At 30.4% G+C, this 144,179-nt stretch overlaps 4 protein-coding genes, 1 long non-coding RNA gene and 1 other non-coding gene across 18 annotated transcripts; 2 read left to right on the top strand and 4 right to left on the bottom strand.

Annotated features, from left to right (window-relative positions):
- Nucleotides 1-4,565: 4,565 nt before the first annotated feature.
- On the bottom strand, nt 4,566-4,673 carry LOC112798580 (small nucleolar RNA R71). Its single transcript, XR_003200187.1, has one exon. It is a non-coding gene; the product is annotated as a small nucleolar RNA R71 (small nucleolar RNA).
- A 61,312-nt stretch (nt 4,674-65,985) lies between these two features.
- Nucleotides 65,986-71,037, bottom strand: LOC112795859 (rust resistance kinase Lr10). Its single transcript, XM_025838038.3, has 4 exons — nt 70,371-71,037; nt 68,942-69,074; nt 67,385-68,479; nt 65,986-67,267 (listed from the first exon to the last, which is right to left on the bottom strand). The coding sequence occupies exons 3-4, from the start codon at nt 68,103-68,105 to the stop codon at nt 66,177-66,179; spliced, it is 1,812 nt and encodes a 603-aa protein (XP_025693823.1). The 5' UTR covers nt 68,106-68,479; nt 68,942-69,074; nt 70,371-71,037; the 3' UTR covers nt 65,986-66,176.
- A 3,602-nt stretch (nt 71,038-74,639) lies between these two features.
- LOC112795858 (uncharacterized) lies at nt 74,640-78,401 on the top strand. Its single transcript, XM_025838037.3, has 10 exons — nt 74,640-75,101; nt 75,765-75,916; nt 76,153-76,337; nt 76,430-76,832; nt 76,938-77,111; nt 77,251-77,348; nt 77,460-77,544; nt 77,714-77,788; nt 77,868-78,092; nt 78,175-78,401. The coding sequence occupies exons 1-10, from the start codon at nt 74,834-74,836 to the stop codon at nt 78,298-78,300; spliced, it is 1,791 nt and encodes a 596-aa protein (XP_025693822.1). The 5' UTR covers nt 74,640-74,833; the 3' UTR covers nt 78,301-78,401.
- Nucleotides 78,402-79,058: 657 nt separating this feature from the next.
- On the bottom strand, nt 79,059-82,748 carry LOC112794157 (protein FAR1-RELATED SEQUENCE 5-like). The gene is made up of 4 exons (XM_025836280.3): nt 82,529-82,748; nt 79,802-82,113; nt 79,398-79,688; nt 79,059-79,290 (listed from the first exon to the last, which is right to left on the bottom strand). The coding sequence occupies exon 2, from the start codon at nt 82,082-82,084 to the stop codon at nt 80,387-80,389; it is 1,698 nt and encodes a 565-aa protein (XP_025692065.1). The 5' UTR covers nt 82,085-82,113; nt 82,529-82,748; the 3' UTR covers nt 79,059-79,290; nt 79,398-79,688; nt 79,802-80,386.
- A 9,351-nt stretch (nt 82,749-92,099) lies between these two features.
- Nucleotides 92,100-118,355, top strand: LOC112795851 (protein MAIN-LIKE 1). Of its 13 annotated transcripts, none has more exons than XM_029297730.2 (8): nt 92,100-93,171; nt 93,527-93,556; nt 95,811-95,933; nt 96,199-96,257; nt 97,077-97,109; nt 115,971-116,713; nt 116,804-116,891; nt 116,977-118,355. In XM_029297730.2, exons 6-8 carry the CDS (start codon nt 116,010-116,012, stop codon nt 118,195-118,197), a joined length of 2,013 nt encoding a protein of 670 aa, XP_029153563.1. In that variant the 5' UTR covers nt 92,100-93,171; nt 93,527-93,556; nt 95,811-95,933; nt 96,199-96,257; nt 97,077-97,109; nt 115,971-116,009; the 3' UTR covers nt 118,198-118,355. The 13 variants fall into 13 exon arrangements, 6 of the variants coding, with proteins under 6 accessions (XP_029153563.1, XP_029153562.1, XP_029153564.1 ...); XM_029297729.2 differs by having other exon boundaries at nt 93,675-95,933; XM_029297731.2 differs by lacking the exon at nt 93,527-93,556.
- A 17,374-nt stretch (nt 118,356-135,729) lies between these two features.
- LOC112795850 (uncharacterized) lies at nt 135,730-136,858 on the bottom strand. The gene is made up of 2 exons (XR_003198976.2): nt 136,709-136,858; nt 135,730-136,600 (listed from the first exon to the last, which is right to left on the bottom strand). It is a non-coding gene; the product is annotated as an uncharacterized lncRNA (long non-coding RNA).
- Between the last annotated feature and the right edge of the window lie 7,321 nt (nt 136,859-144,179).

Here is a 144,179-nt window from a genome sequence, read left to right as displayed (position 1 = left end):
AAGGTACTTTGCTTCTAATGAAGATCTTCAATTCTATGAGGCAAGGCTCGCCGGAAGAAAGGAAATTCCTCCGAGGTATTTGGATCCGACCCTTCTTGTCATTCATAAGTTTGATACTCTTAAGGCTATTCTAGTTCATCAAGGCCTCATGGATTTTGTTCAAATTAAGAGTAAATATTATCCGGATTTAGTTGCCATAGCCTATAGTACACTCATGATTGAGATTGTTGAGGAAGATGAATCAAATTTCACATTATTCTTCAAGATAGGAAGAAAAGATTATAGGCTAGATGGTGATGAGTTAGCCACCATTTGGGAGTTGCCAAATCAAGGTGACTTGTTTCAAGGTGGTAAAACCCCAATTGATGAATGGGGTTATTCAAAGGACAATGCCATGCATTTATTCAACCTTGTACAAGGAGCTCACTCCAAAATTAGTTGCAATTCAATAAGTGCGGAACATAGAACTTTGTTATATCTAGCCACCTATGTATTGCAACCTAGAATATCCGGGCATGCGAATGTAAATGATGAAGATTTGATTGTCATGTGGGCTATGATAAATGGGATTAAGATTAATTGGCCATATGATGAGCGGATAATTTATACACTTTTTGGCATTGTTTTTAGTATGTTTTTAGTATGATCTAGTTAGTTTTTAGTATATTTTTATTAGTTTTTAGTTAAAAATCACTTTTCTGGACTTTACTATGAGTTTGTGTGTTTTTCTGTGATTTCAGGTATTTTCTGGCTGAAATTGAGGGACCTGAGCAAAAATCTGATTCAGAGACTAAAAAGGACTGCAGATGCTGTTGGATTCTGACCTCCCTGCACTCAAAGTGGATTTGCTGGAGCTACAGAAGCCCAATTGGCGCGCTCTCAACGGCGTTGGAAAGTAGACATCCTGGGCTTTCCAGCAATATATGATAGTCCATACTTTGCCCAAGATTTGATGGCCCAAACCGGCGTTCAAAGTCACCCTCAGGAATCCCAGCGTTAAACGCTGGAACTGGCACCCAAATGGGAGTTAAACGCCCAAACTGGCATAAAAGCTGGCGTTTAACTCCAAGAAGAGTCTCTGCACGAAAAATGCTTCATTGCTCAGCCCAAGCACACACCAAGTGGGCCCGGAAGTGGATTTTTATGTCATTTACTCATTTCTGTAAACCTTAGGCTACTAGTTTTCTATAAGTAGGACCTTTTACTATTGTATTGAAAACATCAAGAGGTAGCTATCTTCATTTTTATGCTATCTTAGATCATTGGGAGGCTGGCCATTCGGCCATGCCTAGACCTTATGCTTATGTATTTTCAACGGTGGAGCTTCTACACACCATAGATTAAGGTGTGGAGCTCTGCTGTACCTCGAGTATTAATGCAATTACTATTGTTCTTCCATTCAATTCCGCTTGTTCTTGTTCTAAGATATCACTTGTTCTTCAACTTGATGAATGTGATGATCCGTGACACTCATCATCATTCTCACTTATGAACGTGTGACTGACAACCGCCTCCGTTCTACCTTCGATTGGGTGAATATCTCTTGGATTCCTGATTGCACGATGCATGGTTGATCGCCTGACAAACGAGCCAACCATTCCGTGAGATCAGAGTCTTCGTGGTATAGGCAAGAACTGATGGCGGCATTCAAGAGAATCCGGAAGGTCTAACCTTGTCTGTGGTATTCTGAGTAGGATTCAATGACTGAATGACTGTGACGTGCTTCAAACTCCTAGCAGGCGGGGCGTTAGTGACAGACGCAAAAGAATTGATGGATTCTATTCCGGCCTGACCGAGAACCGACAGCTGATTACCCCATGCTGTGACAGAGCATAGGCAAACGTTTTTACTGAGAGGATGGGAGGTAGCCATTGACAACGGTGAAACCCTACACAAGCTTGCCATGGAAAGGAATAAGAAGGATTGGATGAAGACAGTAGGAAAGCAGAGAGACGGAAGGGAAGGCATCTTCATGCGCTTATCTGAAGTTCCTACCAATGAATTACATAAGTATCTCTATCGTTACCTTTATGTTTATGCGTTCATCACCATATCTATTTGAGTTTGCCTGACTAAGATTTACAAGATGACTATAGCTTGCTTCATACTAACAATCTCCGTGGGATCGACCCTTACTCGCGTAAGGTTTATTACTTGGACGACCCAGTGCACTTGCTGGTTAGTTGTGCGAAGTTGTGTAATGCCATGGTATTGAACACCAAGTTTTTGGGGCTCATGACCGGGGATTATGAGAGTTGTGAAAAGTATTGTTCACAATTTCGCGCACCAAGTTTTTGGCGCTGTTGCCGGGGATTGTTCAAGTTTTGAGCAAGCTTTTGGTAACATCAGTGCCAAGATCCGGCAACAACACCAAGTTTTTGGCGCCGTTGCCGGGGATTGTTCTAGTTTGGACAACTGACGGTTCATCTTGTTGCTTAGATTAGGTGTTTATTTTTTTCGAAATTCTTGAAGATGAATTCTAGAGTTTCATGATGATTTGTTGAAATCTGGCTGGATGTGAAGCCATGTCTAATTTCATTGGACCGAGGTTTCAACTTATCATCACAAGAGCTTGCTGATTTTTTATCAATCTTGCTTTTGGAGCAGTGATCTGCTAAGGCTTGGTTGGCCTTTGGCCATGTCTAGTGTTTTGGACCGAAGTTTTCTTTGAAAGCTTGGCTGGCTGTGAAGCCATGTCTAATTCCTGGACCGGAGTCTTAGACTAGCATTGCACTGATTCCTGGAATTCTCATTAAGAATTTTGATATCTTTTTCCACTTAATTTTCGAAAAACACAAAAAAAATTACAAAATCATAAAATCCAAAAATATTTCTTGTTTGAGTCTAGTGTCTCATGTTAAGTTTAGTGTCAATTGCATGTTTCTGTTCTTATTGCATTCATGCAAGTGTCTTAAGGATCTTCAAGTAATTCTTGATGATTCTCATGCTCTGATCTTTGAATTCTCTTGACTTGAGTGTTTTGTGTGTCTCATATGCATTCTCATGTTGTTAGTGTCAGTAGTATACAAACTGCTAAGTTTGGTGTCTTGCATGCATTGTTATTTGATTTTAGTTGCATTTTGATTTGTCCTTATTATTAAAAATCCAAAAATATTTTTAATTTGTGTCTTTTCAAGTCAATAATACAGAGAATTGAAGATTCAGAACATACAGCAGAGGAATTGCACAGAAAAAGCTGGGCGTTCAAAACGCCCAGTGAAGAAGGACAGACTGGCGTTTAAACGCCAGCCAGGGTACCTGGTTGGGCGTTTAACGCCCAAAAGGGTAGCATTTTGGGCGTTAAACGCCAGAATGTGCACCATTCTGGGCGTTTAACGCCAGGATGGCTAAAGGGGGAAGATTTTGTTTTCAAATCAAATTTTTTTTTAAGTTTTCAAAATCTTTTCAAAATCAAATCTTTTTCAAATCAATTTTTCAATCAAATCTTTTTCAAAATCAATTTCTTTCCATTTTCAAAGATACTTGCTACCAATTAATGATTTGATTCAACATTTCAAGTATGTTGCCTTTTCTGTTGAGAAAGGTTTAATGTTTAAATCATATCTTTTCTTGTTAGCCAAGTTTTTAATTTTCAAATCAAATCTTTTTTAAAATGTTTTTCAAATCATATCTTCTCCATCACATCTTTTTAAAATCAATCATATCTTCTTAACCACATCTTTTTCAAAATAGTTTTCAATCAAATCTTTTTTATTTCTAATTTCAAAATCTTTTTCAAAAATCACTTGATTTCTTTTCCATTTTCATTTTCGAAAATTAAGTAATGTTTTTCAAAAATGTTTTCAAAATTTTTCACTTAATTTTCGAAAATCACTTCCCTCCTTCTCACATCCTTCTATTTATGGACTAACATTATCCCTTAATGCAAAATTCGAACTCCATCTTCTTTGATAAGTTCGAATTTTCTACTTCTGTCTTCTACTCTTCTTTTCTTCTGACACTTCAAGGAATCTCTATACTGTGACATAGAGGATTCCACATTTTCTTGTTCCCTTCTCTTTCTTATGAGCAGGAGCAAAGACAAAGGCATTCTTGTTGAGGCTGATCCTGAACCTGAAAGGACCTTGAAGAGAAAGCTAAGAGAAGCCAAAGCACAACTCTCTTTGGAGGACCTGACCGAATTCTTCAAAGAAGAAGAACACATGGCAGCCGAAAACAACAATGCCAACAATGCAAGGAAGGTGCTGGGTGACTTTACTGCACCTACTCCCGACTTCTATGGGAAAAGCATCTCTATCCCTGCCATTGGAGCAAACAACTTTGAGCTTAAGCCTCAATTAGTTTCTCTAATGCAACAGAATTGCAAGTTTTATGGACTTCCATTGGAAGATCCTCATCAGTTTTTAGCTGAATTCTTGCAAATCTGTGACACTGTCAAGACTAATGGGGTTGACCCTGAGGTCTACAGACTTATGCTATTCCCTTTTGCTGTAAGAGACAGAGCTAGAACATGGTTGGATTCACAACCTAAAGAAAGCATGGACTCTTGGGAAAAGCTAGTCAATGCCTTCTTGGCAAAGTTCTTTCCACCTCAAAAATTGAGTAAGCTTAGAGTGGAAGTCCAAACCTTCAGACAGAAGGAAGGAGAATCCCTCTATGAAGCTTGGGAAAGATACAAACAATTAATCAGAAAGTGTCCCTCTGATATGCTTTCTGAATGGAGCATCATAGGTATTTTCTATGATGGTCTTTCTGAACTATCCAAGATGTCTTTGGATAGCTCTGCTGGAGGATCTCTTCATCTGAAGAAGACGCCTACTGAAGCTCAAGAACTGATTGAAATGGTTGCAAATAACCAATTCATGTACACTTCTGAAAGGAATCCTGTGAACAATGGGACTAGTCAGAAGAAAGGAGTTCTTGAGATTGACACTCTGAATGCCATTTTGGCTCAGAACAAGATATTGACTCAACAAGTCAATATGATTTCTCAAAGTCTGTCTGGAATGCAAAATGCACCAAGCAGTACTAAGGAAGCTTCATCTGAGGAAGAAGCTTATGATCCTGAGAACCCTTCAATAGAAGAGGTGAATTACATGGGAGAACCCTATGGAAACACCTATAATCTTTCATGGAAGGATCAACAGAGACCTCAACAAGGTTTCAATAACAGTAATGGTGGAAGAAACCGGTTTAGCAATAGCAAACCTTTTCCATCATCTTCTCAGCAACAGACAGAGAGCTCTAAGCAGAATACCTCTGACTTAGCAACCATGGTCTCTGATCTAATCAAAACCACTCAAAGTTTCATGACTGAAACAAGGTCCTCCATCAGAAATTTGGAAGGACAAGTGGGTCAGCTGAGCAAGAAAATTACTAAACTCCCTCCTAGCACTCTCCCAAGCAATACAGAAGAAAATCCAAAAGGAGAGTGCAAGGCCATCAACATGGCCGAATTTTGGGAGGAAGAAGAGGCAGTGAACGCCACTGAGGAAGACCTCACTGGGCGCCCACTGGCCTCCAATGAGTTCCCCAATGAGGAACCATGGGAATCTGAGGCTCAAAATGAGACCATAGAGATTCCACTAGACTTACTTCTGCCATTCATGAGCTCTGATGAATATTCCCCCTCTGAAGAGGATGAGTATGTCACTGAAGAGCAAGTTGCTAAATACCTTGGAGCAATCATGAAGCTAAATGACAAGTTATTTGGAAATGAGACTTGGGAGGATGAACCCCCTTTGCTCACCAAAGAACTGGATGACTTGTCTAGGCAGAAACTGCCTCAAAAGAGGCAGGATCCTGGGAAGTTTTCAATACCTTGTACCATAGGCATCATGACCTTTAAGAAGGCCTTGTGTGACTTAGGGTCAAGTGTGAACCTCATGCCCCTCTCTGTAATGGAGAAATTAGGGATCTTTGAGGTGTAAGCTGCAAAAATCTCACTAGAGATGGCAGACAATTCAAGAAAACAAGCCTATGGACTTGTGGAGGATGTTCTGGTTAAGGTTGAAGACCACTACATCCCTACTGATTTCATAGTCCTAGAGACTGGGAAGTGCATGAATGAATCCATCATCCTTGGCAGACCCTTCCTAGCCACAGCAAAGACTGTGATTGATGTTGATAGAGGAGAGTTGATCATTCAAGTGAATGAAGAATCCTTGGTGTTTAAGGCCCAAGGATATCCCTCTATCATCATGGAGAGGAAGCATGAAGAGCTTCTCTCAAAACAGAGTCAAACAGAGCCCCCACAATCAAACTCTAAGTTTGGTGTTGGGAAGCCACAACCAAACTCTAAGTTTGGTGTTGAACCCCCACATTCAAACTCTAAGTTTGGTGTTGGGAGGTTCCAACATTGCTCTGAACACCAGTGAGGCTCCATGAGAGTCCTCTGTCAAGCTATTGACATTAAAGAAGCGCTTGTTGGGAGGCAACCCAATGTTTTATAATTAACTATTTTCTTTTGTTATTTTATCTTTTTTTGTAGGTTGATGATCATGAGAAGTCACAAAATCAATGAAAAAAGCAAAAACAGAATGAAAAACAGGAAGAAAAATAGCACACCCTGGAGAACGCACCCACTGGCGTTTAAACGCCAGTGAGGTTAGCTGTTGGGCGTTTAACGCCCAGTCTGGCACCATTCTGGGCGTTTAACGCCAGAAAGGGGTACCAGACTGGCGTTAAACGCCAGAGAAGGGCAAGAAGCTGGCGTTAAACGCCAGAAATGGGCACCAGCCCGGCGTTTAACGCCAGAAATGGCTAAAAACGTGTTTTTTCTTGCCATTTGGTGCAGGGATGACTTTTCCTTGACACCTCAGGATCTGTGGACCCCACAGGATCCCCACCTACCCTACCACTCTCTCTCTTCTTCACCAATCACCTCAACACCTCTTCCCCAAAAATCCCTCACCTATCAAATCCCATCTTTCTCTTCACCACTCACATCCATCCTTCATAAAACCCTCCTTCACTCCTTCATTTTCCCACAACATACACACCACTTCTTCCCTTCTTGGCCGAAAACTAAAGCCATTCCCTTTCCCCTCTTTTCTTCTTCTTCTACTCTCTTCTTTCTTCTTTTGCTCGAGGACGAGCAAACATTTTAAGTTTGGTGTGGTAAAAGCATTGCTTTTTTGTTTTTCCATAACCATTTATGGCATCCAAGGCCGGAGAAACCTCTAGAAAGAGGAAAGGGAAGGCAAAAGCTTCCACCTCCGAGTCATGGGAGATGGAGAGATTCATCTTAAGGGTGGAGCATCAAGAACACTCCATCATCCTCCATGAGATTAGAGAAGACCAAAGAATCATGAGGGAGGAGCAACAAAGACAAGGAAGAGATATTGAGGAGTTCAAGCACTCCATAGGATCTTCAAGAGGAAGAAAGAGCCGCCATCACTAAGGTGGACCCGTTCCTTGATTTCCTTGTTCTTTATTCTTCTGTTTTTCGAAATTTTATGCTTATGTTTATCCATGTTTGTGTCTTGTGATCATTAGTGTCTTAGTGTCTATGCCTTAAAGTTATGAATGTCCTATGAATCCATCACCTTTCTTGAATAAAAACGTGCTTAATTGAAAAGGAAAGAATTGCATGAATTTTGAATTTTATAACAGTTTAATTATTTTGATGTGGTGGCAATATTTTTGTTCTCTGAATGTATGCTTAAACAATGCATATGTATCTTGAATTTGTGGTTCATGAATGTTGGCTCTTGAAAGAATGATGAAAAAGGAGACATGTTACTGAGGATCTGAAAAATCATCAAAATGATTCTTGAAGCAAGAAAAGCATTTCTATTCAAAAAAAAAAAGAAAGAAAAACGAAAAAAAATAAATATATATAAGAGTTGTGATCCAAGGCAAATAAGAGTGTGCTTAAGAACCCTGGACACCTCTAATTGGGGACTTTAGCAAAGCTGAGTCACAATCTAAAAAGGTTCACCCAATTATGTGTCTGTGGCATGGATGTATCCGGTGGTAATACTGGAAGACAGAGTGCTTTGGGCCACAGCCAAGACTCAATAAGTAGCTATGTTCAAGAATCATCATACTTTACTAGGAGAATCAATAACACTATCTGGATTCTAAGTTCCTAAAGAAGCCAATCATTCTGAATTTCAAAGGATAGAGTGAGATGCCAAAACAATTCAGAGGCAAAAAGCTAAAAGCCCCGCTCATCTAATTAATACTGATCTTCATAGATATTTTTGGGATTCATTGCATATTCTCTTCTTTTTATCTTATTTGATTTTCAGTTGCTTGAAGACAAGCAACAATTTAAGTTTGGTGTTGTGATGAGCGGATAATTTATACACTTTTTGGCATTGTTTTTAGTATGTTTTTAGTATGATCTAGTTAGTTTTTAGTATATTTTTATTAGTTTTTAGTTAAAAATCACTTTTCTGGACTTTACTATGAGTTTGTGTGTTTTTCTGTGATTTCAGGTATTTTCTGGCTGAAATTGAGGGACCTGAGCAAAAATCTGATTCAGAGACTAAAAAGGACTGCAGATGCTGTTGGATTCTGACCTCCCTGCACTCAAAGTGGATTTTCTGGAGCTACAGAAGCCCAATTGGCGCGCTCTCAACGGCGTTGGAAAGTAGACATCCTGGGCTTTCCAGCAATATTTGATAGTCCATACTTTGCCCAAGATTTGATGGCCCAAACCGGCGTTCAAAGTCACCCTCAGGAATCCCAGCGTTAAACGCTGGAACTGGCACCCAAATGGGAGTTAAACGCCCAAACTGGCATAAAAGCTGGCGTTTAACTCCAAGAAGAGTCTCTGCACGAAAAATGCTTCATTGCTCAGCCCAAGCACACACCAAGTGGGCCCGGAAGTGGATTTTTATGTCATTTACTCATTTCTGTAAACCTTAGGCTACTAGTTTTCTATAAGTAGGACCTTTTACTATTGTATTGAAAACATCAAGAGGTAGCTATCTTCATTTTTATGCTATCTTAGATCATTGGGAGGCTGGCCATTCGGCCATGCCTAGACCTTATGCTTATGTATTTTCAACGGTGGAGCTTCTACACACCATAGATTAAGGTGTGGAGCTCTGCTGTACCTCGAGTATTAATGCAATTACTATTGTTCTTCCATTCAATTCCGCTTGTTCTTGTTCTAAGATATCACTTGTTCTTCAACTTGATGAATGTGATGATCCGTGACACTCATCATCATTCTCAATTATGAACGTGTGACTGACAACCGCCTCCGTTCTACCTTCGATTGGGTGAATATCTCTTGGATTCCTGATTGCACGATGCATGGTTGATCGCCTGACAAACGAGCCAACCATTCCGTGAGATCAGAGTCTTCGTGGTATAGGCAAGAACTGATGGCGGCATTCAAGAGAATCCGGAAGGTCTAACCTTGTCTGTGGTATTCTGAGTAGGATTCAATGACTGAATGACTGTGACGTGCTTCAAACTCCTAGCAGGCGGGGCGTTAGTGACAGACGCAAAAGAATCGATGGATTCTATTCCGGCCTGACCGAGAACCGACAGCTGATTACCCCATGCTGTGACAGAGCATAGGCAAACGTTTTCACTGAGAGGATGGGAGGTAGCCATTGACAACGGTGAAACCCTACACAAGCTTGCCATGGAAAGGAATAAGAAGGATTGGATGAAGACAGTAGGAAAGCAGAGAGACGGAAGGGAAGGCATCTTCATGCGCTTATCTGAAGTTCCTACCAATGAATTACATAAGTATCTCTATCGTTACCTTTATGTTTATGCGTTCATCACCATATCTATTTGAGTTTGCCTGACTAAGATTTACAAGATGACTATAGCTTGCTTCATACTAACAATCTCCGTGGGATCGACCCTTACTCGCGTAAGGTTTATTACTTGGACGACCCAGTGCACTTGCTGGTTAGTTGTGCGAAGTTGTGTAATGCCATGGTATTGAACACCAAGTTTTTGGGGCTCATGACCGGGGATTATGAGAGTTGTGAAAAGTATTGTTCACAATTTCGCGCACCACCATACTTTATAGTACAACATATGATTAGGCTCAAGATGAAGGATAGGAATGGTGGATTAGGATTCCTTTGCCTATGGTCTAAAGTCTTTGATTATGTTGGTATTGATGTATCAAATGAGATTGCCAAGGAAGTACCACCTCAATCTTGTATCAACACTCATCTTCTCAACAAAATGGGAAGAAGAAATGTTGATGAACAAGGTCCTCAAGAGCAAGCTCCTCCACAAGCACCTCAAGCTCAAGAGTCTTACAATTGAGTGGCATGGTATCCATTATTCACATCCAGCTGCTTCCAAGCAAATTCATAGTCGCTAGTATCGCTAAAATTGAATTTGTAGATCAAGTGGCGAGCCAGGGAAGAGCAGTCGCCCTCTTCAATATTGGGATCCACCAGCCTGATTGTGTAATTTTTGTAATTAATAGCTTCCACTTTGTACTCAACTTCCTTTGGTAACCACAACATGGCAACATCCTTCACACATTCTAGCTCGTACATGCTGATTCCACAGTTCTTTAGTTCGCCTTTCAATCGAAATGGATGGCTTATGTTGTTGAGTTTGCCACACCGTGAAATGCAAGTTTCTTGGGAGAAGCACAAGCTTTTCTTGCTCCATAATACCATAAACATCATCAACGCCAACCAACTGCATGCTTTCGAAATCATCTCCACTTCTTGGCTTATATATGGTTTGTGTACTATCTCTAATAATTCAACTAGTCAGTGTTTCTTTCTAAACGTGCCTCACTTTAGTTTAATGCAATGGTTGTAGTGGAGAAGAAGGGTATAGCATTCATAGTGGAGAAGTGGGGATGAACTTGGACAATATATAGAAGCCAAGCTTTGTTAATGTTGCAAGTGTGAGGAATGCATGAAGTTAGTCCCACATCAAAGAAAGTAAGGAAGAGTGAGGAGTTTATAAGATAATAGACCCATTAATTTTTTACCTTAAAATTTTGAGTTGAATGTGATATTTTCTCATCTTATATTATTGATGATGAGGAGTTGGAAGGAGTTAACAAACAAGGAGAAGTTGAAGAAAGTTTTCAAGAGGTGAAGATAATCTAAGAAGTGCACAAGGAAGTAAAACTTACAAGATCAATGGAAACACCTCTCCCCAAGTCATCACCATCCAATCTTTCATTCAAGTGGGTAAATCTCTCATCTCTAAACTTTATTATTCCCCTTGAATATTGTTTGATTAAGACGGATGGTCAACTTAGAAATATTTGTGGATTGAAGAGCAAAAGGGAGATGGTTAGTGATTGGCATTGTAAATCAAAGTTCATGGTGGTTGCATGTTCAAAGTTTGATTGCAAGGTTTGGTGTAGAGCTAGATTGCTTAGGTCTAGGAGGATGTTTGTATGCATTTTCTTATTTTGCATATATATATATATATAATAAGCTTAGTTAAAATAATGAAATTTTTCAAGAAAAACATTCTTTATAGGGCATTGACATCCCAATTGATTTGAGTAAAAACTTTTCATAAAACTTGCTTGAACTATATATTGTGGATCATGTTTTTGAGCTACGAACACAAGCTTGTGAAATTTGATCCTAATTGCGTGGTTACATCTTATAACCACTTCTTTCCCTTCTTGTGTGCATTATTCTCTTCCTATGATTGTAATCTTTGATTTGTTTGATTCTTTTTGTCCATTATTTTGTGTATACATGCATTTATATGATTGAGGTCATCATTTCATTAGCTCACTTACCCAAATAAGCCTACCTTTTATTATCAACCTTTGTTAGCCAACTTTGAGCCTACGATTAAACTACTTTGTTCTCTAATTTAGCACATTACAAGCCTTAAAGCGAAAAATAATAAATGTCCTTAATTTGGATCTTTGATGATTAGCTTAGGCTAGTGAGTGTGTGTATCATCCAAGTGTGGGGAAACTTGGGACATTGGTTGAGGTAAAAGGGTGTTTTGTATTTTGATGAAAATATTGGGAATTAGATACATACTCATGTATTAATTAAATGTTTAGACCTTATGTATTGATGCTTTTGTATATAGTTTAGTTTGAAAGAAAGAAAAATGAGAAAAACAAAAGAAAAAAAAGAAATAAGTGTGGAAAAGAAAAAAATATAGAAAAAGAAAGAAAAAAAATAATAAAAAGGGGACAAAATGTCCCAAAGTAAGGCTCAATAAGAATCAATGCATATGAGTTGTGATAAAAAAGAGAATGCATGAATATGTGAAAAAGTGAGGATTATGGGTAGTTAGGATTAGCTTTGAAATTGTATAGGTTGTCATAGGTTAGGTGGGAAGCTTAGGTTAATCAAAGATTCGAATTCAAGCCCACTTGACCATATGCATCCTACCTTGACCCTAGCCCCATTATAATCTTATGAATAAGACCTCATGATATTTGTATGCATGCATGAAATAATTGTCGATTGTTAGATGAAAAATAAATCTTGGAAAGCATGATTAGGGGAGAATTGAGTGAATCAACCCCATACACTTGAGTGACTAGAGCAGATACACATCCGGTGAGGGTTCGATTGCTCAATTATATGTTTTCACCTATGATCATCACTTTTCTTGCAAATTTGTAAAAATCTTTAATAACTCAATTCAATTGTGGATTTGATTTGATTGCTATTACTTTAGCCCTTATGCTTATATATGTTCTCTTGGAGAAGTTGATTTATTTTGGCCAAATAGTTGCATTCATTTAGATATATTGCATTTAATTAGTTTGCATTGAATAAATTTTGATACTCTTTGATTCTTTCTTGATTCTAGCATGAGGACATGCTTGGTTTAAGTGTGGGGAGTTTGATAAATCCTATTTTTAGGATTTATCTTGTGCTTAATTTAGGAGATTTTATCAACTTTTTTCACATTTATTTAATGAAATGGCACGATTTCATGATGTTCTTCTAATTTGTGCTTGAAAGTGAAAACATGCTTTTTAGACCTTAATTTGCTAATTTTGATTCACCTTTGATTCCACTAGATGCCTTGATGTGTTTGTTAGTGAATTCGGGTTGAAAAGGCTATGAATGAATCAAAGGAATGAAGAGGAAATCATGCAAAGTGAAAAAATCATGAAAAAACAAGGATTTGGAGGGCTGACACCGACGCGCACGCATGAATGATGAAGTCGCAAGGCGACGCGTACGCGTAACATGACGCGCACGCGTGAATAGCAAAAATACAAGCGATGCGTACGCGTGACCCATGCGTACGCGTCGATGCTAGTACGTGACTTCATTAAATCCAATATGTATTCAACTAATATCCTAAGGCATTATGTGTCTGAAATCAAAATATAATAAATATTTTGATAATGACTAGCTATGATAGTCACAGGTCAAAAAAAATTTAATACTATGCTCGTCATCATAAAAATATTCTATTGGCAAATATTCTATTAGCAAATATGTAATAAATACAAATTTTTAAAATAATTTAATTCAATAATAATATCTCTATATGTATCATCTATATTAATTTAATAATGAGATCTAATCATTTTTCTAATGAAAACCATTATATATATATATATATATATATATATATATATATATATATATATATATATATATATGTGTCCAAATTATTATTTTTTTTAATAATCTTACAACGAGAATAGTTTAAAATAAATTATAAAAAATTTATGTTTTAATATTATAATTTTTATTTTAATAATAAATATCTAAATTTAATAAAAAAATCTTATTATATTTATTATTTAATTGAATAATACATATAATAATAAAACAAATTATCTCATGCATAATAGATTGAATTCTCCTAATGATATTTATTTCCAATAATATCATCTTCTAAGATGCATGTATGCCACCATCCTTATTTTCATTGTTCAAATTTTTTTTTCCTACACAATCTTACTCACCCATAGCTTACCCATAAGGAGGGATTCCTGTAAAGTGTAAACTTTTAAAATACTTCACTCGTTCAATTTATCTTTAACACATATAGAAATTGTCTTACATTTTTTTTCTTTCAATCATTATCTAAGTCAAATCTAAGTCATCCAACATTTAAATTTTTTTTCACCCAAGTGTACTAGTAATCACGTATATTTACTGTATTCACAAGTGATTTTTTACCAATTTTCATCAAACTATGCATCTACATAGTTAGATCATATATATCCATAAATAAACTTTGATTTTTCTTTTTCCATGTCTTGCGAAACTAATAAATTTTTAAAGTTTTTCACCATTGTATATTTGTAATAATCGTATTGACAATGAAGAAAACTGATTAACTGACGGCCAAAATAATTTTAACTCAAAGTATCATCAATTTAACTCAAAGTGAAATAATTTTTTGAATATAAAATTCTAAATAAATATAATAAATCATAAATAACTTATTATTTTAATTTTTAAAAATTCAGGATTTTACATTTAACATCTTAAAACAAAATTTCTTATTAGTTGAAAGAAATTTTTGAATTTTATAACAAATAAATAACTTGTTACAAAAATATTGTATTTTATAATAAATTAATTTTTTATTACAAAATATTTTAAAATTTTGCAGCAATATAATCCTTTGTTACAAAACATTATAATATTTTACAACGAAACAATAATTCGATACAAAAGCCAACATAATTTATAACAAAAAAATCAAGTTATTACAAAATATTGAAACGTTTTATAACAAATTTTTTTATCATTATAAAATATTTTTATTTTGTAACAATAACTAATTATTATTAGAATAAAGTATCGTTTTTTCCCCCACGTTTAGGGTAAGTCCTAAAGTTGTCCCTAACGTTTTAATCGTCCTATTTAAGTCCTTAACGTTTTAAAATTGACTCAATGTTGTCCTGCCGTTAGGGATCCATTAACAGAATTGACGGCGGGACAAAATTGAGACGATTTTGAAACGTTAGGGATTTAAATAGGACGAAAACATTGGGGACAAAAACGATACATAGAAATAAATTTTAATTTTATCCTTCAATAATATCAATTTTTTATTGTACATAATATTCAATTATTTTTTAATCACATCTAAGTAAATTACACTTAATCACATTACTTTCATTTTAAATAAATTTATTTTTTATAATTTTATACTTAAAGCAATGTAATTTTTTTTATAAATAAATAAATTTTACACTTTCATTCTAAATAAATAATGTAATGTGATTAGAATGAAAGTGTAAAATTATAAAAAACAATATAAGTAATGTGATTAAGTAATGAAAGTAGAATTACATTATTTAGAATGAAAGTATAAAATTTATTTATTTATAAAAAAATTACATTACTTTAAACGTAAAATTATAAAAAAAGATTAATTTATTTAGAATGAAAGTGTAAAATTAAAAAAATATAAATAATGTGATTAAGTAATGAAAATAAAATTGCATTATTTAGAATGAAAGTATAAAATTTATTTATTTATAAAAAAATTACATTACTTTAAGAGTAAAATTATAAAAAAATTATTTATTTATTTATAATAAAAGTAATGTGATTAACTGTAATTTACTTAGATGTGATTAAAAAATAATTGAATACTATTACAATAAAAAATTGATATTATTGAAGGATAAAATTAAAATTTATTTCTATATATCGTTTCTGTCCCCAACATTTTCGTCCTATTTAAGTTCCTAATATTTTAAAATCGTCTCAAGCAAGACAACATTGAGTCAATTTTAAAACGTTAGGAACTTAAATAAGACGATTGAAACGTTAGAGACAGCTTTAAAACTTATCCCGAACATTAGAGACAAAAATAATACTTTATTCTTATTGTTAAAAATAACATAATTTATAACATTTTTAAATCTAATACAAATTTATTGTTACAAATATTTTATTTTTTATAATAATATATGTATAAATTAAACTACTTTACATCAAGTCATCAACAATACATTCAAATTAAATTTTTATATTAATTGCACACTTATTATATATTGCAGGCCCATAAGTCATATTTTCCCCTTCATTTTAAAAGTAGAGGGAAGCGAAGCTACCTACATATATAATGACTTAATGAGATATATAAATATTACCGTCCCTTATATATCGTTATATATGAATCACAACCATATATATGCTATGCAGCACAAACGAATTTCAAAGGATTCCATTCGATAATGATAATATTATTAAAAAATAAAATAAAATAAAACGTGGATATGCAATTTGATTTCGACATCAAAATTTATAAGAATTTTGCTATCTTCATATAAACGTGTATCTCAGTGTCATGTGTTTGTGTCATGTTGGATGTTTTTCCAACATTATTCCCCTTCTTTTCGCGCTCACGGACGGCTAATTTTATTTATTTTTATCCCTTGGAGTTTAAGTAATTTATAATACGAAATATCATGTTGTGGCTAATTATTTAGTGGCCAATTCTACGGTGTTTTTTATTTGTTGTTTAATTTTTGTTTAAATTAATTTTTATAATAATTTTAAAATATTTAAATTTTTTTAAATTTTTATATTTTTAAATTTAAAATTAATTATTTAATTTATTTTAATAATTAGACAATCTCTTTTAGACACCATAATAAACACCTTATTTAATTCTACTACTGAAAGTGTGATCCAATTAACGCTTTCAAAGCCAGCTTCGGATAGATCAATGGAACTTTTCTTTTATATGATACTAGTGTTAAACCCGTGCGATGCACGGGCTTATATTTAAATTTGATAAGTTAAATTAAAAATAATATTTTATTTATCATATATTTTTTTAAATTTAGTATAACACTATCATCATCATTATATAATAAACGTGTTAAATATGTTGTTTTATCTTTGTTCAAAGTAAAATATGAATAGAAGAGTTCGAAGTTTATAATATTCTTGAACCATAAGGAGGGAGATAAAAAATAAGAACATATATAACTGTAATAATAGCATGTTAATTTTACCCTAAATTTTATATCAAAAAGCTAATAAAAATTTATCGACAACCTAGTATCTTACTAACTTCATTAGAAAATCATTGGATGTTGTGCTCCTTGTTACATATTTCATTTCAAATTTGAAAAAAGAGTTATAGATAAATTAGTTATATCTATAGTAAAGATTTGTACAAAAGTGTAAATCATAACATGCTATTAAAATGAAAATAATATTATTCTTACCTAAATATTATTAAAAACCTCTTTGAACACGACATTTGTTGTTGATGACTTTGGATTGCCGTCTTCGTTTAGAATTAAAACCCTGAGACCACTGCGACTCTTAACTCTTGACAAAGCAACATAAAGTTGTCCATGGGGTGAACACTGATTTTGGCAAATAAAGTCGTACATGTGATAATGATTGACCCTGACTCATGTTAATGGTCATTGCAAAGCATACTTTTAATGAAAATTGTCTCCGTTGGAACTTAAATGGCCATCCTGAATCTGAAGGGATTAAGTTCATTCTTGGAATGTACACTTTATCTCCAATATTTCTACCGGTCACTACCGTCGCTCTAATTACATTGCTGCCAAGTTTGTTAACTATTAATCTTGTCCCGTTGCATAAACCTGAAGTCTGGTCTATGTTTCGCAGTAGCATTACAGCGACTCCTGGCTTCAAAGTCAACTTGTGATTGAGTAGTCCCGAACATTTGATGTCATTTAGAAACTCTAGTGTGAACCACTCTTGTTTTACATCTTCATTCTCATCAGCTTGACATGTTGTGTCAGAGCTCAAATACTCCTTTTCCATCCCTGGAAAGATTGTCAAGACAAAATCGTTTACCTTCTCGACACTCTTAAGTGTGGGTGCAAGAATTGCTCTACTCTGAAAATACCTGTAATCTAACATGTTTTGCAACAAATTTGGATATGCAAAGTCTACCAAATGAGAGAGAGGATCATCAGTAGTTGTAATCAATAGATCATCTGGAATTTCAACTTCTGATTCATCACCAACAACAGAGCCAATATTTCCATTTCCAACATCAAGTATCCAATTAGCAAATATTTTCATTTCACCTTCATCTTGATCCGAAAAAGACATTAGAAGCCTCATATTCGTATGCAGTTTCAGAACCTTACAAAATGACCACAGATGGGATGAGTTAATAGTGGATGCTAATATATCGTGTCTACTTTCTTTCGGAATCACCGGAAGTATCTGTCTGAAATCACCTCCTAGAACAACAATCTTACCACCAAATGGTTGATGTGTCTTATGTTGATCGGTAACTAACATAAGATTCCTGAGCGTCCGATCAAGTGCTTCAAAACGGCAGTTGTACCTTCCCTCGCATACAACATATTGAGAACTCAAAATTGGATCCTGTTTTGGACTTCTCTGATCTCTCCTCATACCACATCATGGCGTCGCAATGCCGACAAAAAATTCTGGGTCACCAATATCTATCACATCTAATAATCACCAAGATAATAAATTGTTTTAGTTATATCTGCAACAAATACTTTATATAAAAATATACCTTTCTTTCACCATGTTAAGTATAAAAATAATATTTATAAAAGATTACCGAAGAATGCAATTTATGGATTAAAAAGATGAGATTATATATTACAATTTCATTGTGCCAACCTCAAGATTTAAGTTTTACAATAAATCAATGTTCAAATACAAAAATTATAATATATAACCATATCTTAGTTTGAATTTTAAAACTTGAACACTAAACGATAACTTTTTGTTTATAAAAAGCATAACAATAGTAAATAATAAAGTGCTGATATTGCTACTTCTTAAATTACCTGTATTCTCAGCAACATCGAATATGGCTGGGTATTAAATTTGCACAGAATCATCTAAAATAGTCGTATTTTCAGTAATATCCTCAACTTCTTGAAAAATTTTTGAAAGATTTGTAGTCAGTTCCTTCAAAAATGTTTCTCTTTGTATCAGGTGTCTTTTTTTTTCAGCTATGCACACTTCTTCTAATTCTTTAGTATCTAAATTTGAATTAAATGTACTTACTCCTGTAATCATTAGAGATAATACATCAAGTACTTTATATTATAAAAAAAAGAAAAATGAATATATGTTAAATGTTTGAATCAGCTGAATTATGAATATATATTATGAAGGTAGTATTAAAGATAAAAGAAGTAAAATTTTAGCTTTGTAATAATTACAATCTATCATGCTTATCTTACCATGTCTCTTTTGAAGTAGCATAGTCTTCCTATTCAGTCTTACATCCCTTTGCAATCTAATTCGATTTGTGTACTCCAATGAATCTATAATAATTATTTAGCATATACCAATTAAAAAGTTAAGTGTTTGGTCTTTAAGTAATAAAAACATATTAACATAGTAACTAGTAGATATTATTTGATGTTTGTTGAAGATGTTGTTGACTTGTCTGATGACATGGACTATCATATGCTTCATGTGTGATACCCGAATTACTAATATTTTTTTTTTTCATCTACAGAGTGTAGATTAGTAGTTAGAGACCTTGATCAATGTGGTGTTGGGTTATTACCTAATAAGATAACTCGAGATATTAGTTTTGAACATATTTTCTGTTAAAGTTTATAATTGAATAAATAGTAGGAAAATCAAAATACATAAAGGGCTTGTTTGGGTGAGCTTTTAAGAAAAGATCTTTTTTTTTTTTAGTTATATTTTTTTAAAAGATCTTATAGAGAAGTAAAAGTAATTTTATGTTTGGATATCTCATGTAAAAAGGTCTTTTTATCTATCAATTATGTTTGGGTATAACAATATAAAAGTACTTTTTTGTTTATTTATTACATGAAAAACATCTTTTTTTAAGGAAAAAAATCTTTTAAAAAAAGATGTAAATTACAGCTTCTCAAAAAAGATCTTTTTTTTATTTTACTAGTGCTTATACTTTTACTACTAGAAATTTGCCAAAGACGTTAAAAAATAAAAAATCTTTTTTCATTGAAAAAAGATCTTTTTTTAAAAAAATAATGGCGCCCAAACATGCACAAAGTGTATGTACATTTCCATAAGCAAGTTCCAAAAAAAATCATCCAAAAATAAATCGGTATTAATGCTATTTGTAATGTTCGACAACACCGATTGAAAATGCACACCATTGGAACTATCACTCGAATTTTCTGTAATTTTTTCATAAATAAGTATAGTAACATATTACGAAGACAATGTAAATTAATAATTTATTACTTGTCAATAGCTAAATAATATATAGAAAATATTGTATTTTATGGGCTTTCATTCGGCTAAAATACTCATGACATGTTAGTTATTTTGTATACCCAATAAAAACTAAATATATAGAACTGACATACTTAAAAATACCAAATAAAAAAATATATTATTCTAACCTAAAAACAAAAATGATAAAATAATTAATTTATTTTTTATATGAAATCTACCTTGAATTGTGCTTTGCTTTGTATTTTCTTTGTCTTTTAATATCAATTTTCTCTTCAATATAATCTTACTTCTCTTTGGACTTCTTGCATCTTTCAATATATACCTAAAAATATCAAATAAATAAATTTTTTAACCAATTAAAAATATATATACATTATACATAATACATTTTTATTATCAAATTTTTTATATTATTAAAAAAATAAAGTAGTACACATATGACAGCGCGTCTGTTTTTGGTATACATGTCCATCAAAACATAGACACAGAAGTATACAGGAGTACATGTATGGTGTTTGTTTACTGAGACAAAAATGATGAAAGACATAGTCGTACACAAACACCCATTAAAAATATGTATTTTGTGTCTCTCTAAAATGCTGAAACACTAATTTTTAACTTGAGACACTAATTTTTTTATAATTTTTTCTCATGTCTAACTTACCAAATAGAATATGAAATTAGTGTCTTCTTATGTCTATGTAAAATCGCACAGATTTTATTTTCAATGGCTGCTTTAATTTCTTTTTTATTCTCATTTATTTAGTTACGTAAACATATTTTACAGAAAATAATATATATTTTCTTACAAAAGTATCTTTTTTCAAATAAATATAAGTTTAATCTCACGATCAATAAATTCAACTTATAGTTAAAGAGATTGAAAATGAACAACTTATAAGTAAAAAGAGAGAAAAAGATAAAAGTACCTCTATTGTTATAATCTAAAAAATAACAATGTAAACGAAGTAAATAGAAAAAAAATTATAAATGTGACAAATAAAAAAATTTAAATTTAAAAATCAAAATGGTTAAGAAGCCACTTAATTAGGAATTAGTATTAGAGTTTTAAATTTCAAATTTTTAAATAGAATTTTCTAATTAGCTAGTGCAAATTTAAAATTTTTAAATAAACTTTTTTAATTAAACGTTTGTTATTCATTAAGAATATAGGAATTTGTTAATTTAAAAATAATTTTTATTTGTTTTGTCGTAAATAGTATCAATCCTATTATTTATCGATAAAAATAAATAAAATTAAATACAATCTAAAAATTAATAACCTTATAAATTACGTAAATTTAGAAAAAAATACTTAAAAAGAGAAAAAAGATGAAAGTATTTCTACTGTGGAGAGATAATCTAAAAAGTTAATAATAAAAATTTATAAATGTGGCAAGTAAAAAAATTTAAATTTAAAAATTAAAATGGTTAAAAACTTACTTAATTAGAAATTAATATTAGAAATTTAAACTTAAAATTTTTAAAATAGAATTTTTTAATTAGCTAGTACAAATTTTAAATTTTTAAATAAAATTTTCTAATCAAACGTTCATTGTCCATTAGGAATATAGAAATTTGTTAATTTAAAAATAATTTTTTTAGTTTCATCATATACAGTATTAACTTTATTATACTTTTTCTAAAATTTAAACAGTATTATATTTTTTAAATAGTATAAATAATTTCACATCTTAATAAGATTGATAATTCTATTTATTTTATTATAATCCTTTGTAATTAGCATAGTAACTTATAAATTATATAAATTTTTAAAAAATATTCTAAAACCCAATTGCTTACGTAAAAATTAAAAAAAAAGTATATTTAAATTTAAATTTAAAATTATAAACATAATACTTTAATTAAAAATTATAATTAGATTTTTTTTAAATAGTACACATTAAAAATTAATAACTAACTTAATTGTATCAACAATAATTCAAAGAAAAAATTTAGAACTTTATGACATTAAATATTAAATTAAAAATTATCAGAATATCAACGGTGAGAATCAAATTAAAAATAAAATCACAAGTAATAACCAAATAACTTCAATTTATATTTAAAAAAATTCTAAATTTCAAACATAAAAATCGAAAAGAACCAAAAGAAAAATAACAACTCAAGAAAAGACAATGTTTATACCAAAACAAACATATGCTTGGCATTATTCTATTAGATAGACTCTAAAAGAGATTCCAAAACATGTGCATCCAAATTCTCAAGTTTCTTTCTCAATCTTGATCTTCTTGCAAGTTGAGGTATCTCCTTCCATCTTCGAATCTTCCGACTCCGAGGATAGTCACTTAGTTGGTGTAATAGCAATTTTCAACAATTCAGATTCATCATTGGCCGCAACTTTAATGGAGAATTCAAACAACAAATTCTGTACAAAAAATCACGTTAAATTAAAGACTTCTTTCTAACCTTTAATTTTATCTCACTAATATTTTTTGAATAAAATTAAGATTTAATTTTGAGAGAACAAACAAAAAAAAATATTTTTTGAACAAATACCTTAGGACCTTCTACTTTCTCCCTTTCAATGATTGAGGATGTCTTTAAAATTGGAAACAAACCACCGATGTAGTCAACATCTTAAAATTATAATTAATTATTATTTATAAATTAGATACTACTATTGACCAAGAAAGTAAAAAATAAATTAATTTTTAATAGAAGTACACTTATATATACTCACAATATTGAATAGGGTGAGTCTCTTTGAATTTATTTATGAGATCCACATTATTAGTCATCTTCTCAACTTTATAAGAAGGTGAAAAATATGAAATATCATATATTTGAATTTCAACGATGAAGAGAAAGATCTTATCAATTAGGTTGAGTAAAAGTGTAGGTGTATCTGATAGATCTCTTTTCTGCAGGATATTACATAATATATTAATAATAAATAATATAAAAAGTACCAATAAAAATATCTTCACTAATGCTTTTAGAAATAAATATTGGTTAGATCTTACCAATAGGAGTGGATCAAGTATCTCTACACAGCTCTCTTCCAAAACTTGTTTTGCCTCCTTGTCAAAGACTACATAACATGCACAGTCAGAATCATCAATGACACCAAGCTTTATTCGACACCTGCTTAAAAAAGAAAATAACATAAGAAAAAGTTAAATATAGACTTATTTAATATCTAATCCAATGTACATAGACTTTAATTTAAATAAATAAATAAATAACCTTAGAGTCATGGATAAAAGAATATTAGTAGAAAACTCGCGTCTTCATCGAGTCAAACCATCTCAATTGAGTATGGCAATGGAGAATTTCCGTAACTTGATAGTGTCCATAACCATATCACTCGTATACGTACACACAAATTGTCGATTGTAGGATTGATGTCAGCAATTTTGTGAATACAGCCATTGGAATAAGTAGGAAGATTTTGGATATATGTAAAGAAAGGGATTGATGTACTTTAAATTGTGGTGCTTTACATCTCTCATAACTTATCCTTTTATAGTTGTATCATAACTAAATTTTTTAAAATTTGGTTGACTTTAATTTAAAATTTAAAAAACAACAAACTAAGTTAAACAACCCAAATTTAAAATTTAAAAATAACAACTTAAATAAATAATAATTTAAAAATTCTAAACTAACGTAAATATTTATTTATTGTAATATTAGTATGTAACAATCGAAGAATAATTAACGTAAATTTTTTTAAAACTCTAAATTTCTTTAAAAGAATTTATATAGCTACAATTTAAAAAAAATCAATAAAATTTTAAAAAATTATGCTAAAAAGAATTAACAGATTTTTAAAAAATAGTGTTAAAATATAAAAAAGAACAATCTAAATAAAATTTAAAAAATAACAACTTAAATAAAATAATTTAAAATTTAAAAAATAACAACATAAGTAAAATAATCCAAACAAATAAAACAATTTAAAATTTTAAAAATAACAACCTAAGTAAAACAACCCAAACTTAAAATTTGAAAATAACAACCTGAGTAAATAATAATTTATAATTTATAAATATAAATCTAAAAATTTCTAGTAACGACACGTAAGCAAATAAACTCCCAAACTCAACGTATGAGCGCCACGTCAGCAAATGAGCTCCCCATTTGTATTACTATAAAGATCTTTTAATTTGGTTCGTTATAAGGATTAATTTGTCGTACATCAGAATTTTATACTTTTATTTAAAAATTTATCTATAATTTATTGTATACACAAGACAGAATTTAAATTATTAACACTTATTTAAACAAATAAGTGAATTAATTATTAGACAAACTCAATTTAATTAAATCAACGAGACTTAATCTTTATCTTTATCTTTATAGTAATACAAATGGGGAGCTAATTTGCTGACGTCGCGCTCATACGTTAAGTCTGGGAGTTTATTTGCTTATGTGTCATCACTAGAAATTTTTAGATTTATATTTATAAATTATAAATTATTATTTACTTAAGTTGTTATTTTCAAATTTTAAGTTTGGGTTGTTTTACATAAGTTGTTATTTTTTAAATTTTAAATTATTTTATTTGTTTGGGTTGTTTTACTTAGGTTGTTATTTTTTAAATTTCAAATTATTTTATTTAAGTTGTTATTTTTTAAATTTTATTTAGATTTTACTTAGGTTGTTCTTTTTTATATTATAACACTATTTTTTAAATATCTGTTAATTCTTTTTAGCATTATTTTTTAAAATTTTAAATTTTTTTTTAAATTGCAGCTACATAAATTTTTTTAAAGAAATTTAGAGTTTTAAAAAAATATACGTTAATTATTCTTCGATTATTACGTACTAATATTATTATATTATTATATTATTATAAAAATTTACGTTATGTTGAAATTTTTAAATTATTATTTGTTTAAGTTGTTATTTTCAAATTTTAAGTTTAGGTTGTTTTATTTAGTTTGTTATTTTTTAAATTTTAAATTAAAGTCAACCAAATTTAAAAAATATTAGTTATGATGCAACTATAAAAGTATAAGTTACGAGAGATGTAAAGCACCACAATTTAAAGTACATCAATCCTTTTCTTTACATATATCTAAAATCTCTCTATTTATTCTAATGGCTGGTATTCACAAAATTGCTGACATCAATCCTACCATCGATAATTTGTGTGTACGTATACGAGTGATATGGTTATGGACACTACCAAGTTACGAAAATTCTCCATTGCCATACTCAATTGAGATGGTTTGGCTCGATGAAGACGTAGATTTTCTACTAATATTTTTCTATTTTATTTAAAATTTATATTATTTATATTTTAAATTTATTTGTTTATTCCCATCTAATCGTTTTTTTTTTTTGTTCATTAATTCTAGGGAGGAAAAATCACGCCTCAGTTAAGAAGGCTTTTGTGTCTCGATTCGTGAATTTATCTTACCAAATAAGATATTTTGGTGTTAGACTCAATAAGGGTTACTTCAAGACTACACATCATGAATACGTGGTTAATTTAAACCAACATACTGATGTGCACAGACTTCCAGAATCTTCGAGTATCCCACGGCATGGATTTAAGTTTGTGAGTTTTGACACTCTCAATGCTCCTGGTATGATTGCACCTATTTAGTTGGTAAGTTTATTATTTTAGAAAAAGTATAATTATTTATTTTATTGATAATTTATTCTGCGTTTTTTTTACAAATTTATTGACAATAATTTTTTTTATTTTAAATCATTTCAGATGTTGTTGGATATCTTGCTGGAATTGGGAATGAGAAGACTCTTGAAAAGGATGAAAAATCTACTAAATATACTGTTATCGAATTAGAGATTGATGATGGGTAATTATCTATTTATTTTTATAAATATAAAAATTTTGCTAATCTCATCTTTTTAAATTATTATTTTAACTTATTTTATTATAAATATTTTTATTAATATTAATAAGTAACAAATATATTTTAACTAACATTAAGCTTTAGTTAAAATTTTTTAGATTCAAAGCCACCGTTTTTAAACGTCTAATTATTTAAATTTTTTTAAAAAATCACTTCGGATTGATTTAAAAAAAAAAGGATTCAAATTTAAAAAAATAATAAAAGCATTCTTTCTGCGGTTTGTTTGTTACAAATTTAAAATAATTAATTAATTATTAATTTTTTAAATTATATTTGATATTTTAATTTTATTATTAAATTTTAAATTTTAAAAATATAAAATATATATAATTTGATATTATTTTATTGGTAGTTACTTTTTAAACATTAAACATTCTATTTGATATAGAAAAATAATGGAGTGTGCACTTTTTGGCAACTATGCACATGAATTAAATACTTTTCTGGGATCTGGCAATAAGGATGGAGCTGTTGTCGTCTTACAGTTTGTTAGAGTGAATTTATTTAACGGTAATATTTATCCCTATTTTTTTAACAATATATTTTTATATATGAGCTTTTACTTATTGTTTATGTGAATTTTTACTCATTTTGTATTAAAATAAATTTTTCAGAAAAGATTGTTTTACAAAATTCCATGTATGGCACAAAGATGTTCTTCAATCTTGAAGATACAACTGTCATCCAATTTAAAAATAGGTGGGTATTTTCTTTTTAATTCTTTAGTTTCATACTATGTGTGTGTTATCTAACATAGTTTTTTTTTCTTACTTTATTTATCTAGCTTTGTAAGATTTGAAGAATCTAGAGGTAATATCGGCGGAATTCCAAATGAGATTGCATTCTTAAAAATTTATCAAGGCAAAACCATCGAACAGTTAAAAGAATTCGATACGGTAATTTTCTTTTTTAAAAAAAATTGAGAAAAAAATAATTGAAATTCGTTGTACATAGATTATTTTTGTTTATTCATCTTATTTATTTAAAAAATTCACCAAATTTAGGGAATTTAAATCATTATTTTTTTTTCAGAATTCTATTTGTGTTGTCTTGGCTACTATAAGTCATATTATGGATACTCCAGACTGGTGATACGGCCAATGTGAATGCAACAGGTCCACATATGCTTTTACAAAAACTTTCAAATGTTCAAGTTGTGGCCGTCTCCTTTTATCCATAACTCCAAGGTTATTTATTTATTTATTTTTAAATTAAAGTATATGCACATTGGATTAGATATTGAATAAGTCTATATTTAACTTTTTTTATGTTATTTTCTTTTTTAAGCAGGTATCGAATAAAGCTTAGTGTCATTGATGATTCTGACTGTGCATGTTTTGTAGTCTTTGACAAGGAGGCAAAACAAGTTTTGGGAAAGAGCTGTGTAGAGATACTTGATCCACTCCTATTGGTAAGATCTAATCAATATTTATTTATAAAAATATTAGTGAAGATATTTTTATTGGTAATTTTTATATTATTTATTATTAATATATTATGTAATACCCTGCAGAAAGGAGATCTATCGGATACACCTACACTTTTGCTCAACCTAATTGATAAGACCTTTCTCTTCATCATTGAAGTTCAAATATCTGATAATCCACATTTTTCACCTTCTTATAAAGTTAAGAAGATGACTGATAATGTGGACCTCATAAATAAATTTAAAGAGGCTCACCCTATTCAAATTGTGAGTATAATTATAAGTGTACTTTCTATTAAAAATTAATTTATTTTTTGCTTCCTTGATGATTAGTAGTATCTAATTTATAATTAATAATTAATTATAATTTCAGGATGTTGACTACACCGGTGGTTTGCTTCCAATTTCAAAGACATTCTCAATCATTGAAGGAGAGAAAGTAGAAGGTGCTAAGGTATTTGTTCAAAAAATAATTTTTATTTTGTTTGTTATCTCAAAATTAGATCTTAATTTTATTCAAAAAATATTAGTGAGATAAAATCAAAGGTTAGAAAGAAGTCTTTAATTTAACGTGGTATTTTGTACAGAATTTGTTGCTTGAATTCTCCAATGAAGTTGCTGCCAATGATGAATCCGAATTGTTGGAAAATGCTATTACACCAACTAAGCGATTATCCTCGGAGTCGGAAGAATCGAAGGTAGAAGGAGATACCTCAAATTCCAAGAAGATCAAGATTGAGAAAGAAACTTGAGAATTTGGATGCACATGTTTTGGAATCCTTTTAGAGTCTATCTAATAGAATAATGTCAAGCATATGTTTGTTTTGGTGGAAACATTGTCTTTTCTTGAGTTGTTATTTTTCTTTTGGTTCTTTTCTATTTTTATGTTTGAAATTTAGAATTTTTTTAAATATAAATTGAAGTTATTTGGTTATTACTTGTGGTTTTATTTTTAATTTGATTTTCACCGTTGATATTATGATAATATCTAATTTAATATTTAATATCATAAAGTTATAAATTTCTTCTTTAAATTATTGTTGATACAATTAAGTTAGTTATTAATTTTTAATGTATATTTATTTTTAAAAAAATCTAATTATAATTTTTAATTAAAATATTATGTTTAGAATTTTAAATTTAAATTCAAATATACTTTTTTTTTGAATTTTTACGTAAGCAATTTGAGAATATTTTTTAAGAATTTATATAATTTATAAGCTATTATGCTAATTACAAAAGGAGTATAATAAAGTAAATAGAATTAACAGTCTTATTAAGATGTGAGGTTATTTATACTATTTAAAAAAATGTAATACTGTTTAAATTTTAGAAAAGGTATAATAAAGTTAATACTGTTTATGATGACACTAAAAAAAAATATTTTTAAATTAACAAATTTCTATATTCTTAATAGACAACGAACGTTTGATTAGAAAATTTTATTTAAAAATATAAAATTTATACTATCTAATTAGGAAATTCTATTTAAAAATTTAAAATTTAAATTTCTAATACTAATTTCTAATTAAGTAAGTTCTTAACCATTTCGATTTTTAAATTTAAATTTTTTTACTTGCCATATTTATAAATTTTTATTATTATCTTTTAGATTATTTCTCCATAATAGAAGTACTTTCATCTTTTTCTCTCTTTTTAAATATTTTTTTTAAATTTACGATATTTATAAGGTTATTAATTTTTAGATTATATTTAATTTTATTATTTTTATCGATAAATAATAGGATTGATACTATTTATGACGAAACTAATAAAAATTATTTGTAAATTAACAAATTTCTATATTCTTAATAAACAACAAACTTTTAATTAAGAAAGTTTATTTAAAAATTTTTAATTTGCATTAGCTAATTAGGAAACTCTATTTAAAAATTTGAAATTTAAAATTCTAATACTAATTCCTAATTAAGTGTCTTAACCGTTTTCATTTTTAAATTTAAATTTTTTTTATTTGTCACATTTATAAATTTTCTCTGTTTATTTCGTTTACGTTGTTATTTTTTAGATTATCTCAGCACAATAATAGAGGTACTTTCATATTTTTCTCTTTTTTTACTTATAAGTTATTCATTTTCAATCTCTTTATTTAAGGAAATGAAAAAAAAATATTTTTACTATAAGTTGAATTTATTGATCGTGAGATTAAACTTATATTTATTTGAAAAAAGATACTTTTGAAAAAAAATATATATTATTTTCCATAAAATATGTTTACGTAACTGAATAAATGAGAATAAAAAAGAAATTAAAGCAACCAATGAAAATAAAACCTATGCGATTTTACATGGACATAAGAAGACACTAATTTCATATTCAGCATTTTAGAGAAACACAAAATACATGTTTTTAATGGGTGTTTGTGTATGACTATGTCTTTCATCATTTTTGTCTCAGTATTCAAGCACCATACATGTACTCCTGTGTACTCCCGTGTCTATGTTTTGATCGATATGTATACCAAAAACAAATGCCGCCATATGTGTACTCCTGTGTACTTTATTTTTTTTAATAATATAAAAAAATTGATAATAAAAATGTATTAGGTATAATGTATATATATTTTTAATTAGTTAAAAAAATTATTTATTTGGTATTTCTAGGTATATATTGAAAGATGCAAGAAATCCAAAGAGAAGCAAGATTGAAGAGAAAATTGATATTAAAAGACAAAGAAAATACAAAGCGGACCACAATTCAAGGTAGACTTCATACAAAAAATAACTAACATGTCATGAGTATATTGGCCGAATGAAAGCCCATAAAATACAATATTTTCTATATATTATTTAGCTATTGACAAGTAATAAATTATTAATTTACATTGTTTTTGTAATATGTTACTAAATTTGTTTATGAAAAAATTACAGGAAATTCGAGTGATGGTTCCAATGATGTGCATTTTCAATCGGTGTTGTCGAACATTACAAATGGACTCAATACAGGTTGATTTTTGGATGATTTTTTTTGGAACTTACTTATGTGAATGTACATGCACTTTATGTATTTTGATATTCCTACTATTTATTCAATTATAAACTTTAACAGAAAATATGTTCAAAAAACTAATATCTCTGAGTTATCTTATTAGATAATAACCCAACACCATATCGATCAAGGCCTCCAACTATTAATCTACACTCTGTAGGTGAAAAGGAACGATGTTCCAATATTAGTGATATTAGTAATTCAGGTATCACATGCGAAGCATATGATAGTCCTTGTCATCAGACAAGTCAACAACAGTTTCAACAAACATCAAACAATATCCACCAGTTGCAAAGTCAGCGTATGTTAATATATGCTTTTATTACTTAAAGACCAAATATTTAACTTTTCAATTGGTCTATTAAAAACAATGTTTGATATATGCTAAATAATTATTATAGATTCATTGGAGTACTCAAATCGAATTAGATTGCAAAGGGATGCAAGACTGAATAGAAAGACTATGCTACTTCAAAAGAAACATAATAAGATAAGCATGATAGATTGTAATTATCACAAAGCTAAAATTCTACTTCTTTTATCTTTAATACTACTTTCATAATATATATTCATAACTCAACTGATTCAAACATTTAATATATATTCATTTTTTTTATAATATAAAGTGCTTGATTTACTATCTCTAATGATTACAGGAGCAAGTACATCTAATTCAAATTTAGATACTAAAGAATTAGAAGAAGTGTGCATAGCTGAAAAAGGAAGACACCTGAGACAAAGAAAAACATTCTTGAAGGAATTGGCTATAAATCTTTCAAAAATTTTTGAAGAAGTTGAGGATATTACTGAAAACACGACTATATTAGATGATTCTGTGCAAATTGAATACCCAGCCATATTTGATGTTGCTGAGAATACAGGTAATCTAAGAAGTAGCAATATCAGCAGTTTATTATTTACTATTGTTATGCTTCTTATAAACAAAAAATTATCGTTTAGTGTTCAAATTTTTAAAATTCAAACTAAGATATGGTTATATATTATAATTTTTGTATTTGAATATTGATATATTATAATTCTTATTGTTTGATTAGTGTGCATGTAAAACTTAAACCTTGAGATTGGCACAAAAAAATTGTATTATATGATCTCATCTTTTTAATCTATAAATTACAATCTTCGGTAATCTTTCATAAATATTATTTTTATACTTAACATGGTGAAAGAAAGATATATTTTTATATAAAATATTTTTTTCAGATATAACTGAAACATAATTTATTATCTTGGTGATTATTAGATGTGATAGATATTGGTGACCCAGAATTTTTTTGTCGGCATTGCGACGCCATGATGTGGTATGAAGAGAGATCAGAAAAGTCTAAAACAGGATCCAATATTGAGTTCTCAATATGTTGTATGCGAGGGAAGGTACAACTGCCGTTTTTGCAACGTCCACCTCAGCTCTTGCAAGGTTTAATATCTGGAGCAGACCAGAGAAGCAAACACTTTAAGGATAATATAAGAACTTATAATAGCATGTTTTGCTTCACGTCCCTCGGAGGTACAATAGAGACCTCTATCAATGATGGGACAGGTCCTCCCCAGTTCATTGTGAGTGGATAAAACTACCACAGAATTGGAAGCTTGGTGCCAATTGAGGGACAAAGACCAAAATTTGCGCAGTTATATATTTATGATACAGAAAATGAGGTCTCAAACAGGATATAGATTTTCAGGTTTGTATCATGCATTCCAAACTGATTAAAAATTTATTTAGGTAGTTCGTACTTTGATTTTGGTTAATTATGAATACTAATATTTTTCAATTGATGTTTTATACAGTTCAAGAACAAACAACAACAACATTGACCAGTCCTTAGTTCTAGATCTCAAGGACATGATCGATCAACATAATGTTCTTGCTCACACATTTAGGATAGTGAGAAACTACCTGAATCAAGGAGATATCGCAAATATAAGACTACGGTTGTACCGAAAAAGATCAAAGGATGCAAGAGTCTACAATTTACCATCTTCTAACGAGGTCGCAGCTCTAATAGTAGGAGATTTTGATTCTGGAGATGCAGGACGTGATATTATAGTTCAATTAAAGTCTGGACATCTACAAAGGATTCATGAGACACACACCGCATTTATTCCTCTTCAGTACCCTATGATGTTTCCTTACAGTGAAGATGGCTACCAAGAAGACATTCCTTTGCGAGAATCTCATAGGGCTGATGAAAATAGAAAGAGACAGCGTGTGAGTTTAAGGGAGTTCATAGCATTTAGAATACAAGAGAGAAAGGTCGAGTATGCAACCATTGTCAATGGTGGAAGATTATTTCAGCAGTTCTTGGTTGATTGCTTTTCTATGATTGAAGCACAAAGGTTGACCTACTACCGAAACAACCAAACCAAGGTGAGGAGTGATATATACAAAGGGATTCAAGATGCAGTTGTAGGGGTGAGACACGTGCTTCTAAAGCAGGTAAGCGTATCATCCTACCTGCGTCCTTCACTGGTGGTATGAGATACATGTTTAATAATTGTCAAGATGCTATGGCAATTTGTAAGAAATATGGATATCCAGACCTCTTCATCACAATGACATGTAACTCAAGTTGGCAAGAGATTGGCAGGGTTAACAATCCAAGGAACTTAAAGGTTGAAGACCGGCCAGATATATCGTGTAGAGTATTCAAAATTAAACTTGACATGATAATCTCGGATCTTAAGCAAGGAATTCCATTTGGAGTGCTAGATGCAGGTATTGCTCATCATCCAACCTTATTTTTAGAGAAATATTCCTTTAGATTGTTATAAAATAAATGGCAAAATATTTTCTTACTTAACGTATTGTTGATTTTTTATTATCACCCTTAATTTATCAAAGCACATACATAAAATATATAGTTTAAATATAACATATAATTTTTTTTGTCTTTTTGGTATAAGGGATGTATACGGTGGAATTCCAAAAAAGAGGTCTACCACATGCTCACATTCTTTTATGGTTAAGTGGAGACCATAAGATAACATCGACAACTCAAATTGATCAGTTAATATCTTCAGAGTTGCCAGATCCTGCTCAGCATCCAAAATTGTTTAGAGCTGTATCTACATATATGATTCATGGACCATGTGGTAGAGCATTCTCAAAATCTTCCTGCATGAAAGATGGGTACTGCACCAAATATTATCCCAAGACATTCAGTAAAACCACAGTTATCGATGATAGTGGATACCCATCATATAGAAGACGAGACACAGGGGTGGTTACTGAGAAGAAGGGAGTCCATATGGATAATAGGAATGTGGTTCCATACAATGCATATCTACTGATGTCTTATCATGCGCATGTTAATGTAGAGTACTGCAACAAGTCGAATGCTATCAAATATTTGTTCAAGTATGTGAATAAAGGTCCAGACAGGGTAGCAGTTGGAGTTACAAAGGAAGCTTCCAGTGGAGAGGATGCTCAGGTTATTGATGAGATCAAACAATTCTATGATTGCAGATATTTGTCTGCATGTGAGACTGTGTGGAGAACCTTAGCGTATGATATTCATCAAAGGTGGCCTTCAGTGATGAGATTAACCTTTCATTTGCCTGGAGAGTAAAATATCATCTTTAAAGATGATGAGGATCTTGAAGAAATCATGGAAGAAGAGGAAGAAAAATGTACAATGTTCTTAGCGTGGATGGAGGCCAATAAAAAATTTGAAGCAGGTCAAACTTTGACGTATGCTGAATTTCCAAATCAATTTGTTTATGATAGAGAATCAAGGGTATGGCATCCACGCAAAAGAGGGTATTCTATCGGGAGGTTAAATTATGTTCCACCGGGTACAGGTGATATTTATTATATGAGAATTTTGTTAGCTGTTCAGAGAGGTTGCACAACATATGAGTCTATTAGGACAGTTAATGGAATTACATATTCTAGCTTCCAAGATGCTTGCTATTCCATGGGACTACTGTGCGATGATAGGGAATTCAGTGCAGCTATTAATGAGGTAGATGAACTTGCATCTGGTCATCAATTGAGAAAATTATTTGCGATGCTACTGATATCTAATAGCATTAGCAACCCAGAGCGTGTTTGGAATGCAACTTGGACATTATTGGCTGATAGAATACTATATGAGAGGAGAAAAGCTTTGAAAAACCAAGGTATTTTACTATGTCTTTTTTTTATATCAAGATTGTATTCTCTTATTATCTTTATTTTTATTAAGAATATTAATAATTTTATTTTAGAATTACTTATTAAATATTTCATAAAATCACTATGTGCTTTTTCTAGGACTAAACATGACTGATGACGAATTGAAAAACCTCTGCCTTATTGAGATTGAGAAGATACTCAACAGCAATGCGAGATCTTTAAGAGACTATCAATCAATGCCATATCCTGAGATGTCTCATGTTCGCCTTTTTCAGAATAAGCTAATAGAGGAGGAGTTAGCATATGAAACAAATGAGTTGACTCATACAAACTTATATACAGAACAAAAGATGACTCATGAGCAAAGGTTAGTATTTGATGAGATACTCAATGCTGTTGTTACAGACTCTGGTGGTTTTTACTTCGTTTATGGGCATGGTGGGTGTGGTAAGACATTTATTTGGAATGGACTTTCTTCTGCTATTCGGTCTAGAGGAAAAATTGTTTTAAATGTCGCATCCAGTGGAATTGCTTCTTTACTCCTACCTGGTGGCAGAACGGCTCATTCTAGATTTTCAATACCTATCACAATTACTGATGAATCTACTTGCAACATCAAGCACGGCAGTTTGAAGGCTGAGCTGCTCATCCAAAGTAGCTTAATAATTTGGGATGAAGCTCCAATGCTCAATAAAATGTGCTTTGAAGCACTTGATCGGACGCTCAGAGATCTTATGTCAATTACCGATCAACATAAGACACATCAACCATTTGGTGGTAAGGTTGTTGTTCTAGGAGGTGATTTCAGACAGATACTTCCGGTGATTCCGAAAGGAAGTAGACACGATATATTGACATCCGCTATTAACTCATCCCATCTGTGGTCATTTTGTAAGGTTCTGAAACTGCATACGAATATGAGGCTTCTAATGTCTTCTTTGGATCAAGATGAAAGTGAAATGAAGAGATTCGCTAATTGGATACTTGATGTTGGAAATGGAAATATTGGCTCTGTTGTTGGTGATGAATCAGAAGTTGAAATTCCAAATGATCTATTGATTACAACTCCTGATGACCCTCTCTCTCATTTGGTAGACTTTGCATATCCAAATTTGTTGCAAAACATGTCAGATTACAGGTATTTTCAGAGTAGGGCAATTCTTGCACCCACGCTTGAGAGTGTCGAGAAGGTAAACGATTTTGTCTTGACAATCTTTCCAGGGATGGAAAAGGAGTATTTGAGCTCTGACACAACATGTCAAGCTGATGAGAATGAAGATGTACGACAAGAGTGGTTCACACCAGAATTCCTAAATGACATCAAATGTTCGGGACTACCCAATCACAAGTTGACTTTGAAGCCAGGAGTCGCTGTAATGCTACTGCAAAACATAGACCAGACTTCAGGTTTATGCAATGGGACAAGATTAATAGTTAACGACCTTGGCAGCAATGTAATTGGAGCGACGGTAGTGACCGGTAGAAATATTGGAGATAAAGTGTACATTCCAAGAATGAACTTGATCCCTTCAGATTCAGGATTGCCATTTAAGTTCCAACGGAGACAATTTCCATTGACAGTATGCTTTGCAATGACCATTAACAAGAGTCAGGGTCAATCATTATCACATGTAGGGCTTTATTTGCCAAAATCAGTGTTCACCCATGGACAACTTTATGTTGCTTTGTCAAGAGTTAAGAGTCGCAGTGGCCTCAGGGTTTTACTTCTAGACGAAGACGGCAATCCAAAGTCATCAACAACAAATGTCGTGTTCAAAGAGGTTTTTAATAATATTTAGGTAAGAATAATATTATTTTTATTTTAATAGCATGTTACAATTTATACTTTTGCACAAATATTTACTATAGATATAACTAATTTATCTATAACTCTATTTTCAGATTTGAAATGAAATGTGTAACAAGGAGCACAACATCCTATACCAATTGCTTTTCTAATAAAGTTAGTAAGATACTAGGTTATCGATCGATAAATTTTTATTAGCTTTTTATACAAAATTTAGTGTAAATTAACATGCTATTATTACAGTTATATATGTTCTTATTTTTTTCATGTCTCCCTCCTTATGGTTTAAGAATATTATAAACTTCAAACTCTTCTATTTATGTTTTACTTTGAATAAAGATAAAACAACATATTTAACACGTTTATTATATAACGACGATGATAGTGTTATACTAAATTTAAAAAAATATATAGTTATAAAATATTATTTTTAATTTAACTTATCAAATTTAAATATAAGCCCGTGCATCGCACGGGTTTAACACTAGTAGTAATACAAATAAGAAGCTCATATGCTGACGTGGCGTTCATACGTTGATTCTGGGAGTTTATTTGCTTAGGTGTCGTCACTAGAAATTTTTAGATTTATACTTATAAATTATAAATGACTATTTGTTTAGGTTGTTATTTTCAAATTCAAAATTATTTGTTTGGGTTGTTTCACTTAGGTTGTTATTTTTTAAATTTTAAATTATTTTACTGAGATTGTTATTTTTTAAATTTTAAATTATTTTACTTTATCTGTAAATTTAATTCAAATTTAAATTAAAGTCAATTAAATTTAAAAAATTTTAGTTATGAGTCAACTATAAAAATATAAGTTATGAAACATATATAACACCACAATTCAAAGTACATCAATCACTTTCTTTACATATATCCAAAATCTAAAATTACTCTACTTATTCTAATGGTTGGTATTCACAAAATTGCAGAGACCAATCCTACAATTGACAATTTGTGTGTATGTATACTACCAAGTTACGATTATGAATACTACCAAGTTACGAAAATTCTCAATTGTCATATCAATTGAGATGATTTGGTTCGATGAAGATGTGAGTTTCTTACTAATTTTTTTATATTATTTATATTATTTATATTTTAAATTTGTTTGTTTATCCCCATTTAATTGTTCTTTAATTTTTTATCAATTATAGGGAGGAATAATACACGCTCCTCAATTAATTGTGTCTCAATTCGTGAATTTGTTAAGAGAAGAAATATTTTACCAAATAAGATATTTTGTTGTTGGAAAGAGTTGTGTATAAATTCTTGATTCACTTCTATTGGTAGGTTCCAACTAATATTTATTTTTGAAAATATTAGTGATGATATTTTTAATGGTATTTTTTATATTTTTTATTATTAATATATTATATGTTGCTCTGCATTGAAAGGAGATCTATCGGATACACCTACATTTTTTCTCAACTTAATTGATAAGACCTTTCTCTTCATCGTTGAAGTTCAAATATCTGATAATCCATATTTTTTACCTTTTTATAAAGTTAAGAAGATGATTGATAATGTAGATCTCATAAATAAATTCAAAAAGGCTCACCCTATTCAAATTGTGAGTACAGTTATATAAGTGTACTTTTAATTAAAAAATAATTTATTTTTTACTTCCTTAGTCATTAGTAGTATCTAATTTATAAATAATAATTAATAACTAATTGTAATTTTAGGATGTTGACTACACTGGTGGTTTGCTTCCAACTTTAAAAGCATTCTCAATCATTAAAGGGGGGAAGTAGCATGTGCTAAAGTATTTGTTCAAAAATGAATTTTTTGTTTGTTTGTTTTCTCAAAGTTAGAGTTTAATTTTATTCAAAAAATATTATTGACATGAAATTAAAGGTGAGAAGGATGTCTTTAATTTAATATTAGTATTTTGTACAGAATTTGTTGCTTGAATTCTCCAATAAAGTTGTGGACAATGGTGAATCTGAAGTGTTGGAAAATGCTATTACACCACCCAAGCGACTATCTTCGGAGTCGAAAGATTCGGAGGTGAAAGGAGAAACCTTAACTTACAAGAAGATCAAGATTGAGAATGAAAATTAAGAATTTGGATGTACATGTTTTGGAATTCCTTTTTAGAGTATATCTAATAGAATAATGCCAAACATATGTTTGTTTTGGTAGAAACATTATTTTTTCTTGAGTTGTTATTTTTTTTTCTTTTTGTTCTTTTTTATTTTTATATTTGGAATTTAGAATTTTTTTAAATATAAATTGAAGTTTTTTGGTTATTACTTATGGTTTTATTTTTCAATTCGATTCACATCGTTGATATTTTGTTAATTTCTGATTTAGTTTTTAATGTCATAACTCATAAAGTTGTAAATTTCTTATATGAATTATTGTTGATATAATTAAGTTAGTTATTAATTTTTAATGTGTACTAATTTTAAAAAAAATCTAATTCTAATTTTTAATTAAAGTATTATGTTTAAAATTTTAAATTTAAATTCAAAATATAATTTTTTTTTATTTTTAAGTAAGCAAATGGGTTTAAGAATATTTTTTAAAAATTTATATAATTTATAAGCAAATATGCTAATTACAAAAGATTATATTAAAATAGAATTACCAATCTTATTAAAATGTAAGGTTATTTATACTATTAAAAACAATTTTAATTTAACATTCCCTTGTAGTTAATTCTATCTCTAATGTTGTTCCGACAAAATTAAACTAATTTAATATTCTAAAAAAATTTAAATATTTTTTCTAAATTTATGTAATTTATAAGGTTATTAATTTTTAGATTGTATTTAATTTTATTTATTTTTATTGATAAATAATAGGATCGATACTATTTACGAAGAAACTAAAAAAAATTATTTTTAAATTAACTAATTCCTATATTCCTAATAAACAACTATCGTTTAATTAGGAAATTTTATTTAAAAATTTAAAATTTACACTAGCTAATTAGAAAACTCTATTTAAAAATTTGAAATTTGAAATTCTAATACTAATTCCTAATTAAGTGACTTCTTAACCGTTTCGATTTTTAAATTTAAATTTTTTTATTTGTCATATTTATAAATTTTCTCTTTACTCAATTTACATTGTTATATTTTAGATTGTCTCTGCACAATAGAAGTAATTTCATCTTTTTCTCTTTAAATATTTTTTCTAAATTTACATAATTTTAAGGTTATTAATTTTTAGATTGTATTTAATTTTATTTATTTTATTGACAAATAATGGGATTGATAGCCAATGAGTTATAGCTCAAATGGCATAGTCTCTCCATACTCATTTAAGAGGTTGCGGGTTCAAGTCTCCTATCTTTGGTAAAAAAAATAAATAAATAATAGGATTGATATTATTTATGACGACACTGAAAAAATAATAGGATTCAAAAATTTAATTAAATCATGAAATATTAAGTTAGTTTTATATTTCTAATATGAAATATTGTTGATATAATTAAGTTAGTTATTAATTTTTAATGTGTAATTATTTAAAATAACCTAATTCTAATTTCTAATGGCTAATTTAAACACTTTGTTTAGACTTTTCAATTTAAAAAATATTTTTTAATTCTTAAATAAGCAAATGTCTTTAAAAATATCTTTTTTATTTACATAACTTATAATAAGCAAATTTGCTAACTACAAAATATTAGATTAAATAGAATGAAATTACTTATTTTTTTAAAATGTGAGATTATTTATACTATTTTAAAAAAAAGTAATATATATTTTTCTATACCTAATTTTTTTTATCGTAGCTAAAAAATTGAACTAATTTAGTAGTTCAAAAAAAATGGAGAATTTTTTTGCTGGTGTGACGCTAATACATTGAGTTTGAAAATTATTTACTTAGGTGTCTTTATCAGAAATTTTTAAAACTTTATTTATAAATTATAAGTTATTTGTTTAGGTGGTTATCTTTTAAATTTTAAGTTATTTGCTTAAGTTGTTTTACTTAGATTGTTATTTTTTAAAATTTAAGTTATTTACTTAAGTTGTTAGTTTTAAATTTTTAAATATGTTTTCTTAAATTATTATTTTTAAATATTTATATAATTTATAAAGTTATTAATTTTTAAATTGTAATTAATTTTTTATTTTTATTGATAAATAATAGGATAGATACAATTTATGATAAAAACTAAAATAATTATTTTTAATTTTTATTTTCTGATTAGATTAAAAGAGTTTTATATTTTAAAATAATATTAAATTTTAATTTTTCTCATGCTATTATTTTGAAAGGAGCGTAAAATAAAAATTAATTAATTAATTAATTTAATGATAAGATTAGGAGTGATATATATAAGAGGTTAGGATTCAAGATGTAGTTATTAGGGATGAAATATGTGCTTCCAAATCATATAAATGTGTCATTCTAGCTATCCGTATCTTTCACAGGTAGCATGAGATACATGTTTCATAATTATTAAGATACTCTAGTAATTTGTAAGAAATATATGGATATCCTAATCTCTTAATCACAATGACATGTAACTCGAGTTGGTAAGAGATTGGTAGAGTTAATAATCCAAAGAACTTAAAGGTTGAAAACTATCCAGATATATTATATAGAGTGTTTAAAATTAAGCTTGACATGATAACCTCCGATTTTAAGCAAGGGATACCATTCGAAGTGCAAGATACATGTATTACTCATTTAACCTTATTTTTAGAAAAATTTTTCGTTAAATTATTTGCACAGTTATATATTTATCAAAGTATATATATAAAATAGATAGTTTATTTATAATATATTATTTTTTTATCTTTTTATTATAATGATGTATATCGTAGAATTCTAAAAGAGAAGTCCACTACATATTCATATTCTTTTGTGATTGAGTGGAGACCACAAAATAACAAACACAACTTAAATTGACCGATTAATATTGTTAAGATTGTTCGATCGTGTTCGACACCCAAAATTGTTTAGAGCTATGTCTACATATATAATTCATGGACCATTTGCTCAAAATCTCCCTACATAAAAGATGGATACTACACCAAATATTATCTTAAAACATTCAATAACACCACAGCTATTAATGATAGTGGATACTCATCATGTAGAAGATAAGACACAAGAGTAGTCACTAAAAGGAAGAGATTCCATATAGATAATAGGAATGTAAATTCTTACAACACATATCTATTAATGTCTTATCAAGCGCATGTTAACGTAGAGTACCACAATAAGTTAAATACTATTAAATATTTGTTCAAGTATATGAATAAAGGTTCAGACAAGGTGGCAGTTGAGGTTTCAAAAGAAACTTTCAGTGGAGAAGATGCTCAGATTATTATGAGGTCAAACAATTTTTTAATTGCGGGTATTTGTCTACATGTGAGACTGTGTGGAGAACTTTGACATATGATATTCATCGGAGATGGCGTTCATTGATGAGATTAACCTTTCATTTGTCTGAAAAGTAAAATATCATCTTTAAAGACAATGACAATTTTAAAAAAATCATGGAATAAGAGAAAGAAACAGATACGATGTTCTTAGAATGAATGGAAGCCAACAAAAAATTTAAAGCAAGTCAAACTTTAACGTATGTTGAGTTTCCAAATCAATTTGTTTATGATAGAAAAAAAAAAGGAAATGACATTCACGCAAGAGAGGGTATTCTATTGTGAGGTTTGTTAACTGTTCAGAAAAGTTGCACAATATATGAGTCTATTATGACAGTTAATAGGATTATATATCCTAACTTCCAAAATGCTTTTTATTCATTGGGACTACTGTATGACGATAGAAAATATTCATTACAGCTATTAATGAGGTTTGGTTATCAATTGAGAAAACTATTTGTGATGTTATTGATATCTAATAGTGTTAGCAAACTAAATTGTATTTAGAATGCAACTTGGACATTATTAACTGACGGGATACTATATAAGAGAAGAAAAATATTGAAAAACTAAGGTATTTTATTGTGGTAATTAAATCATTCTCACATGTAAGACTTTACTTGCCAAAATCAGTATTTACCTATGGACAGCTTTACGTTGCTTTGTCAAGAGTTAAGAGTCGCAATGGCTTGAACATTCTGATTCTAGGCTAAGATAGCAATCCAAAGTCATCAACAACAAATGTCATATTCAAAGAAGTTTTTAATAGTATTTAGGTAAGAAAAATAGTATTTTCGTTTTAGTAATATGTTATGATTTATACTTTTGTACGAATATTTGTCGTAAATTTAACTAATTTATCTATAACTATACTTTTAGACTTAAAATGAAATGTGTAACATAGAGCACAACATCATATGGCAATTGTTTATCTAATGATGTTAATAAAATATTCTATTGTCGATAAATTTTTGTTAGTTTTTTGATATAAAGTTTAGTGCAAAATTGATATGCTACCAATACAGTCAGTGACGGATCCAGAAAAAACTAAACATGTGTACATAAAAATTAGTTATCAAATTATTTATTAATCATTATGTATTCGTATATAAATATATGTATTGTTTAATTTATTTTTAATGTGTATTTTTTATTTCAATATATATACAGAGGTAGTTATTTTCGATGTAAATGTAACATGATTAGTTTTTATAATATCTAATTTTACAAATTAAAACACTAAAAGAATCATGTATTATATGGAGTAAAGTATATTTTTTGTCCTTAAAGTTTGACAAAAGTTTTAAAAATATCCCTAAGTTTTATTTTGTTTCAATTTTGTTCCAAAAGCTTTCGATTTGCATCAAATATACCCCTGATGGCTAATTTTTCAAAAAATTTAAGATCGATTCAACAACAGTTTCATAAGAACAACCCCTCAACACAAGCAAATCAAGCATAATTTTCATGCATTATTGTTATATTGGTCTTAATTTTTTTGAAAATTTAGCTTCCGAGGGTATATTTGATGCAAATCGAAAACTTTTGGGACAAAATTGAAACAAAATAAAACTTAGGGGTATTTTTAAAACTTTTGCAAACTTCGAAAACAAAAAATATACTTTACCCTTATAAATATCTGTCTTTTTATATAGGATAATGTTACATATTCATATTTTTTTGTTAACCAAGTCCAATCAAATTTGTCTAAGACAACAAAAATCAGTTATGACTAATATTATTTTAAGTTTTATTGTTTAACTTTGTTAAGTTTAGTTCATAAAAAAATTTGGATGTGTAGTATTTCTTTTACATATATATAAGTAAATACTTATTTAGAAATTTACTTCTTATACAATTAGAAGTCAATTCTTATTGAGATTCATAGTTGAAAAAGTTCTTTCAATTAATGTAGTTACAGAAAAAAAATTAAAACTAATATAAAAAAGATAAATAATACTCTTTCGAGTTGATTTCTAAGAAAAAAGCACAAATTTCATTTAAATTGAGAATTGATCATTCTAATGACATCTAATATGAAATTTTTAAATTGACTATGAAGTATCAAAAGTTGAGTAAAAAACTATTGTGGGGTCAAATTTAATAATTTAATGGGGCAAATAAATATTATTATCATATACTACTAAAAAAAATTTCAAATCGTAGTGGGGGCGATTGCCCCCACACTCATATACATACATCTGTCCCTGAATACAGTTATATATATTCTTATCTTTTTAGGTCTCTTTTCTTATCGTTCAAGAATATTATAAATTTTAAACTGTTTTATTTGTATTTTATTTTAAATAAATATAAAATAACATATTCAATACACTTATTATATATAATAACGATGATAGTATCATAATAAAGTTAAAAAATTTATGATTATAGAATATTATTTTTAATTTATCATGTCAAATTAAAATATAAGTCCGTGCATCGCACGGGTTTAACACTAGTTAATAATAAAAGTTAACTTAAAAAAATAGTTTTTTTTTTTATACAAAAAGTATAAAAGGCTGTAGACTTATAGTTGACCCTATCCATTGGTTAACTAGTAGTTAATTTCACCAATTTCCATCATTAATATGATTATTATTTCTAATATGACTTTAATAGTAAAAAAATTGAAGGAAAAGGGGAAGATCATTTCATGTACGAAAAAAAAAATGATAATGCCAATTGAATCGATTTGGTATTTAGCTAGTTTGTTAGGTTTTATCAAATTTTTGTGGGCTTATTAAGGTTGAAAGTGACTCGAACTAGATCAAATTTAAATTTGGCTTACAAAAATTCAACTTGATTCAAGACTCACTTATTAACAATTAAATTTAAAAATTAAACTCAAACTTGACTCATCGAAAACTCACGAGTTGGCTCGAACTCACGAATTAACTCAAATATAGGAATATAATTTATAATTTTATATCAATAAATTATAACATATATATTCAAAATAATAAAAAATTAATTTTATATATTATTTATCTATCAATTTTATTTTTTTATTTACGTTTTACGTCAAAATTATATATAAAAAATAACTATAAAATTTTAAATAATTTTAAAATATATATTATTTTGAGCATCTATGTCTCAATATGTTATTTATTTTGAGCATCTTGTTGAATGGCTGAAAGACATACATGCCTCTATATATATATAATTAACATGCCAATTAAAGTGTATAATTGCTTGCTATGACCTAAAATAACGTACCCTCATTTTCTTGGCAGGCCAAATATATAAATAAATAAGAGAAAAGTGAGACAACAATCAACAACACTATGCATCTACATAATACAAAGAGAGAAAGAAGAGAGTTTAAGAAATGTGGGATTGGGAAAGTTCATATTTTAATCGTCAAATTAGCATTATCCTAATTATTCAACTTTAGATATTGTGGTATTCCAATGATCAAGAATTCAAGATTTTTTAGATACTCAAAAAAAACAGAGACTCATTAGATTGGGCTTCTGACTCAATGTTCATAAGGCCCAATATTTTGTATGTTATATTTTATAAACTAACAAAAATTGGGCAAAGCTTCATATAGCCCTTTATTTGATCTAAGATGGCTTGATCCACACAAGTAGTAACAAATAAACAAGGAGGCCTACGGGCCCATACTATCCTCTGGTTTTACTTTTGGGCTTGACCCAATGGGTTAATTGAAGGGAGAGTTCGCATACAGAAATTTGCGGTCGAAATTAGCAAGATAACAGGTTTTAGAGTGAGGTCCCTGCACGGGCATGACCAAAAAAAAAAAAAAAAAGCTGTGAGTGACAAGTGTCAGTCAATAATGAGATATAAGATCTTATCACTGACGCTATTAGTAGAGGCACAACAACTAATATTTTTTTGGTTGTTCTCTCCTTTGCCTCCGGTATATGTATTACTAAGTAACATTGCTTATTATTCATTCAAGATTCATCGTTGTCATATGTTTTAGAAATAATTAGTTAATAATAAAATAATATTGTTTTATTACCGACGCATTGATTTATGCACTATGGACAATTGTGATTCATTGTGTGTTCAGAAGTATTCAAATGCCTTGAAGAGCGCAAGAGGCGTTTGCGTGGGTACTAAACGCTGTCTTTGTGTTTACTTCAGGTTAAGTCCACCTTGGCATGCTAAAGATCATTTGATTTGATTTGGTACAATTATTACTAGGGAGATGCTTCTATAAAGATGCAAAAAACGTCTTTTTTTAAAGATATTTTTTAATAATTAAAATTTAACACATATAATCACTTAAATTATATTATTTTTGTCAAAATTAGGTCAGACAAATTAATTTGACCGAAAAATAGTAATCAAATTTTAAATTCATCTAAATTAATATTATTTTTTATAAAAAAAATGACTACAATACTCTTATTATATAAAATTATTAAAATATTCTTATTATATATATTAATTTTGAAAATTTTAAATTCTAACCCTTTTCTTCTCTATGATTATAGAGTTAAAATTTAAAATTTTTAAAATTAATATATATATATATATATCTATATATATATATATAATATAATATATAATAGGAATATTTTAATTGTATTTTATAATAGGGATATTGTAGTAATTTTTATAAAAAATATTAATTTATACTGGTTTAAAATTTAATTTATTAATTTTTTTGCTAAACTAATTTATCCAGTCTAATTTTAATAAAAATAATATAATTTAATTGATTATTTGTGTTAAATTTTAATTTTTAAAAAATATATTTAAAAAAAGACGTTTTTGACATCTTTATTTAAGTGACTCCCTTATTATTATGCCTTCTGCGGTCCTGATATATTATGTCTACAGCCTTGAATAAGAAGGACTGTTAGGAGAGCATATGCAGATTTATTTTAAAATATTTTATTTAAAGGCAATTGTACTATTAAGGTTACTTATATTAATAAATTGGTGGAATAGATAATTTGATAATTTTTAGAAAATAATTTAAAAGAAATTTGTGAGAAACAAAACTAGAAAAATATATTTTATAAGAAAAAAATTTATTTAAATAAAAAATAAAAAATATAAATGGTGAACAATGAGCATGATTTGGTGTTAAATTATACCGGCATGATGAGTTAAAATAATGAAATTAAATTAAAAAAAAGTGTGAGATGATAAAAATAATAGAAAAAAGTTTGCTAACAAAAAAATTTCAGCTATAATTAGCCAAAAATTTTTATAATATACTTCATTTACATCATTTAATAACAGTTTTATTTTTTAGATACGGTACCTATGGTAGAAAGTGTTGAAGAATTTGAACAATAGATGAACTCACCCGGCGAGGTTATTGCCAGTCAATCAATTTTCGAGAATATGAAAAACTACACTAGCTTTGATGAGGTATGATAATAAACTGTTTTAATTTTTTTGTATGTTTTTATGTGCATTTAAAATTATATTGTACTAACTAAGTTCATACACATAACATTCATACATTTATATATATAACATCCATAATTACATACAACTAATATCTATAAATTAAATTCATATTTATTAGATATTACATCCATACACATATCATTTTTTAGTTATTGCATAAATAATTATAAAATTAACACAGATGTTTTTAAATTTTATCATAATTGAATTTAAAAAAATATCAAATTCTTAAATTAATTTATTCAAATTGATAAATTTATTCATAACATCCATAGATTTATACACATAATATCCATTATTTCATGTTAATAACATCCATAATTTATATACATAATATTCATAATTTCATACCTATATGATGTCTATAATTAATAAATTTTTATAATTAATATTATCAAATTTTAAACTATACGTTTTATTGTATTTTTCAAATTATCTCATATATGCATTAATAGGTCATGATTTTAATTATTTTAATATTTTTATTTAATATTCATATGTATGCTTATTTATTGATTTTAATATAACGAGTTAATAATTATTTTAAAAAATTTATTTTTTAATTTTTGTTTATATTTTATATTTTATTTTTTAATAGTCTATATGTAAAATATAAGTTGTATAGTAGAAGTTGTTAAAAATTTTTAAGTTAATTTTCATAATTTTTGCAAAGAATTATTGCATTTTAATAGATAATAATGTGATTGAGAGATGTTAGGGATTTGATTTGGGAAAACTGAAATTGATTTTAGAAAGAACATTAATGACGCAAACATGCAGCAAAATAATAGATGATAAGGAGGATAAGTAATAAGGAAGTGTATGTCACTTGCTTATCAAGAGAAAGAGAATTTTTATATGACATTTCTATATTGTAATTATTTTTTGGTTACCTAGCATTACTCTTTCTTTAAATACTTCTAGATTCTTCTATACTACTCTTCATATTCTTATATACATTCACACTCCTTTAGAATATTCTATGACCTTCCAGAGTCTTCTCGAACTTTCTAGGATATTTTAAGACCTTTTAGGACATTCTAAAACGTTCCGAAACCATCTAGAACATTCTCAAATACTCAAAAAAATTATACAAACACTGTTAAATCTAACCCTTTAAAATTTACGGTGACATAAGTCACCAAAAAAAATAATTGGATCACACCTTCGTTGCTAGAACTAAATAATCAGCCACAACATGATTTTCGTATTACAAATTACTTAAATTCCAAGGGATAAAAATAAATAAAAATAGCCGTCCGTGACCGTGAAAACTGAAAAGAATGGGAATAATGTTGGAAAAATACCCAACATGACACAAATTAAATTAGATCTACCAACGTGCTGCAGACACTCAGATATACGTTTACATCAAGATAGCAAAAATTCTTATAAATTTTGATGTCGAAATTAAATTGTGCATATCCCGTTTTATTTTATTTTTTAATAATATTATCATTATCGAGTGGAATCCTTTGAAATTTGTTTATGCTGCGCTGCATATTCGTATATAATGATATTCAGTTATAGTTTCGCCTTCATTCTCCGTCGAAATGTTATACAAAAATTACTTCTAACTTTCAGATGGGTGAGGTTGTTGGATGGCACCAGTGGGATCGCAGATTGAGACATGCTATATCTATCTTTCACCTTTTTCTTTCTTTCCTTATTTATAAAGTAATGAATTTATTTATTACTTTGCTTTTCTTTAATTTCTCTTTACTTCTTTTTTTCCCCTTTTGCTAAACTATTATAGTTTTCTGATAATATGTGCATCAATATCTCCTTATTATACTATTACTATAATAATATAATAATATATATATATGTAGAATAACAATTTCCCAAAATAAAAAAAAAATCTGATCTGATCAACCAAAACTAATTTGCATATACATAATAATCTTAATATCATATGAAGTGAGTATTATGTTAAGCAAAATAATAATCAAATAATATAGGTATATATATATATTTTTTTTATAATGGCAGTGAAAAAAAAGGATCATATTATCTTTTAAATAAGAGAATAATATTATTTTTATTATCAATTCTTAATTACTTATTTTAACTCAATAAATTTAATTTTATTAATTAAAATTAGATATTAATTCAATTATTGTTTTATTTAATTCACTCTTTTTAAGTAACAATTAAAATTATTATAATTACTTCTAACCTTCTCTATATTCAATCAATTAATAATAAATATCAACAACTACTAAATGCATTATAATTTTTGCTATATATTTAAGCATGTATATGATTAAGGTTTTTACGTTTTTTTTAAATCAAAGATAAAAAAATCGAACCCACAACCTCTTAGATGATGAGTATGAAGAAACTATATCGTTTGAGCTATAACTCATCGAAAAGTTTTTACGTTTTCTTACCAACATGTATTGATGTATATAATTATTACTACATATTTAAACAAACCTTTTACCAACAATAATTATAGTATAATTCTTACTATTATATATAGTGATATATATGGTAATTTATCTATTTAAATATTTAAGTATCACATCATTTATTATAATTTATATCAATTAATTAATTAATTCATTATATCAGTTAATTAATAAAATATATTTATGTCACTTTAGTTTTTTTTTTTTTACACTATATCTTACATTTTTTTAAAATTAAAAAATTTACACATACGAAAAAATTGTCAAATTACTAAATGTATTTTTAAAGATAAACTATTAAATGAAAATTTTTCAAAAATATATAATACGTAATTCATTACCATAATCATATTTAAAAGTATCCAAATTATTTTTATATAATAAAAGTGGTATACTTTAAAAATACTTTTATATATTTTACTAACAAATATATGTGATACTTACCATAATTTTTATTTTTAATAACAAATATTATTGTATTAAAGTAATGGGTTTTAAAAGTCTATAATGTGATTTTTATTTAAAAAATATTTACAGGATAGTAAATGTAATTTTTATTTAATTTTATTTTTAATATTTAGTTTCAATTTTATTATTAAGATTTTAATATATTTTAGTTATACCACTAGAATGAACAATATTAATTATAACTAATCAATTATAATTATTTGATTTGGAAAATATAAATATTAAATTATTTAATAAATAATAAATAAAAAATAAAATAAATAAATTTAATTTAAATTATTATCTTATTATTATCTATATATATAAAATCAAAATGTGTTTTATATCCTATTTATCTCTCTTTTTTGTGCTTTAGTTATAATTTTTTTTAAACATTTTAGTTTTATTTATCTTCATTTTGCTAAATTTTTTTCATGATTTTATTTTATATTATTTTTTTAATATATTTTGATTAATAGTTTTTAAGGGTGTTATTATTTTATTTACTAACATTTTAAATTTTTATTATTTTTTTGTAGAACTTAATTAAGAACATATCTTAATTTTTGTCTTTCATCTTTTATATTTATTGTTAATTATACTAAAAATTTTTTACAAGGCATTTTTTTATCGAATACACGCAAATTTTTTAAATTTTCTATAATATTTTTGTAGAACTTGAAATAAGAACATATCTTGATTTTTGTATTTCATCTTTTATATTCTTTGTTAATTATACTAAAATTATTTTACAAGGCATTTTTATCGACTACACGCATTGTCTTTTCTACTTTCTTCTATTTTGCTTTTTTTACCTTATTTTTAATTTAGTACATGATCAAATTCGTCCTTGAAAGATCACCTATTTTCTAAGTTAGTCTCCAAAAATTTTTTTGAATCAAATTCATCCGTTAAAAATTTTAAGTTAATCAGATTAATCATTCAGTTACTTTTGTTATTGACGATGTCAAAATTTGTTGATATGGCACATTAAGTGATACCACACTCACCACAACATAGTACACACACCTAGCAGTCTTAATTAGCTGCTAAAATGATAAGTTTATGAAATTATATCAAATTAACCCTAAATTGAGGAGAACTTTGAAACATTGAAATTTCCCAATTTACAATTGATTTGATCTAATTTTATAAAAAATTTATCATATTAATAGCCAATTAGGACTACCATGTATAAATTATGGTGTTAATTAACGTATCATATAAACAAACTTTGATGCCATCAACAATAGAAGTAACAGAAGGACTAATGTAACCAACTTAAAATCATTGAAAAATGAATTTGATTAAAAAAATCTTTCGAGAACTAATTTAGGAAACTGAGTGTTCTTTTAGGGATGAATATAATCATTTATTCATTTTTAATTTTACTTTGACGCCTTATATATTTATTATTTTCATTTCTTCTTAGTCTCAATCTCATGATTATCTTTAAATGGTGTAAAATTGGATAATTTTGTTCAAAATATGCTTAATTATATTATCTATTATATACAATAATTATGATAGACAAATAAATATAAATTAAATATATAATTTAACTTTAATTTAAAATAAAAATTGAATGAATTTTTAAAAACTAATTTTATTTTTAATTTTTTTGTAATTATTTAATGATAAAAATTTCTTTGTAGCTACTATTATTATTGATACAAAAAAAGTTATAAGTTTTTTATAAAATAAAATAAAAATATATAAGATAAACAATATATATGTAATTCCAAAGTTATTAATTATATACTATATAGATAACTTTTTAAAAAAAATTATAGATCAACATATAAGTTCTTAATATTTTTAATTTTTTTTTTAAATTTATCTAAACATATCAATATTTAAGTTGTCTCTACATCATTTTTTAAAATATTATGATTTTACGGTTATAATATGTAATATTAGTCATATATATATTAAAAATGTGACCTAGTTAGTGTTTAATCATTTATCTTTAATTAATATTGTTATAACAAATTAGAATACATGTGACTTTATGATAATGATATAATCTAGACTTTGGTTATCTTAATATTTACAAAGTAATTGGAGTAACTCCACATCGTAAACAAACGAATGTTAGCAATAGAAATGATAAAAAAAAACAGTCAAAACAGATATTTGCGAGGATTACTCATGATTTAGGACTATATGGAACCTATAAAATTTTATGGGTGGAGACCCGTTCATGTGAACAAATAGATAAGAATGGGGACATAGGTTCTAAGGGACCCGTTAAATCATGTGCATATGAAATTACTTATTTATCCTAAGTTATATATACGTAAATTCATTTCTTATATTTGGTAATCCTAATTTTTGCTTCCAATTCAAATCCTTCTTCTTTCTTCTAGATTCATTCTCATCTTTGATTTTGTGTGTCTCTCTCTCTAACTCACTTTCTCTGCCTCTCAAGTTCATCACTATGCCACGCAGCCTCGTCCAAAAGAATTATATATGTTATGTTATTATATTGAAAGATGTTTTTATATTTTTTCTTTTGAAATGTTATCTTTTATAATAAATATGTTATGAACTGTGTTCGATTACATTGAATTGATTATTTTATGATTATTATATTATGTAATTTTTGTTTTTTTTCCCAAAAATTTTCAAAGAATATCCATAGATATCCACGGATATCTGCGTTCTCTGAGAGGATAATTAAATAGAAATGCGATAAAAATGGAGAGAGGACAAGGGATATTGTTTTTCAAATAAGAGTGAGAAACAAGATCAAAAAGGGGTCGTCACGCCTCCACAAGGACCCATTAATATCTCTAACTTGCAACGGAAATTCAATTTGATCCAATTTGAGAGGATACAGTGAATTTGCTCTGTATTAGACCTTAAAAGAATGGATTTAGGTCGGATTTGGAATCCTAACAATGAGCCTAGACTTATCTTGCTTGCTTGGGGATCTTACTAAGTCCAAACATCTCTCGAATTAATATTTTAAATCATTGCTATAACAAATACTATACTATTAAGTATTATAATATTTAGTATATATAAAAGTTGAATATACTTACAAATTTTTTTTATTCAAATTAAAAAATATAATTATCTTTTTTCTCACTTTTAGTTTTAAATATTATTTAGTAATGTAATAAAAAATAAAAAAATAATAACAATAATCGCACACATAATTAAAATATATCATCCTAATATATACATGACATTACATATATCAAGGATTATTATATATAATGAATAAATTTTTTATTTTTTGTAACGATCATACAGTAAATTTATGTATAAATTATTTAATCTTTATAACATACAATTTATTGTATAATTTTTTCCCCTACCTTAATGAGTAAATTAATGAATTTAAGATATAAGATGTTATTTATATTACTTAATATACGAAATAAACAACTTAAACCATTAGTTAAGATAATAAACATAATAGTATAAATACCTATTTATTTATTTATATTGAAAAAATATATAAATAATATAAATTGATATTTTATTAGTAAAAAAATAATGATAAATTTTTTAATTAAGTTAATAATATAATAAAAAAATTATAGATAATTTACTAAATAATAAAAAATAAGGTCACTATATTCACATATCACAAAGTTTATAAAAAATATTGGATAATAAATCAACTCTTAATAAATTATACATTAATTTTATCAAAAAGATAAATAAATTAGATATTATTATTTACGTATCAATATATATTATTGATTATTTAAGTTATAATTAATTTTTAATTCAATTTTTGGTAATTAAAATTTAAATGATTGAAACCATTAAATATTGAATATTTTATGCTTAAATAATTTTGGTTTTGTTTGTATATCATATTGTAGAGTGGTATGATTATTTATTTTTTAAGAGTAAATGTCCTTTCCGTTCCCTAACCATTTGCTCGATGGACTTTCCACCCCTAAGAAATCTAAATACCCAAATTGGTCCCTATCTATTATGATATCTGTACATTCCAGTCTCTGCAATCGATTCCGAGCAGGTCACTGGCTGATGTGTCAGTAACTTGTCGACGTGAGTTTCTCTCCTTCATAATTGGGACAAATCGCTCCCAGTACCTTTGTTGAAACGTTGCATTTTATTCAAGTTCATTCTAACTCCAGGAATGAAGCCTCCACCAAAAAAATAGTGAAAGAACTTGCTATATGGATATTATGTTGTTTAGGGAATGTAGAACTTTGGTTTAGGGGGAGACTCTATCTTAGTTATTTTGGTTATAGTGTTGATGTTATGATTAGGTTCTGATTTGAAGTCTACATAATACTCAAGGTTGATTTAGAGATACAGCAGTCAATTTTTTTAGTATTTATTTTAGTATCAAGTTGAAAAAACACACATGGTCTTATGAGTGAAACTCTGGAGCTGTTCATATTTTGGAGTGAACTTTTTGTAAAACACTCATGCTTTGGTTTGTGAATCACTGAATCACTTTATATGTTGGTTTCAACTTTTATGAAACTCTCAGGAATTGAAGTGCAATTCCAAATGTGTCACATATTTGAATATTTACATTATTATCTTCATAGACATGTGTTTTACAAACTCATAATAATACAATATGATAATATCTCCATACACTATTTTAAATTCTAATAACTACATGAAATAAAATAAATTAAGTATCACTAAATTAGAGTAAATAATCATAACATGAGTTGTTGTCTTCATACAAGCTATGAATTTCAACCGTAATACATTAAGTAGTTGTCTTCTATTTGCATAACTTTGCACACTAAATCAAATTCACATTTTTCTCAATTAACCCACTGCAAATTGATGAAATTATAAGTGTAACTGCAATTCTAACTAAAATGGTGGTTAAGGTTCTGCATTTAGTGTTGTCTCCAAATGCTTTTTCAATTTCCTGCTTTGCCATCATTACTTTCAGTGCCTCCAATCTTTCTTCCATCCTCTTCAAATTTTTAACCACACCATTCAGATTGACATAAGCTTTATGTGAATATGACTCAACATATTCATCAAGCCAAGCATAGTATTTGCAATGTGGAGTTGCGGTCTGCAACAAATAACACTCCATGGTAATGGCAACAAATTTTGAAACAAAACTAAAATTAAAAAATGATTACCTTAAAATAAGAGCAACAAAAAAAAGCCTGTTCGAATTTTCTGCAGTGTTAGATTGAAACAATATTGCATATGTGCCACAATGACATCTGGGTGCTACAAATCTTTTCTTGCCTTGCTTGGTTTGCCTTTTCCCCTATACTCCCAGTGGAACCTAGAGTCGGACTCCAACACAAATTCTTCCTAGCTTCATTGCCTTTCTCCACGGTTCGTGAAGAAGAGTCTCTAACTTTCATAGCCATATTGTTCTTCAGGAGAAAAGCCCTTATCTTCACTCTACACACAATAAAAAAAGTGAAAAATAAAGAAAAAAGTCCTAAATAACTATGAACACCCAGGAGATAACTGCTCATAATGAAACGCAACGTTTCAACAAAGGTACAAGGGGCGATTTGTCCCAATTATGAAGGAGAGAACCCACGTGGACAAGTTACTGACACATCAGCCAGTGACCTACTCGGAACCGGTTGCAGGGACTCGAACGTACAGATATCATAATAGATAGGGATCAATTTGGGTATTTAGATTTCTTAGGGGGTGAAAAGTCCATCAGGCAAATGGTTAGGGATCGAAAAGGACATTTACTCATTTTTTAATGATAATTATTGCTAAATAAAATAGTATAAAAAATAAAAAAAATTATTTATCAATTATTTGTTTTCGCTGGTCTCGGCAGGTGCTATTGTAGTTTCAGTGTGTAAAAAAATTGTGAGCCACGTTGTGTTTAATTAATAGGAGTTAGTTTTGTAGATAATCTAATAATTAGTTATTTGGATTTTTTAGTCAGGTAATTTTTGGAGAAGCATGGTTGGGGTGGACTAGGGATGGCAATACCACCCGAACCTGCGGGTACCCATTCTGCCCCTACCCGCTCAGTGCGGGGCGAATTTTTAGCGGGACGGATTCTTGAGAGGGGCGGGGCGGGGTCGGATTTCGGTAATATCCGCCCCTACCCGCCCCGCTATATATATAATATATATTATTTTAATATATAATATGTATAATATATGTAAAATAATTAGTAAATGATTAATAATATTGTATCATATTTAAATTTTTACTTTAATTTATGTTATGTATGTGATGATGGTTATATAAATTTTGAAATTTAATTTTATTTATTGGATTTTAATAATTATAGGGGCGGGTAGGGGCGGGGCGAGTACCCGCAGGGGCGGGTTAGGATTCAGCGTTTTACTACCCGCGGATAGAAGTGGGGCGAGTTCTATGCGGGTTGGTGTACAGCGGAGCGGGATCGGGTAGAGCAAAACCCCGCCCCGTTGCCACCCCTAGGGTGGACTGAGTTGCTCTTTTGATATAAGGTGTTTTTTTCTCCATTTATGGAGTTGTGATGCTAACCGAGTCGGGTAGTTTTTTTTTTTTTTTTGTCTGAGACATCTTATATTGTTAGGCCTGACAAAAAAAAGGAATAAGAACTCTGACCAGAAAAAATTGAACAATAATAATAATATTGATACGAGTTATTATAATAAGAACAATGAATTGGTAGGGTATTAGATGCTACTTCAGCCAGCGATCAAATTTAAAATTAAAATACTGTCCCCATATGTTAATTTTCAATTCAAAATTAAATATCCTTGCATTATTTTAAATTAAATAAATTATTCTAAAATGTTTTAATTTGAATCTACATATATTTCATTTTTAAATTTTATAATTCTCATTTTAAAACTACAAAATAATACAATAACAACAACAAAGTCTTGTTCTACTAGATGAGGTCGGCTACCAGATCAAACGACGCTATTGAGTTCTATCATGTAACATGTCTACAGAGAGACCATTTACATGTTGATCTCGTTTGACCGCCTCATAGATGGTCTTTCTAGATCTTCTTCTACTTTTCACCCTTTGTCCATCTTCCATCTCATCCACCCTTCTAACTTGGTACTCTGTTGGTCTTCTTCTCACATGTCCAAACCACCTGAGACGCGATTCTACCATCTTCTCCACAATAGGTGCTACTCCAACTCTCTCTCTTATATCTTCGTTCCTTATTCTATCCAATCGCGTATGACCACTCATCCATCTCAATATTTTCATCTCTGCCACAGTTAACTTATGTTCGTGCTCCCCTTTGGCAACCCAACACTCTGTACCATAAAGCATAGCCGGTCTGATAACAGTGCGATAGAATTAACCTTTAGTTTTAAAGGCACTTTTTTGTCACATATGAAATTGGAAGCACTCTGCCATTTTGACTAACCTGCTTGGATACTATGATTTACATTCTGTTCAATCTTTCTATTATCCTGTATGATGCACCCAAGATACTTAAAACTTTTTAACTTTTTATTGGATGTTTTCTCTAATCTCCACCACTGTATTAGACTTTTCCCTTCAGCGGTCAAACTTACATTCCATATATTCCGTCTTACTACGACTTATGCACAGACCATACACTTCTAGAGCTTCTCTCTATAAATCTAACTTCTTATTTAGGTTTTTCCTTGACTATCCCATAACGACGATATCATCGGCAAAAAGCATGTACTATGGCACAGGCTCTTGAATATGCTATGTAAGTACTTCCAAGACTAATGTGAAAAGGTATGGACTTAAGAATGATCCCTGGTGTAATCCTATACCAATAGAAAATTTTTTTGTCACACCACCTTGAGTCTTCACACTAATTGTAACCATATATTACATGTCTTTTTTTCCCCAAAGTTAATTATATATTCATTTATATTTGTAAAAATGAATATATAAAATATGAGGGTCCCATTTGGACAGCCGATGAAAAGAAAAGGTTACATATTAACCCATTACAACCATTAACCCATTACAAGCATCATAACATGACAACTTGAACTTATCTACCGTAACAACTACCTTCCATTTCTCTTCCCAAATTCTTCAAGAAGTTTTATGGCAGACGAATAGAGTACTTCAGTGGAGGGATCCTTGGCTTCAAAGGTTTTAAGGTTTCGTGCTATCTAGTTCTTCCAAACGAGAATTGCAGTAATAGCAGTCCTTGTCTTTCAATTGGGTCTTCTCTTCAGCGCCTCCATAAGCTTCATCCAACTCGTCCAAATATCTTCAAGGCTGTTGGAGGGGGGATTTTCAAATTCAGCCTTCCTCCAAATTTCTCTTGTTAGCTTACACTCCAATATGCAGTGATTTACCGTTTTTCCTAATTCTTGGCACATAGGGCAGACGTCTGAGATCATCGGTAGCCTACTATGTAATTGGTGTCGGACAGGCAGACCATCGTGGAGAGTTTTTCAGAGGAAGACTTTGATCTTTGGTGGACACCAAAGTTCCCACAAGCTATTCCAGACTCTCTTCTCTCTGCACACTTTCGAAAGTTGTTGGATTGGATGCTGAGAAAATTTGAAAGCATTACAATACCTAGAAGCCACTAAGTAGTGTCTGTTTTATTCCACTTTCAGGTAATGCTATCTTTCCCATCTTCTGAAATAGATGCTTGTAGGATTTCAATAGCAATATCGGTGCTGAATATGGTTTTGACTAATTTTTCTTGTCATTGTCTGAAATTTTGATGAGCAAATTGACCCATACCATGTTTGGATTGTGATTGTTTTGCTGGTAGTCTAAAATAGGATTAAAATTCCTTAGCCATGGGTCTTCAAATATCCTAATCCAATTGACTCTTCCTACCTTCCATTCGATTCCTTCCTCCAGAATTCTCCTTCTGTCTAGTAAACTTCTCCAGGCCCATGATGGATGCTAATCTGTTGGGACTTGTAGAAAAGAGGAATATTTAAAATATCTGCTTTTGTAGATTTTGCTTATTAAGGACTCAGGCTTGGTAAGGATCCTCCAGCTTGCTTGGCTAGCTTAGCTAAATTGAACGCTTTTAGATCCTTAAAACCTAGTCCTCATACTTCTTCTCTCTACAAATTATATTCCATCTCACCCACTGTAGCCTTCTTTCTGAGCCTCTCTGACTCCACCAAAAACTCATAATCTTCTTCTGTATTTTTTCAAGCAACAAATTAGGAAGCTTAAAGCAGCTCAATATATACATAGGCACTGCAATAGCTACCGCCTTCACCAAAACTTCTCTGCCACTAACAGATAAGAGAGATCTCTTCTATGTTTGCAGCTTTCTTTCCACCTTTTCTTTAATAAAATTGAATGTCTGCCTCTTAGATCTATGTACAACTACTAGAAGTCCCAGGTAGTTATTCTATCTGCCCACATGTGAAATTTAAAGAGATTCAGCTAGGGCATCTCTAATATGTGTTGGGGTGTTTTTGCTAAAGAATACTGAGGACTTTGAGAAATTAATGAGTTACCCACTAACTTTTCTATAGTCTTCCAAAATCTTTAGCAATCTCTGGCATTCCTGCTCATTAGCTTTGCAAAACATGGTTGAGTAATCTGCAAAGAATAAATGACTAATCGTAGGACATCTACCATTGAGTCATAGACCTGAGATCTCTTTCCTCTATTCGCCTCTGTGGAGCAGATAAAAAAGTCCTTATACACAAAGAATGAAAAGATAGGGAGAAAGGGGATCACTTTGTCTCAATCCCCTCCATGGTTTAAAGTAACCATGAGATTGACCATCCATAGTAATAGAGTATGATACAGTGATAACATATTTCTTGATACAGTCAATCCATTTAGAGCAAAAGCCCAACTTCTCCATAACTTCTCAAACAAAATACCATTCATTCTGATCGTGAGCTTTGCTCATGTCAAGCTTCACTGCCATCTCATGATCACCATGGTTCTTTTGTTTTCCAAAAATGCATAAGCTTATGAGTTATTAGTATATTATCACTGATCAGGCGACCTTTAATAAATGCACTCTGGTTAGCATTTATGATTTTATCCAAAATATCCTGCATTTTGTGGACAAAAATTTTGGATATAATCTTATAGAGGACGGTGTTGAGGCTAATGGGACAGGCCTGACCATGGTTTCTGTGCCTTGCACCTTCGAGATTAAGCAAATATGAGTGCGATTGAATGCCCTTAATATTTGACCTCTAGAGAATAAGCTCTTAATAGCACCATATATATCACCCTCAACAATCTCCCAGTAATGTTGATAAAATTTTGCACTAAATCCATCATTTTCTGGGGCTGAGAAAGGATTAATGGAGAATGTAACTTTTTTGATCTCTTCCTCCGAAACACTTCTAGTAAGTATTCGATTAGTATCATCATCAATTTTTCTATCCAAAGGTTGCAGTTCTACCAAGGAAGTACTGGGGTTAGAGGAGGTGAACAACTCCTTGAAGTACTGAGTGGCAATTCAAGCAATGCCTCCAGAATCTGTGCTAAAATTACCCAAGCTGTCTTGTAGTCTAAAAATCTTATTTTTCTGATTTCTACTTTGGAATTTAGCATGAAAGAATTTTATGTTTTGGGTCTCCCCATTTCAACCATTGAATTCTAGATTTTTTCTTCCAATACCTCTCCTCCTATAAGTATGCTTAGCTAATTCTTCCTATAACTGTAAAATAGTTGATTTTGTTGCCTCTGTCCCCTTAATTTTTTCCATCTCCAATCTATTTTTCAAATTAGAGGATTAACTGTTGCGAATTGCTAGAGCCGGACTTCTGCCATTCTACCAAAACATGCCTGCATTCTTCAGTTTAGAGAACAATTTGAACATTGAAGAGCCATTAAATTCAGTCATCCATGCTTCTTTCACCATATTAAGAACTTCTTTACTATCACACAATCTTTCATGAAATAAGAATCTTCTTTTTGCCTTATGCTCCTCCCTGTCCGCTAGTAACATCAAAGGGCAATGGTCAGAGCCTGTATCATCTAAATAAAGGATTGTTGCTCGTGGGTAGGGGTGTACAATGCCCAGTCCGGCCCGAAGACCCAGCCCGGTCCCGAAGAATTTTGTGCCATGTTGGCCCGGACCCGAAGTGACCTAGGGTTGATCCGAGAAAAAAATGAAGCCAAAGGAAGGTATGAAGCCGGGACTGGGTCATAGCTCGGATCACCCGGCCCGACTCGGTGGAGGGATCAATTTCTAATTTTCTAACTAGTGGTAGAGGGCACGCATGCGTTCACGTCTTCACTCTTCACGCAAGCTTCACTGAATCACTGCCTCCATGCCTCACTCTCCCTCTTGCACGCACACTGACCCTGCCACAGTGCCACCCTCAAAGCTCAGTCCCCTTAGGCCCTTCCCCTCCGCTGCTAGCCTTTCCGTCGTAACCCTCTGTGCCTCTCACCAACCGTCACACTCTTTCCCTCTCAGCCCTCTCTCTGTCTCTCAATGGCCACCATCACGGCGCCAGTAATTGATCCCCATTCTCGAAGTCACGACGGTGGTGCACTGCTTCTCGGCTCCCAGTGACGACAGCGACAACTTCAAACGGCGACGGAGCATCTCTGACCCTGTGCACTGCTTCTACCGCTGGTCTTCTTCTTCTCTTTTCTAGCCCCTGCTCAAGTTCAGTTCAGGTAAAAAATTTTTGTTTTGAATTTCTGATTAGGGATTTGGTTAATATAATTTATGATTAGGGATTTGAGTATTGGAAGTTATGATTAGGGATTTAATGTATTGATTATTGAAATTTTTTATTAGTGTTTTGGTTAATATAGTTTCTATTAGTGTTTTGTTCTTATTTAGGATATTTATTTGGATTAGGAATTTGGTTAATATAATTCCTGTGAGTGTTTTGTTCTTCCTATTAGTGTTCTGTTCTGATTTTATTCTTCTTGTTAGTGTTTTGATTAAGTCTTTATTATTCTTCCTGTTATTGGAATTTCTTATTAGAAATTTTGATAATTGAAATTGATGATTTTGATAGGATAGAAAACATAGGAACATTGAGATGGTGTTGGCTGAAAAATTATTTGTTTATTGTGTGTATTTGTCTTGTTTTCAAAACAGATTTGTGTCTTGTAATGTGTATAGAAGTGTTTGGACTTTAGAGTGGAAGAACACTAATGAAGATGCATCTGATGTAATGTGTCTTGTAATGTGTATAGAAGTGGTGGATCTTTCATAAGTTGATAGTCAAAAATTTTTATATATCAATTTAATTGAATATGTCAAATTATTTATAGATTTTGTACTATTAACCTCTAATAAAGATGCATCTAATTTTTTACTTTAAAATTAGGAAAAATTTTTAATTAAGTCTTGATTTTGTTTGTTTGGATACGAAGAGAACAAAACAATAGAAATTGAAGCTGAAAATCTTGCTGCTCCTACTCCTGCTGTTGAAGTTGAAAATCTTGCTGCTCCTACTATGTGAATTTGAGTGAATTTTTTTAAGTGAATTTGACTATGTGAATTGTGAAATAATGGTTGGAGATTAGGTGATTTATACATGCTAGAGACCTGATTTTCACCCGGTCCGAAGGTGTGTAGGTTTCATCGGGTCTAGGGCCGGTTAGGGTCTAAAAAATAAGTCCGGTATATATTTCGGGTTGGGTCTGGGTTAGGCCAAACCGGGTGTGGTCGAGCCCATGTACACCCCTACTCGTGGGTAATTTGCTCTAAAATAGTGTGAAGAGAGGCATCTATCCATTCGTTCCATAATTAGGTTGTCACTGTATTGTCTATTACACCAAGTGAATTTTCTTCCTTCGAAATCTAAGTCCACCAAATCACCATCACTAATGAAGTTGTTAAAAGCCTCTATTGATGAGGACAACTTCATTCTTCCTCATTCTTTCTCATGATAGGTGGAGATGGCATTGAAGTCGCCTATCACAAGAAAGTAGGTGCTCGCTATCATTTTGAGCTCAATAATTCTTTTGGTATTGATTAAATCAAATGTTGTCATTACAATGTAAATGAACAGCAACTACTTTCCATTTTTTTTGATTGGTAGGATCTGTCCACTCAAAGAAAATAAGAAAACCATCGCTAGAAAAAATTGAGACAACTGCATTATCCTTCCATATTAGCATTAATCCACCAGATTGACCCCCTAGGATCCACACAATATACCTGTTGAAAACCTACTTTGTTGCATTGAACTGTAACATTCGAGATAACATTTTTAGTTTCACATAAAATATTACTTCGGGAGAATGAGATCTAGAGATCCCTTGTATATTGTGAATTATCAGGGGATTCTCCATACCCCAACAGTTTCACATCATCATCTTCATAGGTCACTGGGTGTTCACTGTGGGGATGGCACCTTCTTCTTCTTCAACTTGCACCTTTCTCTTTGAGCATAATTTCTTCTGATTGAGTGGAACACTTTCTCCTTATGAGCTCCTCTTAACTCCTGATACTTTGGTATTTTTTCTCGCTAGTTGCTTTAAGTTTTGTCTCTTGTTGGTAGACTGAATAAGCTGTTGCCCTTGTTCTCCAAACATAAATCATGTTGTTACTTCAACTCCCTTCGAATATCCATTTTTGTCTCTTTCTTCAGCATTGTTTCTTCCTATTTTTGAGCCGGTACTGATTTGTAAAAAACAGTTTGCTGCTTGTGTCTTCTTTTGAACGATAACATTGCTCATCGTAACTTCTTCTTCCTCATTACTCCATTCTCTTTTCCGAGACTGCATTGATAGATTGGCTAGACTCTTAATTAAGTTAACTGGAGTTGGTTTTTTTACTCTATTGTATGAGCTATCTTCCCCTAGTATTAGGATTATCCTTCGTAGCTTCCTCTCTTCTTCCTGTCTGGTCGGATTTTAACCAATCTCCTCACTTTTCTTCTTCCACCTCTCCCTTCAACGAATCTTCAATATGAAAACTGCAAGCTCTTGTCTCATGTCCAATGAATCCACAATAATTGCAAAAGGTGCCGATCCGTTCATACTTGAGTGCGACTTTAAGTTGTTTGTTTTTCGGACCTGCAAGCTTGACGTATCTTCTGAGTGGTTTTGTTACGTCCAGGTTTACTTGGATTTTAACTATGCTTTGCTCCTTGCTCCGAACATGGAAGATATCAACATCTAACACCTCTCTAAATGAGCCTCCTATCTTTCATCCTAATTCTTTAGTCTTGAATTGTTCTGGCAATTCCAAATTTGTATCCATATTGGCGCATGGGTAAAATATATTTTTCCATTATTCTCTTCCTCATTCCATCTCTTAAGGTTCAGGATGTAGTTTTTGAAGAGTCAAGGAGCACCCTTCTCAATACGAAGCATATCTTTCTCATCCCCAAAAAAGAATTGAAATATGTTTCCTTCGTTATCTACCACTTTAAAACCCTCCGGCTACCTCTATATAGAATACATAGCAGCCTTCATATATAGTACCGTTTGAAACTTATTTATTTGTCAAAAGTCTCTCGACTAAACTTTTAACACAACGTTCAGTCCCAACTGATATGTCTTTCCCATTAAAACTGATTATTGTGTTTTCTTCTTTAGGTTGCATCCTCGGTTTGCTAGCAGTGGTAGTAGCATTTGCTGTCATGGTAATTAAGTTGACACAATGACGTTAGATTGTTCGAACAAATCAATTGATTACAGAAAATTATAAATATTTGAAATTTTTTTTTAAATCCTAGCAGAGCACATTAAATCTCAAGGACACTTACTTATTATATATGTCTTTAATTACACAAATATAAATTATTTTATTAAAATTTCTTCATTTAAAATTAGTACTTCTACGTTATTACAAATAATACTACTGCGTTTATTTCAAATTTTATAATTTGAACTTTCTGATTTTAAAATATTACCATTGCAATTATATTTTTATTTAAAATTTACAATTTCCAACACATAATTCGTTTTTCAGAACTGCATAAACATAAATAATCATGAGTACAATTATAATGTATGCTTATCTTTATCAACTCAAATTAAATCTTTATTTCTAATTACATCTATTTAAATTTTAACATAAGCAACTTATTTGAATAATTTTGGGTTATTAAGAAAAATAATAAGATACCCGTCAGTACAATCTTAACAAACACTCTAACAGTCCAGATGTATCTTACAAAAAAAAACTTAACTTCCTTTCGCACTTGATAATCCAACAAAAAACCCAATCTTAAACTCCAGATAACTCCAACAAAAACCCACTCCAGATAACTCCCTGAAGTCTGAATCACGGATTGCAGACAATGTCTATGCGTGTAGTCACACTAAACTACGTGTCATGAACCGCATTACTCCACTCATTTTTCTAAGGTGAGGAAAAAAATTCCACCTCTTCCCGCTAGCACTCACCTACAATGAAATCACAGATTCACAGTCGCAAAAGATGCTTAAAACAAATAACAAACCATAGAACTATTGTACAGGATGTCATTGATTGTTCATTGCTTTTTTTTTTTTTTTATCTATAAAGGACTATCATATGTATTACAATTTACAAATAAGAGTTTACATAAAATTAATTTTAAAAACTTGATTTTAATAAAAAATAAATTTATGTTAAAATAATTTATGTTTAATAATTTTTATATTAAAATAAATTATAATAAAATAAATATTATTTGACTTATACTATTTAAAATCACTTTAAAAAAAAATACTAAAATAGACATTAACTTAAATAATTTCTTTATATTATCCTGTCATTTAATTTTAAATATTTAAATAAATCTTATTAATTAATTTTATAATAAATTAATATTTACTTATAAAAATAAAAATAATATATAAAAATAGATATAATATATTTTTAAATAAAAATAAAAAAATATAAATTTAAAATATATATAAAAAATTTTTAATTAAATATATTATATTTTTTAAATATTAATATAAAAATATTAAAAATAAAAATAATATATAAAAATAGATATAATATATTTTTAAATAAAAATAAAAAAATATAAATTTAAAATATATATAAAAAATTTTTAATTAAATATATTATATTTTTTAAATATTAATATAAAAATATTAATTTAATATTTTCTTATATCATACTCCTATTTTAATACTCTCAATAATCTTATTTTTAATATTAATTTAGAATCCAACGATTTTATTATTATTTATAATTAATTTTTTATTTAATTTATCTTTTTAATGAAATCATAATTTATATTATAAAAAAATTACATTAAAACATAGTATACGAAAATTATAATTATAAAAAAGAGTACTAAAAATAATAAAAAAAATAAATATTTACAATTAATTTTTTGTTTAAATTACTTTATCTAATAGAATCAATAAATCATATTATAAAAAGATAATAACAAATATAATACACAAAAATCACAATTATTTTATATACCTAATCAAAAATTAAAGCTTTCAAAAAGCCTAAACGTGCTTCTTCCCTTCCAACGCGTGTGCCAAACACCCCCTAGAACTACTGGAGTCACTAGAGTTAAAAGGATTACAAGGAACTGTGAGCTTATCTCCATCTGATTCAAGCATTTTTACAAGAGTTTTGGCAGATGGACGGTTTGATGGATCCCACTTAATGCACCAAAGTCCCACAATTGCAATCTTCCTTGCAATTTTAATATCATGCTCATCTTCAACATGCACATGTACATCTTCCCCATCAATCAAATTATGCACCCATTCAGGATACAAGATGTGAGAACGTCCCTCTTCTCCTGTAACCATATTCTTTCTCCCTCCCACCATTTCAAGTAGCAACATTCCATAGCTGTAAATGTCTGCTTTGTTGGTGGCAGTGCGAAAGTTTCTTGATACAACTTCAGGAGAAATGTAGCCCAAGGTTCCCCTAACTGCGCTCATTGACACTGCACTTTTGTCCTTGGAACATAACTTGGCTAATCCAAAATCAGTAATCTTGGGTGTGAATCTGTCATCAAGCAAGATGTTACGGGGATTGATGTTAAAATGAAGGATTTGCTGCTCACAACCATGATGAAGATACTCGATGCCTTTTGCTATAGCAAGAGCAATTTGGTGCAACCTGTCCCATCCAAGGAAAATGTCATTGTTGTCTGGTGTGGTGATGAAGTTCTCAAGTGATCCTTTTGAGAAGAAATCATAGACTAAAGCACGATGGAATCCTTGAGCGCAAAAGCCAAGCAAGCGAACCACATTAACATGGTGAATTTTGCCAATGGTTCCAACCTCATTGATGAAATCTTTCTCTTCATCCTCTATGGTATTGTTGAGTACTTTCACTGCAACAATAATGTTTGAGAGCTTGCCTTTGAAGACTGCACCGTGAGCTCCTTCCCCTAACTTGTCTTTGAAACCATTTGTGATTCTCTTAATATCAGCGTATGAGAATCTAGTAGGTTTGAGCGCTCTGTAATTCTCCAAGAACTTGGCACTCCTTGCTTGATCTCCCTTCATTCTGAAGTATCGATAGCTCTTAAACAACATAAAAGCCAATAGCAGCAGCAGCAATGATCCAAATGCGGGACCTATGCAAGGAAGATAACTTATTTACTTAGTCTTGATCAGTCTATACTAGGATTGGAACAAGATAAAAAAAAAATTGCATACTCTTGGCTCAACTAGTAATAAGTAATTTGTCTGACCTGCAATGTAAAAAAGTATCTTCTTGGTTAGCTTGGGACCAGTTATACTCCCATAGCATTCAACAGAAGCAGCATTGGAACCATTGTTCTTTAGCATGCATTGCTTGCCACTCGCCTCACAGACAGTACAATTTGGTTTCGGCCACTCTAACAACAATCGATTTCTCATGAGGGAGTCTATGCCCGTGATTTTTGTGGACAAGTTAAACACCTTGGTGCAGGATACAAGGTTGGAACTGAGGAGTGTCTCGCTCTCGTCAAAAGCAACATAAACAGGGCACGAGAAGTGATATTGCCCGTCGGGTGAGCAATTAAAGATAGATATAGAAAATGGACCATCATCATTATAAAATTGGAATTGAAAAGGAGAAATAGAAGTACTAATTAGTTTAAGAAATTTGCTGGCAAGACAATTTTCGGGGTCAGAGAGGTATAGAAAGTTGGTTTCATAACCTATTTCCATGACAAGGAGTTTAATTGAAAGTTGAGGAACAACAGAAGAAAACTCAATGAGGGTGTTATGCTTATGATCACAAGTGAGATCAAAGCCAGGTACACCACACTCTGGAGGCTCCTTCTCTTTAAGACGGAATGGAAAACGAATTGGAGGACCTTGTGGTCCACAACGGTGTCTTCCACACTCATGTTTATTGTTGTGGCACTCTCCCCCCATGTTGCAAAGTAGGAACAGTGATATCATACTCAATAATATTCTAGCCATTTTCAAAATTATTATTATTTAAAAATTACTTTTGACTATGGAATGAGAGAAAAGCGTTTGGTTTTTTGTGTTGGGAGAATAATAATATTAGGATTATGAGTGTGAGTGAAAATTGTAAGAGACACTGAAATGATATTTATAATATATAGATATATAAAAAGAGAGAGGGAGCTTGGAGACCAAGTTTTAAGGAGTGGCCAAGTCAAGGAGAAGAATTTGGGGTTTGAAAAACGGTGTGGAATAATGTTTAATGGTAAACTAATTTAATAAAACAAGAGTCATGTTCATACTGGTCAGAATAGGGAGTAATGTTTGGTAATCCAAAATTTCAAATTTCCAAAATAGCCAGGTGGTACGTGTGGCTAAAACCGGTCCTACATAAATAAAAAATATGAAATAATCAATTAACAGTATTAAACCTAAATTAATGTAAAATACATGACAACAATCAATTAGCAATTTCTAAAAATACCTAATATAAAAATTTAAATTAACATTAAACCTACATTAAAACAATTAAATAAGAATAACAATCAAATATTAAACCTACGCTATCAATCGAATATTAAACCTACATCAAAACAGCAATAATCAAGTATTAAAAATTAAAATAGCAACAATCAACAGCAACAATCAAGTCTTCTATACAAATTTCAATTAGCATCAAATTTTTATTTTAAACTTACATTAAAACAACAACAACAATTTATACACAAATTCCAATTGCTTTCAAATTTACTATCAAGTGTCATTCTACACAAATACAAATTCCAATTAACATCAATATATCTATTCTACACTACATTGAAACAAAAAAAAATAAAATAAAAGCTCACCTCTGCAAAAGTCCAGAAACAGAACCAAAGCTCAGTGTTCCAATAAAATGTCACAGTATTCCGATCACAGAACCAAAGCCAAAAGAGGCACGAGACAGAGATGGACAAAATCAGCAAAAGATAACCATTGCAGCTGCATTAAAACAGGATCAGCAGCAACAACACCCAAATGGCCGAATCATTAAAAATTAATGATTGAATAACTAAAAGAAATTGATAAAAACTAGATTGGTCATCAAATCGTTCTAATTACTGGTTTATTGATTTATTGGTTCAAAAGGTTCAACCATGGTTCAACCAGAAGAACCGTTTTATAATAAAATAATAGATAAAATATGAATAAAAATATGCATATAAAATGAAAATATGAAACATATATTAATAAGTAACATACACAATATTATTTAATACTATTGTTACCACATTTTTTTGTTTCACTTGTTTAATCACTTCCTTTCTTTCTTTTCAACACTTGATACTCTAATTAGAATAAGACTACATTATCAACATGCTCCGATAATATACTTGTCCACTGTATAATTAGAAAATGGTTATTTATATCCTAACTAGAGCCCAGCCAAGCACCACAAAGAGCAATGCAGGAATATAAAGCAGCTCCAAATGCCAACAAAGCTAAGATTTCCAATATGCACAATGCATAGTAGCCAGCATCATTCCCATCTCCTGTCAAAATGTCAGGACACTACAATTTCCAATTAGATCAAGCTAACAGCATTGATTTAAGAAACCAGTGCCCCCTCCCTACTAAGCATACATCCCAATCATCATTTCTACAAGAGAAAAATACATTCATAGCCCTCAGATCACATACTGTGCCACTGTGCCACTTGTTAACTTACATATGATTATCTATGACAGTTTTTTGTGGCAATACTTTTGGTACTTTAAACATTAATGTTCCATAACTCAGATTACATCATTATATTTTTGCTGTTATCATTCAAATCTCTCTCATCATGTTAGATATATTTTCATGATATTTACTCAGTCATTCATAGAACTAGAACCATAAGAAGATTAATTTTGCAAGATATGAAGTTACATAAAGTAGAACTAAATAGCAAACACACAAATTAACAAGCTTTCCATTTAACAAATTCAAAATTAGCAAATGCACCCAAAATCAGCGGTCAGCAGCATAACTAAATTAGTAATTAGCAAGCTTCCCATTCAACAAATTTAAGTCTCCCGTTTAACAAATTGGCAAATTCAAGTCTCATAAATTCAGAACCAATCAACTAGTCAATTACGTTACGTACATAGCATCATAAGAGATCAAAGCTCACAAACAAAGACAAAATTAACTAATTGTTTTTAAGAACACATTAAAAACTAAATTAACCAAATCACATTTTTTAATAAACAACAGATTAAAAACAAAAAGAGAAAGCAAGAAAAATTGACTAACCTTCGCTGGTCTTCGAACGAACAGAGTATGAAGGGGAAGGAGCAAGAATGTCACGCGCGGAAGCTGGTTGCAGTCTTATGTTTACAATGCGGAGAAGTGGCAGAATATGAAGGAGAGGGATTTTGGAGCAGAGGGGGGAGCGCAGCGGAATGGAGAAGAGAAAGGTGGAGCGCGGCGGAACCGGAGAAGGGGCGGGGTGGAGCGCGGTGGAACAGAGACGGCGAGGCGGAACAGCGGCTGAGCGACGGAGGAACCACGCGAGACGAGTTGCAGTGGGAACGGCGCCTTCGAGCAGTGGCGGAGACGAGCTCAGTGGGGACGGCGGCTTCGAGCAGATGCGACGGCAGCGCTGAGTCTCACTCTTTGTGGCGGTGGGGAGAGATTACTCTAACCTAGGGTTGTGTTTTGGGGAATGATGAAGAATCGCGGAGCCGCGGACGACCGGACGAAGACAGGCTGGTGTCTGAGCGCAACGGACGGCGGCGCTGAGTGAGATCCTTGCGGCGGTGGGGGAGTATCCGAGGGTTTGTGTTTTGAGGATATAAATATGATGCTTATTACTTTTGGGTCAGTGGCCATGCTATATATAAATTATAAACAGACAAAGGACTCTACTACATTTTGTCAATGACAAACGTCATTGTCATAAGAAAATGATATCGGTGGTAAACTGAATTCGGTGACTCGGTGGTATAATTATTGGCGAATTCTCCGGTGCCTTTAACTTCTGCCGAAATTGCCGAAAAGTAATAAATGGGTCCCAGTAATCAATTCAGTGGGTTAACGCCTTAACGGAGTGGCATCGTTAGTGTAGCAGGTTATTATTATTTTTGAATTAAAAAGTGGTAACTCCACTAAAGACTAGGATAGATGATATATAGTATATATAATAATTTTTCATGGTTCGTGAATTATGAAAATTAAAAAAAAATCTAATTAACAAAATCAATAAATTGAGTTTTTAATAATAATTAAAATAAATAATAATAACATCAACAATAATGTTAATAATAAAATATAGAAAAAATTATACTTTCTTTTTATGAGAAAAGTTAAAATAATGACATTTATTTTTAAAAAATACACTTTTTTCTTTTATAATTTTTTAAAAAAATTTTCTTTAATTCATTATAAAATTTTTGTGTTTAAATTATTTTTTACAAGAATAGACTTTAACAAAAACTTTATTTTTTTATTAAATTTTGTTTATCAAAATATCGTTTAATAAATTATTTTTTACTAATTAAATTGTATTTTTACCAAAATATTCTTTTAAAAATTTTTAATAATTAAATTATTTTTTTGTAAGATACCTTTCAATAATTTTTAATTATTAAATTGTAATTTTGTCAAAATTTTTGTTAACAATTATTTTTGTATTTTACTATTAATTTTCAATATCAATGTATATTATTTTAACATTAAATTAAAAAATCTTACCACTGTTAATATGTATAACAATTAATATTAATAAATAATTTGTTTGATAGAACTATAAAAAATTATTAACAACTTTATCAATACTTAAAAATAAGTCGAGATGGTTAAATTTAAAATTGTAAAAAATTAACATCTCATTCCTTCACATCTTTACAAAATAAGTTTCTTAATAATTAAAAAATTATTGAAGGATATCTTAGAAAAAAATAATTCAATAATTTTTTTAAAATATGTTAATAAAATACAATTTAATCAATAGAAAGACAATTTGTTAAAGAGTATTTTGGTAGAGAAAATTTTATTACAAAAAACAAAATTTTTGTTAAAGAATATTTTTGTAAAAAAAAATTATTTTTTCTTAAAAAATGGATAAAGTTAATGGTAGTTAATTTAAAAAATTTTAAATGGATTAATGAGGAGGTTTTTTAAAAATTATAAGAAAAGAAAATGTATATTTTATAAATAAAGGGGAGGAGAGTATCATTTAAATATCTCTTAGAGAAGGAGAATGAAATTTTCGCTAAAATGTATTATTAACAAGAACGACAATAATAATAAAATTTATTATAGTAATTTTTTTTATTATTTTATAATAAAACTTATTGAAAGTTTGTTAAGGATGAAAATAAATTTTAAATATTATTTTTAGTAAATAAAAATTTATTGAAAATTAAAGTGTTAAATTTAAATATTTTTAAACATGTATTTGACAATTAAAAATTAATTAGTATTGTGAAGAAGGTGTTGTAAAAAAGTGAGACTTTAAAATAGCGTTTGAAAAATAGACTGAAACTTATAGACAGAAATTTAATTAAGTGTATGTATTGTGTTTGGTGTAGGATGTACATGATTGAATTATATCTCAGTATTTTATTTGGTTAAAAATAAAAATAGAGATTGAAAATATATAAAATGACTAAGTTACCATAGCTGTTTTAAATGAAAAAATAAAAAAAACAAAGAACCCTAATTTAGGGGTGAGAAACAAGAAAAAATTTGTCGGGTCGGCTTGCATAACTCGCCAAAAAGGTAGGCTGAGTTAAAAATTTGAGACCGTTATACTAAAAAAGCCCACCTAACCTACACCGCTTAATCTGTGTGTTTTGACGGATTTTGGCCGGACGGGGTATCTTGACCCGGCGGACTTTTATCTTTAAGGTGATACTTGAATTTAGGGTGTTATTTTTGTGCTTGTATTTGGAATGTTTGCTTGTTTTACTTTAAGTTATAATTTGGACTATATTTGATTGGTTAGAGATTTGGATAATGCAGTACGCACCTGAGCAAGTTGCTGACTGCTTCTGTTTGACAGAGTTAGTAAGAACCAGGCGACAAAAGCACTAACACACGAATTACGAGGTTGTGGTGGTCCTGCAGGCGGCGACAAGGCCAATGCTTTTATTAGGTTCTTCAATGGGTGTACAAATTTTTGTGTCTCTACTTTTTAAAAGTACTAACAAAAATGAAATTTTGTGTCTTAAAATTAAAAATTTAATTCTAATTTTTGGCTATCAAACATAATACTAAATTTTAATTTTTTAGAGTCAGGTAACCACTTATAAGTAATTTATTAGTGTTTCAAACTCTAATTTCATGTCTCAATTATTCTTATACTTCCAGTTAGCATGAAATTCTCATTCTCTGTATGTGTTTGTCCGAATTTTTATCTTTAAAATTTATTTAATGACTATGAATAAGAACTTGATATGATTGACAGTAAAAAAAATATATTTTAAAAAAAATGACGAACAATTTTATGGAATAATTTTAAGGAGGTCTTTTGGAATAATCTTTTAATGTTAATCATAATAAAAATTGCGTAATAATAATATAAATTATATTTTGGAAAAAACGTTTTTTGTTTATAAAACAAAAAAAACATTTTTTAAAATCAATTGATTATATAACAATGTTAATGATAATAATGAAAAGTTTTGTCACCAATAACCAGTGTCCAGAAAATCGAACTGGGCCGATCGGTTCAACTAGGTTAATTGGGAAATGGTTACTTATCAGTCTAAGTACGTCTATAAATCGTCTGACAAAAAATCAGTTGAACTAGCAGTTAACTGACGAATCGGTAGAACCGTCCAATTTTTTAGAAGATTTTCGGTTCAAAAATACACCCTCTAAAACGTCGTCATTTTGTCCATAAAAATTAAAAAAAGAAAAGAAGAAAGACTAAAGTGCTAAAGTCTGATCTGAACCCTAAATCACCAATTCACACTTATATCTCCTCTCTTCTCTAAGAACCATTGCAGCCACCACCACCAATTCACACTTTGATTTTGATTTTGATTGATATAATCGTTGCATATTGTTGTGTAAATGGAAGCAACTTGGGTCACGCTTTGGGGATATGGTTATTTTTTCGTTATGAACTTTGATGATTGAAGTTGTTTGTGAATTTTTAATATTAAATTATGGATAATGTTTTACAATTTCTCAAGTTAGAAATGATTGAATTTATATATTAAAAATTATATATAGGTTTTTTAATAATTTTATTTAATATTTAACTAAACCGGTTGAACCCCGATCGAACCAGTAAATCATTGAATGAGTGATCTCATTGGTTTATTGACCAGTCTGGTTCCAACCTTGCTAATAACCAATATTTTAAAAATCGAACCAAACTGACCGGTCGAACCGGTTCAACCAGTAACGGACAAAGGAAATAGTCCGGTCCAGTATGTAAAACCGCTCAATTTAAAACCGCTCGAGAACCGCTAAACCTGCTGGTAACCGGTCGGTCAGACCGGACCCAAAGCCGGCCGGTTTACAAAAACGACGTCGTTTCCTTTGTTGAATGCAAAAAGATTGCACGCGTTATCCACTTATCCCCCACTTCTCCAACTCCTTCCTGCAGCAAATGCCCTAGCCTCCACCAAAGAAAGCAAACCCTAGCAGCCTCCACCAATCGTCGTCGCCGCCTGTCAGAATGGGAGATTGCTGCCGCCATCCGTCGCACTCAAGAACCACCGTCTTCGTGTTCTCGGTCCTCTCGCGGGCTCCTCCGCGTCATGTGCTTGCATCTCGCCTCTCTCCTCTGTGCTCGGCTGCTTGCGCCTCCCTCCGCCAGTGAGTGCTCGAGCTGTGCGCGTTGGTTGCTGCTCGTCGTCCGTGGTTGTCTCTGCTCGATTCTGCCTCCAAGTGTCACTGGAGTCTCGTCTCAGTCACTGGCATCTCGTGGTTCGCCTGTCTCGTCGCCGGCGGCAGAAACAACTCGTGGGGTTATCTCTTGCTTCGTCGCCTTCCGTGGGGTGGTCGCTCACTCGGCGTCAGCCGTTGGTGAGTACCTGCACCATCGCTTCCCTGTTCTATCTTCTCCAGATTTCCCTTCTCCCTGTTTTTTTGCATCTTGCTGAAAAATTGGTAATCAATAAATTTGGTTGTTGCTGATCTAAATGTTGCTTTAAATCGGGACTTTACTAAGATTTGTTAAATTTGTTGCTGAATTTGTTGCTTCCTAGTCACAGAATCATAACAGAATGCTCAGTCAGTGCTTGGTTGATTGGCTTTGCTCACTGATGTCTTTGATGATAGATTTTAAATTGATAACTTTTTAATTTTAAATTTGCACTGCCCATGTTACTGATTCACTGTTCCTTCAGTGTTTTTTGTTGTTTTTAATCATTGTGATGAGCTTTGTTAAAATTAGGTTAAAAAATGTTAATCTTTCTTCATTTTCGTTGTTCTTAACTTCTGTTCTTGTTAAAAAAATTGCAACTGGTGATCTTTTGTTTTATTATATGCTTCATGTTTTTAATTTCACTCTGCTTCTAGGCTTTGAAATCATTTTATGATAACTGTGATCCAGTTATTTAGTTGGATAACTGATGTAATTATTGAGTTTAAGGGTTTGAGTTTTTCTGTTCTCATTATTAGTAAGACATGGATAGTTTAGAATTTTCTATTTGTTTCCCTTACTTCTGAAGTTCATTATTTCAAAAGGTTCACTGTTGGCTTCAACTTTCAAATGCGAATTAGGAGCTGGTGAAGATAACAACATCTTTCTGGAACTGATACAGACAAAAGTTGTCTCCGCTGCTTCTTGCACCTCCAGCACGCTATTCTCTGCCTTGCGCTACTTGAAGAAGAGGAAGGTTTTTCCCCACTGTTTAATTTAATAAATTAGTTTCAACAAATGTTTTTGAGGATACAGTAGTTACTTGACTAAAATAGAAAGAGAAATAACGTTGGTGATTTTGGGAATTTGCTTATTTCTTTGTGGGTTTGAGAATACTAGTAATCTGGTATGAATGGCTTTTCATGTTTACATTGATAATATAAAGAAGAAATCAAAATGATTTTGCCTGATTCATTTAGTTCTTAAGCATAGTGTACTCCAAACCTCCGGAACGAACAAATCTTTGTAGAACTTGATAGGACCATGGAAGGATTTGCTGCAGACTTTGGACTTTATGGCAATTCGACATCTGGTTTTGCTTCATCCCGATGGGATTGGTCATTTCTCTCCAACGCACACGTCAACAACAGTGCTCCTTTCACTCGATTGGATCCAAAGTAAGTAAATCCATCTCTATGTGATTGGTGTGAACATGTGTATCCTTTGAACTATGATCCGTGGCTTACAATCTTCGTCATGCAAAACACAGAGATAAAAGTAAGACCGTGGGATTGGAAGCTGAGTCAAAAGCAGTAGCTCAAGATTGTGGGAAAGGTTGCAACAATTGCATGCCCATGCAAATCGAGATACAAGGACTAAAGGAAGAAATGAAACGACAAAGTCAAAAGATGGATGAGATGGCTGTACTACTAAGACAACTTGTGTTGAAGGCTGATGCAGACCCATCTGTTGATGTCAAGACTGTTGCATCAACAACCAAGTCAAGAAGACGATCCACTTCAAAACAAAAAGGCATGCGTAAGGATACACCTATTGATGTACCAGATTACAGCTCGGACCATTTGGCTTTTCGTCACTCAAGGCGTAAAAGGAAGACCTCATCAACTGGGACACCTAAACAAATTATCTCTGGGAAAAATGATAAGTTGACGGTAGTTTACTTATATCCCTTATGAAGTTAGAGACTTGGTTTCATTTTGTCAATGTACATCCTTTTGGAACCATAATTTCTTCTTCAAATGTTTGTGTCCCAACAGAGGACTTTGTTCTCGGACAAAGATGAGGCCAAAGACCAAAAAGAAAGGACACCACAAACTAACAAAATTGGTCCATCAAGACCTGCAACACATATTGGTGAAAGACCTTATGTCGATCTAGCTGTGCAGGGATTTGACCCAAACCAAGCAGAAGTTGGTGACAAAATTCCAAAGGTACGTATGTTCATGGAACGATGGTACAACTATAACTTGGAGGAATTTTTTTTTTGTCTCAGATTGTAATTAATCGTAGAAATCTCAAGTAATTTCAAATTGAGCATTATTTTAAATGAAGTTGTGATTTATGCCACAGAACACCGTGTTCACATTTTATCCTCGAAAAGAAATGCGATTAGCAGGCACCGACCTTACAGTAGCTGCGTACATTTTTGGAATGGGAAAAGACAAAAGGTAAGCGCATAACTCACATAATTTTGGATTACTGCCTTATGTAATATATTTGGGGTAAAATAATATGCAATAAATAGTTAACGCTGTTGAATGGTTATATGCTTTGCACAGGAAAATCTTGGTGTCGGACCTACATTGCTTTGGTGATAGGGAAGCATTCCAAACTCTGGTCCCTGGCCGAAGAATCGTAGATGACGTAAGTGGCTAATAAGGGTGGCATTTAATTTTTATGCATGATTGTTTCAATGAATTAACCTCTTTGGTAAATGAACTTGTATATTTAAGTATCGCTGTGATATTTTAAATATTCGCATAACTCTTAATGGATTTGTCACCCGTTTCATGGCTAAATTCATCCTTTTTAGATTATAATCCTTGTTGCAACGATGCTTACCTACAATTCTGGTCGCCTAATATGGTATTTGCCTCCAACGTTTGCGGTAAGAATTAATGCGTATTTTAAATTCTACTTGCATGCCTCTTATCTCAAAAAAATTACTGAATTGGGGTAAATTTTAGCAACTTGCTTGTGGCCGTGGACATTTCCATGGTGGAACAGCCAAATGGATCAGGGATAAATACATGGCCAACATAGATGAGGTGTTGAAGATATATGTGCCTATTTGGCACGACGACCATTGGTTTTTACTGGTCATTGACATGTTGGCAAAGCAGCTCCTGTACTTGGACTCCACACGTTCGGCTAAGCAAAGAGATTCACATGTCCTGCAGATTAAGAAAGTGGTAAATTACTTGTTGTACTAGTGAATGGATAGAGATTATTGGTCAGACTTTCAGTCTTGTTCTAAACCTGTATTATTTACAGGCCTTGTTCTTGGAAGAGATAGTCTTAGATGAGTCTTGGTATGCTTGTAAAAGGCATAAAAGGCCAACTATCTCTGAATTTAAGCTAGTGGAACCTGAGGTCAATCAGCAAGAAGTTGGAACATAAGCTTTTTTTTATCTTCCTAGTTCAAAATAACAATCTTGTATAATACTAGATACTGTTTGTCTTAGTCTTACCTGTTGGAATTACTATTTACATTGACTAAACAGAAATGATTGTGGAGTGTGGGTCTGTCAATGGATGATTTTATCTCGATTGTGGGGATCTCACAACGTAGAGGTATCTACTCCTTTATGATCCTTGAAAAATGTTTTGTTTACCTAAATTATGCAATATTTATTTGTGGCACACTTTGATAAAAAGGTACATTGTCTTGTATAACTATGCAGAAGGTTACTGAGTACACTAGAATGAAGTTGGCGATTGACTTGGTGCTAAAACCGCATAATGAAATCCGTCAAGACATTATCAATAAGGCAATGGAAAATTGGAGGAGACTCTCCCAAGTTTAGGAGCTTTGCTGTCGGAAGAACTCCTACCTTAGAGTCTTTAAATTTTTGCACAGATCCATGTTGAAATGATGATTGCAACACTTATTTTGTTGGGTATTTTTGTTTTGCACAACTAAAACCTCGACTAATATAATTAGAACTTAAAATTCATTATATTTCGAATAAGGTGAAATACAATTAGAACTTGAAATTGACAGATCACTCAAAAAACTTCTAGCACAAACAAGTGCATTATCATCATATTATTCCAATAGAATACTTATACTAAGAAGTAAATATGAAAATGCAACCTCATATGGCTCCACATTTCCAACACATTTCCAACTGAAAATGGCAATAAAGATAATAATAGTTATATAATAATTAATACATGTAATTACATGATCCTCTCAGAATATAAGAGAGTAATTGATTGATAATATAATGTCTACCTTACTAGCGAGCCAAAATAATAATTTGCTCAATTCTTAATAGCATTGCATATTAACAAGTGTATTCCATATATTAACAAGTGTATTCCATAGATTTGCAAAAGGCATCACTTGAGTCCTCACAGATTGTTCCTTGCATGTGCCATCATATCCTAATATAGAATGCACACATTAGCAAATAGAATAAAAACAAAACACATATCAGTAAATAACGGTTACAAAAAACATGCAATTAAATCTTCTCAATTAGTTAAACAACCTGAAAATGCCATTGATGGGTAGGAACAAAGGAAAACACATCTATTCCAGCATTAGAATACATGGCATTGGCAAATGGCATTACTTTAGCTATCGGAGATGTAGATGAAGATGGCATTGCATTCATAGCATGAACTTGGTTAATGTGTTGCTCTTCTAAAAAAATCTGTTTTGGGACAGTAATATAATTTGGAATAGAATTTTTACAGATATTTTTCAAAGAGTCTGATGCAACTTCATCACAACCTGCGCTATACAAACCAAACTTGCTTGAAAGTGATCCTTGCTTGGCCTAAAAAGAAAATACCCAAATAAAAAAAAAATTATGCAACTTAACGACATTAACCAAATTATAAGTGAAACAACATCTACTTCAATTGATCTAATGAAAAAGCATGTACTAACCGCGACATCATCATTATGACTATTATGCCGCCCTGTCTCAAACCTACTACCATGCCCTTCGCCTTCAAAGCCATTGTCTCCAGTCGAACATTGTTTCTCAGATTCTACATTATGACATGTTCTTCGGGTGTGACCAGTTTGCCCACAACGGGAGCAGTTCCTTGTCTTCAATCCCTTGAATTTCTTGTTGAGTTTTGGCGCACCCCTTGTCTTCACAATCTCAGGGTCCTCAATGTCTTTGACTGGCCTACTCACATTTTCGACCAAGCATAACCTCTTCTCCAAATCCTTTATAATGCCATTAACACATCCAATCGTATAGCAATAAGTTGGTGCAGTTTTTGCGGCAAGAAAGTTCATCCAAATTGACCCCGACCACAAGGAACCGTACCGGAGAGCAAACGCTCTCTTCGGGTCTTTTCCATCGTCAACTTCTTCATTTAAGTACGCCTTTGCATCTTTTCGCCATCTCTTTAAAACCAAACGTTCAGGCAATTCACAAATATCCTCATGTCTCATGACACAAAATATATGGCTACATGGTATGCCACTTTGTTCCCAACGGTGACACTCACATTCAAGCCTTTATGAAGTCACATCATGAAGAATATGATAAAGTCTACCTGGTCGTCTAAATTTTGCAACACAATGAACAACATTACTGCCCATACCACTTTTGCCAACATGCTTTAGTGCAGCAACTTTTGCTAGTTGATCCTTCACCTCTGCAAATACTTCTGCAGTGTAAACCTTTGCTGCAGCCTGCTCAATGGAGTCCAACCCAGTAGTCAGCACTGGCTTACTATACATAGACTTGAATTGAGCAACAAGTTCATTGTTACGGTATTCGTTAACCACGCACTCTAGATTTTCCACAAGCTCAAGCAAGGTTTCCCGCGACTTAATAAACCTTTTTAGGAAAGAGTTTATACCTTCACATCGAGATGTTGTTCTAACACCTGCACTAAACTTTCCGCGTAGGTATGCAGTGGCCCACATTTCCTTATTGGCATATTTGGTTAAAAGCCAGTGGTCCTCACCAATATCAAATTTCTGAATCATTTCTTCCCAATAAGCTTCAAATTGGGGTACTGTCATATTAGCATACATTGATACCTTAAAAGCATCCAAAAGAGACCAATCCTTGAAATGACTATTTGCATTTTTCTCAATGTGCCATGCACAATGCCTATGTGTTGCGCTAGGGAAGACCTCCTTTATTGCTTGTCGCATTTGATCGTCGCCGTCAGTCACTACAACACTTGGTTCCTTGTTCATCATGACATCCAAAAATTCCTTCAGCAACCATGTGTAGGTATCTCGACTTTCACTGGCAAGCACAGCAAACCCAAATATGCAAGTCAAACGATGATTATTTGATCCAGAGAAAATCACTATAGGTTTATTATATCTATTCTTCTTATAAGTGGAGTCAAAAGCTAAGACATCTCCAAAGTATTGGTAGTCATTGATCATAAGTCCATCAGCCCAGAAAAGATTGCCCAATTTGTTACCGTTGACTAGTGTATAACGAGCAACAGACATTGGATCCACATCTGCCTTACCCTGAAGATAACTTATTGCTGCCGCAGCATCTCCGTTCTCTATCTTCGCACGCCTATCCCGATCAATGAAGTTATAAACATCCTTCTTCGTGAAATTAAGGTTACCATACCCACCAGCAAGCTTAGCCCAAAACCCAACAATTTGAGAAGTTTGAAACCCAGATTCCTTCATGCAAACAATTCGGGCTTTGTCAGCCTCAGTCAACTTCCGATGGTTGGAAATTAAATGAACAAATTGTTCTGGGATCATTGGATGGTTGTGCTCCTCTTCTAGTGTCTTAACTCTCCATTTCATGGACAACTTATCCAAATAAACAGAACAACGTGCCTTGCAACCAGTTCTTGTCTCTGGCTTATGATTCCTCTTTCTATCAACTAGACGATAGTGTTTTGGATCCCTTGTCCCTTGGCGATTGCAAACATAGTACCTTCTATTCAAATTTCCATCCTCATCTCTTGACAAGTCTCTTTTACGGACAGCAAAACCCATATCTCTCGCATACTTTACATAAGCTTTATAGGCATGAACCTCCTCATCAAACTCAGAACTCCATAGCATAGTTTCAGTAACCTTGTCATCGTCTTTCTCTGTGCTAGATTCAACATTATCAGTGTTCTCAACACCTTGATGAGAATCTTCATCCTCATAGGAAAAGCTATCGTCACTGCTGCTACTGGTCCACTCAGGAGCTTGATCACCACTGCTAAATTCATCCATTTTCAAGCCTCCAACTTAAAAGGCAACACCTAAGAAAGAAAGGACACCCAAAAAAATTTTACAAATCACCCAGAAGCACAATTAGGATTCTTTGTCTTCATATATAGAAACACATCAAACTAAAATTTTCATACTATTAAAAATAAGAACAAGGAAACATTTTCCTCTCTCAATACATGCATGGAATAAATTTGGTGATAGGGTTCTTATTCATTATTTTTTAAATAAGGATTTTGGGTTGTTCATGATTGAAAACGTACAAACAGCAAAGCAAGAAAAAAATTCTTGAGGAAAAAAAGATTAGAGAAAAAATCCTTAAAATTTCGGAGAAACAATATTGAATATAACAACAGTAACACAATAACAAAACTCAATAAAAAAAAACACCAAGAACCAAACAAAGTAAAAATTAAAAAAAAAATCGGAAAAAATCCCAAATCTTACCTCAGAAATAAATGGAAAGAGGCATATGGAGGAGATGTGAGAGGAGGGCCACAATATCACTGTCCACAACAGCAATGGAGGCACAGTGAGAACAATCGTAATACTAACAGTGATACAAGAAGATGCCACACGTCGGTTGGGTGTTCAGAGTTACTTTCAATGGAGGAGTGGAGAAAGGGTAATGACTCGTGAATGGAAGAAATACAGTAACACAGATGTATTGTCTCCAAACAAAGGAAGGAGGAGAAAATAAAAATTTTGGGTAAACATTGACTGGGTAATAGAGAGAATGAAAAAATCAAGTTAACGCCGTTTGTTAACTCTGCAAAAGTTACTATTACCCTGATAGTTTCATATCCATTTGTCAATATTACAATTTACCACGTACTTTCGGCAACATTTCGGCAAAAAATTTTAGGCACCGAAGAACGCACCATAATTATTAGGCCATGGATTTCTTACTCTCCTTTTTTATGGAGGAGTATCATTAACCCATTTAAAAATATTTACAAATTGAATTCTATTTTTTTATTTTTGAAAAAATTGATAATTAAAATTTTGTCTCCCTAGTTTTGCTTTTTATATCTTTTTCCTTTTCTTTTAATCATAATTCCAGAAATGAGAGAGATGTCTCTGGGCTTTTTTCCTAATGATTTGTGTTCTTGCTGCAGTTACCATTGTCGCTATCGCTGCTTGTACTTAGCACCGCCACCTAGGGATGCACAGACCCGACCCGGTCCCGAACACTTTAGGGACTAATTTGGTGTGATTTCATCGGGTTTAGGGCCGGGTAAGGGTCTCACAAATAGACCCGGATATTATTTCGGGTCGGGTCCGGGCCATAGCTCGGGTCACCCAAAGTCGGTCCAGTGGCCCGGTCATCATACACAATTAATATTTTGTGTTATTAGTGATGGATCATGACTATTCTTATGTGGAATTTAAGTATTGTAAATCTTAATATTTTGTGTTATTAGTCATTATAAGACTATAAGTTAATGTTTTATGTTTAAAATGCATAAGACTTTAGACTAATGCATAATATTGTGTTATTTGTATTGATTTAAATATTTGGTATTATTAGACAATATTAGTATTGATTGTGATTTTGCTTTAGTATTGATTGTGGTTATGCTTTAATTTTAAAGAAGGGTTGGTTCTTGTTATATTTTTCTAAGTGAATTTTACCATGTTAAATAATGGTTGGAGTTTTGAAAATTTGGATATTTTTACATGCTAACTTACAAGAAGGTATCAACGTAATGTAATGTTAACGGCCCGGTTTTCACCCGATTTTCACCCGGTATAATTGTGGCTCGAAAGTGTATTGGTTTTATCGGGTCTAGGGTCGGGTTCGGGTCTAATAAATATACCCGGTGTATATTTCGGGTCGGGTCTGGGTCACACCAAACCCAGCTTCACCCAGCCCATGTGCACCCCTACCGCCACCACTCCTTCTACTGCCACCACACCACACTTCTGGTCCCTCTGCGTTGTTGTGCTTTGTCTTTTCCCCTGCGAACTATTTAGGTTTCATTTTAATCATAATTTCAGAGATGAAAGAGATGTCTCTGCTAGGTCTTCTCCACTAACATTCATGTTCTTGTCACATCTCTACAGTTACCACTGTCATTGTTGCTGCCTGCACTCAGCACCGCCACTACTCCTTCTACTGCCGCCACACCACACTTCCCAGTCCCTCTGCATTGTTGTGTGCTTCGTCTCTGCCCCTGCGAACTACTCAGGTTTCATTTTACTTTATTTTGTTTTATTTCTTTTTCTATGACAATTTTTGTGTATTTAGAGATTTTTCTACTGTATTCGCACCGCAGTGTTTATTTTAAGGGTGGAAAAGAAAATAAAACAACTACTTCACTTCAATGGCAGATTAAGGGTGGAAAAGAAAATGCATTGCCTTAACTGAGCATTGCAATTGGTAACAAGCACAATGAATTTTTCTTTGCAAATTTGTGATTATTAATTGGTGCTGACTGTGTGAAGATTTCAGATCTGACTTGACTTGAAAAACTTTTTCTGAAAAAAAAAAAAAAAGACTTATCCCTTTGATTTAACCAAACCAACACAATTTGAATAGAAAGTGCAATTTTTCCTTCCCTTTGTTTTTGATTGAATCAGAACTTTGCATCATATCATATGTATAATTTTTTTTAACAATTTTTCTTATCTTGATATGAGGGGAGACATTCTTATACTATTACTAGGTTATAATTTCTAATATTTTAAATTCATTATAATTACTAGCTATTGATGAGAAATTAGTGGTTAAAATTGAAACAACATAATCATTATGTGCACCATTTAAATATAGTTTCATTATATTACTACTAGAAATGCAAAATTTATGTTTTCATGATTATATCCAGTTGGACTGATCAGCAAAGAGCGGCTGCAGCGAAAGAAGGTTGGGGTTATAGATTAGTGTTCTCGCAACTCTCTTTTATTCAATCATGATGTTTTGTATGTTTGATCATTTCCTCACGGCTTAGAAGCTTGGAGTATTTCTTGTGGTAGATGCGTCATATCTCGGTGTGCAGCAAATTGGTCGCTATATCCAGGATATCAGGAGTCATTAGGGTTACTATGGTTTGCTTGAACATGAAGTGACTAACCCTTTTTGTTAAACAGTGTTGCTTGTCATGGATGAGAATATAGAGGAGACAGTAAGTTAAGGAAACCAATTTTGTGGTCATGGATGAGAATATAGAGGAGACAGTAGGCTAAGGAAACCAATTTTGTGTTCTGATGACCAACCATTGCAAGAGCTTTATAGTATATCTATCTTTTAGTGGTTTTTAACTTTTCATAGATTTTGAGTTTTTTTCATCTTAATTCTTTTGGTGGCTTGTAAATACAAGTTTGATTGGGAATTTCTTTTAATTTTGGGTCTCTTGTATGACAAAATGTTGTCATATTAATTTCAGAATTTAATTCAATATGCTATCTCTTAAATCGAATACAAATTTATAACAAATTAATCTTTAAGTTGTAGAATTAGAAGATACTGTAAAAAAAAAATATAATACATGCCTCAAATTGCACGAAAAGAGGTGATTTAATACATTGCTCATAAGAAAAAGCAGAATTAAATCTAATCATTACCAAAGAAATAAAGACACTGCAATGATTCATTGCTGATTTCATTTCATGTTCTGTGTAATAGCGGTGGCAAAATCCAATTCGACCTTGACAAAATTATACATAAATTAAATGAAAAAATAAAGAGGGAATATGCTCTCTTCCTGATTATTATAAGATCTAAATACACAATAATATAACTATAAAATAAAATAAAAAATAATTGAATAAATTCAAAAATATAAAAATAAATATTTAATTAAATCAAAAGAAATTAAAAAATAAAATTAAGGAGCCTTAGTTCGAAGATGCAGAATAAAAAACGAACAACAAATAAAGAGAATTCATATTATAGAGAGCAAAAAAAATGAAGTTTTTGGTATTTAAATTTAAATTATTGACTTATTTTTTAATTATTTTTTTATTATTATTTAATTATTTTTTGAAATCATCATAACATTAGAGCATTTTAGGTGTGGAGTGGCCAGTGGAGGAGGGAGTGTTGGACATTGACGCAGTTCTCGATTTTTCCCTGCAATAGTTGTTTTCTCTTTTTGTTTTTGTTGGTAAACCAATAGTTTTTTTTTATTTATTTATTTTTACAATTGTTAACAATTTGAAATTAAGGCCCAAAACAACAAAAACATTATACACTTAATTATCTTTTCTTCAATCCTAATGATGATTATAAGTGTGATATGTCATATGACACACTGTAAACCAAGTCATAAGTGGAACCCATTGTTGCAGAATTTGTTTTTCTCTAGTAAAATGCACTACACGTTATTATCATTATATTGCTACACGTATCATCTATATATGTAAAACAAATCTTGTTTGGATTTGATAATGCTATTTATTCTTTGTACTTGTTTGGTGTGTTAGCCTATTCAGCAAAACCGGGTGTGGCAGTAGAAAATTTGGATATGGTTAGATGCAAATATGGTTTATTTGTTACTTTATTTTACTGTTAAATATTTTATAACTAGCCATAAGTTTTAATGTTGTCTAATGTTATATTTTTTTTACAAGGAATTAAAAGGAAAAATGTAATTTTGTTAGTGGAATTTGTGCTTGTCTGTTTTGTCCTCAGGAAAACAAAGGAAGAGCAATGTGTTGTAATTAGTGGACAATAGAAAAGGCAATGGGCATAGTGTGGTGGGGTGGGCACTTTCATTTTGCACTTTGTTTGATTCATTCATTCTCCGTTTCAACCTCCACTAGTAGAAGTAGATAGTACTATTCTCTCTTATTACACCCACTACTACTTTGTGTGTTTAGATTATAGTTTGTCAAATTAGAATTTGATTAAAAATAATTTTATAGAATTAATTTTGGATAGAAGTAAATTTGTGTCAATATGATTTATATTTGACAACTTTATATTAAAATTAATTTTAATAAAATAAATATTATTTGAATAATATTAGTATATTTTTAATACTCTTAATATTCTTTTTTAGTACGCAATAATTTATTATTATTATTATTATTATTATTATTATTATTATTTATGATTAATTTTTTTGTTTAATTTATTTTATCTAATAAAATAATAAATTATATTATAAAAAGATAATAATAAATATAATGCACAAAAATTACCATTATAAAAATATATAATGTCAAATAAAAAATTAATAAAAAATATAAATAATAAATAATAAAAAAAAGCTTATATAAAGATAAATAATAAGAATTCTATAAATAATATAATAATATGTATAAAAGATAAAGTTGGTAAAAAAAATAAATGTTAAATGTCAATGGCTAAAGTCAATTAATACAACATAAAATTAAAAGCTAGAAATTATTACTTCTTGTAAACGTAATTTTGTGACCAAAATTATTTCTGCGTGTATAGAGAAAAAAATTAGTCAAACCAAAAATTAAAACTTTTAAGAAGCTGAAACTTACTTTTCTTTTTCTAACATGGTTGCCAAATACATCCTATTTTTATCAGATCAATCCATTTTCACCTGCCCTAAAACTTGCTTCCAATTTCACAAAATAAAGTCTTTTGTCTAACCTCCTTCAAGTACACTAATAAAAGGGATTAATGTCTCATACAAAATTAGAATCCCATTAACCTAACCTTATCATCACCGCTAGAATTTAATGTCCTTTGTTTCTGTAGCCAGAGTTTTCAAACTTGCATTCATTAAATTTCGGTTCACACTAGAATTAATAGCCGTAATTAAATTCACAAAATCCAAATTAAATTCACTATATTGCTACTGATATACAATAAGGGTTTACAGCAGCTATATTAATAATAAGGGAAAATTCCATTTCCCTCCCTGTAAGATGTTAAAATGATATTCTCTTTTCTTTTATTTTATAAATATACATTCTCCTTCCTTCTAATTTTTAAAAAACTCCTCTTTAATCTATTTTAAACTCTTTGTGTTAACTAATGTTAACTTTATCCATTTTTTAAGAAAAAATAAATTATTTTTTAAAAAAATACCCATTAACAAAAATTTTATTTTTTATTATTATATTTTTTACTAAAATATTTTTAATAAATTATTTTTTATTGATTAAATTGTATTTTTTTAAAAATTTAATAATTATATTATTTTTTTCTAAAATATCCTTCAATAATTTTTTAATTATTAAATTATAATTTTACCAAAATTTTCGTTAACGATTTTTTTATATTTTACTATTAATTTTTCGATATCTATATATATTATTTTAACATTAAATAAAAAATTTTAGTAAGATTATTTTTCAATATCAATATATATTAATTGTTATATATATTAACAGTGGTAAAATTTTTTTATTTAATGTTAAAATAATATATATTGATATCAAAAAATTAATAGTAAAATATAAAAGTAATTGTTCATAAAAATTTTGGTAAAATTATAATTTAATAATTAAAAAATTATTGAAAGATAGATATCTTAGAAAAAAAATAATTTAATTATTAATTTTTTTAAAAGTATTTTAATAAAAATACAATTCAATCAATAAAAAATAATTTATTAAAAGGTATTTTAGTAAGTAAAATTTAATGATAAAAAATAAAACTTTTGTTAATGGATATTTTTTCAAAAAATAATTTATTTTTTCTTAAAAAATGGATAAAGTTAACACAAAAAGTTTAAAATGGATTAAAGAGGAAGCTTTTTAAAAGTTAGAAGGGAGGAAAATGTACATTTATAAAATAGAGAGGAGGGAAGTGTCATTTTAACATTTCACAGAAAAAGAGAGTAAAATTTTCCCTAATAATAATAATAATAATAATAACCTTGATATATTATTATGTTCCTATTGCTGTTGTGGTCATATTTGCAAACCAAAATTATTTTCATTTTATATGTATGTGCTTCAAAAACCTTACTGTATATATGTATACATATCTACATGGCTGTGCTAATAATTATTAAAGGCAACATGACAGGAACTTCTTCCAACCATCTCTTCCCTGCAAAGCGTTCAAACACACACCATTAATTATATGTATATCATGTTTAATTATTAAAGGGTCCTTAAAATATGCATACATACCGAGTGTGAAGGTTTATTATTGGTTTTAGGAGTGGGCAATAATCTTTGCTTAGAGTTTTGATTCATTACCATCACCGCTTTATGATTTGCTTCACCAAGTCCTTCAAAAACTGCTGAGTTCAACTTAACACTCTTATCCCCTTAGGGCAATTATTACATTTATACTAAATGCTAATAATTCCTTGTAAATAAAGCCAACCCAAACACTTATTTTGGTTTGTAAATCGCATATTATGATATAAATAAATAAATATTATAATGATATTAAAGTTGTTGATAAAAATGGTAAAGAATGTAGGTTGTTAACAATGAAACAAGTAATAAAAGGCACAAAAGACATCTCCTACCTATATATACTTAATAACTTTTTTTATTGTTTTCATTTAATAAAAACTTTCACATGTCTCCACCGTATGAATAATTTACTAGTCTTTTAATATTTTTTTTTTCTTGATTATAACGCATGGTCTGGTCCAAAGTAACCATAAGGGAAATTAAATTATAAAGAGCAAATAACGTACCGTGTTCATCAAAGGTTTAATAGAAGCTGAAAAGTACTAGTGCACCCTATTTTCAAACACCAAAAGCGTAATTTTTGGTATAGAAAAGCATAACTTTTGAGAATAGGTAACGATCGAATAAGCATCTCCCACTAAAGCGTTTCTGTAATCCGAAAAACGTAGCCTTAGCCTAAGGCATAATTTTTTTTTCACTTTTGACTATACTTTTCAAGTGTTACCTCAATAGGTATTTTTTTCGTAGACAATTTAAATTTGAACATCTCAATTAATTTTGATACTACATTTTCATATTTTTTAGTTGTTTTGGGCTATGACTCTATTTTCTTAATTCATCTTATTAACATTATTTATTCGGATACCAAACATGAAGAACGATGATTTAATAAAAAAATATTTGGATATAAAAAAAAAGGATTTGGATCCTCTAAAGTTTGAATTTTACTTTAGAGAGTAAAGTGTGATCTCTCATCATTAATTTCATAAGTGAAATCAATAATAAATATGAAATAGAAACTATTCAAGGGTAGAATATCACACTTTACTCTCACTCAATACGTGGCTCATCCAGGCCTTGACAACAACCCAAACGATAAGACGGTTTTAGACAGTCTGATTTGGCGAGGCGTGTGCATTCACCAAAAGAGAATCTAATCTCTCAGCCCTGTCCGCCACAACCGGTAGAAAAAGAATATCACTTTATTGTCATATAATATCATTATATCTTTTTAAATTTATTATACTGTTTATAATCATTGAATTTTGTAATTTTTATTCATGTATAATTTTCAACTAACTAATATTTAATAAATATTATTAAAGGAGTTATTTGAAAAAGTTAAGTACTTTTATTTTCATGAAAAAAATTAATTAAAACTGACCACCAATTCTCTTTAATTGACGGATTCCATCCTAACAAATTTTAGACACGAGTGACTATGATTTGAACAAAGTAAGTAAATAAATTATAATATATAATCTTTAATGTATAAGAGCATACCACGAAAGAATAATTATGATAATAATATATAAAAAATATTTGAAAAACAATTAAAAAATAAGTTAAAATGATTTAAGATTATATTATTTTATATTTTTTAATTATTATTATTTATTTTATTATTTATTTTTTATTTTTTAATTAACACTAGACTAATTGAATAATATTAAATATAAAATCATAAATAATATATGTATAAAATTATAAATATTAATTTAAATAAGATAATTTTATATTATTATTTTTCTAAAATCACTGATAATATATTAAATTGCAGTATTAATTTAGTAGCAGATCAAGTACTTCTAATCTGCTGCGTATAAAAATCTTTATTCAAAAACCTTTTATATATTACTATGATGTTTTTTGCATCTGCATGTTATAGAATATTCAATTGATGAGAGGATAATAATTAAAATGATGAGACATTTTAATTAATTAATTAAAGTACTTAACATAATATTTTGATAGCGATCACCGGCACAAATTAATGGCTAAAAAATTTTGATATTGGAACAAAAGGAATGATATACTTTAACATGGTAATTTTTGGTGTTTTTTAAAATTGTGGGAGTACACAAATCGGACCCTCCGATTTGTGTTTAAAAAGTTGAAAAAATTTAGAGTACACAAATCGGAGGGTCCGATTTGTGTTAAAAAAATTGAAAAAACTCAGAGTACACAAATCGGACCATGCGAGTTGTTTGATTTTAAAATTTTGCTTAAGAAATCGCATGGTCCGACTTATGGTTTGGCAAATATAAATTTCGGAAGCTAGAAAACGGACCCTCCGAGTTATTTGTTGTTTTCAATTTTTTTATTAATAGAGAACTCGCATGGTCCGAGTTCTATTCCATTGACACCACATGACTGTAAAGATCCAGTATTCCCCACATTTGAGTTCAACACCACTTTTTTATCCATATTCAAATTAAAAACCGCCAAATTAATATTTTATTTACGTCTTTTGTTGGGAAGAAAAATCTCTACGACTCTAGTCGACTTCCACTAGCTAGTTCCAAAAATGGAAAAGCCAATCCCATAATAATAAAAAGATGCCGCCACCAAATGAAGAAAGACAAGACCCACCATATACCTTCGAAAGTAAAGGACATTTATTTGAATAGGAAAGGAAAGGTTCAAATATCTAAAGAAATTGTTTGCGAGCTCCATTTGGGTAATTATCCTTTATTTGTTAAAAATAAAAAAATGTGATGACTCACTCAGTTTAGTCAAATTTAACTAAAGTTCAACATAAAATTATGCCAATGCATTAATTAGAAGATAGAGAATAATTATGACGGAGACTAGGGCCATGCATTAATGATGAATTTCTTCATCAGGTTTTTATTAATTGGGTACCACTACACGACACCTACTCCTCCAAATCAAATACTATAAATTATATTAGATTGAAAAATTTTGAGTAGCTATGATGTTCAGCCTTATAATGTAGTAAACTGTGATGCATTTATTCCAGCTAAACATACACTTGGATTTTTATTTTATATTTTTTTTGTCTTTAGATTTAAAATGTTGGATAACAAGCTAAGCAAGACTTGTTCATTAATTCTTCTTGCTGACACCATCACATACACCACAACATGTGATAAACAAATTCACAATTTTGCAAGATTTTTTCTTATGTATAAATGCTTACTGCAATTATTATTATTAAGAGTTTGATCCATTTGCGAATCATGTCACGTAGCGTGTTCAAACTTCAAAGGTTTAACAAGTGATTCATCCATCATATTCATATTAACCAAAAATATGGGAATCTTTCTCTAAAAATGGGGTATGGGCCATCTTATTATCTCCATCGTCGCTATCTGCAGGCTGTTCCCACTAATACATGTCTTCTAAATTTTTAAAAATATTGGTATTGTTATTATCATTATTATTTTCTCTTTGAACGATCCATGTTATAATTTATCCCTTAGCTTTCCTTTTCCTTTTTCCAGCACTTACCTATGACACACATAACAGAACCCAAAGCTAATCCTCTGTTTTCTCAATTTCTTCTGTTGGTAAACCAATAGTTTTTTTGTTACTTATTTTTATTTACAATTGTTAACAATTTAAAATCAAGGCCCAAGACAACAAAAACATTATACACTTGATTATCTTTTCTTCAATCCTAATAATGATTATAAGTGGGGCCCATTGTTACATAATTTGTTTCCCTCTAGTAAAATGCACTACACGTTCCTATCATTATATTGCTACACTGCTACACGTATAGTCTATATATGTAAAACGAATCTTTCATCTACACACTAACAAGACGCGGATGAAAGGCATGGAGGCTGCATTAAAAAGCTATCATCTTCTTCTGTAGCTCTCTATAGCTATTGGAAACCTCCACTGCGGAGGCGGCGGAGGGTGGTGGCGATGAACTTTGGTGGTGGAAACCGGTGGCCCCGGCAAGAAAGATAAGGTCGGATATGGATTCTGTGTTTTCGAGATTCAAGTCTCAAGGGTCCACTCTGGGAAGAAGTTTCAAGGTATAAACTATACACCGTACCTTCTTCATCATTGATTCATTAACATCTATCCATGCTTCTTTTCTTTTCCTCTCTTTCTTCTTACATAGATTTCAAAATCAGTTAATTAAGTGATCAAGTTATATATCAAGTCCTTTTAGGATAAGAATAATTGAATCATTACATATTAATTATTCTGTGTCAGTGTTACTAACACTCTGCGGAATTTGTCTTCTTTTCTTTCTCGGAATTCGTCCTTTCCAATATGAATATATCGTCATCATCAATTTCTTTCTTTATTTTATTCTCCATTTCTTTTCTTTCTTATTTCGTACACGGTCTATACTTTACGTGAATATTTTTGTTGGACTTACAGCCTTACACCATTTCTCATCAAAACAATAATGTAAGTTTTGTTGTTTCCCCACCTACATTCTATTATATATTTTTTCTGCGCCATTTTACTATATTATTGTTTCCACTGTTGATTCCTTGTTCTGACTCCTTTTCCTGCCTGCTAATAGGTGCCATTGAAATATGAACTGTATGCAGTTGTTGTGCATATTGGGTTTTCATCTACTTCAGGACATTACTTTTCCTTTGTTCGCTTAAGTATGAGGGATGATTCACCATTTTTGGGGCGTAAATCATCTTTTTCGAATATTTTTACACTTTATTTTCGATTTTTTTTATTATGTTTCTTGTAGATATTTGTTAGTATTTTTTACTATTGCACATTTATTTTAGTATATATATATATATTGCATTTATATTTTTGCATGGTATATATTTTATAGATAGAAGTTGTGATTGGATAATGTGAATAGCATAGTGTCTAGTTTAATTTTGTTCTAATTTTTCATATTGGTTTTTGGATATTGCAAATTTGGAATAGAATTAGAAATTTTTTTGATGAAATTGCATCCATCACAGCATACATACATATAGGAAATAATTTTGGTGAAAAACAACAAAGATTTCCAAGAATTTTATTTTTAGGGCGTTCTATTGAATTGATTTGAAAAATCTTTTTTAAACTTGCTTGACTGAATTTTTGTGGAATATAGCAGAGAGATAGAATAAACAACCTTGTGAGTTGTTGAGCCATATTGTGTGGTTACACATTTAAATCACTATTTTGTTCTTGTGTGCTATGCTCCTTCTATGATTGTAATCTTAGATTTGCTTTATTCTTTATTTCTGATGTTTGATATTTTGAATGCATTTAGCATGATTGAGGCCATTTTTGAATTAAAGCTTACTTACCTATATGGCCATACCCGTATATCTACCTTTGTGAGCCAATATTGAGCTTTTTAATCCCCTTTGTTCTAATTATTACCACGTCACCAACTTTAAGCAAAAAATCAAGAACTACCTTGAATTATATCTTTGATTAGTTTAGGTTGAGGTGTGTGTCATTTAAGTGTGGGAAAAATTTTGGGAAGCATTGGTAGAAAAAAAATTTATTTTGGATATTCATTGAAAATTTTAAAAAATGGGTACACATTCATGTATCAGTTTACTTTAACCATATGTATTTGTTATAGAAAAAAGAAAAAAAAAAGAAAAAAGAAAAAAATGAAATGAAAAAAATAATATGGGACAAAAATTATCCCAAAAAAGAAAAAAAGAAAAAAAATGAATAAAAAAAATGCATATGTGAATTTGGATGAAAAAGATATATGAATGTGTATAAAAAGAGAAGAATGGAAAGTTAGGTTGCATTTTAGTGATTAGGTTGATATAGGTTGGGTGGAATACTTGAGCCAATCAAAGATTCAATCTATTAGTCCACTTAACCATATTAATCCTACCTTCATCTTAACTCCATTACAACCCTAATAAGTCCTCATGATACTTGTATTCATGCATCATATATTTGTTGATTGTTAGATGAAAAGCAAATCCTTGAAAGCATGATTAGAGGAGACTTGAGTTATTAAACCCTAAACACCGAGCGTTGAGAGTGTATACACACCTGGTAAGGGTTCGATCACTCAATTCTATGTTTCCACACCTCTTATCATGTATTCTTGCAAGTTGCTTCATTTTGATGAGTTGAATCAATTCTTTAGATTTTGATTGCATTGAATTATTTCTTTGTTTCTAGCCCTATATCTCCATATACTTGCTTGGAATTTGGTTGTTTGTTTTCACCAAAACAATAAGAAATCATAGTATAAATAGATATAGATAGTATTTAGTATACTTGCATGCATATAGATAGTTGCATTCAATAAGTTGTTACCCTTTGATCATTCTCCTTGTTTGTGTTTAGCATGAGAACATTGCTATTATTTAAGTGTGGAGGAATTGATGAATCCATAGTTGATGATAATTTTTTGTTTAAATTGAACGGATTTCATCATATAAACTCATGCTTAATCACCAAAATAGCATATTTTTGTGATTTCTCTCTAATTTGGACCTAAATGTAAAAGTATGCATTTTTATGCTTAAATTGATCATTTTAATTTCACTTTTGTTCCATTTGATGCCGTGATATGTTATGTGAGTGATTTCAAGTCTTAGAGGCATGAATAATTTAATAGAAGTGAAAAAAAAACATACAAAATGAGAGATTTCATAAAAAAATAAAAGAAAAGCACTCAATCAAGTGTGAGTATGCACAACTCCGATCCTTTTCCTCGTAATAGGTGCCATTGGAATATGAACTATATGCAGTTGTTGTGCATATTGGGTTTTCGTCTACTTCAGGACATTACTTTTCCTTTGTTCGCTCTGCACCAGATACATGGCATAAGTTGGATGATTCAAAGGTAGCAGCATCTCAAGAACTTATTCCCTCTAGATGAACCTTTGTATATTATTGATTATCAGCAAATACCTTGATTTTACTTTGCTTACTATAGTTTCTAAACTCCTTGTCTCATTAGTCATTCTATAAGTTAATATCAACTTATCAAGTGTGTTTGTGTTTTGAGGCTATAATTTGTGCTTGGTTTTTACACACTTTTTTTTCAGTTGATTTATATGGGCTAATTTATTGGACTATAATTATATTTTCTTTTTTTTTAATCTCAGGTTGATGATACTGCTCAACTTTTAGCAATTATTGTTTTACACATTGCTAAGAATATTGGGTATGTATTCCTGCATCTTTTAAATTTTAACTATATTAAACTACTATTGTTAAATAATAATTTGGGACAATTTTTTCCACGAATGAAGAGATAACAAAGTTTTATTTGGATGATGTTACAAGTGTTCCAATGAAATGTTCAAGATCTTATAATGATGCATCTTGATACTTGATTTTGTAATAATTTAAATTTATTTAATTTAAGATATTTGTTTTTTAACATTATATATTAATTTGATATTTTTATTACTAAGGATATTACTTATATAAATGTAGATAATTTTTTTTTATTTTACATGATATAATTTTCTGCTCGACAACATCTTTATTATGACATTTTATTTTATTTCTTTAAATCTATCTTTCATAATTAGCCACGATTTTTAATGTGGTAATTTAAGCTAGCTATGAAAAAATGGATTAAAATAATTTGGGTTAGCCGCGAAAATAGCATAGTTAAATAACCCACCAACATTAGTCACAAAAAAAATGTGACAAAAAAATTTGGTCTACTAATATTAGCTACGAAAAAAGTGTGGTAAAATTATACAAAATAGATTACATTATTTTTTTTAGCCACGGGTTGAAGCGTGGGCAATGATGTGAAAGCTGTGGTTATTTACATGTCTTCACGGTTTATAAAAGTGTGGCTAACAGATAAAAAATCGTAGCTAAATAAAAATATATCACCCTTATTAGTTATAGATATCAATTCGTTTTTAATGTGTCATCGTTACGATTTTTCTTGACTCTAATCACCATTTTTTTCGTGGCTAAAGCTCGTGTTTCTGATTATTAATAACTTTTTTTTCTATTGTAGGAATTCAAAAATTCTTTCAGAGGTTCACTGAAGGTACACAGAAATTATTATATTTGTTCTCATTTATGTGGAATTTAAATGCTATTAGATTTGGTATAGAAAGTAAATATTAAAATTAATTGTAAATAATGTAATCATAATAAAATACATAGACAAAAATATTTTAGAACTTTGATTATTAATTTGATTTTTTTTTCTTTTTCTTCAGAATATGTGTTTTTTTTAGAAAAAGTATTGGGCACTGAGAGTTAATCTGCTAACTTTTGACAATTTAAAATTAATAATTTTTTGAGTAAAAGTATATTTTTTGTCTCTAAAATTTGACAAAAGTTTTTAAAATATTCCTAAATTTTATTTTGTTTTAATTTTATCCCAAAAGTTTTTGATTTGCATCAAATATACCTTGACGGCTAAATTTTCAAAAAATTTAAGACTAATCTAACAATAATGCATGAAAATTATCCTTGACTTGCTTGTGTTGAGGGTTGTTCTTATGAAATTGTTGTTGAATTGGTCTTTAAATTTTTTGAAAGATTAGCCGTTAGGGGTATATTTGATGCAAATCGAAAATTTTTGGGATAAAATTGAAACAAAATAAAACTTAGAGGTATTTTTGAAACTTTTATCAAATTTTAAGGACAAAAAATATACTTTATCCTTAAAAATTTTAAATTATTTTAACAAATTTGAATTTGAGAAAAAGACATTAATGAGAAATTTGAATAATAAGAATTGTGTTGAGTAACTGCCCATTCCTTTTCCTCCTAGGCCTATGATCGCAACCCACACCTCTTTAGGTGCTGCGGTCATTATGGTACTTGCGCCGTTGCAGTATCACCAAAACACCTCCATTAGCAGACACATCCAATACAAAAAAGACACCTCCATAACCAAAAAAAGACACAGACGCATCTAAAAAAATGCCTCCAAAAAAGACACGGTCGTCAGAAGACACAAGAATAGAGGGAGAAGAACCTGCACGACGCGTCTTGGAGGCGATGCTGGTTGCGGCTGTGCCGGCGAGTTGGTGCGTGGCGCAGCGACGGACCACTTGGGATGGTTCGCGGGGTGGGTAACGTTGTCTTCAACGAAGAGGAGATACGGCCGATAGCTTCGTTGTCTTTCTTGCATGGTCACTCGGGTTGTCGTCGCCAGCGACTTGTAGCGGATCGATGCTCGGGTCGAGGCTGCCGGTGTGGTTGTGCGAAGGTTGACGGCGCGGGGGCTCTCTTTGGTAATGGTTCTGGTTGTCGTCTCTGACGTCTTGTTGCGGGGGGATGCTCATCGGCACCGGTAGGGGGCGGAACCACAGCTATCTAGAATTTGTGGGCACTGTGAGTGAGATGGGAAAGGAGAGGGAGAGGGGGATGCGGCGCAGTTGCTTAGGTTAGGATTAAGTTGGGATGATTTTTTTTTATGTTAGTGGGTTTTGGGCCTAATCCAATAAGAGTTGGCAGAAGTTAGCAGATTCTATGTTGGTTACCTAGCGGGATTGTTCCTTTTATTAGTGGAGGTGAGATGTTGAATCTTGTATCTGTTGTTTCATCAGTAATTAGTGATGATAAATATTGTTAATCTACCTGTTCAGGATTGCACAATGTAAGATCAATTTTCCAAAACTTCTTTGGCTACTCGTTGATGATGGCTGAAAAGACTACGGTAAATGCAGTCGGACTTAGGATTTTGATAGGACAACAATCTTTGTTGTTCTTATCACTCGTCAATGGCGAAGAAGACACATGTCATCATATAAAAATATCGAGATATTCTTACTAGCTAATAATAATCTGGTGTCAAAAAAATATTCGTATAGAGAAATAAAAATGAAGACAAAAACTTTTAAAGAAAAATTAGGTAAAGGTGGTTTTGGTTCTGTATACAAAGGGAAGTTACGTAGTGAATCTTTTGTAGCAATAAAGATGTTAGATACATCTAAATCAGATGGACAAGATTTCATTAGTGAAATAACAACCATCGAAAGAATTTACCATATAAATGTGGTGAGACTAGTTGGATTTTGTGTCGAAGGATCAAAGCGTGCTCTAGGGTGTAATTTTATGCCTAATGGTTCCTTGATAAATATATTCTCTATAAAGAAGAAAACATTTTCTTAAGTTATGAGAAAATATATGAGATATCATTGGGAATTGCTAGAGAGATTTGTTACCTTTATGAAGGGCGTGACAAGAAAATTTTGCACTTCGACATTAAACCACATAATATTCCTCAAGATGAAAATTTTATCCAAAAAATTTCTAATTTTGGATTAGCAAAATTATATCCTAGAGATAATAGCATAGTCACTTTGACAGATAGAAGAGGGACAATTGGATATACTGCACCCGAATTGTCTTACAAAAATATCGGAGGAGTCTCATACAAGGCTGATATATATAGTTTTGGAATGTTGTTGATGGAAATGGCAAACAGAAGGAAGAATTTGAATCTGCACGCAGAGAATTCAAGCAGCACATTCTTTCCTACCTAGATTTATAATCAATGCAGCAACAACGGAGATATAGAATTGGACAATATCACAGAGAATGAGAAGAACATATATAAGAAGATGATAATTGTTACACTATGGTGTATCCAGCTAAAACCCCACGTATACAATGCAAACGGTTAAACTACCAACACTGACTTGAGAAGAGATTGAAGCTCACAGTAGATCTTTTATCTGGGGGTCTACGAATGAGAAGAAGAAGCCCCATCTTGTTAAGTGGGAGCGGGTTTGCCAACCAAAGGTTAATGGGGGTTTAGGCATACGGAGGATGAGTAAGAATAATGAAGCTTTTCTCATGAATCTCGGGTGGGGAATATTGACTCTTCCTAATGTGCTATGGGTTAAAGTGTTACGTAGTAAATACATGAGAGAGGAGGTTGGTGTTCCTCAACCCGTGGCCAAAAGTGGTGATTCGCCTCTTTGGAAAGGAATTTGCAAGGTGTTGGATTCTTAAAGAAAGGAAACGTCCTTCAATGAAACAAGTTGTGGAGATGCTTGAACGAGAAGTTGAAGACCTAACAATGCCTCCAAAGCCTTCCTTGTATCCAGGTGGCGAAGAAGAACTTGATTTAAAGCTAGACCAAACATCAACATCACATTATGACTCAGAATGTGCCAACAGTAATATATCAAAGATTGAGAAAAGCTTTTAGTATTCTAGTTGTAAAAGCTTTTAGTTTATAGTAACCTGCTTCAATTGTTTATTAATTTATTACTCATCATTCTCCTTCTTCATTAAGTATTTGCACTTAGTGAAGTTTAAAATTATTTTAAACTTAATAAACAAGTGCAAATACTTAGTGAAGAAGGAGAATGATGAGTAATAAATTAATAAACAATTGAAGTAGGTTACTATAAACTAAAAGCTTTCACAACTAGAATACTAAAAGCTTTTCTCATTCTTTGATATATTACTGTTGGCACATTCTGAGTCATAATGTGATGTTGATGTTTGGTTTAGCTTTAAATCAAGTTCTTCGCCACCTGGATACAAGGAAGGCTTTGGAGGCATTGTTAGGTCTTCAGCTTCTCGTTCAAGCATCTCCACAACTTGTTTCATTGAAGGACGTTCACAGGGTTTTAGCTGGATACACCATAGTGCAACAATTATCATCTTCTTATATATGTTCTTCTCATTCTCTGTGATATTGTCCAATTCTATATCTCCACTGTTGCTGAATTGATTATAAATCTAGGTAGGAAAGAATGTGCTGCTTGAATTCTCTGCGTGCATATTCAAATTCTTCCTTCTGTTTGCCATTTCCATCAACAACATTCCAAAACTATATATATCAACCTTGTACGAGACTCCTCCGATATTTTTGTAAGACAATTCGGGTGAAGTGTATCCAATTGTCTCTCTTCTATCTGTCAAACTGACAATGCTATTATCTCTAGGATATAATTTTGCTAATCCAAAATCAGAAATTTTTGGGATAAAATTTTCATCTTGAAGAATATTATGTGGTTTAATGTCGAAGTGCAAAATTTGCATGTCACACCCTTCATGAAGGTAATAAATACCTCTAGCAATTCCCAATGATATCTCATATATTTTCTCATAACTTCAAAAAATATTTTCTTCTTTAGTGAGAATATATTTATCAAGGGAACTATTAGGCCTGAAATCACACACTAGAGCACGTTATGATCTTTCGACACAATTCAACCAATCTCACCACATTTATATGGTGAATTCTTTCTATGGTCATTATTTCACAAAAGAAATCTTGTTCACTAGATTTAGATGTATCTAATATCTTTACTCCTACAAAAGGTCCACTGCGTAGCTTTGCTTTGTATACAGAACCAAAACCACCTTTACCTAATTTTTCTTTAAAATTTTTTGTCATCATTTTTATTTCTCTATACGAATATTTTATTGGCACCAGATTATTATTATTTTGTAAGAATATCTCGATATTCTCATATGATGATATGTGTCTTCTTCGCCATTAACAAATGATAAAAACAACAAAGATTATTGTTCCTATCAAAACCCTGAGTTCGAATGCATTTACTGTGGTCTTTCCAGCCATCATCAATGAGTAGGCAAAGGAGTTTCGGGAAATTGATCTGAAATTGTGTATTTCTGAACAGGTAGATTAACAGTCATTATCATCACTAGTTACTAATGAAAATGAAAAAAATAGTTGAAACAATAAATAAAGGTAAATTCTACCCAATCTTCCCTAAAATAATATGTAATTTACTCTTTATGATGTGATAATATTTTAAGCTAATAACTAACTATATTTATAACTTGAGTTACTTTAATTTAATTAGGGTTAATATTTTAACTATAATAAAACTATTTTATAATTATTTTAATAAATTTGAATTTCAAAAAATGACATTAATGAAAAATTTGAATAATAAGGATTGTGTTGAGTGACACAAGGTCACTGTGATCAGCATCCTCTTCCTCCTAGACCCACGATCACAACCCACCCCTCATTAGGTGTTGTGGCCATTATGGTACTTACGCCGTCGCCGTATCACCGAAGACACCTCCATTAGCACACATCTAATACAAAAAAACACCTCCATAACCACAAAATGACATAGACGCATCCAAAAAAACACCTCCAAAAAAGATACCTCCAAAAAAGACACAGTCGTGAGAAGACACGGCAACAGAGGGGGAAGAACCTGCACGACGCATCTTGGAGGCGGTGCTGGTTTCGGCTGTGCTGGCGTGTTGGTGGCAGCGCAGCGACAGATCAATTGAGATGGTTCGCAGGATGGGTAACGTTGTCTTCAACGGAGAGGAGTCACGGTCGAGGGCTTCGTCGTCTTCCTTGCACGGTGACTCGGGTTGTCGTCGCTTGCGTCTTATAGCGGATCGATGCTCAAGTCGAGGCTACCGGTGTGGTTGTGCGAAGGTTGATGGTGCACAAAGTTCTCTTCGGTAATGAGTCTGGTTGTCGTCTCCGACGTCTTGTCGCGAATGGATGCTCGTCCTCACTGGTAGGGGGCGGTGGCGCAGCTATTTAGAATTTGTGGACACTATGTGTAAGATGGGAGAGGAGAGGGAGAGGGGCGCGGCGCAGCTGCATAGGTTAGGATTAAGTTGGGATGATAATTTTTTATGTTAGTGAATTTTGGGGCCAATCCAATAAGAGTTGGAAGATTCTATGTTGGTTACCTAGAGGAATTGTTCCTTTTATTAGTGGATGTGAGATGTTGAATCTTGTATCTGTTGTTTCAGCTATTTTCTTTTCTTCACTTTCATCAGTAATTAGTGACGATAACTGTTGTTAACCTACCTATTCAAGATTGCACAATTTAAGATCAATTTTTCCGGAGCTCCTTTGGCTACTCGTTGATGATGGCTGGAAAGACCATGGTAAATGCAGTTGGACTCAGGATTATGATAGGATAACAATCTTTGTTGTTCTTATCGCTCATTAACGGCGAAGAAGACACATATTATCAAATAAAAAATATCGAGATATTCTTACTAGATAATAATAACCTGGTGCCAAAAAAATATTCGTATAGAGAAATAAAAATGACGACAAAAATTTTTAAAGAAAAATTAGGTAAAGGTGGTTTTGGTTTTGTATACAAAGGAAAGTTACGTAATGAATCTTTTGTAGCAATAAAGATGTTAGATACATCTAAATCTGATGGACAAGATTTCATTAGGGAAATAACAACCATTAAAAGAATTTACCATATAAATGTGGTGAGACTGGTTGGATTTTGTGTTGAAAGATCAAAGCGTGCTCTAGGGTGTGATTTCATGCCTAAAGGTTTCCTTGATAAAAATATTTTCTCTAAAGAAGACATTTTTTTTAAGTTATGAGAAAATATATGAGATATCATTGGAAATTGCTAGAGGTATTTCTTACCTTCATGAAGGGTGTGACATGAAAATTTTGCACTTCGACATTAAACCACATAATATTCTTCTAGATGAAAATTTTAACCCAAAAATTTCTGATTTTGGATTAGTAAAATTATATCCTAGAGATAATAGCATTGTCAGTTTGACCGATAGAAGAGGGACAATTGGATACACTGCACCCGAATTATTTTACAACAATATCGGGGGAGTCTCGTACAAGGCTGATGTATATAGTTTTGGAATGTTGTTAATGAAAATGGCAAATAGAAGGAAGAATTTGAATCTGCATGCAGAAAATTCAAGCAGCGCATTCTTTCCTACATGTATTTATAATCAATTCGGGAACAGCGAAGACATAGAATTGGACAATATCACAGAGAATGAGAAGAACATATATAAGAAGATGATAATTGTTGTACTATGGTGTATCCAGCTATAACTCTGTGATCGTCCTTCAATGAAACAAGTTGTGGAGATGTTTGAAGGAAAAGCAGAAGACCTAACAATGCCTCCAAAGCCTTCCTTGTATCTAGGCGACGAAGAAGAACTTGATTTAAAGCTAGAACAAACATCAACATCACATTATGACTCAGAATGTGCCAATAGTAATATATTAGAGATTGAGGAAATTAGTGTTCTAATTGTAAAAGCTTTTAGTATACAGTAACTTACTTCAATTGTTTATTAAGTTATTACTCATCATTCTCCATCTTTACTAAGTATTTGCACTTAGTGAAGTTTAAAATTATTTTAAACTTAATAAACAAGTGCAAATACTTAGTGAAGAAGGACAATAATGAGTAATAAATTAATAAACAACTGAAGTAGGTTACTGTATACTAAAAGCTTTTACAACTAGAATACTAAAAGCTTTTTCCAATCTTTGATATATTACTTTTGGCACATTCTGAGTCATAATGTGATGTTGATGTTTGGTCTAGCTATAAATCAAGTTCTTCTTCGCCACCTGGATACAAGGAAGGCTTTGGAGGCATTGTTAGGTCTTCAACTTCTCGTTCAAGCATCTCCACAACTTGTTTCATTGAAGGACGATCACAGGGTTTTAACTGGATACACCATAGTGCAACAATTATCATCTTTTTATATATGTTCTTTTCATTCTCTGTGATATTGTCCAATTCTATATCTCCGCTATTGCTGAATTGATTATAAATCTAGGTAGAAAAGAATGTGCTGCTTGAGTTCTCTGCGTGCAGATTCAAATTCTTCCTTCGGTTTGCCATTTCCATCAACAACATTCCAAAACTATATATATCAGCCTTGTACGAGACTCCTCCGATATTGTTGTAAAACAATTCGGGTGCAGTGTATCCAATTGTCCCTCTTCTATCCGTCAAAATAACAATGTTATTATCTCTAGGATATAATTTTGCTAATCCAAAATCAGAAACTTTTTGGATAACATTTTCATCTAGAAGAATATTATGTGGTTTAATGTCGAAGTGCAAAATTTGCATGTCACACCCTTCATGAAGGTAAGAAATACCTCTTGCAATTTCCAATGACATCTCATATATTTTCTCATAACTTAAAAAAATATTTTCTTCTTTAGAGAGAATATATTTATCAAGGGAACCATTAGGCTTGAAATCACACACTAGAGCACGTTTTGATCCTTCGACACAAAATGCAACCAATCTCACCACATTTATATGGTGAATTCTTCCGATGGTCATTATTTCACTAAAGAAATCCTGTTCTTTAGATTTAGATGTATCTAATATCTTTACTGCTACAAAAGATCCATTGTGTAGCTTTCATTTGTATACAGAACCAAAACCACCTTTACCTAATTTTTCTTTAAAATCTTTTGTCATCATTTTTATTTCTCTATATGAATATTTTATTGGCTCCAGATTATTATTATTTTGTACGAATATCTCGATATTCTCATATGATGACATGTGTCTTCTTCGCCATTGACAAATGATAGGAACAACAAAGATAATTGTTCCTATGAAAACCCTGAGTCTAAATGCATTTACTGTGGTCTTTCCAGCCATCATCAATGAGTAGTCAAAGGAGCTTCGGGAAATTGATCTGAATTTGTCGTCGCTAGCGTCTTGTAGCAGACCGATGCTCAAGTCGAGGCTGCAGGTGTGGTTGTACGAAGGTTGACGACGCACAGAGCTCTCTTCGGAAATGAGTCTGGTTGTCATCTCCGACGTCTTGTCACCGGGGGACGCTCGTCCGCACTGTTAGGCGGTGGCGCAGTTGTTTAGGATTTGCGGGCACTATGTGTAAGATGGGAGAGGAGAGGGAGAGGGAGGTGCGGCACAGTTACTTAGGTTAGGATTAAGTTTGGATGATATTTTTTATGTTAGTGGATTTTGGGCCCAGTCCAATAAGAGTTGGCAGATTCTATGTTGGTTACCTAGCGAAATTGTTCCTTTTGTTAGTGGAGGTGAGATGTTGAATCTTGTATCTGGTTTCAGCTATTTTCTTTTCTTCAATTTCATCAGTAATTATTGACGATAAATGTTGTTAACCTACCTGTTCAGGATTGCACAATTTAAGATCAATTTTTCGGAGCTTCTTTGGCTACTCGTTGATGACGGCTGGAAAGACCCCGGTAAACGCAGTCAGACTCAAGATTTTGATAAGACAACAATCTTTGTTGTTCTTATCACTCATTAATGGCGAAGAAGACACATATCATCATATTAAAATATCGAGATATTCTTACTAGGTAATAATAATCTGGTGCCAAAAAAATATTCGTATAGAGAAAAAAAATGATGACAAAAACTTAAAAAAAAATTAGGTAAAGGTGGTTTTGGTTTTGTACACAAAGGGAAGTTACGCAGTGAATCTTTTGTAGCAATAAAGATGTTAGATACATCTAAATCTGACGGACAAGATTTCATTAGTGAAATAACAACCATTGAAAGAATTTACCATATAAATGTGGTGAGACTGGTTGGATTTTGTGTCGAAGGATCAAAGCGTGCTCTAGGGTGTGATTTCATGCTTAATGGTTTCCTTGAAAAATATATTTTCTCTAAAGAAGAAAACATTTTTTTAAGTTATGAGAAAATATATGAGATATCATTGGGAATTGCTAGAGGTATTTCTTACCTTCATGAATGGTGTGATATGCAAATTTTGCACTTCGGCATTAAACCACATAATATTCTTTTAGATGAAATTTTTTTCCCAAAAATTTCTGATTTTGGATTAGCAAAATTATATCCTAGAGATAATAGCATTGTCAGTTTGACCGATAGAAGAGGGACAATTGGATACACTGCACCCGAATTATTTTACAACAATATCGGGGGAGTCTCGTACAAGGCTGATGTATATAGTTTTGGAATGTTGTTAATGAAAATGGAAAATAGAAGGAAGAATTTGAATCTGCATGCAGAAAATTCAAGCAGCGCATTCTTTCCTACATGGATTTATAATCAATTCGGCAACAGCGTAGATATAGAATTGGACAATATCACAGAGAATGAGAAGAACATATATAAGAAGATGATAATTGTTGTACTATGGTGTATCCAGCTATAACTCTGTGATCGCCCTTCAATGAAACAAGTTGTGGAGATGTTTGAAGGAAAAGTAGAAGACCTAACAATGCCTCCAAAGCCTTCCTTGTATCTAGGCGACGAAGAAGAACTTGATTTAAAGCTAGAACAAACATCAACATCACATTATGACTCAAAATGTGCCAACAGTAATATATTAGAGATTGAGGAAATTAGTGTTCTAATTGTAAAAGCTTTTAGTATATAGTAACTTACTTCAATTGTTTATTTAGTTATTACTCATCATTCTCCATCTTTACTAAGTATTTGCACTTAGTGAAGTTTAAAATTATTTTAAACTTAATAAACAAGTGCAAATACTTAGTGAAGAAGGACAATAATGAGTAATAAATTAATAAACAACTGAAGTAGGTTACTGTATACTAAAAGCTTTTACAACTAGAGTACTAAAAGTTTTTCCCAATCTTTGATATATTACTTTTGGCACATTCTGAGTCATAATGTGATGTTGATGTTTGGTCTAGCTTTAAATCAAGTTCTTCTTCGCCACCTGGATACAAGGATGGCTTTGGAGGCATTGTTAGGTCTTCAGCTTCTCGTTCAAGCATCTCCACAACTTGTTTCAATGAAGGACGATCACAGGGTTTTAGCTGGATACACCATAGTGCAACAATTATCATCTTTTTATATATGTTCTTCTCATTCTCTGTGATATTGTCCAATTCTATATCTCCGCTATTGCTGAATTGATTATAAATCTAGGTAGAAAAGAATGCGCTGCTTGAGTTCTCTGCGTGCAGATTCAAATTCTTCCTTCTGTTTGCCATTTTCATTAACAACATTCCAAAACTATATATATTAGCCTTGTACGAGACTCCTCCGATATTGTTGTAAAACAATTTGGGTGCAGTGTATCCAATTGTCCCTCTTCTATCCGTCAAAATAATAATGCTATTATCTCTAGGATATAATTTTGCTAATCCAAAATCAGAAACTTTTTGGATAAAATTTTCATCCAGAAGAATATTATGTGGTTTAATGTCGAACTGCAAAATTTGTATGTCACACCCTTCGTGAAGGTAAGAAATACCTCTAGCAATTCCCAATGATATTTACTATATTTTCTCATAACTTAAAAAAATATTTTCTTCTTTAGAGAGAATATATTTATCAAGGGAACCATTAGGCTTGAAATCACACACTAGATCATGTTTTGATCCTTCGACACAAAATGCAACCAATCTCAGCACATTTATATGGTGAATTCTTCCGATGGTCATTATTTCACTAAAGAAATCCTGTTCTTTAGATTTAGATGTATCTAATATCTTTACTGCTACAAAAGATCCATTGTGTAGCTTTCATTTGTATACAGAACCAAAACCACCTTTACCTAATTTTTCTTTAAAATTTTTTGTCATCATTTTTATTTCTCTAAACGAATATTTTATTGGCTCCAGATTATTATTATTTTGTACGAATATCTCGATATTCTCATATGATGACATGTGTCTTCTTTGCCATTGACAAATGATAGGAACAACAAAGATAATTGTTCCTATGAAAACCCTGAGTCTGAATGCATTTACTGTGGTCTTTCCAGCCATCATCAATGAGTAGTTAAAGGAGCTTCGGGGAATTGATCCGAATTTGTCGTCGCTAGCGTCTTGTAGCGGATCGATGCTCAAGTCGAGGCTGCCGGTGTGGTTGTACGAAGGTTGACGGTGCGCAGAGATCTCTTTGGTAATGAGTCTGGTTGTCGTCTCCGACGTCTTGTCACCGGGGGACGCTCGTCCGCACTGTTAGGCGGTGGCGCAGTTGTTTAGGATTTGCGGGCACTATGTGTAAGATGGGAGAGGAGAGGGATAGGGGGTGCGGCACAGCTACTTAGGTTAGGATTAAGTTTGGATGATATTTTTTATGTTAGTGTATTTTGGGCCCAGTCCAATAAGAGTTGGCAGGAGTTGGCAGATTCTATGTTGGTTACCTAGCGGAATTGTTCCTTTTGTTAGTGGAGGTGAGATGTTGAATCTTGTATCTGGTTTTAGCTATTTTCTTTTCTTCAATTTCATCAGTAATTAGTGACGATAAATGTTGTTAACCTACCTGTTTAGGATTCCACAATTTAAGATCAATTTTCCGGAGCTTCTTTGGCTACTTGTTGATGACGGCTGGAAAGACCCCGGTAAACGCAGTCAAACTCAAGATTTTGATAGGACAACAATCTTTGTTGTTCTTATCACTCATTAATGGCGAAGAAGACACATATCATCATATTAAAATATCGAGATATTCTTACTAGGTAATAATAATCTGGTACCAAAAAAATATTCGTATAGAGAAAAAAAATGATGACAAAAAATTTTAAAAAAATTAGGTAAAGGTGGTTTTGGTTTTGTACACAAAGGAAAGTTACGCAGTGAATCTTTTGTAGCAATAAAGGTGTTAGATACATCTAAATCTGATGGACAAGATTTCATTAGTGAAATAACAACCATTGAAAGAATTTACTATATAAATGTGGTGAGACTGGTTGGATTTTGTGTCGAAGAATCAAAGCGTGCTCATGGGTGTGATTTCATGCTTAATGGTTTCCTTGAAAAATATATTTTCTCTAAAGAAGAAAATATTTTTTTAAGTTATGAGAAAATATATGAGATATCATTGGGAATTGCTAGAGGTATTTCTTACCTTCATGAAGGGTGTGATATGCAAATTTTGCACTTCGGCATTAAACCACATAATATTCTTCTAGATGAAAATTTTTTCCCAAAAATTTCTGATTTTGGATTAGCAAAATTATATCCTAGAGATAATAGCATTGTCAGTTTGACCGATAGAAGAGGGACAATTGGATACACTGCACCCGAATTATTTTACAACAATATCGGGGGAGTCTCGTACAAGGCTGATGTATATAATTTTGAATGTTGTTAATGAAAATGGCAAACAGAAGGAAGAATTTGAATCCGCATGCAGAGAATTCAAGCAACGCATTTTTTCCTACCTGGATTTATAATCAATTCAGCAACAACGAAGATATAGAATTGGACAATATCACAGAGAATGAGAAGAACATATATAAGAAGATGATAATTATTGTACTATGATATATCCAGCTAAAACTCTGTGATCGTCCTTCAATAAAACAAGTTGTGGAGATGCTTGAAGGAAAAGCAGAAGACCTAACAATGCCTCCAAAGCCTTCTTTGTATCCAGGCGACGAAGAAGAACTTGATTTAAAGCTAGAACAAACATCAACATCACATTATGACTTAGAATGTGCCAATAGTAATATATCAGAGATTGAGAAAATTAGTATTCTAATTGTAAAAGCTTTTAGTATACAGTAACTTACTTCAATTGTTTATTAAGTTATTACTTATCATTCTCCTTCTTTACTAAGTATTTGCACTTAGTGAAGTTTAAAATTATTTTAAACTTAATAAATAAATGCAAATACTTAGTGAAGAAGGAGTACGATGAGTAATAAATTAATAAACAATTGAAGTAGGTTACTGTATACTAAAATCTTTTACAACTAGAATACTAAAAGCTTTTTTCAATCTTTGATATATTACTGTTGGCACATTCTAAGTCATAATGTGATGTTGATGTTTGGTCTAGCTTTATATCAAATTCTTCTTCGCCATCTGGATACAAGGAAGGCTTTGGAGGTATTGTTAGGTCTTCAGATTCTCCTTCAAGCATCTCCACAACTTGTTTCATTGAAGGACGATTACAGGGTTTTAGCTGGATACACCATAATGCAACAATTATCATCTTCTTATATATAACGTCTCATTCTCTGTGATATTGTCCAATTTTATATCTCTATTGTTGCTGAATTGATTATAAATCTAGGTAGGAAAGAATGTGCTGCTTAAATTCTCTGCATGTAGATCCAAATTCTTTCTTCTGTTTGCCATTTCCATCAACAACATTCCAAAACTATATATATCATCCTTGTACGAGACTCCTCCGATATTGTTGTAAAATAATTTGGGTGCAGTGTATCCAATTGTCCCTCTTCTATCCATCAAACTGACAATGCTATTATCTCTAGGATATAATTTTGATAATCCAAAGTCAGAAATTTTTGGGATAAAATTTTCATCTAAAAGAATGTTATGTAGTTTAATGTCGAAGTGCAAAATTTGCATGTCACACCCTTCATGAAGGTAAGAAATACCTCTAGCAATTTCCAATGATATCTCATATATTTTCTCATAACTTAAAAAAATATTTTCTTCTTAAAAGAGAATATATTTATCAAGGGAACTATTAGCCATGAAATCACACACTAGAGCACATTTTGATCCTTCGACACAAAATCCAACCAATCTCACCACATTTATATGGTGAATTCTTCCGATGGCCATTATTTCACTAAAGAAATCTTGTTCACTAGATTTAGATGTATCTAATATCTTTACTACTACAAAAAGTCCACTGCGTAGCTTTCCTTTGTATACAGAACCAAAACTACATTTACCTAATTTTTCTTTAAAAAATTTTGTCATCATTTTTATTTCTCTATACAAATATTTTATTGGCACCAAATTATTATTATTTTATAAGAATATCTCGATATTCTCATATGATGACATGTGTCTTCTTCTCCATTGACAAATGATAAGAACAACAAAGATTATTGTTCCTATCAAAACCCTAAGTCCGAATGCATTTACTCTGGTCTTTCCAGCCATAACCAATGAGAAGTCAAAGGAGCTTCGAGGAATTGATATGAAATTGTGCATTCCTGAAGTAGATTAACAATCATTATCGTCACTAATTACTGATGAAAATAAAAAAAAAATAGTTGAAACAATAAATAAACGTAAATTCTACCAAATCTTCTCTAAAATAATATGTAATTTACTCTTTATGATGTGATAATATTTTAATATAATAACTAACTATATTTATAACTTGAGTCACTTTAATTTAATTAGGGTTAATATTTTAACTATAATAAAACTATTTATAATTTACTTAATATATTAAAATTGAGTTTTTCCCCAACTAATGAAAGTGATGTGTCAATTCCTTATCAACCTATTTTTCCTCCAAAATGAATGCATTTAATGAATAATGTATAATTCTACTAATTTAAAAAAATATCTTTATTATAATTATATAAAATCAATATTTAATGCATTATTAAACTACTTATCAATTATCAATCAAAAATATTTTTAATCATTTTAATAAATAATACATAATTATACTAATTTAGGAAAATATCTTTATTATAATTATATAAAATTAATATTTAATGCATTATTAAACTAATTATCAATCAAAAATATTTTTAATCATTTTAATTATATTGATACCATTCTAATTCTTATTCATTATCCAATAATTTTATTAATGGCAAGTTGTTACCTTAATGATAACCCATTTATAATAATAATAATAATAATAATAATAATAATAATAATAATAATAATAATAATAATAATAATAATAATAATAATAATAATAATAATAATAATAATAATAGGATAAATATCAAATTCTATTCCCTAATATAAAGATAAAAAATTTTATTCCTTCTATTTTTATTTTACCACTATAAAAGACCATATATGCTAGAAGAAAATATCATTTGTTTACCAATTACTCTTTCATTGGATAGCTTTTACATTTGTTTACCAATTACTCTTTCATTGGATAGCTTTTACAACATTTTTTTTTCGGCCTAAGAGGCGTCGTTGCAAGAATGCAACTATCGTGGACACAAACCACCACACTCTCCAACTCCAGTGTTCATCATTCAGAGCTATATATGATATGTTATCCATGAAGCATTTATAGACCTTGGTGTTATCATGTATGTATAAATAAAAAAAGTTTTTTATTTAAATTTAAGTCATTTACCTGTTTGTGGTATATTGTAGTGTGAAATTATTTTTAATTTGTATTGTTTAATGATATTATGGTCTAATTTAAGTTTTTACTTTAGAACTATATTATGATTTTATCTCATCATTTTTTCTTAGATATCAAGTTGACGTATTTTCATTTATTATTATTATTGAAATGGATGTGATATGAAATTTACAAAAAAAAAAACTCTCACACTCAATTTATTTTATTGTAGTTTTCTTTCTGTTCTATTTCTTTTTATTTTCTTCTTATTCATTTTATTGTCTTTTTAAATGTTATATAATTTATTATTTATATCAATTAATTAATTATAATTAATTATATCAGTTAGTTTAATTCATTAATTCATAATATGCATAATAAAATAAATCATTTATTACTTATTATAACGTTAATTCTTTTAAAATCGAAATCTGAATAATTATATTTTTACCTTTTGTTATGAATAAAATATTATTAATAATAAATAATAATTAACTACTCATACTTTAAATCAAAGTGTTTGGATGATTTTTATATTTATTAATATTAATTGTTGATTATTTTTTCGTAAATAAATTGTATTATAATTCTATGTTAGTTCATAATTGATTAATGATTAATGTTCATGAAGCTATGTTATTCTAAATTTTATATTTTACAAATATTTTATTTAAATATAATTTTTGAAACATAAAAATGTATTATTTTTAATAATACCATACTTTTACTTTTTTTTTTATTCTAAATGAATATTTTATCGAATAATAATTAAAGTCATCATTCTATTTACTTTTACTAATCTATTATCTAACTATTATATAGAATTAAAATCGTATTAATATATTTAATATTAAAGTTAATTTGGCTTTTTATTTAGGGTATTTTTTATTTTTTTAGTCTAATAAACCAAAATTATTCAATTATGAATAGTCACTTCTATCTTATTTTATATTATTAACTAATTAAAATTACTAAAATTTAATAATATAATTCTATTTTATATTTTTATATTTAGTCCAATCCATCCAAGCTATATAATAATCACTTCAATTTTTATATTTTATAATGTAATACTACATACATTAATAGTAGATAGTTAGTGCACACGTTATATATTAATTGATATAGTTCCAATTCTCATCCATGTGCAATAATTTTATTAGTAGATAGTTAATACACACGTTAATGGTGACCCATTTAATTTGATATAATAATAATAATAATAATAATAATAATAATAATAATAATAATAATAATAATAATAATAATAATAATAATAGAAAAGGTCTAAATGGTAGATACATTATATTTTAAAAAAGTAAAACATATTTTAAAAAGGATTAGGATATCAATAATAAATTGTGATAGATTATCAATATTAATAATTACCTCTTATAAATATTTTTGTACAATACTAAAGATTACATATAGTGTTTTTTTTGTGGAATAAAAAAGTTGTGATTCATAATATTACCATAAAATTATATTGTATGGACACAAGATTAATTAGTTAATAAATTGAATATTAATGTAGATGTTTTATTTTTTACATACTCATATTTTTATTCATTAGTTGTTGTATTTTTTATATTTACAGTTAATATTGAATATAAAAAAATAAAAAATAATATTGATGGTTATCTATTTTATTTATTTAGAGTCATAATTAAATTTGATATAATTATAGTAAGTATCTAAAATTAATAGTAACATAATATTATAATTTTAAGTTGTATAACATAATAAAAAAGAACGTACCAATTTATATCTACTTCCTGCATAGCAATAATATTATATATATTTATGTTTCTCCTCTTTTAACTCTTTCTTAAAAATATTGGATATAATTAAGGGCAATTTACATAAATAAATAAAGTAGGAGAATTATTTACGTAAATGTGCAAATCTGTTTGTTGTTACAATTTTGTGCAAAAGTGAATATTATGTAAACCGTGGCAACCCACCACGGTTTCAAAACAAACATAAACCGTGGGAGGTCACCACGGATTAGGAAGACAATATTTTGCATGTAAACCGTGGGAGGTCACCATGGTTTACGTTGGAGAAATGGTGTTCATAAACCGTGGGTAGTCACCACGGTTTATGTAGAGTGCAACTTTGAACGTAAAACCCGGTAACCCACCGCGGTTTACGTGTATCTATATATATATGTAATCCGCTGAAGGCTGGGACGGATTCATTTGCTACCTTTGGAAAAAAAGTTGGATTCATTGTGGTAGAGAGAGTTTGTGAAAAGGATTGGAGGTAGTGAAGGAGAAGTGGGTGGTGGGGCCAATGGAGGATGAGGATCGACTGTACCGACTAAACGGCATCGCTCACGTGGCAGGAAATATCGACGAAGAGGTTAGTAACTGTTATTGTTATTATTATTGTAATTAAATTTAATTCTAATATAGGAATTGATATGTGCGTAGGAATATTGGTAGTAAATATTTTTATTTTATTACGTTTACTTGTTCTGTGATTCTGATTAATGTTATTTACCAAGGTTGCCAGAACCGGACCGGTCAATGAACCGGTGAGGTTACTGGTTCAATGGTTTAATGGTTCGACCGGGGTTCAACCGGAGTTCAACCGGTTTAATTAAATATTAAATAAAATTATTAAAAAATCTAAAAATAATTTTAAATATATTAATTTACTGGTTAACCGGTTCGACTATGTTTACTGGTTAACCGGCCGGTTCGACCGGTTTTTTACCGGTTTTTTGCTAGCCGGTTTTTGAGCTTACCCCGACCGGTTAACTGACCGGTTCCCGGTTATTTCCGGTTGAACCGGCCGGTCCGGTCCGGTTTTCAGAACCATGGTACATAAAAATTAGTGATATTATCGGATTTGTAAGTAATGCATAATTTGTTATGCTTATTTATCTTCTTACTGTGTTTCTTAGTATTTTTGCACAATTTGTTGTTATCATTATTGTATTTTATTCAACAATTTTATTCGTGAATTTAAATTGTTAATTTGTTGTTGTGAGTGCACAGTTTCGTTAGCTTCAGTATTTAGTAGAGGATAAGAGAATCCATGAATTTAATGTGCACAGTTATCTTAGCACCAGTATTATGTATGTTGTTGTTTGTAATCGTTGTATGTTAACGGATTTATTTACAATGAACGTTTTGCAGCCTAGTAGGGTTATTACAGCCGTTAGGAGGCAGCAGAATATGCCCTTACATGACAGGATTATACCGTATCTGGAGACTGCGGGATTGTATCATCTTGCTAGGCTAAACAGTCATTGGTTCTGGGTTGATGAGCCTCTGCTTAGCGCATTTATTGAGCGTTGGCGTCCGGAGACCCACACGTTCCACATGCCGTTTGGTGAGTGCACCATTACTCTACAGGATGTTGCGTATCAACTGGGTTTGCCGATTGATGGTGCACCCGTTAGTGGGTGCTTGACTGAGTTTGAGAATCTGATGGAACACGGTAGACCAGCATGGGTGTGGTTCCGGGAGTTGTTCGGGGAGTTGCCTCCGCAGAGTAAAGTGAAGCAGATGACAGTGTGCTACACCTGGTTCCACGAGAGGTTCCGTGTTCTCCCTGCAGATGCTACCGATGAGACCGTTCGTGTATACGCACGGGCTTATATCCTGATGCTGTTGTCGTCTCAGCTGTTTGCGGACAAGAATGCAAACAGGGTACACCTTCGCTGGTTGCCTTATTTGGCATCATTGGATGAGCTGGGCAGATATAGCTGGGGATCCGCTGCACTAGCCTGGTTGTATAGGTGTCTTTGTCGTGGTACAAACAGGAACGTCGTTAACTTGGCTGGGCCGCTACACCTACTACAGTCTTGGATTTTCTGGAGGTTTCCCACTCTGAGGCCCACTGGTTTTGACCGGTTTGGTTTTCCGCTTGCTTCGAGGTATGGTTTACAAAAAAGGCGTTCATAAATTGTAATAATTGCTACTGTGTTATATGGTTTGTTTTGACATCATTTAAATTTAAATTGTAGGTGGGCGGAGTTTGTTCCGAGGAACGATGCAGGGGGACAGAGATTAGTTTCCGCACGCCTTGCACTTGATCGGTTGCTTGTCCACAACGTGAGTGACGTATTTATTACTGATGGTAGACCTAGTTTTTCTTACATGGCACTGCCTCATGAACGTCTTACTGTGTTCTATGCAGTTTGTGTGGGAGCCTTATTCTTCTGCTGATGTTACTGCTGTTATTCATCCGGAGATACTAGTTGATCAGCACCGACGGCTGTGGACGGCCGTCACTAGCCTCATATATTTTGCTGCGATCGAGTGGCATCAGGTGGATAGGGTTCTACCCCAGTTCGGCGGTGTTCAGCCTCCCCCAGATGTAGCTCTGAACATAGATTGGCTACATGCGAAGGATGGTAGGGGTGGGGACCGGTGGTTTCCTTCATATTATCGGGAGTGGCACCAGTATTGGGAGAACCGGCATCAGTCGGTCATATGGGTCGATCGTGTCCTCGACCCTGGTCCATCATCAGATTACCTAGAGTGGTGGTGCCGTGTGGCGCACAGGTTCCTATCCCCAGATGTAGCATTTCAGGATCCGAGTCCGATTGTGTTGACTGAGGAGGCGCGTCACAGAGGGTCGTCCCAGGCACCTCCTAGAGTTCATGTTTATGACAGACCGGATAACAGACGAGTTGATAGGCGTCGCCGTATTGGGACCCGGACCACGGATCGCGAGTGGAGGGACTTTGCCGACCGATTGGAGCAGGACGTTCCTGGAGCTGAGGCTGGGGATCCAGTGGACTACCGTGTTCCTCGACGTAGAGGCAGACGGCCACCTGCGCGGCCTGACCGTCGAGGTGGGCCTGATGGAGGACCATCCGAGCAGGGGGGCGGCACTGGTCACGTCGCCACTGAGGATGTAGTTGGATCAGCATCAGCCATGGATCAGCCGACGTTCGACGTGGGTTCTAGCTCACAGATGTTTGCGAACGTGGGCCCATTTGGTTTTGCCGACTTTACGACCGCAGCTGTTGGGGTGGACATTGCTGATCCCGTTACTGAGTCCGAGTTTTACCGAGACATAGCTGACATGCTTAGGGATGATGATCAGACCCATTATAGGCCACAGATGCCTGAGAAGGATGCCCAGTTTCGTGCGCAGCAGCCAGGCAGTGACGAGGTTCAGGCTCAGTTGGCAGTTGACCTGAACGAGCCAGCAGTTTCGCCGTCCGACCCATGGTTTGCTTTAGGAGGTTCACCTGCCTCCGCTTTCAGCGCGGCTCCCGCACACCCCACAGCACCAGCGCCAGATCAGCGACCTAGGCGGGTTAGGCGTCCTACTTTGTGTGGCACCGGAGGGCACTTGCTTGGCCAGTTCGATGACGATGACAGTGACACCATTGAGGATTCTGATTAGTTATGCTATATCTTCCTGTCCAGTACTTTATTTCTTTATTTATGTATTCATCATGGTAGTTACCTTATGTGTTGATCATGTTAGTTACGTTATGTATTGATCTTCGTAGCTACGTTATATATTCAACATGCTAATTACTTTATGTAATGTTTATGTAATGTTTATGATTGTTAGTGTTCATGTATTTCAGACTTACTGTTAAATAATTTTTATCTTTTCACTATGTACTGAGTGCCTGATTCAGAGTATTTCATGTATTCATGTATGGTTTATATTATGATGCACATTCTGAGATTGATCTCTTCTGCTGCTTGAATCACCTACACACATATAGATCTTCACCACCTTATTTTACTCTACATAAACCGTGGTGACTACCCACGGTTTATGAACACCATTTCTCCAACGTAAACCGTGGTGACCTCCCACGGTTTACATGCAAAACATTGTCTTCCTAATCCGTGGTGACCTCCCACGGTTTATGTTTGTTTTGAAACCGTGGTGGGTTGCCACGGTTTACATAATATTCACTTTTGCACAAAATTGTAACAACAAACAGATTTGCACATTTACGTAAATAATTCTCCTACTTTATTTATTTATGTAAATTGCCCTATAATTAATGTAGATAAAATATATACTGAGCAAGTATCTCTATTGAATTAATCATAAAGTTAATAAAATATAATGATATAATTTTCACTTAATTGTAGTATCTGTATTGAAAATATTGACTAATTATTACCGTGTATAATTAGTGTGTATATATATATAATGAGTAATACTGAATTTTTATAACTATTTATCATTTAGAAATTCCTACTTCACACGTAGTTTTTTTTATAAACTGTTTTAAAATTACGTTAATCATATAATTTTGTATACTAACATTGATATAATATTATTTTAGGTATATATTTTGCAGGCATCAAAGGAGAGTGTTGAGTTATTTTTTAATAGATTTAAATTATTTATTGTTTATTGGAGAACTTTGTGCATTAAAATTCTCTAATAATTTATTGTTCATTTTGAGTTGATTTTGATATGTTCTTATTTCACAGTAAAAAAATATATAAAAATTTGTTAGTGGGTTTAAATATTATCAAGTTATTTATAGTTACATTGAGTATATACTTATGATTTATTGAATAAAGTAGTTTACTAAAATAGATCTATTTAATATACTAAAATTGGGTTTTCTCCTCTAAAATTGAATTTTTTTTTCTAAAACTGGATTTTTTCCTACTATTGAAAGTAAAATGTCAACTTCTCATGAATTTATTTCTCTCCAAATTAAAATGAAACTACTATTCTCTTTTTTAATGTCTGCCTAACCCATTATCAAGAGTAGTTGTATTTATTAGTACAATAATACTTTCACAAACTGCTTTAATTTTGAGATGATCATCATTTATAAATTACTTTTGAACATCAAATAAATTATTCAAACACACACTAACTTTAAATTTAATTTTAGGATTTAGTTAACGCAAAATAAAGAAACATATTTCACATCAACAAATTCTAAGTTTAAGAATAATTAAAGTCGCATTCTTATTATTAAACAATATATATTTACATAAATATATATTAACTAATTTAGTAGCTAATTTTTAAGTATACATTTAACCATTTTAATATTTTCAATATATATTTATATGTGATCTCATCCGATTCATAACGCAAGTCTCTTATTCTATTTTTCAATTTGCTTACTTCATTTTATTTCGTGAGTTATTCTTATTTCGTTAAATTTAATTAGATCTTGTTACTTCACACTCGCAATAAAGTGATATTTGTAAATTATATTCATTTGTACCATTTTTTTTACATCTCTTTTTTTATTGAAGATGGGTGATGACTAGTACCGAGGAAAAAAAATTGTGAAATGTGGATTTTTTGGTTTCTTTCAATCATGATTATCAAACTCTATTATCAAACTCTATTATATTAAATTGAGTTTGGATTTGGATTTACTTAATGGCTTTTAAAAGGAAAAAATGTTATTTGTACAATAAAATTCAACCTTTAGTCAATTTTTAATATTATTTAATTATTTTTTAATTAAAATATATTTTTATTTTTAGATATATATTTATAATTAAAATTAATTTAAATTTTAAAAATTAAAATTTTTTTCACTTCCTACCCACTTCATAGTTAGTTATTGTTTTCTTCTTTTACGTTTTTTCTCTCTCTGTAACACGATTTTCTTCTTTTTTCTATTCTTCTATCTCGTTCTCTGCTTCTTTCTTATAGTGGCCGTAATTTATTTTTCAATTGTAACACATTTAAAATTATTAACTTATATAGAAAATATTTTTGAAACACATCCAAAATCATAAATTTAAAATTTAAATTTAAAAATTAAAAAATAATTGTAACACACCTAAAATTATGAAGTGATACACAAAATATTTCTAAAATATATTTAAAATCATTAAAAAAAATTTAACCCTTGCAGTGGTCAGAGATAGATCTAGAAATTTAGTAGAGGAGGAGCCAAAAATTAAAGTATTATATAATTAAATATAATATTATATATTTATTAATATATATAATCATAATTAATATTTTTTTATTAAAAAATACTAATAAGTGCTTGTTAAATAAAAAAAAATTATCTTAGTTCTTATAATTTTTTTTCATTTTGGATTTGATAAAATTTAAAAATTATTTATGTTTTATTAGTATATTTTGTTGAGTATTATTGTGACAGTCAGTTATATTTTTATGCTTTATATCATAAAAAAATATACTATAAAATAATATATATAAATTATTCTAATAACTTTATTATATGCATGAATAAATAAAATATATAAAATATAATTATTTTAATAAATTTACGTAATATGTATGTTATTAATATAATATCATGAGAAAATAAATAAATTTTAAAATAATTTATTTTTATTATGTATTAAAATATATAAAGATTTTTTTAGTTATTATAAATATTAAAGTAATTTTATATAATAATAGGTGAAAAATTAAGAGAAAAAATATTTTTAAAAAAATTTAAAAATTTATTTAATTGAAAAGTGATTGACTCAATAATATTTTTTTCAATTTAAAGATTGTTACTTATTTTTAATTTTAATAATTTAATTATTTATCTAAGATAATTACTTATTCTATTTTTTAAATAAAATAATATAATATATAATAACTTTATATCCTTATAATTATTAACTTTGTTCAAAAAAAGTTGCGGGGCAAAGCCTATAATCCCTTCTAGATCCATCTCTGGTAGTGGCTGTAATTGTAGATATAACAGTGTTGACAATTTGAGGATCGTGATTCTTTAAGTTATTCTTCTACCTAAATAATTCTCCAATACAAATTAGGATGTTATACATGGCATGCAAAATCAATGTGATTGAATAACTAAATCTACATACGGTTAACTATTAATCGTTTTCTCTTAAAAACATCCAACCACTTCCGATGCAAAAAGGATTAGCGACGCTGATGAGGACTAACGCGACGAGGAGTAGGACAAAGCGAGGTTGTGGACTGAACGGCGAGGAGGAAGGCGATGCCAAGTACGAGCGAGGCGGACGACGGGATTGCAGAGGAATGGCAAAGCGGATGAATGGCGCTGGGGATGACGCGGCGGCGCCGAGGAGGACGGCGGCGCGGACGAATAATCACACGGACGAATTAAAATCTTCAATTTTAATAAATTCATATTTTTAGAAGTGTATTTAAATAATAATCTGTTAATAATTAAAAATAATAAAACTGAAACAGAAATTTTAAATTTTATTTATTTTGTATTTTAGATGTGTATTCAATTTTAAAAAGATACTAAATCTATTTAAATTTTTTTGTTTTACTTTTTTTTTAATTATTGTGATAAAAAATTGAATATTGTACAATTTTTAAAAGATGCCTAATTGAATTGTTTAAAAGGTAATTTTAAGGTGTTTGAATTAGTTTTTATAAAAAAAATATTTTAACTTTAAAAATAATTTTTTTTTGGTCAATCATGATGAAGTTAAAAACATACAAAAAAAAATGAAATTTTTATATAATTAAAAATACATTTAGGCAGTTATATAAATCAGGTCTTCGCTTGAATTGTGATTTCTCTTGTCACTTTTTTTGGGTCAGGCTCTTGTCTTTACTCTTTACTAGACCAAGGTTTTGAGTTGGACCTCCAAACATAGTAGTTAGTATTCTCATGGGCTTGTAATTGTAATGTCTTTGAATTTTTATTTCGGCCCAACCATATTCAGTACAACAAAAACAAAAAAGAGAGAAATAGAGAATATTTTCTTGTGGAAAGTGGAAACACCCTCATTAATGAAATTTTTGGGAGATATTATTAAGTTGCCCCTTGATATATTCGAAAATTTATATATAATCTTTCATCGTTTAGGGGAAAAAAATGGATATTTAGTATATATTGATAAGATTGGTAAAGCTTTTAAATTTTATATACAAAAGCTTTGACGTATCTTTCCTAAAAGTAACGTTTTACGTACAACACAACTTCAATAAAGTAAAACAAATTAGTTTAAAATTAAATTGTAGCTAAAATATTTAAAATATTAATTATCATATAATATCGTCAATTATATAGAATAATTATACAAATAAAAAATTTTGACAATGAATTTTAAAATTTTCTCAAAAATACAATAAATATTTATAAAACAACGTTATGCTATTTATGATAACTAATGCTATATGAATAACCTTTTTTTGTACAACTAAGGGTTAAAAAGTTTTTATATTTGCATTGGCTAATGACTCAAGAATATATTTCGAAATTGTAAATATAAAATTTTTTTAATCCCTATTACACTTAACTTTGAGACTCGTTAAGATATTTGTTGACTATTTTGGCTTATAAGTTATACTTATAACTAAGGGTGTGCATGGGTCGGGTGAAACCGGGTTTGATGTGATCTAGATCTGATCCGAAATATATACCGAATCTATTTATTAGATCTGAATCCGATCCTAAACTCGATGAAACCTATACACTTTCGGGCCACGATTATACCGGGTAAAAACCAGGCCGTTAACACTACATTACCTTGACACCTTCTTATAAGCTAGCATGTGAAAATATCCAAATTTCTAAGACTTCAACCATTATTTTACATGGTAAAATTCACTTAGAAAAATATAACAAGAACCAACTCTTCTCTAAAATTAAAGCATAATCATAATCAATACTAATATTGTCTAATAACACTAAATATTTAAATCAATATAAATAACACAATATTATACATTAGTCTAAAATCTTATGCATTTTAAATATAAAACATTAACTTATAGTCTTATAATAACTAATAACACAAAATATTAAGGTTTACAATACTTAAATTCTACATAAGAATAGCCATCATCCATCACTAATAACACAAAATATTAATTGTGTATGATGATCGGGCCACCGAACCGACTTTGGGCGACCCGAGCCATGACCCGGACCCGACCCGAAATAATGGCCGAATTCATTTTTGAGACCCTTACCCGACTCAAGACCCGGTAAAATTATACCAAAATAACCCTTAAAGTGTTCGGGACTTAACTGGATCTTCGGACCGGACCATGCACACCCTACTTATAACTAATGTTTAAGTGATAGCACGATTTGAAATTTTGAATATATAAATACGATGCTCTTTTCCAATAATTTGTTTCAGAGTTCAATGCATACTGTTTGTTCCGTTGAACTTACTCAAACTCTAATTGATTCATGTGATCCCAACATTATTTTAAGTACAAATCATAAGTCAGGCTATTATTTTTGGAATTTTGGGTCAGTGGCCATGCTATATAGAAACAGACAAAGGGTTCATTACTTCATTTCGTTTGCACCACATACTGTTCTTTCAAAAGAATATATTGGAGGTCAAAAACTCAAAATTTTAGGATATGTTCAGTTCTTTTTACATAATTTATAAAATACTATTTTTATGTATATATAAAAGAAAAATAAATGCTTTGATGAGTCAGCTGTGCTATTGTTAATTTCTAACATGCAATGATTATTAGCAATAGAAGAATTAAGTAGTTCATTTTGTCAACGATAAACGTCATTGTCATAGCTATAATTTTAGGATTAGGACCATTGTATTAGATCAAAATTGTTAGTTCGTTATTGATTACTTTAAATCTTATCAAGGAATTATATATATAGTCTAATAGTCTATTATCACTAATTTAAGCAGTCTACATTTATAGTAGATAATGCAAATGTATATTTACATAACCATAATATTAAGATGACAACAACAAAAACGTTAGAATTTGTCTTATTTAATTTTTATTAATTATTATAAAATTAAATAAGATAAATTATAATTATTTTTAGTTAATTTGTTTTAATTATTAAAATTTTTTCGTTTACAGAATTTTACTTTGTGAATCATTCATTTCTCTCTTTTTTTTTTTATATTTACATTTTGTATGTTAGGTTCACTTTGTATGCGAGTGTGCACCAATAATGTAACCAATGAACTGATGAATTACTGAATTAACCTTTTTGAATCCAATAATTTTTTGGTTATCCAGAGTATTTTTTAATAGGATAAATCAATGACTAACTAGTCGCAGATTTAAACTTTATTTAAGAGTTTGATATTGGCTAATGAATTATTGTATATATAAAACAAGATTTAAGCCTGGAATACTTACTTAAACGGATAAGTAAGTTGATCACTCGATTCACCTAAGTTGATTTTTTTAACCCAATAATAAGCTTGAACCTTAACAATTTCTTATCAAGACATTAACTGAAGTCGGTGGTATAATTATTAACATGCAAAACACGTACTATATATTTAATGTTTTTAGGAATTTTTATTTTATATATGCAAAACAAGGTAACTAATTTAATATTCTAGTCCATCAGAAAACTATAATAGTTTAGCAAAAGGGAAAAAAAAGAAAAGCAAAGTAATAAATAAATCCATTACTTTAATAAATAAAGAAAGAAATGGAGAAGAACCAAAGAAAAGGTGAAAGATAAGGCTTGTCTCAAAGAGTAGTAGTTAATTATTAATTTCCGGATTCCACAAAGAAGGTCTAGCTGTAATTTTTTATGAGCAAACAGCAGGCCATACGAAGTGCATTTTAAAAAAGAGAAAAAAAAACCGTCATACGATTTAGTACAAATTAAAACTGCACGGAAATTCTGGCTTGATAAGTTGGCCAAATAATAGAACTGTATTATATATACTCTCTGTTCCAAACTTTGATAAATTAATGTTTCTGAATTAAATCCAAAAAAAAATAAAAAAAAAATAATGATGCGGCTGCAAGAAAACGACGATGTAGATAATGTGTGTGGGGCTTCCCGTAGAGAAATTAAACTTGCACGTGGGATCCACATGCCCCTTTCCTTCTCACGGCAACAAAGCACCCCAGTGGCCCAGTTCCCATACGGACACTGCTCATTATTACAAGCTCAACAAATGAAAAAAAAAAAGATAAATTGATTTCTAATTTTTTAGTTTGTAGATATTTAAGTTTTTGAGAATTTAAAATATATTTAAATTTGTTATTCTTTTAAAATTTGAATATATTGATCTCTAAATTTAATTTGTCTAATTTTAAAAAAAAATTTATATGTGTATCTATATTTATAATAGAAGTTACATTTGATTTTTCATTGCGTCTGACAGATTTAAGTAAACATGAGAGATTCGTGTATCTAAATTTTAAGAAGATTAAAAACTTATATGTATTTTTAAATTTTTAAAAATTTAAATATCTATGCATCAAAAAATCAAAAACTTATTTATTCTTTTCTCAAAAAAAATTTGTTTATTTGCAGTATTGATTTTTATAGGTTTATTAAATTTATAATTAAGTTTTTATATTTTTTATTTAATTAAATTTTTATATTATTTTTAATTTTATAATTAAATTATTTTTAATATAAAATTATTTGAATTAATTAAATATTTTTTATAAATTAAAAATATTTACAATTAAAATTTTAATTAAATTTTTTACTATATATTTTTTGAAAAAAAATATTTAATTAATTTTAATATTTTTTACTTAAAAATGATTTAACTACAAAATTAAAACTAATTTAAAAAGTCAACTAAAAAAATATACAAAAATATAATTAAAAATTTAATAAAATTATAAAAACTAACAAAATAATTAAATAAAAAAAATTTAAACTCAAAATGATATATATCCTTTTTATCAGCGGTGCATCTCACACACTTTTTTAATTTAATATCATTATTTTAACCTATCATGCCGTATAATTTTAAATATATTTTGAAAAAGGATTATTAAGCAGAAGAGTTAATGAATCTCACAAAATTAAATATCAAGAGTTAAAAAAAGTATTTTTTGTTTGAATTAAGTATTAAATTAGTCTCTTACATTTGGATGTAATCATATTTTGGTCCTTAAAGTTTAAAATGTCCTATTTGAATAAAAAAAATTATTTAGTTTTAATGTAGTTCTACCGTAAGGTCAAAGTTAAATAATTAATGGAATATCCTACATCACAGCATTACAAAAACAAGGTTGATAATTTGGAAACAAAATCAATTATAGATGCATCAATACATTTATTTATTGTTCTTCTTAGTTTTGTAGAAAATATTTCATTTAAATTTGTAAGAAAAATGATAAATAAATGTATTGATACGTCCACGGTTAATTTTGTGCATCTAGAGCTTGTATTTATTCTCCAGATTATCGACTTTATTCTTGTACTACTGTCATGTAAGACATTTCATTAATTATTTAACTTTGACCTCACAGTGAAACTATATTGAAGTTAAATGAAACTTTTTGGATTCAAATAAAATACTTTAATATTTAAAAGTATAAGTTAAAGTATATGGTTGGATTATTAAACTAAATAAATTAGATTAATAACTAAAAATAATTATTAAAAATAATAAAAGCTAATAATTTTTTAATATTTTTTATCTAATTCGATATACCAAGAATTAATTTATTGTAGATCTAAATTTTATATTTAAAAATTTAATTTATCTCTAGCTAATATATTGCGTACATAAAGTAATATTTAATATTTCGATATTTATCATCTAAATAAATTACAATAATTAATTATTTAACGAATTCAAGTTGGTTTGAAAAATTACATTTCTAGTAACACCAAAAAATTTATCATATTTCAAGTTAAGTTGTGAAGACTAAGAGTTGTATGCAAATAATTTTCAACCATTGTCTGGTATGTATTTACGGGAAAAAGGTCCATTGCAGTTCGATTAATTTCGATAAGAATAATAATTAATAACATAAAATATATGTTCATACTTATGCTTCTGATAATTTTTAAATTGTCTAAAGTTAGAGTGTTATTATTAGTCAATAATATTTAAAAATATAAATTAAAATTATTAGTCCAATTATTTATAATTTTTTTAAGAAAAAATAAGTGTGTGATCTCTTTCATTTTTAAAATAATTGTTTTTCAACTTTGAGTTGGTGGTGTCAAAAAATGGCAATTGTCAACCTTTGGAACTTAGAACGAAGTCATTAGTCATCAAGTAGACCTGATGAATTATTTTATATATATATAATAACACAAAAGTATTTAAAAATATAAAATTATTTTATATAAGCTAAATATGTTTATGATAATTTTTAAAAAATTATATTTTAAACATAAACAAATAACATAAATATTTTGTGTGCATCATACGAATATATATACTAGTTTAATTAATATAACTATTATTTTTATTTTGTTGATCATTGATATATTTGAATATTGATTTATTATATATTATTAATTATTTAATCATGTATGTTGAGTTTAATAAATAAATAATAAAAATGATAATGACAAACATGTTAAATTTAAGTTAATAATTCAAGTGAATTTGATAATGTTGTTTAAATGTGTATGTCTAAATTATTTTTGTTGCCGTCCAAATTAATGAAACCAAATGCTCTTAAGACTGATGACTGAAATTGATTCTCACCCAGCTCAATGTTATTTAAAAAAAAAAAGGAAAGTAACTTTAAGCTAAATTTCTGCTAGTGTTCATTTTGGGTGATAGTTAGACAAGAAAAAAGAGTTCACTTTTTATCCAAACACCAAAGACAGAGAAAGAAAAAGCAAATGTCAAATAAAGTTAAGTAAAAATAAGCTAAGCAGAATTTAGAGGTTAAATGTAATATTTTTTTAACATATAAATCAATTGCTTCGTATTTTTTCTACTCTCTATACTACTATTTTAGAAAAAATAAAGAAAGTAGTAATTAAATTTTTTTTATTGTGAATCAATGGTTGTAAATATTTTTTAGAGTCAAAACACAAATCTAAGAATTTGAATTTGGGAACTTATTGAGCAAGCAATTTTTTACTACACTCACTTCTTCGATTAAGACTAAAAATTAGATTTTAAATACCTAATTTTATAGTCTGAAGGAAGAAAGGGTAAAAAGGCTTACAGCTAGTTCAAGAACCAAGGAGTTAACTTTGGAAAAGAAACCCTAGCCATGACTCAAGGAAGATACAAAAAGAAAATTAATCTTCATTTGAAGACAAAGAGAGAAAATCAGAATTTGAGTTTTATTGAGAGTTTCCTTGTGAGAGTTCAATGTTTTGGACAGTGTTTCTACATTAAAGAAATATTCCGCCAAGATGGAGAGCTTCATTAGAGAGAGCTAAATCTAGTTCAACTTATAGCATAAAGGTTGTGAATCATCATCTCATTCATGGTTTACTGTTTATATTTCTGTTTCAATGTTGTATCTTTCTTTGTATTCATTCAATGGTAAAAGTCAAGAAAGAGAGACATTGAGAAAAAGTCATTGAGAAAAAAGGCTGAAAAAAAAATACTTGAAGAGAAAAGCCAAAAGTGATTTCAGATTTTTTTTTTGTTGTATTCTGTTTTGTGTCATGTACCTGAGAAGTATTTCTTGCTAAGTTGGGTAAGCACTTAGTGTGTTGAGTTTAGGTAGTTACATAGCCAAATAAAATTTATATTGAAGCTTGATGTATCTCTAATAGGATTATGTTGAGTCCTTGGGATTGGTGTATGTAATACTTGAAAAGATAGTGAAAATTCTATCAACGTTGTGGCACTAGGCAACTAAACAAGGATACATAGCTATGTCATTTTTTCTTCCCAGTTCTCACTCTGTTTTGCACGATTCATGAGACAAAACAAAATTGTCTCATGCATAATCCAATACACAAACCAAACAGAAGCTAAGTTATAAGTTCTAGTTTGAGACTTTGTTAATCAAATTAAAGAAGGCTATAGATTCAACCCCCTTATTTAGGTCATCAAGAACCTTCAAATCAAAATATACTACATGACACTCTTTTTTTATAATAGAATTGAAATCTTTTTTCTAAAATCAAGGAGGTTTCGCCTTTTTCATTCTTCTTTTTCTGTGTCTCTTCTTCAATTCTTTTTCTATCCATCCTATCTCTTTTATATATTATTACTAATTATTAATTTAATAATCAAAATATATCATATGACATTTTTTATTGTAATTAAAATTGAAATTTATTATATATTATTAATTTGATATGGAAAGGGTGTCATATCATATTCTATCTCATTATAATTAAAATAAAATATTTTTTTTAAATTAAATATTTTTTTTCTTCTTTCTACATTTATTTTATCTCTTTTTATTTTTTAATCAATATGGCACAATTTCTAAAATTTATTACCAAATACGTTATATGACACTCTCTCATTCTAATTAAAATATTTTTTTCTAAAATTAAGAAACCCTCTCTTTCTCCTTTCTTTATCTTTTTTCTCATTTAAACTATTATGTATATAAAGTATATAAAAACTATTAAAGTTTATTTAGTACTTACTTCAATAAAAATATTAAAAACATTTTTCAAGAAAATATTTATTTAGCTACACTTTAAAAACGTGATTTATAAAAAAAATTATTTTAAGAAATAACAATGCTAATGCTTTTATAACATGTCAACATTAAATTCTACCATCTCTCATCTACTTATCAAAAGAAATCGTCTTCATCATAAAATAATTATAGTATTTTCATCATCTTCATGCAAATATAATTATAATATTTTTATCGAAGGACTTCATGACAAAGGGAGACGTGATCATGGGAGAGGATCCAGAACTAAATCTCGTTCTACTCAGTCTAGAAGGAGAAGGATTCCGCAGAGAAGTCTAAGTCCTAAAAAGCATAGGAGCATACAAGATCATGTTATCATGGAGCAGACACCGTTCACTTCACACGTTTTACAAGTGAAGTTTTCAAAGAACTTCGATAAACTGACTGATCTGAAGTACAACGGAAAGTCAGATCCTCAGAAGCAGGTAGATGCTTTTGAGGCAATGACGAACTTGCATTGGAAGAGGTTGGAGATGCAGTCCGCTGCAAGACTTTTCTGGTAGCGCTATCAGAACCAGCCATGGCATGGTTTAACACCCTTTCTTCCAGGTGAATTTATTTTCTCATTTGTTGATATCAGAACGAAATTTCTTGCATACTTCAAAACTAGAAGGACTCAAGCCAAGCATCAGATTTTTTTGCTTGGTGTAGAACAAACAGTGAAAGAAAGCATTCGATACTACTTGGGTCTTGAATCGCTTTAACAAGGCATTATTGGAAGTGAACACACGAACTCCCGAAAGCGTGTGCTTATATCTCATTGTGATGCTACGATTTTAGGAAATTGCACGATAGGCAAAAATTCCTTCCGGCAAGTGCACCGGTTATCGTCAAGTAAAAACTCACAATAGAGTGAGGTCGAATCCCACAAGGATTGGTTGAGTGAGCAATTCGGATTAGAAGTGTGTTCTAGTTGAGCGGAATCAAGATTTAGATGAGAATTGCGGAATGTAAAATTGGCGGGAAACGTAAATGGCAAGAAATTGAAATTGCGGAATCTTAAATTGCATGAATTAAAGAGCGAGAAGCTAAATTGCTGAAATTAAAAAGGGATCAGGGTGATTGCATGAATTTAATTGCAGAATGTAAGAGAAAGTGGTAGATCAGAAATGGGGAATTCATTGGGTTTCAGGAGATATTGAGATCTCCGAATCAAAACATTTTTATCCCTTCCTCAACCAATGCGTTCATTGAATTTTGCTTGGCAATCTTATATGATTGGATCCCAATCCCTTGGCTCACCAATTCTCTCTAAAAACAAACAAATTCCCAATCCCTTGGTTTAAATGTTCATAAGAAGAGATAACGCTCGATCACTGATTATACCACACAGTTTCATGAACCACAATTTGGTAGGATTACATGTCACAATATCCATCCAAACCCCAATCCAATTCACTGTGAGAAAGCTTCTCTAGCATGAATCCTCCATTCCTTTCCCAAGGTTCCGAAGGATTCCAATTATGGATAGTTTCTTTCCCAAGACAACTAACCAATGGAATTAGATCGAGAAGCTTTCTAACAAAAATTCAAGAGAAAAGATTGAAGAAGAAGATAAAAACTATTATTGATTCATTGAATTACAATAGAGCTCCCTAACCCAATGAAAGGGGGTTTAGTGAGTCATAGCTCTGAATTCAATTACAAAAAGTATGAAAACTAGAAAAAATGATCAAAAGTCCTCTAACTAACTTAAATTCTATCCTATTTATACACTTTCTAAATTGAGCTTCTGTTGTGTTTCTTGGGCTTTGAGGCCTTTCCCTGATTTCCTTTTGCTTTGGGTTTATGATCCATAATCCTGATGAGGCTGCTGATCCAATTCTGTAACATTCATTGAGCCAACTTAGTGATAATCAAGTAATGACACATGACTCAACAAATTGAAATTCCAGACTCATCAATTCTTCAGGCCCAATCCCATAAACCATGATATTCAATTGGGTTTCATACCAAAGTACGTTTAAGTTAATGTTTGTGCTCAAATGCTAACTTAAAACTGCAATATCTTTGGCCCAGAAACCTTTTCAAATAGTGGCGTTTAAGTTGCAGTTTAAGCTTAAACTGCAACTTAAACGCCAGACACTTCCAGTGATGCCTTTTGTGGAAGCACGTTTAAGTTCCAGTTTAAGCTTAAACTGGAACTTAAACGTTGGACACTCCTGGAGGTGGTATAACTCAAGCACGTTTAAGCTTCAGTTTAAGGTTAAACTGAAGCTTAAACGTGGAAATGGAAGAAAGCAACCCTAGAGGGTAAAGTAGTCGAACACGTTTAAGCTTCAGTTTAAGCTTAAACTGGAGCTTAAACGTGGAAATGAAGAAAGCAACCCTGGAGGAGACTTTTGGTCGAACACGTTTAAGCTCCAGTTTAAGGTTAAACTGGAGCTTAAACGTGGAAATGGCTCCCTGGTGCATTTCTCATTTCTGGCGTTTAACTTCCAGTTTAAGGTTAAACTGGAGGTTAAACGCCACTTTCAGCCTTTCCTCAGCTTTCATGATTTTGGCGTTTAAGCTCCAGTTTAAGCTTAAACTGGAGCTTAAACGCCACTGATAGTTCCCAGCATTATATGGCTTGGCAGTTTAAGTTCCAGTTTAAGCTTAAACTGGAACTTAAACTCCACATGTGATATTCAAACTTCCTTTATTGATTTTGTTGCTTCCTTGCCTAGCCTCTTCTTCCCTGAAGTCATCTAAACAACTGCATCAAAGTCTTGCAAAATTTCATGAGAAATCTTCCATTCATAGCATTCAAGTAATATAACTAAAAACTCATGGAATTTGCATCAAAATCATACTGTTTGGATGGTTCATTGCTTTGTTATTCATTTAACCATTCTTGGTTACTTTAAGCTCAAGAAAATGCATAAAACAACTAAAACTAACAGAAAAATGCTAGTGAAACTAGCCTAAGATGCCTTGGCATCACATTGCTAGTTTACTAGAAGGGGATTTTAGTAAGGGCCTAACTTCCAAGAATGTAAAGTCGATGAAAGAAATTCATCGAATTACTTTGGAATATATACGAGATGAAAACGTCTTGAAGGTGGTGTGTACCAAACCCAAGACCCCAGCTCTCTTACCTAATAAAATCGAGAACTCGGGACAAACGTCTACTCCAAAGGTGAAAACTCCATAGAAATCTCCATCAAGCTCTTGCTCATGAACTTGGAAAATTATTTGAGCTAAGACCTGATTGATGAAGTTAGGTCGGCAACTAATCTGGCCAAACATGCGTTAAAGCTGAAAGTGACAGAGTTATAATACCAAAGATCCAAAAACTTCCAACTAGAAAATCTAGTATTGAGACATACTGACATCAGTTTTCGAGAACTTTAGAAAAATTGGCCCCCAAATGGAAAGGACTCTTTAGGGTGTAAAAAAACTTCAAGAATGTGGCATACAAGTTAAAGAATCTTGAGAATACCAAAATTCCAAAAATATGAAATGCTGTTCATCTCAAAATGTACTACTTTTAAGAAGTATCGATGAAAGAATATGATATACTCTTTTTTTATTAGTTTAGGTTTTTAACAAGGCCCCACTATGTTTTTAATTATAATTCTCATTATCTTTTATATGAATTCAGCATTTGATTTCACAACAATTTCATAATGCCAATTTATTTAAATGCTTTAATATCATTATTTTAAACGTTATTACACGATTTAAAACGCACTGATATAAGAAAAATAGTACAATAAATTAAAGCACAATTATAATGAAGACAATACAATCTATTAAACTTAATGTAAATAAAAAAGCAATCAAAGGAAATTAAGTTTATAAAATAAATTTGTCTGAAAATATAAAAGTTCAAAATATTAAACATGAAAAGTGTTAAATATAAAATACAAGAACGAAACATGTTTTAATCACAAAACACTAAGTTCAAAATACAAAAAGTAAAAATAACTGAGTTCAATAAACTTAGTAAATTTTTACAAAAAATAAATTAAATTGTTTAAATAATTTTTCCATTGATGACCTTTTTGGAAGCAATAATTCTTGAAAGGTGATGTTCTCTTCTTGTAAGGATGCGAGAAAAGTATTGATTCTCTTAATCTAAGTTGTAAAACTCTTAAGCTCCTTCTCCCTGTTCACATATTGAGATAGGAGATTCAAGATCTCATTCTCGGTATCTCTAACATAAGTTGCTAAGCGAATAAGCATCTTTTAAACTCAAGGTAGGGTATCTTGGAGAGGCAACTGAACCAAGCTCGATTTCGCCTCCTCAGTTATTAGATATTTATCGACAAACTCAAAAGACTAGAATTCCTTCAAAAGGCAGCCAAATGAGGTCGTGACCTTAGGTTCCGTTTGGTTGATGTATATGATGAGACATAGACACAAAGATATAGACATTAAAGACATGGACATAAAATATTTGTGTCTATGTATTGTGTTTGGTAAAAATAAAGAACAAGACACACATATTTTAAAAAGACTGAATTACCCTTCATTCTACCACAAGTTTTACTATTATTACTGTATATCCAGTATCCCAAACACTACATGTCATCACCATTGAATTTTTATTTCTTTTAATATTTTTTATTTTTTCTAATATCATCTTAAATTATCATTCAAATATTAAATATATAATTTAAAAAAAAACTAAAGCTCAAAATTTATCAAAGATTAATCAAAATTTAAATAAATAAAAAATTAAATATACAATCTTTTTGAAGAAAATAGAAAGATAAATTTAGTTATAGAATCTAAAAGAGAAAGAGAAAAAAGAAAGGTTTGGAGAGATAAGAGGACAAATTTTAAAATTTCAATAAGGGTAAAAGAGTAAAAAATTAGTGTCTCACAAGTTGTGTCTTAGTGTCTCACCAAATTGGAGGTACACAAATTTAATGTCTCCATATCCATCCGTGTCCTCCCGTGTCCTTCGAAAATCTGTGTCTCACCAAATCAAACAGCAGACATGTGTCACCGTGTACCACTGTGTCTATATCTCAGTGTCTATGTCTCTCAAACCAAACGCTGCCTAAGCTTCTAATATCTCCACCTCGAGAGCTAGCTACAAGCCTGGGAGATGTCAGTTGCTTAAACGAGGTCCAATACTAAAGACTCACCATCCCCACCTAATGAAGTTGGGACAATGGAAGACGAAATCAACCTCATCCTCAGCAAGGATTGATTTGAGAATAAGCTCGATTTGCTCAACAAACTCGGCTACTTTTGATTAAGTCAAAAAGTTAAAAGACTCGAATTGAGACATTATTCAAAATAAGAATAAAACTCATTAAATGCTCACCAAGCGGCATCATTATGTCATGATCTCGTTAAATTAGAAAATGATGAAAATGATATAAAGGACAATAAATTCATAACGTAGCCAAATCATGACATTAAATGCTAATAAATGCTTTGATTACAGCATTAAAGGCAATTAAATGTCAAAACCAAGATCTCAGAAGAGGAAAACAAAAGGGAAAAAAAATTAGCAAGTCACCGTCCCAACCTGATTTTAACATCACTCGCTTAGGATCTCCGGATCTATCTAATTCGTGACCTCAGCACTTGGATGAACATTTATTGAGATGGTTCGTGAATGTAACCAAAGAAAAAGATTATTTGAGTGTAGTTTATTAAACTCGAGTATTCTTGACAGAATCGTTAAGTCAACAAATTCAAGTTGGGATAGTGTTTTGGACAAAAATGGCGTAACGATAATATGAATAAATGAAAAAACGACATTACTAGCTAACGACAAAGTTATTAAAACTGATAAAGTCATTAACTTACAAGATTGTCAAATCATGACATCAAAGATAGTAAATACCTAATAACAGTTATAACAGAGAGATGTAATAAAAGAAAAAAGAAAAACTCAACAGATAATAAACTGTTCACTCTATCACCTAAAACACCACTGATTTAAGTATTAGAGTGTTTTATAGATTATTATTCTGACTTGGTTCTAACGGTGTCAGATTATGATTTTTAAATCTTTTTAGCTTATAACCTCATTAAATGATATGAACAATAATTAATTTTAACAATACAATTGTCTTTGAATAAAATATTTTAAAATAAATTTGCATATGCTCTTTTATTAAATCTTTCTTATTCGAAGTTGTGGTATATACAACTGCGGATTTGTTATTATAATAAAGAAAAAATTTCAAATGTTTTTAAAAGACTGATGTTCTAATAATTTTAATAGTTAATTTTCATTCTAAAATATATAATAATCGAAATCAATCCTTAAAATTACTGGAATACTAGTATTTCACACACATTTAAAATTTTTTCTGTAATATATAAAGGGCCGCAAAAGGCAGCTAATAATGTAGCAAATCAAATCAAATGATCTTTGGCATATGGCAATGCATGTTGAAGCTGTAGTAAACACAATTGCAGATTTTGCTACCCAGGCAATAGCCTTTTGCAAGCTGCAAGATACTTGAAAACTGCTTATCACACAACGAGTGACAACTCGCCTGAGTGCATGGATCAAGGCGCTCTTTCACTTCACATCGCTTTATTAGCTGTGCTTCTACTAATAATTCACCATCTGCAACAATAAAACAATATTATTTATTATTAATTAATTATTTCTAGAACACATGATAAAAGATGAATCATGAATAGATGATAAGCAATGTTACTTAGTAATACATACCAGAAACAAAGAAAAAAACAACAAATAAAATAATAAAAGAAGCGGATATAATTTGATTTTTCATTGTTTTCTGTATAACGAGAATTATTTGTATAGAATAATTATTAGGTGTGTCTGAGAATGAGAATAAGATCAACTAATCACTATTGGTTGATATTGTAAAGATAGAATTATCAAGGCACCTACTGATTTAATTTATAGAGGAGGCTGACCATAGAAATAGTTTTAATTGATATTAATTATTAGTTAATTTAAATTTACGATGTCATTTACTCGAAATACATTTAATCAAATCATTAGTTATATTTAATTTTGGATAGTGAGATAAAATTTAAAATATTTTTTATTTTTTTACTAAAATTTGAATTCAGAATTGATTAATAATTTATCATATTTTTTTACTAGAATTATTTTTTATTTTATAAACTTTGTAGTATCTAAAAACAGTAATTTTTTTATTATTATTTAATAAATTATCTATAATTTTTATTATGTAATTAACTTAATTAATAATTTTAATTATTGTTTTTCTATAAAAAAAATTATACTACTTATATATTTTTCTAATACTAATAAATAAATAAGTACTTGCACTATTATATTTATTATCCTAAATAATAGTTTAAATTGTTTATTTTATATGTTAAATAATATAACAAATATTTTGTATCTTAAATTCATTAATCATTATATTATTCTACAACAAATATTATTCTGCCATCAAAAAGGCTGATGTGGTGCATTCTGGTACTAGTATACATACCCTTTTTTTCTCAACTTATTTTAAAAACATATCTTTTTTATAATATATATAATGCATAATTAAATTAATTATCAATTATTAATAATATTTTAACCATTTTAATAATTATATTAATTATCAGTGATTCTAATTGTCAATCATTATAATATACTTTTTAATCAAATATAATTAGTGACAAATTGATATTGATATTAATAATAAAAAATTAAATATAAATTTATGTTTCTAGTTGCCATAAATATAATATTAACGTAAACAATTTTGTTAAAAAATTTTATAATACATGTGTGTATTAATTAGTGGCAAACTAATTGATATCAATAATAAATTTTTATAGTTAATTTCTGCTAAAGATTTTATCGTTCATGAATCTAAGTTTGAGAGTCAAAGTATTTTGTTTATTTTAATTTTTTATTTTTCTTTGACAACCTCGTAGAATAAGAATGTATTATTCGTTTTTCTTTTTTCCTTTTAAGGTACAAATTATAATTTTTTATGATATTTTTATGTAGTCATTCTATTATTATTCTTTTGATAATTTGATAATTGTTCTTAGTCATAGTTTATTCTTTTCGTCTAAAATTATAGCGTGATTGTCTTTTGTCATAATTGTTTACAATGCACCACATTCATCAAATATCATTCCGAGTTATATTGACTGATTCGGGTTCTAACTACATGGATGTAAGAGTTTACCGAAGGGGGACCTAATAGAAAGTGTGTAAAGTTAGTTTTCTTAGGAAGAACTTATTTTTGATTGAGCAATTGCTTCGAAAGATCATTATAGGCTGAGTTCAAAATCCATCTCCTCCATACTTTCTACGTTTATCCGAAAATTTTCGAAGAAAAGCATATAATCAGATTGAATTTTCTCAATTTAGGTTCAGTTTTGCTAAAATTGTGTCAAGCTTCGAGATGTAATTTTAAAATTTGGTACTTTATTTAAATTTTCTTCTTTAAGTTTTTCGTAATAAAAATAATTTTATAACATATTGTAATTTTTTCAGAAATTACTGACCTTCTAGTTCATCAATGCAATGTCATTGATGAAAATAAAGGTTAATTTAGTTTCTCGATGTGACTATTTTATATCTTACTACATTATATGGATAGCATATGGATAGCGATGATGATAAAAACTTATTTTAACAAGAGGATGATATGTATTTGTATGAATTCTAAATGTTCGAATTGATGACATTATTTCAGTCGGTTGTCGTTACGAGAATAATTGCAATCTATATGTGTCTAAGGACTAGAATAGCTTAAATATTATTTAAATAATTTAGTTCTAATATTAGTATTTAATTAAATTAGTTTTAGAAAAAATTAAATTATTACTTTAATTTATATATTACGATTATTATTTTTTAATATGTTATTTTTATTTTTTAATATATGAAAATTTTTTTTGTTTTTAAATTTATTTTTATTTTTATTTTCTCTCAGTATAACTAAAAAAATAAAATGGTTACGTTAAAAAATTGTTAATAATTAATAATATCTTTGACATGATAATTATTTTAACTAATTATGTGAAATTATTGTAAATAAATGATAAAATAATTAATATTTGGGTTATACTTTTATTAACAATAATATTTATTAAAAATTTAGATGTTCAATAATATATATGCACATATAATATATATTAACTTATAGTTAATATATATAAGTTAATATATATGCATATATATTAACTTATAGTTAACTACACGTATAATCTTATGATGATAACTTATAATTAATAGTATATTGGGGTAAAATTTAGTTTTTCAATAATATATATATTTATAAAAAAATAACTATGGGTATAAAAAAATATTAATAGCTGAAATTTAAGACTATAATTAATATATATTAAATTAATTTAGTATTAAAGAAAAATTTATTTTTTATCTTAAAGTAGATTAATTCTGTCATTATTATTATTAAATGAATGTACAATTATAATTAATATTATTTTACGTAATTATGGTACTATTTATAATTTTATTATTTTTATTATATCACTATTTTCATACAAATTTATGTCTTTATGATTTTATAAATATTAGCATAATATGATAATATTACGCGTACATTAATATTAATAATAAAAAATAATTTTTTTTTGAATGATTGTGTAGGCTCAAAAATATTTTTTATATATAAAGAATTAATCGTAATAAAAAAATAAATATTTCCTGAGAAAAAAAATTATTAATTATAAAAAATAATTTATGTATGTAATTTAAATATATTAGTTACCTACAGTTAATATGATATGTATATATAAATAATAAAATATTTAAAATTATTTAAATAAAATAAATATATTCTAAAAATAAAAAAATAATTAATTATACAATATATATATATATATATATATATATATATATATATATATAAAGAAATTATCATGATTTATGAAGATTATTACATGTACGATAATTTAATAGAATAAAAGATTCATTGAATAATTATAGGATCAAAAGAACATAATCATAACCATAAATAAAGAAATATTTTGAATTATTTAAACAAAATAAGTATATCTTGACAACAAAAAAAACTATTAATTAAATAATTAATATATACGTATATATAAATAAGAAAACTATTAATTAAAAAGATATCGTATAATTTTAGTTTTAGTAATCAAATTTACATAATTATAATGATTTGTTCTAAAGAAGGTAATCAAATTAATTTAGGATTATATTTTTATTTTTAATTTAGAATAGATTAATTTTACACTATATATGTCTCCTTAATATATTATGTAATTGTAAATTTTTATATCTCACATTTATATTTTTTTTATAATTGTCATGGCTACTAAGCTATGAAGCATGGACACTTGGCTGAGTTGCTGTGTCTGCGTGTTGGACACATTTCGGATACGACACTCGTCCGACACTCATGTCTGTTGTGTCCAATCGTGTCTTAATAAAAAAATAAAAATTTTTTAGTTGGACACACTTTAACACACCTAAATACTATCACGTGTCAGCGTGTCCAGTCTTATTGTTAAGATATATTCTTGAAATAAATTTAGTTATAGTATATATTATTATTTATTAAAACAAAAAGATATTTTAAATACTTGATATAATTAAAATAAGAAATTAAAAATAATAAAAAATTAATTTATATTTCAATGTAAATAAAATATCAAAATATCATTATGATTTATCTAAAAAAATACTTTATATTTTATATGTATGCGTGTCCCCGTGTCTTATAAGATTTTAAAATTCTCGTGTCGGCGTGTCAGTGTCCGTGCATCATAGCTACTAAGTTATGTTCTAATTTTGAATTTAAAATAATGTTTAATATAATTTTTTAATTAGCTTTTTATTTATATTATTTTGTCCTTGAATTTTATCTTAATTTCTTTTTAGGTATGATTTTATTAAGAATTTTAAGGCAAGGACAATTTACATAAATAAAATAAATGAGAGAACGTGTTACGCAAATACAACATTTTGAAAAACCAGACGCAAATGCAACAAACCTAATTATATGTAATCCGCGACCTCTTAACGCGGTTTCTGATTACACGTAATTCGCTAGATCCTGTCGCAGATTACGTTCAAAAGCTGTAAACACATAAACCGCTACACCCTGTAGCAGATTATGAAGGTAAAGAAACTTTGGAACAAATTCATGAATATCAGTATAATAGTAACAACACATGATGCAAAATGTACGAATCATACAAATATACTCGTTATAAGCAATAAGTCGTACAAATATATGAAGCCATAAAAAATATAATAGCCACCAGACATTAATAGTAACACAAAATAAATTACTACATAAATCATACAAATATAATAGTCACAAGTCATTAACACTAACAGGAAATAAACAAGTCATAATTCATAAAAATATAACGGTCGGAACTAATACAAGGGGTGCTACTGCTGGTCACCATCATCATTATGGTCGTCCCCAAATAGACCAAGTAGGTGCGAACCTGTGCCACATCGAGTCGGACGCCTAACTCTGGTTGCTCGCTCATCTTCGGGTGGAGCATCCTGTAGACCCACTCCAAATTCAGATGGTGGCGTCTCCCCCACGCCAAACCAAGTGTCTTATGGGCTGTCTGCGGGATCATTAAGGTCGACCGGCAGCTGGGAGTCAGGAACCTGGGACAGCACATCTGCTGGCTGTGGCCTGTACTCCAGAGGCTCGGACGAACCCCCTGGAATCAGACTCTGGTACTGTTGAACGTCGTCACCCCGTTGATAAACCCCATTTTTAGGGTTTATCTTGTATTGAATTTAGAGTATTTTGATAACATTTTATCACATTTAGCCTATGAATTAGCATGGTTTTGTTATCTCTCCCATATTTATGCTTAAGTGTAAAAACATGCTTTTTAAGCCTTATTTTGATGAATTCTAATCTCTCCTTGATTCCATAAGATGCCTTGATGTGTTTGCTAGTAATTCCAGGATTGAAATAGGCTAGGCATGGATCAAAGGAGTAAGGAAGGAAGCATGCAAATGGAGGGAAGCACAAAAGACAAAAGAATTGATCTCGGCCAAGTACGCGCACGCGCACAAGGCGCTTGCGCGTACATTACAGAATCGACCAGGGACGCGCACGCGTACCGTGCGCGCACGCGCCGGTGACAGCACATGACTTCATTAATGCAACACGTGCCTGGCGATTTGAGAGGGTTTCTGAACCCATTTTTGGCGCCAATTGCTGATAGGAAGGAATAAAAGGATCAAGGATTGAAGGGGGAGAAAATTATTGAATCTAGGGAATCATATAGCATAATTAGGAGTAGTTAGAGTTAGTTTCTAGAGAGAGAAGCTCTCACTTCTCTCTAAAATGAGGATTAGGATTAGGTTTAGTTCTTAGATCTAGATTTTCATTCATCTTCTTCTACTTCTCTCTTCTCAATTCCTTGTTGTTACATTCATTCTTCTTCCATTCTTTTATTGTAATTTCCTTTATGTTATTCTTATACTTTGTTGTAGATCTACTATTGTTCCTTCCATTTTCTTTCAATTTAATAAGAGGTAATTCATAATAATTGTTTGTTCTTCTCTGCTTTTATATTGTTGATCTCTTGCCTTTGTAGTTAGATCTCTCTTTAATTCTTGCAATTTATGTTGTTTACTTTTATTGCCTTTTATGTGTTTGTTGAAATGCCTCTTCTAGATATAGTATAGATTTTGTTCCTCTTGGCCTAGGTAGAGTAATTAGTGACACTTGAGTTATCTAATTCCTTTGTTGATTGGTAATTGGAGAGATTGCTAATTGGTTTGGAGTGCACTAAAGCTAGCCTTTCCTTGGGAGTTGGCTAGGACTTATGGCTCAAGTCAATTCATTCACTTGACTTTCCTTTATTTAGTAAGGGTTAACTAAGTGGTAGCAATGAACAATTCTCATCACAATTGAGAAGGATAACTAGGATAGGACTTCTAATTTTCATACCTTGCCAAGAGCCTTTTATAGTTGTTAGTTTATTTTCATTGCCATTTACTTTCATGCCTCTTATCAAAACCCCAAAACAACTCAAACCAATAACAAGACACTTTATTGTAATTCATAGGGAGAACGACCCGAGGTTTCAATAATTCGGTTTATAAATTTAGGGGTTTGTTTTAGTGACAAACAACTTTTTGTATGAAAAGATTATTTTTTGGTTTAGGAACTATACTTGCAACGAGAATTCATTTGTGAAATTCTAAACCATCAAAAATCTATTCATCACCCGTATGATCTCAGCAAAGTTCGCATAGAACTGTGGCCTAGCCAACTGATCGTCAAAATCCATGGTCAAAGTAGTGGTAGCAAGATCAGCAAACATCCGCGTGCTCTCGTCATGCAATACTTGGAAGATAGATACGTGAGTAAAAGGTGTACCACCCATACTAGCCTCCGCAGTGCCACGAGCAGCCCGTCATCTAACACTAGATCGACGCAGGCGATGATCTGCCTGGCCTCCGTCATCACCACCACCAAACTGCTCCTCCTTCATCATGCCATCGAGCTAGCGCCACTCCCGATCAGTGACACGTGTACCAATGTGTCGTCTCTGCTCCATGCGTCTGCTATCGGGCATATCCGACGCTAGAACTCTAACGGGTGCCTGCGATGACCTTCTGAGTAGAGCATCCTCCGGAACCTCAACTGGCCTAGGATCTGCGAATGCAATCCCGGTGATAGAATTCTATGTGCAACACGGTACCACCAGTCCAGGAACTCAGCGGATGAACTAGGATCAGCCACTCTCTGGATACTCAACACAGAGCGAACCAACTCGTCCCAATGCTCATGCCATGTCCTATAGTAATAGGGGAACCATCTATCTCCGCCTCTACCGTCCTTACTATGAAGATACTCTATGTTCAGGGCTGCCTCAGGCAGATGCTGTACGCCCCCCTAACTGTGAGAAGACCCTGCTATCTGATGCTACTAAATCACTACAAAGTATATCAGACTAGTGACCGCCCGCCTTTCATCTTTCATGGTTCTGCTTAATGGAACTGCTCCAAGAAATTCACCCTAAACCCACCCTTTTTCCTCTGCCTTCTCTCTACTTTCTCTCTCTAAGTCCCTATCAACACTCATGAAATAAAATCCGCTACAAGGTCTCGCGGAATACACTTTGGGTCCATCTGTTCATAAACTGCTACAAGGTGTAGTGGTTTATGTGTTTGCAACTTCTGAACGTAATCCGCGACAGAGTCTAACGGATTA

Source organism: Arachis hypogaea, chromosome 4, assembly GCF_003086295.3.
Source record: "Arachis hypogaea cultivar Tifrunner chromosome 4, arahy.Tifrunner.gnm2.J5K5, whole genome shotgun sequence".
Taxonomy (NCBI): domain Eukaryota; kingdom Viridiplantae; phylum Streptophyta; class Magnoliopsida; order Fabales; family Fabaceae; genus Arachis; species Arachis hypogaea.
Note: the sequence above shows the minus strand (reverse complement) of the source record. Positions and strands in the feature narration are given on the sequence as shown.

Bases quoted from the DNA above. Each gene is read 5' to 3' on its own strand.
- LOC112795859 (XM_025838038.3), bottom strand. From the start codon at position 68,105: ATGGCTAGAATATTATTGAGTATGATATCACTGTTCCTACTTTGCAAC. The intron at 67,268-67,384 runs GTCAGACAAATT...TTCCTTGCATAG, and splicing joins GATACTTTTTTACATTGCAG to GTCCCGCATTTGGATCATTG.
- LOC112795858 (XM_025838037.3), top strand. From the start codon at position 74,834: ATGTGCTTGCATCTCGCCTCTCTCCTCTGTGCTCGGCTGCTTGCGCCT. The intron at 77,545-77,713 runs GTAAGTGGCTAA...CATCCTTTTTAG, and splicing joins GCCGAAGAATCGTAGATGAC to ATTATAATCCTTGTTGCAAC. The intron at 77,789-77,867 runs GTAAGAATTAAT...GGTAAATTTTAG, and splicing joins ATTTGCCTCCAACGTTTGCG to CAACTTGCTTGTGGCCGTGG.
- LOC112794157 (XM_025836280.3), bottom strand. From the start codon at position 82,084: ATGGATGAATTTAGCAGTGGTGATCAAGCTCCTGAGTGGACCAGTAGC.
- LOC112795851 (XM_025838035.3), top strand. From the start codon at position 115,120: ATGGAGGATGAGGATCGACTGTACCGACTAAACGGCATCGCTCACGTG. The intron at 116,714-116,803 runs GTATGGTTTACA...TTTAAATTGTAG, and splicing joins GGTTTTCCGCTTGCTTCGAG to GTGGGCGGAGTTTGTTCCGA. The intron at 116,892-116,976 runs GTGAGTGACGTA...TGTTCTATGCAG, and splicing joins ATCGGTTGCTTGTCCACAAC to TTTGTGTGGGAGCCTTATTC.